Genomic DNA, 125036 nt, shown 5'->3' on the forward strand with positions numbered 1-125036 from the left:
ATAGTGGCTAAAATGACTTTAAACATCTTTCAAAGAGTTTGCATCCTGGAAATAAGTAAGAATTACCATGAAGAAGGCAATGCTAATGCAGGAAAGTTCAGACACGTTTATTCTGTTTTATCTTAAAGGGCCATTGAAACCCCCACTGAGCAGGTGCTCACTTCTCCATGACAGTAGCTGGTCAAAAGATGCTCCTCTGAGAATGTTCTTTAAAATGAACACTATGTTAATCAAAATTTAAAGATAATATATTGATATGATGGTTAGGACTATAATGAAAAGTCATCCGAGGATGAGGAAGGAGTATGCAAACAAGATTATGAGAATCCGAGAGATTGGAGACAGAAGAGACACATTTCAGGCAGGGTTGCATCCACCTCTCCCATCTGCCAAGAGTTCCCCCATTCGCGTTTATTTCTAAGAAGCTCATATAGAATGAAAACTAAAAATATCAAAGACATTTAGAAGGCATTTGGATTGAATTGACTTTCGTAGTATCTTTTCATATCATGTGAGAGCACTTTATTATTTATAATTAGATACATTTAATCATGTCTTTAAAAGTAAAATTTTAAACATCAATAAGATTGATACTCAAATGATATACATTTAACATACAGTCTTCGGAGTCTATTCTCAAGTTAATAGTCCAAAATATTTTATCCAGTTCTTTTGTTTTCTAACTATAATCATCGACTGTGATCAAAGAAAAGATTAAAACAAAACAAAAAAAAGTGTGTTTATATGAATATCAGGATTGTATGATAATACATTTAACTATTTATACATTTCAGATATTTATCATTACAGTGTTTTCACAAGTGTTTCTAATTAAAATGTTCTGATTAAAAGTTGGGAAAGGAAAATGTTCTGATCTAATTTTAATAACTTTGGTTGGATATTAATTATCTCTATACATGAATTCAACCATTACATCTCTCCATTAGCTAGTTGAACATTTCAGAAGACCTAGTATCTTAAGAAATTATCGTGGGAGGAACACAGTTTCTCAAAGAAGTGATATTTATCAGAATTTTTCTGAATAACACATTGGAGTGGCATTTATTTTATGATTATGATTATAGATATCAGAGGAAACGATGTAGAAGCAAGACTGTGTGATGTCTGAAAGTGTTTTATGTGCTCATTCCTATACCTAGCGAAAATCCGAACCACACGCATAGTCAGGGGGTTCAGAGCAAGCTACCTCAGAACGAGTTAGTCACAGGCTCAAGACATACTTCTGTCCCTTCTCTTAAACTATCTAGAAGAATTTGAATTAGGGGGCCTTACCAATAAGAGATTATCATTGATATTTTCTTTTGCCTTATCTATAAGACAGAATACACTCTATTTACTAAATGTCTATTCTTGTCATCTTGCAATGACCCTTTGAAGCCCCTAAGGTGCATCACCTCATTCCTAACTCAGGATGTCATATATACCTCCATACCCCTTTCTATCTCTGAACTTCTCATGCACGTGGGTCTCTGACTCTCTTATGTACGTAGAATTCTCTCTCATACATATGTATGTAGTAAATTTGGTTACTTTTTAAAAAAAATCTGTCTCATGTTTATTTGACTATTATACCAGCCAGAAGAACCTTGAGGGTAGAAGAAAGTTCATTCTTCCCCCACAGTAGTCTGGCTTCAACCTCTTATGCTAACATCTCCTGATGTTAGAATCTGGCTACACCTCTGTGAACACCAAGTATTACATACTGCTTGCAGACAGACTCCCACCAGGAGTCATGTTAGGGCTAGAGTACATGTGAATTTGAATGTCACAGAGTCTACCATTCCCTATATATTTTACACGCTTTTATTTATTTATATTACCTTCTGACTTCATTTGAAATATTAAACTCTTTAGGATATAACACCTTTTAAAAATTGAGTTAGAACCTTTTAGTGAAACAGTATTTTCTCCTAAAATAAATACAACTTGAATATTTAATAGCTTCAGGTTTATATGCTTTTTCTTTTCCAAAATAGGGAGTTATTTTTCTATTTATAAAAGTAAATTTAGACCTTTGGTTCAAGGTGGTAGGCTGAGCACATGCATTATTTACCAACCATACCATAATCTTGTTGAAATAGAACTGAAAAATAACATAAAGAAATAAATTATAAGAGCACTTAAAGCAGCAGAAGGAAAAAAGAAGATTAGAAGACCAGAGATTTTGAAGGCTTTTTAGAAAAGATAAATTTTATTATGAAATAAATTGGAGGCAAAGAGCTGAAACGTAGAACACATATTGTAGATGGCTATAAAATATGTATTAGATATTCTTCCTGGTTGGGCCTTGGAAAATGTCTAAGCTTGTAGTTACCAAAAAACAGTGAGCAAACTTGAGATATGAGGAAGTTAACAGATTAATCTATTAAAGAACATCCTGAGGGAACTATGCCAGTTAGTTCCTGTCATCTCTCTAACATCCAAAAACAAGTTGACAACTCTCTTAAGTATCTCCATATCTCTGAAGAAACTGAAGAATCTGCATAGGGCCTCAATGAAAGATGATTCCTTTATTTCAGAAGCCCTAACCCTCACAAAATCAATACCTATAACGATATCTAGCACACTTTATTTAACTAGTCTCTTTTAATTGGATATCCACACTGTTTTGAATTATTTCATATTGAATACAATTCTTCCAAGATCACTGTATATACTTGTATATGTTCTTGAGATTAAATTGACAATTATTTTAACAGGTTTATAGAATCTCATTAAAACTGGAAATGAATTCTGTCCAGGTTAATTTGAAGATTATTAACATATTTACAAATGGAGGTTTTAGAAGTGACTATGATTCATCTATTGATTGGTAAGAGCTCCAGCCCCCAAAATTAAAGTGTGTTGATGACAATGGGGGAAGAAATACCAGTAGTAACTGTATATGCTATTACACCAATTGTTTGAGGGAGAACAGAACAAAGCCATATCGGTAGAAGAAAATGATGTCCAAGTAGACAGAACTCCAACTCTGAGTGCCTGTTAAAAAATTAGAATTATGAGTTGCATACATTTTTCTCTCTAAGAATATAAGTTTCCCACCCCTATGGTGGAGAGGAGACAGAAACATGAGCAGTAAAACCTGACTTTTATTTAACAAATACTAGGTGAGAAACAATTTTGTCTTTAATAAAAGTGAATAAAGAAAAAAATCATGAAACCAATAAAATTTGTTTTTAAATTAAAAAAAGCTTCAGAAAAAAAAGGAAAGAAAAAGAACCTAAAAAAAAATTATAAAAAAGAATTGTCATCTAAACCCTATTGAGTCCAGGATCCAAGGCAATGGCAGAAAACTGCTAACAGCCTATAAGTCATGGCTTCTCTGAGAAGTCAACAAGAGAGAATGAAATATTGACGGAATGAGAAGAAAATTAGATAAGTAAATTAATTGTAAAAAAAATAAAAACAATCTACAACCATGCTACTCTGAACAAGCCCGATCCCGTCTGACCTCAGAAACTAAGCAGGGTCAGGCCTGGTTAGTACTTGGTTGGGAGACCACCTAGGAAGACCAGGTGCTCTAGGCATAAAAACTAACAAAAAAAAAATAAAAAATAAAAACTGAGTTAGAGGCTATAAGGTTCAGAGGATATGAAGACCCATATTAAAAATTTAATAAATATAAGTTGAATTATTCAGTAAAATGATAAATCTGTGAGTTGTAAATGTGCTTTCTTGAAATAAGAAAACAAGTAGATCAAAAAATGGAAGAAAAGCTAATAGAGGAGACCAGAGAATGGAAATTTTACTTAGATGATGATAAATTTCATTAAGAATAGACTAAAACAAATGACACAGAAGAAACATGCAGACATTTTTTTTTAAAGAGATGTTTCCCAAAGAAAAGAGAACTGTATCTGATAATTCTAGAAATTCAGCATATTAAAAGCATAAACATATGTTAAAAACTTATTTTTACCAAGTATTATAATATGTTAATGACAATAGAAGGTCCTACCATCAGTCAGACAGCCAATGGAAAAAACCGCAACAACCAAGTTACTTACCAAAAAAAAGAAAAAGAAAAGGGAGAATAGTGTTAGACAATAATGTTTGTGAAAATCAGTGTCCATAAATAACATAAAACTGAAACCTCACAAATGTGTACAGTCAGGAAAATGGCTAAATAAATCTTAGTATATGTGTAAAATAGAATATTAATAAGTTATAAAAATAAATGATCACAACTAAAAAGTGTGTTTGAAACTTAGAAACCTTACATTAAGTAACTGAAGAAATACTTATTTTTATACTGCTCAAAAAAGCCCTCAATAAACATTATATTGATTAAGCGTATATGCATTTGATAAAGCTATTTTAAAATTTAGAGGGATTAATAGACATAAAAATTAAATAACTATTAATACTAAAGGGATTATTGTGTTAAGAAGTGAGATGACAATAGGGAAAATACACATAGGTAGCTATCAGTCATTAGTAATATAGTTTTTGGGTTATATGGTGGATTCACTAATGTTATTCATATTATTCTTTATAGTTTACATATAAATTACATATATTCTTTATATGCATCAAATATACTAAAAATACAAAGAAAAGAGACTTTTATTTCTAACAAAATGAAATAATGATGAAATTTATCCTCCTATCTAAACTATGAAAAACACATTAAAATACAAGCTAATATTTTTCAGGATACTGGAAATCAGGCAACAATAAAATGTAATATAAAAAACAAACAAAGTCATTCTAATAACTGTTCTTAAAACATTTAGAGACTTTTCAGGCTGTATCACAGGGGGCAGAACACAGGCAAAATCCAATGAGACCAAGGTGTTTAGAGTTGTTAGGGCATAAGTTTATTGGAGAAGTGAAAACTAAACTAAGCAAGATTCTGGACATATGCAGAATCTACATCAGAATTCAGCATAGCAATAATCAGCGCATGCACGTGAGGAAATTAACCAAGGCCAGGAAAAACAAAACAATACAAAAGACCTAAAGGATTAGAAGAATCGAATCTAGAAATCACACATATTCTGTTTTTAAAAGCCAGACTGGACAACTTCTTAAATCATGGGAATTGGATATATTGTTCAGAAAGGTCTTTCTTCAGTAGAGGAGAAAAATGAGCTCTAGACTAATTGCTGCTCTCTGGTCCTGCAGAACAACCTTAAAAGCGAGATCAGAGGATAAAAACTGTTTCCAAAGTGCATAGCTGTTTCCCAGAACAAAGCTCAAAAATATTGAAGACATAAAAAAACATCGAGCATCTAACAAGGTAAAACTTACAATATCTGGCATCCAATAAAAAATGATTATCAAACACAAAGGAGTTTCAAAGATTACTCATAATGAGCAGAAAGATCGACCAAAACCAAAATCAACAAAAACAGACAGATGTTAAAATTATCATAGAAGAATTTCTCTTCTCACTACTTCTTTTCAACATTCTACTAGAAGTTGTTACTAACTTAATAACGCGAGAAGAAAATAAAAGAAATGTAGACTGGCAAGGCAGAAATAAAATTTTTTTTTCACAGAAGACATGGTCATCTATGTAGAAAATCTGAAAGAATCAACAAAAATACTCTTGGAACTAATAAGTGATTACGGCAAGGTTTTAGTATAATATGTAAAAGTCACGTTTTTTTTTATATGCTAACAATAAACAGGTGGAATTTGAAATTAAAAACACGATATAATTTATATTAGCATCCCATAAATGAAATATTTAGGTATAACTCAAACATCCTTGTGATGTTATACTATAGTTTTGTAAAATATTACTATTGCAGGAAAATGGGTAAAGGATACAGGAGATTTTTCTTCTGTCATATTTTTCACAACTTGTGAATTTATAATAATCATCACAAAAATGTAAAGTTTAATTTAAAAATAAAGGGAAAAGTTTAGAATCTACATATTTCATACTAAGGAAAGTTATTTGTCAAGTGTGAAAAAACAAGAACAGAGCTGTAAAAATATACTATTTAAAAATCACTTGAAGATATATTATTATCAAACAAAAAAAATGAAGCAAAATTAAGCTTTCAAAGATATTTAGGATTTTTTTTTAAGTGATGAGGTCTGAAACCAGTGAAGCAAAGACATAAGTCTAAAGAAATGCTGCACATCTGGCTCCAAGATTGATATGTAAATATAACAATTTACCTTTACAAGGAAGGAATATAAATGAAAATAACATTTTAATAAAAGTCATTTATATTTAAATACCAAACATTCTTGAATAAACAAAATACTAAAGAAGGGACACTTTAATGGCTTCTGTTCTACATTTAATTCTAAGAATAAGAGAAATATGTGTTCTACAATTGTGATGCTATAACAACTTTTGAAAATAAGACAAACTTTTTCTGTCATCACTTTCTCATTTCTCTGTTATTTACTACAGATTTTCTCAAAATGAGAGCAAGGTCAGATAAAAATCAAAACTAATAAAATTTTATATAAAGTTATGTATATCTGTGTTTATTTCATTAAGTACATAGTTATAATGAATGTTTGTAATATTTTACTTCCGAATCCACTTATTAATCACAAGTTTATCTAATTGGTTTAGCTCAAAGTTTCATCATCAATAAACAGTAATTATTCATGGTTTCGCTCTATGTGCCATTATTTAATTCCATTGTTTGTTCAGGCTTAGCATTAGGTACTGTATAAAAAGTGATGCATATTCTAGGTGGCATGGCCCCATAATGAACACATAAAAAACAGAGCCAGTAATTTCTTTATTTCGACGTTCATTTAAATTTGAGCGATTGAACATATTCTATAATCTTACGTAAAATTATTACGTGACTTTGGCACTTACTGTATCACAGGTTCATAATGAATATCACAATGAAAATGTTGAGATCTAGACATATAAATGCAATGCTCAAAGCAGAGCTATAGAAATTGTCTTTTTTTAGAAAGAGGAGGAAAGCGTAGGAAAAGGAAAGATGAAAACGCAAAAAACTTAATTCAAAAAACTGTGTTATATGTGGATACTAAGGCAAATGGTAAAATGTTGCTCTGAGTTAAAATCTAAAACCCACAATGCTATCACCAGCATTATCCATTTAATTTTCTCAACTGTTCATCAAGTTTTGGTTGAGATCCCTTGTTTATCCATAAACTTTCTTTGGATTCTTACCGTTCACAGTCAGTATAATCTTTCATTACAGCAATGTTTCCATTATTAATTCTAAAACCTGAAAGGAAGCCTATAAATTGACTTAAACAAAATTTTGATCTTATCTGTTTTCTACTATACATTCTTTATACTTTATTTTAAAAGCTTCTCTTAGAGATGTTATACTATATCCCACAGTGTTTCCTTAGCAACTTCTACAGTGCCCCTGAGCTACAGATCTTAATTCCACCACATGCTGTATTTTTTTTTTAAGTGTAACATGTCTAAAGCCTAAGCTTTAGTATATACAAAATTCAATACATTTTCCGGTTTCCTATGGGTACTTACAATAGCATCTGTTAGTAGCGTTTAGTAGAAGTATGACAAGCACCAAAAAGACAATAAATAACATGATTTCATAAGAATAACTAAATTTAACATCTAAATCCTCTTATAAAGATCCACTATGTTGGATCCACATTTAAATCTTGTTTCTGTGCTTGGTCCAAATGAAGAATTACTGTCATCTGAATAGTTTGAAATTCATCTCCCACAGTTAGCCCAAGGATATTACTTTCTGAGTCCTTTAATTCCAAACCACATGAACATTTCTGTATTTAAACTGAGTCCAAATGCTTTAGGCTTTAATGTGTACAATTATATAACAATAATTTTGCACTATTTTTGAATTCAATTTCTATTCATTGCATTTCAAAAGAAAATGGAAAAAATGCAAGAAATTTTCCATTATATTATTAATTTACAATTCTATTTGTATTAACATTTGTCACCCATTTTCTCCATAAAAACATAAGAACAGATGTTTTATCACATTAGGTACTCAATAGGAGTAGCCGAGATAACAATAATGTGTGTATATTGACTGCATCTATTTCTAACTGTATACCTATTTATTCGGTGTACACAAAATTACTCCCAATTCTTATAAGAGATGCAGGGTTATGGCATAGAAAGAGCACAGACTGAACAGGCTGAAAAAGGTTGGTTCAAATCCCAACGCCAGATTTAATCAAACCTTCCTCTTGGTAATTATTTACTCTCTCTTTGCCTACTGCTTGGGCTATGTAAATAAATAAAATACATCTACTTCAAAAGGCTATGGAAGGTTTTCTTTTGTTTTTGTTTTTGTTTTTTTTTTAATTTAAGTTTTTTTCTATAGGTTATATCCAAAGAGCAAGCATTGTCTAGAGTAATCCATTTTAGAAAAGTGGATCGGTTCAACTTGATGAAGTCTATACCCTATGCATAGCAATGTAAGCATTAGCAGCAATTATTGAGGCTATATTTCCAAATTGGGCCATGCTGTGAAAGCAGACATGGGAGGAGTGGAAAGCCTGGCTGCATTTTCATGGGTGGCTCCCATAGAGATCACGGTAACCCATCTCGATTTCAGAGAGACAGCAAAGCAAAGAATAAAAGACTTTTAAGAATTAAATAAGACTGATGTAGTAGAGTTATCGATAATACATAACAGTCATTAGAAATATATATGTTATCATTTATTTTACCCCTTTAATGTTCAAATAAGATCTTCTGAAAAATAATATTGTGAACGTGAACATCTTATAAGTATTTGTTATATATATATACTTAGATAGAAATAAATATTAAGTAGATAATCAGATTGCTAATCGTAGATGTGTACTCAGTGCAAAGCCCTGTGCAGGAAACTTTACATTAATCCTCAAACACCTTTATGAGATGGGCCCTATCTTCACTCTACTTTGCAATTGAGTAAACTGACATTTTTGTAGAAAAAATTACATAGCTAGGAAAAGTGGGGCCAGGACAAAACTGTCCAACTCCAGAGACCCCTTACTGACAAATGTCAGTAGTAAACCACAGTAGTACACAAAATACATGTTGAATTATCAGTTTAATAAGGACTAGATACACTCACACTTTAATATATAATTTTAAATTTATTTCAAAATCATCTGGCTTATTATCTAGCTATCTTAAGGTTTAAGTTATAATTTTAATAAAAACTGCAGACACTTGAATTCGAATCCCATTTTTCTCTCCAAGTTTTAATTAGAATTTTCAGACTTTTGTCAGAAACTATACTGATGTGATTATAAACTAAAAATATCAAAAAGAAGTTTCCACTTAAAAAAATAACTCTTAAAACTATCAAATGCCTTATATAAATCCCACCCACAAATATAAGCACTGTCTTTTTAAAAAGTTGTGTACAGGATTTTCAGAAAGATTAGATATCTATTGGGAAAGACAGGCTGCCTTAAAAGTCAACCCCAAACTATCTAACTCTGTAGGAGATAAATAAGAGATTTGCCGGGAGAAGGAAGAAAAATATTGCCATGAATCACCTCCCTCACAGCAGTTCTGAAGCTTTTAATTTTCAGCATTACTGGTCTCCAGGTATGTGCAGTTGATTAACAGTCAACAGAAATTGGACCAACTCCATACGGAGTCCTCAATGTTAGTGAACACTATTTTAAATGACTTTCTTCTTTCTCCGCATCATACAGACATCGCTAATATAATCCAGACAAACTAAGAAATAAATGTATGTCTGAAACCTTGTTTAATTACTCTTTTTCTTCTTCGTCTACTGTCATTTCCTAAATTTTATAAGTAAACTGATCAGATCTCCTTTGCGAAATAATGCAGCAATGATAATTTATGCAAACCAGAGCCAAGAGTGTTCTATATCTTTACATCCTCTCCTTGTTTATTTTCTATTCACCATTCTAGTTCATCTTATATCATTTATCCTGTCCTTTATCTCCTTGGAGTATTTGGCTTTTATAGCATTTAAAATACTGAATGCCAGATTTTAAGGATTCGTGCTTACGGAGTCTCCCGAGAAATTGTGGTGGTATTGTTTGTGTTTGTAGATAGCATAAAATATTGTTTATTTTCTCTCTCTTTTATCTTAATTCAACTATATGGATATTATGAAATGTGTAATATATATTTGTAGATAACTGTGTACATATGTTTAATTAATTCATCAGCAACCAAAAATAGTAGTAAAAAAATTACTTTCTGGAGTGTCATTCTTATATCTGCCCAGAAACTTAGATAAGAAATCTGTTGGATGTTCCAATACCAAATATGCTATTAAATTTACAATGTGAAAGAAGATGTTATTCAGAAGACAGTGTCAACATTAAATTAGGAAATAGCTGCTAAAGGTAAAGAGCCCCAAGTGTTACATAATAAGCATTGCTCAATATCAATTATTAACTCTAGGGGGGAAAAAATGTAAATAAAATTGGTACTCGTTCCTTGATTTCTGAATCTCATACTAAATGCAGGGATCAAATATTCTCAGCCCCTGCCTCCCATTGCAAACCTAGGCCCCTGATTCTGTGCCCTACTGTCCCTGTATTTCTGCTTTCTGATAGGTAAAGGTAGTTGCATCGGTAATTTCTGGAGTACCATCATTTGCTCTCATGGCTTCTCTGTAAGTTTAGCCAACTTTTGTGTCCTTGCCTTTTTTTATCTCCTATGGCTGGTCTTGGCCATTTCACAGAAGTCAGTGCTACCCCTGTTTTGCCTAACACCAAAAGTCTGTTTCTAACACCAAATTGCCAGAACCAAAAAGAAGATGGGAAGTTATGCAGAAGAGGTCCTCTCTGTATGTATCCCCTCTCTTTTGGTGCTTACCCTATTGCCATGATCCTGCTCAAGTCTCACTGTCACTTATCTTCCCAAAGTATTGCCTCACTTAGCTCTGAAGTAGGTATAGGTGACCAGAATCATGAGTCCTTTTAAAACCCATTACACAACTGGAGTTAATGTTCAAATGTTGTGTCCTGGCTTATGTAGCTGGAAGAAAAATTCCCTTCTTCCCAGAGCTTGAACAACTTTACATTTGTAATCCAACATATAAATTTTTAGGTTAAATGCATGTTAAAACCAGGCATTAGTGAGCAAAATGCTAAATTGTATATACATTGGCAATAAATGTTTTAAAAACCTTCTATTATTCATCACTAAGATTTTTGCTAAATGTCAATTATATGCTTTTACATGACTAAACATTCTTTCTAACATTAATTTCCCAAGGAAGTAATTTGGAGTTAATTGCATGGCAAATGAATTTTGGTGTTGCATACTTAAGAAACCTCAAATCATTTTCTTCCTGGGATCGATAGATATTTTATACATAATAGCTGCATTTTGTAATCTAATTAAAGGATTATTTGACACACTTATATCTTTGGCACATTGAGTCAAGACTTCTGACAAAGAGCACTGATGTTGAATGTTTATTTTTTTCATAAAATCCTTATTACACTGAGGACTTGTTTCATAATAAAGAACCTCACATATAACATTAGCAATCATTTGTACCAGGGAGAGTATTGAAAGATTTCTATATTGCTTAATACTATTCATGTGATAAAGACTATTTATATCTTATGGAAAACCAGGAGAATCAATAATTCCAGTTAAATCAAAAGATTGAAAACATTTTTGAGTGAAAAAAAAATTACCAAAATATTGCCTTATGACTGCAATTTTAGTCACTTTCAATTCTTTAAGTTAGTACTTGATTTTGTATAACCAAATTCTATATCCTATTTCTCATTTTAACATAATCCATTTAATGAACTTTAACTCTTACACTTGGAATAATAATTATATTATTCCCAAGCTAATCATAATGTTTTTATTTATGTTTTTATAGAATACAAATTTTTATAAGATACTTATCATTTGTGATGTAGAATTTATCAATCTAGCTCTGTCAACAACAAAATTAAGGTACAGATAGCTTGCCCTATAGCTATCCATCACACAGCTAATAAGTATTAGAGTAGGAACAGGAATAAACTTTTCTGTTTTCAATATGCTTGTTGTTGATATCACATATTCTCTTATTGTGTGTACTCAAGGGAAGCTTAGCAGCGAGATGAAGATGGAAGACCAGTAAGAAATGTGACACTTCTATGTCCTCCATTCCCTGCACATTCTTTGCAGATTATTTGGAAGGATTCTGAACTAACTATTAAGACCATTCATAGAGATGTCAGATGGGTGGACATGACTTTACAAAAACCAAGGTTTTTGACTTTAAGAATATTTTTTCACTTGCTATCCATGTAATCAAATCAATCATCAAATTTGTTTATAATCATTATTGAGAGCAATGAATGTAGTTATATTTACCATCCATTTACTCATTTATTCATTTGACAAATATTAATTGAAAACCTACTATATGCCAGGTTATTCCTCAAGAACTTGAAGTGCAGCAATGATAAAAACAGAACATCATAGTAACTTACTTTGAATTATCTCAATTTCTCAAGTGGCTATCATGATTCTGATGAGAAAACTAAGGCTTAAAAGTTGTTACCAAAAGCCTCATATAACTTCTAAGTATCAGAGACAATATAAATCTAGTTTTATTATTTCAATCATCCTCTCAAAAAATTTTAACACCCACCATTCTCTTTTCCAGCAAGTAAAGTCTAGACTGCTTAGTTAAGCAGGTTCTGTGCATTTAGTTACAACATACCAGTCTAAATATTTATTTCACTATTTCTCCTTGCAAGCCATGCTTCTACCCCCTCCCCTGTCATTCAACCACATCATGCCCATCTTGCTTCTTATTTATGTTAGGTATTTCTCCAGTCTGTAGTGCCTCCCTGCCCCCCGGTTTTAGGTATCTTTGTCTTACTTCAAATTTCAGCTAAAGTCTCAGTTCATTTGCTTTGCTTTTTTCCATCCTTCTTAGTATACAGAAGTCTCCCTTTACTAAAATCTTAACACATTTTGCCATTCCATATATTTTATTCTGGAAGCGAAGTTACTCAACTGCTTTCTGTGTCTATTTCTTGTGTTAGTAATCTGAGTGTAACTTTAGGAAATTGAAAACCATGTCTTAATATTTCTTTTCAACTTCTCCCCAATACTATGTACATACTTTATAAATACTATTAATTTAATTTATTGATATAGAAACTGTATTTAATATATTATTAACTAATGTATTTCTCATTAAACTTAGGAATTAAAGACTCACTGTAATTCGGACAGGAGAATATCTGTATACACGATGATATCTTGCTAGTACTGTATTTGAAAAATATGATATCAGCAATTATTTTCATCTAACTGCTTTTATTCTATTAGCTTACCAAATATTTCCATTAACTTACCACATTTTAAAATTTCTTTTTGTATCACTTCAGTTTAATAATTCAATAAATGACAAAAAAGACAAACAATGAAAACAGCATCAAACAGCTTTGTTTGGCTCCCTCTGCATAAAATCTTCAGTTTTTCTATAGTTTTACCTAGAAACCCAGTTGTAGAAGCAAACTGAATCCATTTCAGCTAATAATTTCTTTTGACTTTTAACTTCATGGCTTATCTCAATGGAAAGAGATTTTATAGTAGTTACTTTGCTTCTCAGACTTTCAGTGAGTCTCCCATTTTCTTCACAGGCACTATACCCACTATTAGCATAGCCATAGTTGCCAGGAAGAACTGCTTCACCAGGCCTAAATGCTCAGCCAACCAGAGAAGGGATGGAAAAGCTTTAATATTTTAATTTGCATTACCTTTCATTTTGATCCTTCCTTCTACATTTATATAATTTCCAGTCTAGCATAGTCTCTCATTGTTTTGTTTCTGAATTACTTTACAGCTCTCTGTGAAACAATGGCTTACTTTATCAACTAAAGAAAGAATAAATAAAAGCAAAACAAAAGCTTTCCAAAGTTCAAGCAATTAAGAGATATGAAAGTATAGTACTTCAAAAGCTTACAGTCTATTTATTAAAACCAGGCAAATAAATAGGTAATTATAATACAGATATGATAAAGTATATATAGAAAAAGCACCAAAGCAAAACTGGGCAGTGGGAAAAGGTGAACAAGGAGAAATAAAATAAAGGAAAATGTAAGAAATAGCTTCCTGGAGAAAGAGGTGCTCAGGCTGAGTCTAAAAAGATTACTAAGCTAATACTAGGAGGATACGAAAGGGTAACAGAGGCATTCTGGGCAGAAATAATAATGCAAGTATCTTTCCAATGTATTTATATTTCTTTCTATAGAATATCAAAGATTACACTGGTCATTCCTGAGCCATTCAGGGTCCTGGCAGAACACAGCATACTCAAAATGGGTAATTGACTATTATTAAGTTATGGGCAGGGTTAAGGGAAACCAAGAAAGAATAGTGCATACCAGGACTGGCAATAGTGGGAGCTTGGGTATAAAAGAACAATGGAAGGAAATATTACCTGAACCTGGAGAAAATCAGTTCTAAAAGGCTCTGAAAGGAGCCATGGCCTTTGGCAGAAAGATGCTGCCAACCCTTTGCACTGAACAGAGAAAGAGCCAGGGTAATAAAAATCTTGGCCTTAATTTTTTTCTAACCTTTGATCTCCTAATAATGTTTATCATGGCTGTAGCCAAATGAAAGCCAGAAAGCAAACACTGCTGGCATCCATATATTTACTTTGTGGAGCACCAAACAGAGAGGTAGAATGGAGATTAGATCTAGAGTGGCAAAGAGAAAATACCCAGCATGGTTTTTTAATTTCCCACATCACACGCAAAAAAATAAGGTTATATCATTTAAAATATTTTACAAAGCACTTAAGGATGGCAGCAAACAAAAATACCCTTCAAGTTTCTCACAACTGGTTTCTGGAAACATCTCTCCTAGAGCTGAAGAATGTCGGCCATCCTCAACGGCTACCTATACACCTGTCTCCCTGCCTCAAGCAGGGTTCTCCTCCTTCCTTGCTCCCAGCATGTTTTCCTGTGATTGAGGTACACTGTCTTTCTCCGGCACCCAGAGCAGGTTCAAGAACATCCAGACTCACGTCCAGACCTAAAAAAGGAAAACCAATGGCCCTAAAGCTTATTTAACCATCATAGGACTTGTCTCTTCCACCTTGACTGAAATTGGAATGTAGAATACTTTGGTATATACTTTACTCTCTACCTGTGTCTCTAATTTATGACCCTTAGAGAATAATAATACACAATTGAAATAGCCTTATATCTGTATGAAGGGTGATTTGATCACATTTCACCCCTCTGAATTAGCAAAAGAACACAGATCTCTCCTCTTTCATATTTCTCAATATTTGGGTTATTCGACTTTAATAATTATGGATGTTCTCATCAACACTATAATGCTGCTAGAGCCTTACAAAGTTAGAGAGTTGTGGGTGTCTCCCTTAAAATAAGATCAAGAAATAACTCATATCCTTCCTGCAATTTGTTAAGTCTCACTTCAAGGCTCTTCCAAGCTGCATCATAAAAAAAAAAAAAAGAAAGAAAGAAATGTATCTCCAAAAAACAAGCAACAATTTGCAATCATACTATAATTAAAATCTATTTTGAAAAAGATACTTTTCTCAAGAGGAAACATAATATAAAGATGCAATCCTGCTTACAACACAAAAATATTATACATTGTTACTCAGGGGATTTAACTACTTAGAGTCACAACTTCTCACACAATTTCTGCTTGTGATAGGGGTCTCCAAGACCACCCTCAACATTGATGACATGCTAAGATTCATAGAACTCGGAAGAGTTGTTTTACTTGGGGTTACAGTTTATTATACAAAAATATGCAGATTAAAATCAACAATGAAAAATATACATAGGGTGGAGTCCAGGAGAAGCCAGACACCAGCTTCCAGCTGTCCTCTCTCAGTGAAGTCACGCAGAGAGAAATTAATTCTCCCAGTATGATGTATGACAAGACATTTAAAGTCTTACCAATCAAACTCATCAAGCATCCAGGGTTTTATCAGGGCTCAGTTACAGACCCATAGAGAGCCTACATGGCTAATCTTAGCTAAGTCTCCAGCATCCCTAGAGGTCAAACTGATACAGCGCAGCCTTGGACCCCAGGCAAGGAAAACAGGCATTCACCATAAATCACATTGTTAGCATAAACAATCTGGCCTGTGGTGCCAGGTATACAACAACTCTTTTATCAGGCTGGTTATTCCAAGGGCTCTGTGGCTAGCCCAGGAGCCAATCAAGGACCAGTCTGAAGACCTACAGAATATACAGAGTTTGGACAAGCTAAACCTCCTGAGGTAACCTTTAAAACTCTCAAGGCCGAAATACTTCGTACTTTCTTTTTCTCCAGTAGTTATTAAAAAGAAGAAAACCTCAATGAACTTATGGCTAAAAATAAATATCCGGATCTAAGAAAATGGCAAAAGAAAGTGAATTAATTTTCTTTTCTCATGTTACTCTACAGATTCCTGCCATGTCAGCTTTTAGGAGCTGAACTCTATCAAGTCTCAATTTAGGTTCATCAAGCCAAGTACACTCTCTTACAGAAATAAAATAATAATATCACACCAAACTAACAGTGGGAAATCTGTGGAGTTCAAAAGAGGAAGCAATTGATACAATAAAAATAAAATTCAATACTATTAATATTAAAAACAGATCATCTCACATTAGTAATAAGCTGATGTGAAGGATCTCCTGTTTTATAAGTATTCTTTTTGATAAATGTGATTTTCCTCACATTTATTATATTTGACATGCTTACTGATTTCCATTGAAACATATTTCTAAAGTATTCATTTTCCAGACAAATTATGTTGGATGAAATAGTTTTCTGAAAAAGATATACTGTTTTTTAAGCTAGTCTTTTGAGTTGTGTTCTACTGCCCCTAATGGGTCTGAAAGGAAAATGGTAAGAAACAATATAATAAAAATAAATAAAAGAACCTTTAAAGAATGCTCATTCTTACATCTTTTGTTTGGTGGCATTGTAATAGAACATGCTGGTATTTGTGTAATTTAAAGAACAAAAGTAAAGGCCACCTGCAAGCACTTGGGTTTAAATGACTTGTGTATAACAAGTGCTTTAACTATCAGGTTTTTCTACCCACTGCTAGAACCAGAAATTAGCCAACAAAAATATAAATTCAATTGCATTAGTCTGAAGCAATTAAACTTTTCCGATCATTTTAGCTGTGATAGAAAAGGAGCATATGCTGTGGCAGGATTAGATCAGTGAGAGACAAGATGGTGCAGCATGAGGTAAAATACTGATTTAAATTTTGCCTCAAGGTCTAGAGGGACTTGCTTTCATTTACTAGAAATAAGCAAAACACAAAAAGGTTTAGTGTCGCATATAAACAGTTATCAATCAAGATCTCTACCTAATGCCAATAGACCTTAGGGGAAAGTTAAATGACTTGTATGCAACACAATGCTTACTGAATATCGTAAGAAAACCACAGCATGATGGCAAAAATCATATTTCATTTTTATTGAACCATTTATTGTAAATGATAATAGCAAAGATTAAATGGGAAAAATGTCTGTTGTTTGAATTAAGGTATTTATCTTCTTTTAAGAATGTGTTAAGACATATACAATTATTCTGACATGCTGAGTTCAAAAAAAAAAAAAAATAGCCAATGTTTTGTGTTGGATTTCTTGACCTAACTTATGAAGAAATTAATTTGACAATTTATTTTTAATGATGAATTGTTATCCTGTGTGTCTTTGTGCTTGAGTGATCAAAACATCTCTACAGATTGAACACAGCATGATTTTCTTTTCAGAGCTTCCTACATAATAACTATTTGAAAAAGGTTTTTAAACTCTCGGTGCTTTAGCCAAACAATATTTAGTAAATCATTCGACTAGTATTTTCATCCAAGCATTATATCTGCCTCCTCTGTAAAATAAATTTATTCTCCAGGTCACTAATAATTTCATATCACAGCACTGACTCAAATGAAACTAACCATCTGAAGTGTTTCCTTCCTTCTCTGAGCTTCTGTTTGACTATTTTTGTCAAGCATTCTCCTCTTACCTCACAGGTCCTTTTCTCCTTATCCTCCTCCTCTGTCTCTTGCCATCCATAAAATAGTGTTCTCCCCTCATTCTAGTCCTCACTTCTCTAATTTTTTTCTTGAAATTATATCTCTTAGTGATATTCTAACTTTCATTGGGAATCACCCCCAACTTTTGATGTCTCTATCCCATTCCCATCCTTCATGTTCCAATGTTCTTTCTTCCAATGCCTGATAGATATTTGTCAATAGGTGATCCCCTGGAAGCACAAATTAACTATATCACAGAATGTATTATCCTTCCACAGTCCAGTTCCCTCTCCCTGCATTCCTTCATTTAACAAATAATCTTTGAATACTTACTATGTGCTGGCTTTCTTCTAGATCCAGAATCAATGAACTATTCCTATAAAATCTAGATAGTAAATGTTTTAGGCGTTGCCAGCCATATGCCTCTGTTACAGCTATTCAAGTCTATTACTGTAGCACAACAGCTATGATACGAGTACGGTTAGATCATAATAAACCTACTTTGGAATGCTGAAATTTAAATTTTATATAATTTTAATATGTCATTAATTATTACTCTTCTTTTTACTTTTTTGTCAACCATTCTTAAGTTATATGCCATAGAAAAACCAGTGGCAGCCTGGATTTAACCCATGGGCCACAGTTTGTATACCCCAGTGATAGACACTGGAGATTCATCAATGAATAGGAAAGATAAATTTCTCGCCCTCAGTGATCTAAAATTGTAAAAGAACCTCCCTTACATCTGCTAATAGTGACCTTTTCCTCCATTTACATAGCAACCTTTGTCAAATTTATTCTTTATTACCTACTATAACACACTCAATCATTAAGCACTTTGATTCCTCTTTATCTCAGGTATTCACACTATCAAACAAAATAAATTGATAGTGGGAAAAAATCTCCTAAATATTAATCTCAGTTTTATATCTCTCCAAATGCTCTCAATATCCATTTATAAATGTTTATATTTGTAGTTTAAAATATTTTATATTTCAAAATTTTATTTTATTTTTTTCACTTTGCATTTTCCTTATAGTCAATACTTTTTTAATGTTTTTTTATAAAAAAACACTTTTATTAAAGTATAATCTAAATATAATAAATTACACATATTTAAAGTACCCAATATGATAATTTTTGAATTACATATTACTTTTTTATTACACCTTTATTGGGAAATAATTCACATACCATAGATGTCATCCTTTTAAATTAAATAATTCAGTGGTTTTTAGGATATTCAGAATTGTGTAATCATTATCACTAATTGCACAATTATGTCGCCACAGAAAGAAACCTGATACCCTTAAGCAGTCACTTCTCATTCTTTGTTCCTGCCAGCCCTGAGGAAACATTAATTTACTTTCTGCCTTTATGAATTTACCTATTCTAGACATTTCATATAAATGGAGTCATACAATATGTGGCCTTTTGTATCTCACTTCTGAACTTAGGATAATATTTTCAAGGTTCATCTGCATTGTGGTAGATATCGGTACTTCATTCCTTTTTTATGCTGAATATTTCATTATGTGAATATACCACATTCTGTTTTGTTATTCAACAGTGATGGATATCTGGGTATTTTCCACGTTCTGGCTATTCTGAGTAATGCTACTATGAACATTTATGTACAATATTTTGTACCTGCGGACACATTTTTTTACTTCTCTTGAATCTACTCTTAGGAGGGGAATTGCTGGGTCATGTGGTAACTCAATATTTATCATTTACGGAAATGCAGCTACACCACTTTACATTCTCAGCAGCAATGTATGATGGTCCTAATTTTTCCACATCATATGTATAACTTGTTTTCTCTGGTAGGGTGCTGGTTTCCAATCTTTTTTACCTTATTCACAGGCTATTGAAACAGCCTTATTTTTTACTATCCTGTCTCTAGTCTTTCATCTATTTCAATTCACACCACAGTTCCATTAACATCAGTTTCATATTCTTAACAAATAATATATCACTGCCTTCTTCCACCAAACTCTCCACAGTTATCTACAACCTAAAGTATAAACTGCTAATAGTGTATTCTACAAAAATCCTAAAGATTCATAGGCCAGTGCAATTGGATATCTGTTCCCCATTAGCTTATATCATTCCACAAGAGTAACTCTCCAATTCAGCCAAAACTGTTTATGCATGGTCTTTCATGTTTCATCTTCTATGGGCAAGGCTGGCTTCATCAGCCTGAAACCTATGCAGTCACACAGGGACCCACATGTTGAACACTCTAAAACACACTTAGTTTTAGGCTCTCCTGTCACTCTCTTGAAATTTTAATGTTTTAACAAGAGGTTCCACATTCTCATTTCGCAGTAGATCCTGCCAATTTTGTAACCGGTCTGGTTGGTGGAAGTTGAGTTTTAGTGCCTAAGCCCATTCAATTTAGCGCACACCTTTTGCATCTCGACTGGTTTTAAGATTGCAAAGCATTTGCCTTCTGTGTTTCACATATCTATGTATCTATGTCTCTTTTATGATATTAATGCTCACCAAGTTTTCATTCTGCTTTCAGTTTTCATCTTTAGAAGACTCACCTTTCAGAAGAGTCATAATACCAGTCATTATTTTATTTTTAGTTCATAGCCTAAGCTGACATATAGCCTAAAATAATTAATAACTTTATTTCTGACTTGAAGATATAGACACTTTAGACATTGCCTTAAAAAAAAAAGTACTCTAGCTTAGAACAAAAGCTTTCATAGTAGAGGTTTTGACCAAATATATACCTGTGGCCAAAATAAAAGGGAGTGGGAGTATTTATTCTCTAAATGGGAAAAAAATTTTTTGCCTATAAGTTTCTTTTCTATCCAAAAAGCAGATAACCCATTTCAGCTATAGCAAACACATGATTTTGGCCAAGGTATAGAGACATATTTCATTTTCAGAGAAGTTGCATGCTCCAAACAAATGTATGTAAATTAAAGTTTATAAATTAGATACATTCTTTCATTGATTTAAATTATAGTCTCAGAGTTAGGAGACAGAACTCCACAAGAAATCATTTAAGAGAAAGCTTTAAACATGCATTTTAAGGTCTAATCTTCTATTTGGCTGCTGCCACCAACGGTGGAATAAGCCCATTTTTAAAACTAGTGAAATTGTTTGCATTTGGTGAGATTTTAGATATATTAAAATCGAATTGAACTTTCTTGATTTAAAAAAAAACTAAACAAACCCAATAAAAAACTTGAAGAATTGCCAGGAGTTAGCAGCCTTATTTTTCAATTCTATAATTAGCTTAAGGTTGCTTTTTTTTTTTTTAAGACTTTACTTTTTAGATAATTTTTAGATTCACAACAAACTTGAAAGGATAGTACAGAGAATTCCCATATAGTCCCTGCCCCTACATGGATAGTCTCTCCCATTATGAACATTGCTCATCAGAATGGTACATTTTTTACCAACGAGAAGCCTACATTAAGACATTGTAATCATCCAAAGTCCATAGTGTACCTTAGGGTTCACTCTTAATGTTCTACATTCTAAAGGTTTGGACAAATGTATAATGACTTATATCCATCATTATAATATTAGAGTGTTTTTACTTCCCTAAAAATTGTCTGCGTTCTGCCTGTTCATCTTTTCACTCTCCTGTTCCTACCCACCACTCATCTTTTTATTGTCTCCATAGTTTTATCTTTTCTAGAATGTCATAGTTGAACTCATACAGTGTATATCTTTTTCAGATTGGCTCTTTTCAATTAGTAATATGCATTTAAGGTTTCTCCATGTTTTTTCATGGCTTAACAGCTCATTTCCTTTTGGCTCTGAATAGTATTCCATTGGTTGGGTGTACCATCATTTATTTATTCTTTTACCAACAAAAGGACATCTTGTTTGGACATCTTGGTTGCTTTCAAGATTTGGTAATTATAAATTATGATGCTGCTATAGACATTCATGTGTATGTTTTTGTGTGGACTTATGTTTTCAGTTCTTTCAGGTAAATACAAAGGAAAACAATCACAGGATCATATGGTATACGAGCGGTTTTGTAATAAATGACTATACTGTCTTTTAACATGGATGTACCATTTTGCATTCCTACCAGAAATGAACCAAAGTTCCTGTTGCTACACATCTTCATCAGCATTTGATGTTGTCAGATTTTAGCCATTCTAATAAGTGTTTAGTGGTCTTTCATTGTTCTTTTAATTTGAATTTATATATAAGGTAGAAAATATTTTCATATGCTTATTTGCCCTCTACGTATCTTCTTTGGTGAAGTAGCATAAAGTTTTGCTTTACAATTTTCTTTAAAATGTGTCCCTTCATTCTTCCTAACAGTCACTGGCTATATTTAACCAAAGTTTAATACCAGCATTCTCTGTTTATATGACAGTAAATTTTGGTAAATCTCTCTAGATATGGAACAAGTGAAAAATTTATCATTAAACATACATTATTATTTGTCATCAAGACTTAAGACAAAATGCAATTCCTGTTTATAGGCCTTCACATTGGATCTTTGCATGGTTGTAAAGTATCATGTTCTAATCTATTTGCTAAGTGAACTCTGGTTTCTTTTAAAGCACAGTAGATCTGTGATTGACCACATCAATCATTCGACTGAAAACATAAAATGATTTTCTCTTTTTGACCAAGCTGACCTCATCAGTCAGAACAATTAAATTTAACTTCTGGGAGTCTTTTGTACCAATACAAAAAAGGAATAGGTCCTCAAAATTCACTTTATAGCTGTTTAAGTGTTTAAATTCTGAGTCGTTTAAATTTGAAAATCAACTGGATAGTTTATCTTCACTATTTCACAAGAGAATGGCTACCAATTAATTACTCACCAGCAACTACCTCAAATGAGGAGATCCATAGAGAATGCACACAGTTGTATTATTAACGCAAATGTAAAGATGATATAATTTGGTGGCTTTCAATCTGGCTGCATACTTATTAGAACCCCTTGCATATGTAGCAAAGGTGAGGTGGGGAACAAGAATAAAAAAATGTAAATGTCTGAGACCTACCCTCAGAATTTCCAATTTACTTGGTCCTGGTGAAGCTGGGAATGGATTTTTTAATTATCCCAGGTATTTCTAATGTGCATCTATGGTGGATAGAAATTTTCTTTTTAATTTATCTATCTCTGGTGTTGATACAGGTTTAGACTTTATGAGTCATGGATTAGTTATCACCACGCCTATTGGTTTGCATGAGAAAGTCTCAATCTCCTTTTTTCCTGTAAAACTAGTTGTTCTGTGTCATGCTAAATGCAGGCACTTTTCTAAAAGTGCCCTGGATTGCGGTGGTGAAGTTTCTGTTTGCTATATTTCACTTGGTGTTTCGTCTATTGGTAGGATAATTACAGCTGAGTCCCAGCAGCATATGGCGGTGGGCTGGGGAGAAGAAATCCAAATGAGGACGAAAGCACAAACACAAAAATAAACATAAGTCAAGTTTGTGCTGCTGGGTAGTTTTCTTTCATCTTTCTGTGAGGTTAATTAACAGCACAATATGTCTTTGCCACTCTGATGCATCCAAAGCATCCCAGAAGGCTCCTCCTCCACAATCTAAATTATAATGATGCCTGATGATAAGCAGAATTTTCAGTTTAACTAGAGTTAAGTGAATCAATCTTGCCAATACAAAAGTATACCTTAACCATTATTTTTCTATCAACTGAACCCCCATACAAGGTCTCACTGACTCCAAGAGCTGGTGCTGGTCAGCTCCCAACATGCCCGGTACACTCTGTGGGAGGCTTCACCCCACATCATATCTAAACTCATCAAAGGCCCTCATGAATCACATTAAATTTGCTTTAAAAGTTTTTGCAAGGAATACTATCAATTTTCTTTTAAAATTATTTGCCTACGAGCCCATCACTTAATTAAAATTGACTATTATTTCTAATTGTTGCCAACTGAGAAAAATTTAGCATACACATTGTTTTCAAATTATGAAGATGACATAATATTATGCTTTGTGGACATTTAACTAAACATTATTTTACTTGTTTAGATTCTCTTTATGCTTTGCACCCTATGTTTTCTTTCCATTCCAAGGTATTTTCAGAGGTCTCTGAAATTTGGGGGATTTGTAAAGTATCTGATAGGTAAAAAGGTCTTTGGTCCCCCAACTCTAAGATTCCAGTGAGAGACAGAATATACGAAGGGACAGTGGCCAGACTAAATGACAATAGGACTCGTGAGTCACAACTTCTATGGCAACCAGCTCAGAATAGTCAGGACTTGGTCAGCGGCTGCCAACTTCTCTGTTCTCTCTCCTCTCCAGTCAGAGTGTGTTCAAAGCCTTACCTTTTTCTACGGTAAAGATTTCCCACTTTCCTACTTGCTTTTGAGTTTCTGCCAAGCCTAGGTAATAGTGGCCCTTGTTATAGCAAGCTCTGCACAAATAGCTTCCACATGTTCTCATGGCTTCCATTTACTTACAGCCAGCAAGAAAGTAGTGAAAAGGGGCTGGTGGTTGAATCTACCTACATCTGACTTCTAATGATGTCTCCCATTTCTGCTAGCATTTATGTTTCAAAATAAGTCTAGAGGATTTTACAACTAATGAAGGAGAATGAAATCAATTATTTATATTTTGTAGACTAAAGAATTTGTCAATTCTGTGTCATTTACTATTGTTTTAATTTCTTCACAGCATAATACAGGAAGTCAGCAATTTGAAAATAATGCTTTTTATTATTTTTGCAAAAACAATAAAAGAAAAATAGATCTCAACTTCAAGTTTCCAAAATCATCCAATTAAAAATCAAGCTTATGTTTAATTATCCAGATTTACCCCATTATGTAAGTGGTTTCCTAGATTTAGGACAATTTTGGTTCACTATAGCATCCTTTATGGTTCTCATTTCATGACTGGTATACTATAGAAAGAAACGAACAGGAAAAAAATGAGTAGATGTGCATGTGTATTTGTGTGTATGTATGTTTTTTAAATGGCTTTATTCCTATTGTTTTTACACAACTTGGAAAATATTTTAAAGTCTATTTATTGTAAATAAATGAAAGTAACATGTAAAAATGCCTTATTTCTTTATTATAAAATATTCATTTAAACATTAAATCATTGATAAAACATTACTAGATAATAAAGTTAAGAATAATACTGAAATAAGTACATTCTATGAAATTCAATATTCATTATTTTACTATGTAACTTTCAGGCAAAGTTTCTCTCAGTTTTGTTCAGACATTTTACCACTTATGGTGTGGTAATCAGCTTCCAAGATGGCCCTTCAAGATCCCAACCTTCTGTATTTGCATCCTCTTGCAGTCCTCTCATAAACTGTTACCAGGATTGGTTTGTATGACCAGTAGAATATGGCAGAAGTGATGATGAGTTATAAACTCGTGTGATTAAGTGGTGAAAGTCACTGTGGCTTTCGTTTTGGTCATTCTTTCTCTTTTTCTCTCTCTTTATCTCTATCTCCACGTATTTCTTTCTCTCACATCACTTGCTCTAGGAAAAGCCACTGCCACATCATGAGCAGTACTAAGAAGAGGCCCATTTAGTAAGGAATCGAGGCCATGTGAGTGAGTGATCTCAGAGGCAGATACCTCCAGCTCCAGCCAAGATGACTATAATGCTGGTTGACATTTGACTACAACCTCATGAGAGACTCTGAGCTAGAATCACAGCTAAACCATTTCCAGAATCTTGATCCTCAGAAACTATGTAAGATAACAATGTTTGTGGACTTATGCTGCTGTTTTGTACTAGCTTGTTATGTGACGATAGATAACTAATATGCATTTAATGCACACTATCTTAAAATATAATAATTAAACTGTTGTGACTTGTTTGTAGAAATTTACTTGTCTACAAAAGAATATGTATTTCTGTCCAAGTACAGTATCATTTTAGACAACTACCAAATGAATGAATACATGTAAAATATTAGAAAAATGACTGACACACAGCAAATTCTATGTAAATAGCAAATATAACAATGATGATATTTAATATCAGAAGAAAAAGTATATCACCTAATGAAAATCTTTTCAGAGGTGTAAAGTTGAAATTCTCACAAACTGACAAGTAACTTTCATATGTTACTTTGTAGCTAGATGTTAATATCCACCTTTTCCTATTAAAAGAGAGATTTGAAATCAGAAAAATACTAACTGGAGCCTGATGCCATCTATCCTAGGTGACTAGACAAAACCACTCACTGTCACTCTTGTGACTTAAGCTAGGTTTCAAAAGGAATTAACAGCTCAGCCCAAAGATGCCAGGCTGTTGATTCACAAGCTGTAGGGTCAACTTCATGTTAACAGGCAGGATATACTTTCCTTATGTAAGGCTAGACCTTGTTTTCAGATATTATAGCTTTCTTAGTGACTAAGGAAAAAGTGAAACCTAATTTATCTTCCTCCTCAGCCCAGAAGCTATGCCTCATTATCATTTAATGGAAGACCAAAGAATTTCCCTACCCTTAAAACTAAAATCTTTCAATGAAGTAATTTTGTTGTTGTTGTTATTATTCTGTTGGTGATGGTAGTAGCTTTTCTTTAAATATATTTTTTTAATGTTTCAGAAAAACTAGAATTTCAAACTCAAGAGCTTCTAAAATGGTCATTTCAGAAACAGGAGTTAAGAAAAGGGACCATTTCAAGCAGCAACAGCTTCAAATGATTAGCCTTTTGAGACAGCAGGTGTTAGATTCAGTAGGGTCCTAATGCCAGGAACACATTTACATTCAAATTAAGCTAACATAATTAGATGTTATTTCTTCAAAGTAGGAACCCCTTTGTGTAAGAAAATAATTGCAACTTCCACTTATGCAAAATCTGAATTAAAATTTTACACTTAAAACACCTATCTTGGCCATACTAATAAGGATCCCGAAAACTGGCTCAACGTTTTTCCCTTTTGAGTACTAATATGTATTTATCCTTCCGTTAACTTTCCCATCATTTGCTTTGAATTATAATGTGAAAAATAAAAAGTGTATGCCCACATTCAGAACAGTGACTAAAAATCTAATTTTCATTATAATTATCAAAGTTATTTGAATTTTTTTTAGAGAGGAGACATAAACTTTTATAATCAAAGTAAAACCTCTTCTCGCAATCCACCTTTTGGCCAGCAACTACTATCAATATGTCCACTGAAACACATACATTTTTTTTAATATAAGATCTAATTGTAATTTATCTGACCTGATCCCTCTGCAATATAGATGCTGTGATCACTCCTTAGAAAACCTTTTCTCTCAGTTTCATTGTCTGTGCTCTCTGCTATTTCTCCCCTTATATTTTTATCTATTACAATCCAGTCCTTTTAGCTGGCTTCTCTTTTCTTTATCACCCACAAATTGAGTTGTTCCCAGAGTTCTGTCCCCAGCTGATGTCTCTTTCCAATCTTCACTGTATAATCTCACTCAACAAATTTGACTATGATTTTTGCTGGTCACTTCCACCTTCCAATCTTCTAGGACACTCTAATTAGCTCACGTGCTCCACCTTCCTTTTCTTGACCAGCAGGTTTCTGAAGGTCTATCTCCTGCACATTTATAACTTGACATCCAACAAGAATTTAAATTCAGCATATTAAACACTGATCTCATTTTCATATTCTACCTATATCATCTTATCATCCTGGGAGCCTGTTTCAATAAATTATGCTGCCTCTCAACTAGTTACTAAATATTCAAGTCTTCAATGTCTCCTTTTCCCCTGCACTCTCCATATACAAGTTCATTCTAGCATTCTACTTGCTGGCGTATTTTCAAGTTTTTTTTTTCCCCCCACTACAACTTTCTTTGGATTTTTATTATTTCTTACCAAGATTCCTGTATAAACTTCCTAACGAGAGTATCCACATCCAGCTAGGTGTCGTGGTAGGCAAAATAATAACCCTTCAAAGATGTCTAGGACCTAATCTCTATAATCTGTAGATAGATACCTTACGGCGCAATAGGACTTTGCAAATGTGACTAAGGTCAATTACATTTGGGATTAGAGATTATTCTGAATTTTCTGAGTAGGTCCAATGTAACCACATGAGTTCTTAAAAACAGAATATTTCCTGGCTGCAGTAAGAGAAAGATGTGATGATAGAAGGGTCAGAGAGATGCAATCCTACTGTAGTGGAAGATGGAAAAAAGGGCCAGAAAGCAAGGAATGCAGCTTATCTCTAGAAGCTAGAAAAATCAAGGAAATGAATTCTTCTGTAAAGCCCCCAGAAGGAAATACAACCGGCTAACATCTTGAGTTTAGCCCAGTGAGATCTGTGTTCATCTTCTGATCTACAGAAGTATAAGATTTGTACTGTTTTTTCATTTATCTAAAAAGACATTTGCACACTGATGTTCATGGTGGCCAGGAGATGGAAGTAACCAAAGATCCTATAATAGATGATTCTATAAAGAATATATAGTACATATATACAATGGAATATAATTCAGCTATAAGAAGAGATGAAATACTGCCATTTGAGACAACATGGATGGACCTTGAAATAATCATGCTAAGAGAAATAAGCCAGACAAAAAAAGTTGAAAATCACATGATATCACTTGTATGCAGGATATAAATCTAAAAGCAGTAAATGAACATGACAAACAGAAACTCATGGACATGGACAATGGACTAGTGGTTTCCAGAGGAAAGTGGTGGAAGAGAAAGGTAGGTGGGGTAAAAGCGGTCAAATATATGGTGACAGGAAGAAATCTAACTATGAGAGCTGAACGATAATGCAATATATATATGACTTACAGTTGAATAGTACACTGAAATTTATTGGATTTTGTTATTCAATAAATAATAAAAATAATTATAATACATACACACACACACACACACACACAAATTTGTGTTGTTTTAATCCAGTAAGCTTGTGGTAAATTATTAAGGCAATATAGAAAATAAATACATATTCTTATGAATAATTTTTTATCTATCAAGTGATCTTTCTAAAATGAGTATTTATTTTCTATGCTTTGTAACAAATTATTACAAACTTAGCTGCTAAAAACAACATATATTTATTATCTCACAGTTTCCATGGATTGGGCATGGTTTAGCTCAATCTTCTGCTCAAGGTATCAACCAAAGTTGTGATATCATGTAAAGCTTATGTTTACCTCCCAAACTTCCTTGCTGGCAGAGTTTGTTTCCTTGTGTTTATATGACAGAGATCTTTAACTCCTACAAACTACTTGTAGTTCCCTGCCAGGTACCCTTTCTACACACAAGAGATTGTTTCTTTAAGCCAACAGCAGTCGCTTCTCCTTATTGTGACCTCTAGATCTTCTCTAAAAGGTCTCCCCTGATTAGGTCAGACCCACCCAGAATAATTTCTTTTGCTTAAGGTGTCACTAGGTTGAAATCAAAGTATTACCTGGCATTGTGATCTCATCTCAAGCTCAGGCTCAGAGACCTCTTCATAGAAAAAAAATACACACACACACACACACACACATACACACACACGCACACACATATATATGGACATGTATATATATATGTATATGTACATATATATAGATAATTTCTTTATCCATTCATCTATAGACAGACACATTTAGATTGTTTTTGTAGCTTGGCTATTGTGAATAATGCTGAAGTGAAAATGGGAGTGCAGTTATCTTTTCAAGATCTTGATTTTATTTCCATTGGATATATACTCAAAAGCGGAATTGCTAGATCACATGATAGCTCTATCTTTAATTTTTTGAGGAACCTCCATACTGTTTTCCATAGTGGCTGCACCAATTTACATTCCCACCAACAGTGTACCAGTGTTCCCTTTCATCTGTATTATCCCCAACACTTGTCATCTCTTGTCTTTTTTATGATAACCATTCTAATAGTTGTGAAGTTATATGTCATTGTGGTTTTGGTTTGCATTTCTCTGATGATTAATGATGTTGGGCATTTTTTCATGTACCCATTAGCCATTTGGATGCCTTTTTTTGGAAATTGTTTATTCAGTTCTTCTGCCCATTTTCAATTGAATTGGTTTTTTGTTTTGTTTTGTTTTGTTTTGTTTTGTTTTGCTATTGAATTACATGAGAAACATACATTTTGGTTATTAACTCCTAATCAGATAGATGGTTTGCAAATATTTTTTTCCATTCCATAGGTTGTTTTTCATTTTGCTGATATTTTCTTTCACTGTGCAAAAGCTTTTAAACATAGTCCCAGTCATTGATTTTTTTTTTGCTTTTGTTTCTTGTGCTTTTAGTGTCATGTCTAAAAAATATATTTTTATATTTCCTGTTTCCTTTCCTGTTTTGTTTTAGAAGTTTTATGATTATCGGTTTTATGTTTAAGTATTTGATCCATTTTAAGTTACTTTTTGTGAAAAGTGTAAGATAAGGGTCCAATTTTATTTTTCTGCACATGATTATCCACTTCTTTCAACACCATTTGTTAAAGAGATGAGATTTTTTTCCCCATTGCATGTTCTCTGTTCTCTTGTCAAATATTAGTTGACCGTATATGTGCAAGTCTTTGTCTAGGCTTTCTATTCTGTTTTATAGGTCTACATGTCTATTTTATGTCAGTATAATACTGTTTATATCCATCCATGGAAGGATGTCAAATTGTTTTTGTTGGCGGGGGGGGGGGGGGCAGAGTGTGTAACAAGGGATGTCTTAGGCATGTTATCAATGTCACCTAATCTCCTTTTTGGTTAACTCAAAGTTTTAACTTATTAGGAGTCTTAATTACATTAATAAAATCCTTCTCTTTGCCATATAACGCAGTTACAGAAATGACATCCCATTGTTTTTTCCATATTTTATGGTTAGAAGCAAGTTACAGGTTATACCTACACTGAAGGAAAAGGGATTATACGACAGTGGGGTCATTTGGGTCATATTAGAACTTTGCCCAACATGAATGTGCTCTGCCCTGAATGTTGTTGCCACCAATTTGTCCTTTGGTAAAAGGTCTTGATCCATAATTGCTGACAAAAATTGTGCAAATAATAGTGTTGGTCTATATGTCTAATAATAGTGTTAGGTCTACCACAAAGAATCAGAGAAAGATATGATTAAAATCAAAATGCGTGTTTTCCATATAAAGTTGTAGATCTAAACAGAATAAAAATCATAATCATCACACCATTAGACAGTAATAAAAAGTTATTTGATATTACAACAATCATCATAGATATCATTGTATATATTAGATGAAAAATATCCAGATAACCATGGTCTTATGGCCTGAAGCCTGTCTTAACTTTAAAGGTATTTAAACTCCCTGAAGAAGCAAAATGGACCCACACACACCACAAATTCAGTTTGAATATTAATAAAGACACACATAGACACACCAAAAGTATACAAAAAGGTTTATTACTTACATAATGGGGTAGCAGGCAGGCCTCCCAAGCTAGTCTGATATTGCTTGGGAAAGCAAGGTAGACTGACTTGGTGTGTTTGTTGATTAGGAGTTAGAGTCAAGCTGAGAGATGCCACATGCGTGCAGGAGCTAGCATAGTTTGAATTTTCCACCAGTGTCAAAAGAGGGAGAATCTGGGTTTTCTTAGCTTGCGCAGATGTAGAGAGGAAAAGAGAGAGGTGAAGCTTAAAGCTGTCAACAATCAAACATCAAAAAAAAAAAAAAATGAGGCAAATTATTTATTGCAAAGGGATTAGAAAAATTTGAAAAAGGTTGCCAATGTATGATCCTAGAAATGTATCTGCTTAGAGATACTGTACAGACAAAGCCAGGCATTCCTCATTTTATTGCACATCATTTTATTGTACTTCAGATATGTTTTTATCGACATTGAGGCAAAACCCTCCACCAGCATAAAGATTACAACTCACTGAAGGCTCAGATGATGGATACCATTTTTAGTAATAAAATAGTTTTAAATACGATATGTACATTGTTCTTTTTTTAGACATCATGTTATTTCCCACTTAATAGACTACATTATAGGATAAACATAACTCTTATATTCACTGGGAAACCAAAAAATTTACGTGATTCATCTTGTTGTGATATTCACTTTATGGCAGTGGTCTGGAACCAAACCCACAATATCTCTAAGGTGTGCCTGTATCTGAATTATTACAGGCACTGTATCCAGGTTTGCATTACCCTCTCAACTCCCAGAGGCACACAGGAACACAAGCAATTGCCAATTTAACATCCACATATTCCAGCACCAGATTTTGAATAACATAAGAGTGGAGGGAACATATGTTATGTCTTGGTATGTCCAGATTCTAGCATGGCGTCTGGCTCATAATGAATGTTCAATAAATATTTATTAAATAAATATAAAATGGAAATATAAAAATATAAAATATTTATTTTTAAAATACTTAGATACAAATAGTTTGATAGTTTGACAGTTCACTCTATGGGCTATTAGATAAAATATGCAATACTTTAATCAGGATTACACACTCCAAAGTGGTTAGCTTCATTTTAAACACTCTTATCAAGGGTTCTTATTCCAGAGGCAGCTTTTACAAAAATTTTAATTATCTTTATTTTATCATAAGCATTTAAAGGATATTAATTGTCATAAAAGATTTAGAAGTGATATTTAATTGGTAAAATGAATTTTGTCCACAATATATGGATTGACTGAAAACACATCATAGGTCCCGTGGCCCTGTCGTGAGCAGGGTCCGAGAATTTAACAAGCCCAATAGCCTATAATGTTCATAACTTAGGACTCTGTTCAAACTCCTGCTCAGAAATGTGCAGAGGACCCTGAACTTCAGGGTTCCTGGGTACAGTCTTAGGCAGCCAAAATCTATAAGCCTAGCATCTCTGGCCTTAGGGAGCCTCATCCTTTCCCCACAGTTGCTGAGGGTAACAGATATAGAAGAGGTCAGGAGGAAGTGCTCTAAATTACTGTTGTATCTGCCTAAAGTGAACCTTTTATGAAAAATGTATATTGTAGCACTTAAAAAGACAGAGCTGGGACCTCATGGAGCTACAAGAACAACAATGAATGGTTGGTTTCATGCCGGCTTTCTAATATATGCTTTTAAGTATGCAGAATTTAGTTTGCAACTTGTTTTTTTTTAATATACAACCAGATGGTGAGGTTGTGTGGGAAACCCGCAGTCATCACATATTTCCAATAATTAAAGGCTACTGATATCAGTGGAAGGAAATATAATAAATGTAAACCTCACAACATACCATCTCAAAAATATATTAGTTTATCATAATAAAAAGGAACATTCCTTAATATCCTGTGGGTCTTATAATTAAGGAATACGTCATAAAGAAGATCTGTATTAGTTTTCTAGGGCTATAGTAACAAAGTACCACAGACTGGATGGCTTAAAACAACAGAAATTTATTTTCTTACAGGTCTGGGAGCTCGAGGTCCAAAATAAAGGTGTCGACACACCCTCTGAAACCTGTAAGGGAATCCTCCAATGCCTCTCCCTAGTTTCTAGCAGTTCATAAGGAATCTTTGATATTCTTTTGGCTTATAGATGCATCACTCACTCTAGTCCTCTGTCATCGCATGGCCTTCTCTCTGAGTGTCTTTGTCTTCACATAGCTGTCTTCTTATAAGGACATCAGTCGTATTGGAGTAGGGGCCCACCATACTCCAATGTGACCTTGTTTTAACTTAACCAATTACATCTGCAATGACTCTATTTCTAAATAAAGTCACATTCTGCAGTACTGGGACTTAATACTTTGAAACATCTCTTGGGGAGATGGGAAGTACAATGCAACCCGTAAGAGAATCTGTGAATTTTTTCATCTGATTTCCAGATCCCAAAAGAGAGCTGATTTTTAATTACTTAATCTAAAGATTTTTTTTGGCTTTTGTTATGTAATATATACTAAAATTTCTGTCCTTGTGCTCTGTGAGTTTTCAGTCTAATGATAAGGCAAACAAGCAATCAGGTAAATACTGCAAAGTCACTGTTCTAATGGAGGAATATGGTGAAGCATAAAACTTGAGAAATGAAAATAATTATAATAGATTGTTATCATTTTATTAGATGCTTAAAAAAAAATACTGTGCCCTAAATTCTAAAATGCTCTAAGCTGCCAGTAAAAACTCATTTCTCCTGAAAAGAAAGTAAAACTTTTTAATATCTTATCTCAGAGAAAATGAAGCTAATCGCATAGTAAGATGATTCAGCAATTTAGAAAGCAATTTTGGATGCAGAAAACCAGCATTCATTTTTCAGCTCCCACGTTTCTTGTGCTATAGGAAGTAATCAATACTGTCAGTCCCAAAGAAGAAAATGTTACAATAACATTTTCGTTTTCTCTGAAAGATAAAATCATGTTCCAAACCCTTTACCAACAAAGCATTTTTCCTTTGAAATACAATATCTAGTAAGTTTAATGCTTATGTAACCCCTTTTTACTATATATTTAACATCAGGGCAACACATTCACTTCCTATAAAGAAAAAAACGACAGCAGTAATAATGATAACAAAACCTCAATTTTGTCCCCTTAGTAGCACAGATGAGGTAGATCTGGAAAGATATTCAGAAAAGCTCTTAACTCCAGGTTCGAGCCATGAATTGCAATGGACATAGTCCTCTGTAGACAAGGAATCTTTGCAGCTCTCCTCAATTGGTGAGCAGCCTGGTATCCCTAGAGTATCCCAAGCTCTCTCCAACATCTTCCTCCCTGGTCTCTGAAGCTCTTAAACCCTACCTTTCTCTCCTTTTCTCCCACTCTCCAACGTACTTCCTCTTCTCCTCAGCTTCTGAGCCAGAAGCCCAGTCATTTTATTTTCAGCAGTTTTGATGTTGCTGATGCTGAAGAGAACTTCAAAACTGTGTACTTAAAGGCATTTCTTTTGTATTATGCAAAAAATATATGTCTCTTTCTTTGTTTTGAATTGCATCAGGTGGCGGGGAGCCCTCTCCACCCTTAGAATATCTGGGAAATACCTGGTCCCAGAATTGGAATTAGCAAGTTCCATGCCTCAGCTATAGAGAGAATGGGAGAAAAATAATAATAATCATGTCATATTAAACTCAGGGGGACATAAAGAGAGTCTAACCATGTCCTTTTACAGTGTAATCTTAACATATGTCATAGGAAGAGGTACTGTGAAAGAGATGAAAGAACAAAAGAAAGAGAGAGAGAGAGAGAGAGAGAGAAGGAAGAAAGAAAGAAAGAGCAAAGAGCAAAGCAAAGCAAAGAAAAAAGAAAAGAAAAAAAGAAAAGAAAAGAAAAGAAAAAAGAAAAAAAAAAGACAACTTCTCCAAATCCAGTAAGGAGTTGCCCTATATAGATGGTACTTGGATGAAAGAATTTATCTCCTAGCAGGAGCCTAGTATGGTAGCTTTTTACATTCTCATTGGCCAAAGTTTGCAACCTATAGATTCAGTTTAGATGATCAAATTTATTCAAATTTTCACGACGAAAAAATACCACTGAATTATACCATTCTATGAATAAGGTACTTAAATGTCATACTTAGAATTAGTAGCCATTTTCCGAGACATGTTCTAAAATGTGTTATTTTATTTCAATATGAATGTGGTAGGCAAAATAATGTCCTCCTCCCCACCCAAGGATGCCATATCCTAATCCTCAGAACCTGAGAATATGTTACTTTACGTGGCAAAAGGGACTTTGCAAGTGTAATTAAGAGTTTCGAATTGGGAAGATCTTTCTAGATTATCCAGGTGAGCCCAATTTAATCAGGGTCCTTACGAGAGGGAAGCAGGAGAGAGAGTCAAGTCAGAGAAGAAAAAGAAACACAGAATCAGAGGAACGCAGACAGCCTCTAGAAGCTGGAAGCAGAAGGAATGGATTCTCTCTTTCAGCTACATAGGTAACTCAGCCTTTGATTTTAATCCTGTAGGACCATTTCAGACTTCTGACCTCCAGACTATAAAATGATATATTTGCGTTTTTAAGCTACTAAATTTGTAGTAATTTGTTATAGTAACATAGAAACTAATTCAGTGAGAGAAAGTCATATCATTTGGTATCAGAGAATCAATTAGATTTAATATTTGAGAGCTTAGGCCTGAATCCAGACAGACCTAGTTCGAATATGCTGCTTGGCCTTTTGTCGTGTGCTATGAGGCTAGGCAATTAACATCTATAAACATAAATATTTCACATTTGTAAGAAGGTATTAAAAATAGAGTTTTTAAAAAGATTAAAGGAGTTATTTATAAAATACTTTAAATTATATCTAGTTCTTAGCAAGGCCTGGCTACAAATATTAGCCACTGATATCACATATTATAAATATATCAGCACTTTTTTTTTTTTAACCAAAAATTCAAAAGTGTTTTTTACTGTGATCAGATGAACGAACACTGGAACCACCTCATCTTGGGCAGTTATTATTATCCCCTTGCTGCTGCGAAGGAAATGAAACTTCCAAAACTGAATTGAACCAAGTTATCCAGAGTCACTCTCAGAATTTTATGGTTAAATATGAAGCAGAAGATAGAAGTGCTGAATCTGGGAAATATGATCCAACTATAACATCACAAAATGGAAGGAAGAACAGAAGATTAAATTGTAACTTGGATCACATTTTTTTTTAAATATTCTTTTTCAGAAACAAAAGCATAATCAGGCAATTTGTAGTCAGCTTTCTATTATAGGTACCAAATCATACTCTTGGAAAACTTGAAGTAATTGACTTTTTATTCATTTTTAAATACCTGGAGCCGTAATTTTAACTTACCTTATAAAACAAATGTGTGTGTGTGTGTGTGTTTTAATTTTCACATCAGGATATTTTTAAAAGGTTACTGCGAAGTGCCTATAAATATGCAAAGATTTCAACAGCTAAGACAAACATCTCAGTAAATAACTTAATTGAGCTGTGAATTTTTAGTGATTGAAATCCGATTACTTTGTGGCTTAATTTGTGTGCTGCTTGACTGCTCTGCAGTTTCAGGCAATTTAACAATGTAGACAGTATATGAAGATGGAATGTTAAATAGTGACTGAGGCATTCAAAGTAAAAATGTCTGCGTTGTACCCTTTCTTTTTTTTTTTTTTTTTTTGGCATACCATTGAATGAGACACAGGCTCTATTCAAAGCTCCAAGGGGTCAGAATATATCAAAATCATGGGAGGCACAGATTCTTTCCCCTCAGATCTTTGGATAATTAGTTTTACCCTCTCATCGAATTCTGGTGGTCATTAGGCTCATATAGATTAATAGCATAGCACCCAAAACCTTCTTCACTCCTGTAAAATAGGGTCAGTGAGTTTTTGTGATGACTTTATGCTTTCAGATTTGTTGAGTCCAGGCTCTTCTGAGAGATAACTCAGCAATATTGTTTCTGATATTTTACAGAGCTGTATACCCAGGGACACTAAATTTTAAGAGATTGATAACAAATTAGGTCAAGAAAGAAAGCAAATTTAGACATTGCATGCCAACAACTTGAGATTTTCCTCATTTTGTGTTTTTATAAGCACATTCCAGAGTATTGCTTTTATGGTCGGTTCATTTTATTCTGCCTTCCAAAGAAAGCCATAAGTCTATCCCTCCCCACTCTCAGCCTTCTAGCCTAAATAGCTTGGATTAATGCAAGAATTCCAGTTTTTATTCATCAATCTCATACCCTCACCCCAATCCTATTCTCACATAGTAGCCATGTTACTCCCTTTCAAAACCTGTTAATGTCTTCTTAGGCAGTTAGAAAAAAAAAAATCCTCATCATGATCCCCAAGATCCTACTGTTCTGACTGCTGCCCACCTTTCCAGGCTCATTTTTATTTATACCAATATATCTACACATTATCATTTTGACATGTAATCAATGTAACAATGTTAATGAGATATTTAGATCCTTTTTGTCATATTGTCTTTAAAATCCAGATCAGGACTTCTCGATTCAGATGAGTTCCACATATCTAGTACTCGACAGCCACCTATGACACTCATGTTGGATAGCATAGTTCTAGGGAGCCCATTAGTTAATGTTGACGAGAGTATTAGATGAGGCAAAACATAAGTCTTTGAATATTTTTTGTTTTCTTCACAAACAAGAAAATATTTTTCTAGAGTCAAGAAAATGCCTCAGAAGTAAAGAAAATCTTTTCTCCAAACTAATAATATTAATTTCTAAGCTAAATGATTTAATGTCGATATAAATTACAATTAGCTCTTTAATAAATTCTAATACTTTAGATTTAATAGTTGTTCCTTTTTGAGTATTAACTTTCACTTTATAATGATTACATATTAGTGCTGTAACAAATTATAAAGTTTCAATATAACTACCTCATATTAAATGTGTCTTTACCAACAAAGAAGTATTTCATTAAAACCATTTTTGGCATTTATAATCAACTTAATGCAATAGTAAACACAATAGCAAGTTCATAATTACTATGATAAATGTGGACTAATTGTAGGAGCTAATAACATCTACCCTTAATGTATTGTAACATTTCTATCGAGGGAACTTAGAATGAATTTAAACATTTTCTAATTTTTAATTTCAATAATTTTAAAAGACTGAAAACCACTAAAATTGATTGCATGTGAGCAAAAATACACTCTATTAGTTCTGCCCTGAATTAGCTTTTTGTCTGGTTGATTATACTTTTTTGGCTTTTATATTACTGAGAACAAAGCAATTGTTCAATCATGAAAGACCGTTTAAATTAGGTGGTTTTAAATGGTCATTTGGACTTACTAAATGCAATTCTGAATGCCAATGTCTAAATTGCAGTGATCATTTAGCAAATGACTGATGGGTCATCTATTCCCATAGCAGAAACAAACTCTTCAAATTAATCAATGGTCATGCAAAAATAGGAGTTTAAATACAACTTCTCTTAACCATCTATATCTCATACACAAAATTAATACAAATCATTATACCCTGAAATGAGGAGTGTTGCTGGCAAATTACTAGGAAAGAGCCAGGTAATAAGACTTTGGCAAACCTTACTTTTCTCATTACTGACATGTTTTAGCTCCCACCTGGGTAAGCTATTTCTTGAGTTCTTGATAAAAGCAAGGTTATCCCGGTCTGCACTTCATGTTTCAAGTAGAGACTGTTTTTCTAAAAGCCACCTGACACTCCAGCCTGCTCATATTCTCTTCTTTCATTATAAATACAGAATCCTACGAAATCATCTGTCCCTTAGGGCCCTGTCTGACGTACAGCGTCATTGTCACTCTTTCAGTTCCTGGTTTAATTCTAGTATCTTCTCAAGCTTCTGTTTAGTCTCTTAGACCTTCAGACGTTGTTTCTAGATTCTCCATTTCCATCTTCTATTTTAATTAATTCTTCCTTCCCAGGAATAATTTTAGCCCTAAACTTCCTCCCTGTGATCATTCTTTCTTTTTTCAATAAGCTTTTGTGACATTATAAATATAACACATTCAAGATCGATATATTCATCTACATATGCATAATAAAGCTTGTTAACTTGTTAAAACAGATATTTTGATTTTTTTCAAATTGTGAAGAAGAAATATAAGTCCCAGTGTCTATAAGGCAATGCTTCTCAACCCAGCAGCACATAAGGATCACATGCTGGAACTTGGGTTCTATTTCAGAGATTCTGATTTAAATTATGTAGGGTGAGGCCCAAGCATCTTATTTCTAAAAGTGATTCTAATGTGCATTCAAAGATAAAAATCCACCCTGCAGTGTCCGATTATAGCATTCTGGGTCAAAAGTGCAGCCTTAAGTATGGAAATTACTACTAGCTTAGACACCATGAGAGGAAGAAAGTGCTGAGAACAGATATCATGAAATGGAATTGCATAGAAGAAGGGAACAGAGAATGGCAGGTGAAACTTCTCCCAGAGAATGGAAGAAGACTGTATTAGAACTTAAAAGCTGTTTGTGAGTGATTTATACTCAGAAGTCAAAGCAGAATTAGCAACGAAAAGCCCTTAAGGTGATTTTTACTCACTTGAACTAACAGTGGAGAATAAAGTAAAATAATGGGTCAGGCCAAAATTAATTTTTAAAAAATCTTTTCATATGTTTAAGAGGGATAATAAACCAATGCTCATAAAAAGAAATGGTCAAAATTAATGCGAAAATGAGTTATTTTTTTTTAATCCCTTCCCTGGATCCTGCAACCCCCTTTACCTAGTTGCTTCTCCCTCTTCCATCCACATCTCTGAGAAATATTGTCCTACTTCTTTGTCTCCAATATGTTTGTCCACTCGCTGAAGCCACCTTCACCAAGATGAACATCTTTATTGGTTAAGATGAAGTTCTTTATTTGTGAATCCCATGGGCCTCTTTCAGAATCTTACAGGGACTTTCAAGCAGCTTTTGACTAAGTTGACCACTCTTTTGAGTTCCTCTCTCTTTCCTTGGCTTTTGTGACACTATCTTATTGACTATTATCCTATATCTTTTAAATCTTACTACTTTTTCCTTTAGTGGTTAACCTGCCCTTAATATCCCATTCATATTGTTCTCGGGATTCTCTCTTTGGCCACGTCTCACACACCACATCTTGCCCAGGCATTTTCATTAATGCCTATGTTTCGATTACTCTGAAGAGGCTGATGAAATACACTTCTTTTCCTCCTACTTAGATATATAGTCCAAGCTCTACAACTCACACATTTTCTCACATTTTTCAGAGGCACTTTATATTCAATATGTTCAAAACTGAATTTATGACCTATCTCCCAACTTTGATTACTAGGTCCCCTTAGTCATTGTAGTCTGAATTAAGAAGTCATTCTCAACTTATTTTTTTCTCTCTCTCTCATCTGCAAAATACATAATCTTGCTCCACAAGTATGGTCTAAGGACTAAAAGCTTTGACATCATTTGAGAGCTGGTTAGAAATACAGACCCTCAGCCCTTAGCCCAAATCTACTGTATCAGAATGTGCATTTTTTTCAAAACCCTCTGTTTATTCTATGTATCACAAAGTTTAAGAGGTACTGCTCTACAATTCACACCTTAAAAACTCTCTAATTCAATTCCTGCTCTCCATCTCTGTTGCTACTATCATATTCCAGATCGTGAGTTGTCAAAATCAGCTGCATAGTACAATCACTTAAGGAATTTTTTTTTTAAATACCCTTGCGAAGTTCTACCCATGGAAATCCTGATTTAATTATTTAATTAATCTAGAGTGGAGCACAGGAATAAGTAATTTTGAAAACCTCCCCAAGTTTTACTGTGTAGCCAGCACTAAGAATCACACATGTAGGCCATTATTACTATTCAACTAGGTTGTTATAATAATCTCCCAACTGGTCTCTCCACCTTCATCTTTCCAATTTTCTGTGTTTCTAAGAGAGTGATTTGTGTTTAGAACCTTTTCATAGCTAACGTTGACCCAAAATTAAGCATATATACTGAATGAAGCAAGATGTACACAGTCTTCTATCATCTCTCCCCTGCTTATTTCTGCAAAACCATTTTCAACATAAGCTCGCTTCACCTTGTGCTCTTCTGCATCACAGTCAGATTGAATTGTTTGCAGTTCACCAAATGAATCATTGTGTTTTGTGCTTCTGTCTCTGCTCTTGTTTTTTTTAACAGCTTTACTAAGGTATAATTTATATACAAAGAACTGTACATATATAATCTGTATATCTCAATAATTTTGGACATATACAAACATCCATGATACCATCACCACAATCAAAGTAACAGACATATCCATCACCTCCCCAAGTAACCTGTGTCCCTTGGTTTTTATGTATGTATGTGTTTGCGTGTGTGTCATAGGAACATTTAACATGAAATCTATTCTTTTAAATTTTGAAATACACAGTATCATATTTTTAACTGTAAGACATTATGTCATAAAGATATGTCAAGAATTTACTCATCGAGCATAACTGAAACTTTATACCCATTAAGCAAAACCTAACCCTTAGCAACCACTATCACATTCTCTGCTTCTGTGAATGTGACTATTTTAGAGACCTCGTACATGTGGAATCATGCAGTATTTGTCTTTCTGTGACTACTTATTTCACTTACCACAAAGTCAAGTTTCATCTATATTGTCACATATGACAGAATTTCCTTTTTAAAGGCTAAATAGTGTATGGCTGTGCTACCCTAAACAAGCCCAATCCTGTCTGATCTCGGAAGCTAAGCAGGGTCGGGCCTGGTTAGTAGTTGAATGGGAGACCACCTAGGAATACCAAGTATTGTAGGCATCAAAAAATTTAAAAGAAAAAAAATTAGAGATTGTAAATTGACAGAGTCCTTGTAATCCGTGAGATCAGTCGAGGGTCGCCTTGCCCCCCAAAAACAAACAAACAAACAAATAAATAATAAAGGCTAAATAATATTCTATTGTATGTATATCCCACATTGTCTTTATCCATTTATCTGTCAATGGACACTTAGATTGTTTCCATATCTTGGTTATTGTGACTTATACTGCATTGAACATGCCGCCTTGTAATGCCCCTTCTACCTGTAATGGCCTTTCTGGTCCTGATACTGAAGGTCTACTCTTTGAATCAGTTTAAGTATCACATTCTCTCTTACAGCTGTCGTGACTCTATTCTTCTATTCCTGTAGTAGACGTAACCACTCTCCATTCTTTTACCACTGCTATACTTTGTGTGTATCTACAATATCGCATTACAGTTATATTCTAATTATTTGTTTTTATACCTGCCTCTTTCTATCAGTCTGCAAATTAAATCAAGAACCATTTCTAACTCAATAATTCTGTATGTCCATAGCTTTGTATATAATAGGGACCCAATAAGTGAACCTTCCGTATACAAAGGAATACAAAAAATTTATACAGTTGTTTCCATTTGTTTGTGGTTTTGCTTTCCATGGTTTCAGTTACCTGCAGTCAGGTAACTGAAAAGTCCAGAAATAATCAATTCATAGATTTTCCATTGCATACCATTCTGTGTAGTATGATAACATCTCATACCATCCCACTCCATCTTGCCTGGAATGTAAATTATCCCTTTTTCCAGTGTATATCTGCTATGTACACTACCTGTCTGTTTTACTTAGTAATCAGGCTCAGTTATCAAATTAGTTATCAGAGAGAAAGAGAGAGAGAGACCACATTCTCATAAATATATTACAACATATTATTATAATTATTCTATTTTATTATTAGTTATTATTCTTAATCTCTTACAGTGCCTAATATATAAGTTAAACTTTATCGAGGTACGTATGTATAGAAAAAAAAAAAACATGGCGTATATAGTACCATTTGTGTTTTCAGGCATCCACTGAGAGTCTTGGAATTTATCTCCCCTGTACTCCCATAAGCAATAAATTATTGTACTTACGTATTGTTCTTAAACTGTTTTAAAAGATTATATCTTATAATGTAGAATATGTGCTTTTGTCACAATAATGTGACGATATCGAAATTTTCAGCATCAAAAGACTGACCGAATTTTTTAAAGATAATTAGCTTCTTGCTTTACTGTAAGATTGGAAGTTTATTACCCTATTGATGATCTGCAGCATTCAGATGACACTGAGCCATTACTTTTGACTATAAAGAGTTAGTAAAGGGCAGTGGTTAAAAGTGGGGCCTTATGAGTTAGATGGTACCTCGTTTAAAGCTCATTTCTCTCCACTGATAGCTAGGCAACTTTCAGCAGTTTTTAAACCTTGCTGTGCTCGTCTACAGTGAAAGAATTGTTATTGTAATAACAGAAATTAAAATAAATTATTTCGACTTTTTAAAAAATTTCGGTGGTAAAAATTTCTAGTTTCTCAACTAATCTTCCCCTAAGAGACTTATCTAGTGTGACTTCCTTACCCAAAAAGACAACACTGATAAGTTGATAGATGTTATCAGAAGTAGACTTATAAAGGGCTTAAAAACCTATATTAAAGAAAGGAACTAACATAACGAAATTCTGTTACAATTTATTTATTAAATATTTACTGAGTCCTTTCTGTATGTTAAGTGCTTTGTAAGATAATAAACCAGTTCCTGACATTAAAGACATTAATATCCAAAAAAAATAAAACATGCATGAAACAATAATACCTAATATTAACATAATACAATAGACAGGGTCTATAACCCTCATATCAACTGTAGAAGATAGACATGATTAAAATTTTCATACTGGATAGCAAATTTTCATAATTTTCCCGAGTACCCAGCTCACAGGGGGGAGAGATCAGATTTGAACGGGGTATTGTCTAACTCCCAAGGCCCTGCTCTCAAGTATCACCCTCTACTAATTTTTTACAATCAAGAGATGATGGCTAAATAACATCTGAGTGCTGCGGACCATTGCTGGTATAATAATCCTCCAATCTTACAGTCAAACGAGAAGCTAATTATCTTGAGCTTAAAAATTCACCCAGTCTATTGATGCTGAAAATTTAGATACTTGGATACATCTGGTTGATTCACAGAACTTTCACTTTTCATCCAGATGGCTTGTCATTATAAGTGTCATAACATAAATACAACCAAACTTGAACTGCTCAAGCTTTTCTAAATGGACCTCCAAGCACTCATTGCTCTTTCAGAAGTATAATGTTGATTTGGATACACTATCATCTTTGGCGTGGTGCCCTATAATTAAAAACTTATGATGCTTCACTACAGGGATATAAAACTAGAAAATATAGTTATACTGGTGATAAATCTCAAAGTTTATATTTTTCTGCACAACCTAAAAATCAGAGAAATATCACTGGCATGGTAGTCATCTCTGTGGACTGAGGAACTGGTGTTGATGTAACACCTTATGCTCTAAGAAGAATAAGACAAACAGAGGTCCAGACTCTTGGTTCTGATGGGAGAAGTAATGACAATGAAGTCTGTCTAGTAGGTAAATAATAACACAGAAAGGCTATAGGATTGTGACATTTATTTTTTACTTTTTGCTTTTTTTTTACCCCCAAGAAGATTGCATATGGTATGTGCTATAAGTATGTAAATCCTCGAACAACCTAGTTCAGTAATGGTCCCTTTGACTGTTCTTTAATGAGGTCTATTCCTGTATAAGACAACTTAGAGTAGAAATGCTAGCATTGAACTTTTGCTTGAAGAATTTCCTAATGAGTCAGGATTTTTCTTTTCCTAGAGCCTCCCATACCACCCTACTCCACTACCCTGTTAGAAAGGTTTTACTATTTACCAAGCTACTCACCTACTAGATAGATCATTATCAATACTTTTATATATTCTTGATTTACATGAATGAGTCATTTTTCAAAATATATTACTAATTTGATTTGTGGCATCTATCCATCTAAATAATCATTGTTCTAATTAATCATTGTTCACTAACTCATCACTGTAAACAAAGAACACAGAAATTAGATCTAACACATTTGTATGCAGTCAAATTAACAAACTTTTATTGAGCATACACAAATGGGAATGAAATGATTAAATTATAAAACCCCAGTCACAGCTAACCAAAATACGACCATAAAATTTTTGTTTTGTTATTTTTTTGTTTGTTTAATAATTAGAGTTATTGTATTTTACTTGTAAAAAGCCACCATTTTTGGTTTTAAAATTGGAAGTTAATAACAAGGATAAAAAGAGGGAAGAAAGGAGGGAAAAATTAAAGGAGGAAAGTAGAAGTCGGAGTGGTCACTTACATTCCCAACAACTCACAATAAGGAATTAACTTTTTAAAAGAATATGTCACAGAGTGGAATCCTATCCTCAATATTTGTATACATACATTCATGATCTAGCATGAGCTATAGAAATACTGTTAATAGAGATTTAGTCTCTTTATTTCCGAACTTACAGTAATGATAACAAACCAGACTATAAGCCTTGATAAAATAAAGAGATTGGATAAGTGTGGGGAAAAGAATGTAGATCATCAGGGAAGCGCATGAGAGCTCATGGCAGTACAGAATCAGGAGAAAGATGAAGTTCAACGATGACAAGCATGGAAATGTATCCATTAGTAAAATTTAAATAAAGCTTTCAGTAGTTACTTAGAGTACAAATGTTGGAATTAACATTAAATAGTCTCTATTTTTAGATATGTACTTTACTTATAATTTCCTGTACATTTAATAAAATACATCAAATTCACCTAAAGATTCTGTTTATTCTTAATTACTTCTTCTGGTTTTCTTTTTTTTTTTTTTAATTTTGTTGAGGTAATCATAGATTCATAGACAGTTATAAGAAATGATACAGAGAGATCCCTTATACACTTTTCCAAATTTTCACCAATAACATTTTACAAAATCATAATATCCCAAGTGTTTTAACATTGATAAAATGCACCAATTTTATTCAAATTTTCTCAGTTTTAATTGTACTCATTTATGTGTGTTTGTTTGTGTTAATTTATAAACAATCTTATTCTCTGTAGTTTTAAGAATCCACCACCACAATCAATGTACTAAACAGTCCAACACTACAAGGGTCTCATAGGTTGTTCCTTTATAATTAAATCCTTCTCCTTCCTCCCCAACCCCCACTCTAGCACTAATTTGTTTTCCATTCCTAAAATTTTTTATTTCAAAATGTTGTATAAATGGAATAATATATTGTGTAATGTCTCAGAGTTGGCTTTTTTTTTTTTTGCTGAAGATTTATTTAAATTGATGCACATATCAATACTTCACTTCTTACTATCGCTGAATACTATTCCATGGTATATACATACTACAATTTGTTTAATTATTCACCTGTTGAAAAATATCTAGGCTGATTTCAGTTTTGAGCTATTTCTCTAGAATAAATGTCCAGGAGTGCATATAATAATTGCATGTTTGATTTTATAAGAAACTACCAAACTGTTATCCATAGTGGCTATAACATTTTTGTATTTCTAAGAGCCATGCATGACTAATCCACTTTCTTTGTATCTTTGCCAACATTTCATGTCGTCACTCTTTTTATTTTAGCCGTCCTGGTCGGTCTGGCGATACCGTGTGGTTTTAATCTGCATTCCCCATGGATAATGATATTGAGCAACTCTTCATGCGCTTATTTGTCATCTGTACATACTCTTTGTTAAAATATCTGTTAATGTCTTTTACTCATTTTCTAATTAGATTGTTTGGTTTTGTACGGTTGAATTGTGAATGTTCTTTATGTATTCTAGATACCAGTCCTTTGTTGTAGATGTGATTTGGAAATGTTTTCTCTCAGTCATGGCTCATCTTTTGATCCAGTTCACATGAGCTTTCACAGAGTAAAAGTTTGAATTTTCGTGAGGTCCAATTTATCAGTTTATAGATTGTACTTTTGGTTTCCTCTAACAATTCTTTGCCTAGCCCTAGGTCCCAAAGATTTTCTCATGTTTTTCTCTAAAAGTTTTATAGTTTTACATTCCACGTTTAACTCTATGATCTATTTTTAGTTAATTTTTGAATAAGACATGCATTTTAGTTCAAGATTTACTTATCTGTTTCTTTGTTTTTGCCCACGGATGTTTAGTTGTTCTAGAGCAGCATTTATATAAAAAATTGTTATTCCTCCATTGAATTTGTTTTATGCCTTTGTCAAAAATTATCAGAGTATATTTGTGTAGATATATGTCTGGTATTCTATTCTGATCCATTCGTCTCTATGCCTGTCTTTCCACCAATACCATGTTGTCTTCATTACTGTAGCCATATAGTAAGGCTTAATGTCAAATAGTAATTCCTCCCACTTTATTATTCTTTGTCAGGATTATTTTAGCTGTTTCAGTGACTCTGCTTTTCCATAGAAATTTAAGAATAAGCTTGTCTATGTCTACACACCCTCTGCCCCCCCCCAAATCTTTGCTGTTCTTTTTAATAGATATTGATTGATTTAATTTTTAAAACACCAAGTAAATAGCTTTTTTAGTTATTACTAAAAACTGGTACTTAGAAAGACATCTTAATGAATGTGTTCCTGCTCAGATGTTACACACTTACATAAAGGTGTGGTCAGGTGTTATCCCAGTAGTAAGACTATAAGTCATAATGTCATAAAAGGTAATTCAGAAACCAATATTTTTTGTTTTTATATAGAAAGCCACGATATGTAAACAAGATAAGCTTTGCTGTTCTTTAGATGCAAGTCTTGTGATAAAGGAATGGAATACCTGCTTGTGTTCATACTCTTGCAGAACAAAAAATAGCATGAATTTATCAGTTCTCTTCTTTGGAGAAGGAGTTGGCATCTCAGCTAATAGTCTCTATTTTGCACTGATTAATTTCAAGCTTTTATTCACATTCATCATAATTAGAATCTGAGTTCTATGTAAGGAACTAGTAGCGTCTTTTAAAAAATCAAGTGGATTTGTAATTAGAAATTGATGTGATATTTGGCAGAACCGTGGAGCCTTCTGGGTCGCTTTCTGCATGTTCTTTGTGATGAGCCATCCACATGAAGGAACCAGAGCTCCAAAAGGACATTTGACTGGTAAATTGACTTGATTGATTCAAATTTGATTATATACTGAACACACATTTAGTTCAAGTCCAGCACATTAATATATATCAGTTGGAATAAGGACCCAGTTGCTTCTTTGTTATTCATTAATGAAACTTAATGACTTCAACAAAACATTAATGAAGAAAAAATATTGGCTTGCATAATTCATTTGGAAAAAATAATTAATTGTTGTATTAAGGGCAGCCTGTTCCACAAAGTAATTATTGAGGCTTTGATGGAGTATTGCTTTATGCTATTTATTTAGCAAGCTGTTGTTTACCTTTTTCATTTTATATTGGTTTGTTATGCATATAGTTTTTTTCTCCTACAGAAGGAAATTAAGTATAATTTAAAATGATGATCGTAATATATACTTATAATTGATAAGATTACTGTATTATAATATGTTTACTAAATTCAGCATGCATTGCAATAATAAAAGGCTTATTTAGTGGTAATGTTCATTCAACTAGATTTCAACATGGTGATATGTGACAAATTATGTTCTTATTTAGTATGTAACTAGAAGGCAGAAATAGGATAAAGCTTCAGTAAGTTAGCATCAAGCCTTTCCTTTTGATTAGTCAAAGTCATGGTTTGTTAATATTGTAACATAAACATGCCAATAATAAATATTTAATAAAAATTATAATATTTAATGTTTTCTGAAATGCAATACTGAGGACCATATGAATGAGTAGACTAAATATAATGAGGAATCAATAGTTCTAATTTTTATTCACTTCTGTTTTCTTTCATGACTTTGACCTACATACTAAATCTTATATCTATTTATATAAAAAGAAATGTTAGGAAAAATATTCTTGGTTAGTATATATTGACTAAGGGCTTTAATCAGTTTGACAATTAATACAATGGTAAGAAGTAACATTCTTAAGATTAATCCTTAATATAAGTTCATTAAATTATTTCATTAGATCCAACTATGAAAAAGCAAGTATTTGTTTTAAATTATAAACAGGTGATCAAAAGCTACATGTTTTTAGATGATAACTCATTATCTGCTATGAACAAATGAAAACATTTCTACATTGAATTGCCTCAGAGAGACTTTCATTCCATTACAGGGTAGATTATTTTCCAGGTAATAACACGACCACTTCCATAATAGCACCATGTTTCATTAAGATAAAAAAGATAAAACCCAAAGTAATCGCATTCCATAATAAATCAACCCAGCTCTCTGCTGACCGGCTTTAGCTTTTTCATTACTGTGTGGATATGATGGATATTTTTCAAAACCTAGTTTAGACAAAGTATTCAGAAAGGAAAGAGTTCTACTGATCAAATAAAAATTAAGGTTAAAATAGATGTCCTTCTTCCATCCCCCTATGGAAATATTTTAGAATAAGAGACAATTATTTCTCAGAACTGTTAAGACTGCTCAGGGGTTTTTTCCTTCATACGTTATGCAACGACTACTTCAAACTCAGCCTATCACAGAAAAGTGAGACAGCGAAAATAAATGAAAAAAATGCCACTGAATGTCATTCTTTCTGGAGACAGAAGGCACGTATCTGCTTGAGTTCCTTGTTTCTGTTCCACAGAAGCAAATAGCTCAAACCATTTTCACAAACATTAGATTCCTCCACTTTATTTATTTCTCTAGTAACCACCAGATGGCAGCATAGGACGAGAAACCAAAATCGATTGCTTAATTCAAAATTATTAAACAGAGTTTATTACACTTGAATGTTTTTGGTGCCTAATACATAGAACTGGTAACAAATTCATTCATGGGTAAAATGTGTGTGATATTTAGTTCAACTATGTGTGGTTGCAATAGCACCTCACCAAGTAATTTCTCAATTTAGTGCAGTAGAAATGGTAACAGAATCTTTCATGATGTAGTATCTTGTAGGGTCACAGTGTTATCAATGTGAACATGAATTTACAGTGAGAAATACTAGAGCATCAAGAAAATGTATAAGATCTGTTCATGACCATCTTAGAGTTTGCTTTTTAGAAATCAATACCCAGTTTCCTGTGTCTGCTATCGCTTCCTTCTCTTATTAAAAAAACAAACAAACAAAAAAACTAAAATGTGCAAAACTTCATATAGAATATTTCAAGTTATTTTGGCTCATTAATGCAGAATTTTTAATATTTCCATTATCTTCTTGCAGAACAGGATGTAATTTATCTTCAAACTGGATGATCTAGTCAATGAATTTTAGATACTTTTTAAAGAATTGTAATTGTAATAGAAATTGTAATATTTTCAAAACATTCTATGTTTTGTTACTTATATTTCTTATTTTCTTACATACTAACAATTACTTCAAATAATAGTATTTGTCATAATATCCCAAGGAAATATCTCATAAGAGAGGTTCCACTTGAGGATTTCTATACACCCTTCCTTTTGAAGAGAAATACCCATTAACATATTAAATCTTGGCAAGATCCTACAGATCTTTATTTTACCTCTTATAAATCCAGCTTTTTCAACCCTGCTGTTAATGTGCACTAAAAAAATGCTAATTTAGAACAGATAAGTCAAAACATTAAGATTACATTTCAAGATTCATAATGTCTAACATAGAAAACTGGCATTTTAACATCACTCATACTGAATATACAATACACCTGGTTGTCAACACAGAATATTAACATTGAAAAACTCATCAAATTCCAAAACGCCTAATGTAAGAAGTAACACTATTTTAAAAGTTTCTTACATATTTTAAATTATGTAAATAATTCAGTTTATCTAAAACAAAAATTTTTGTGTGAAGATTGGGCAGTGTGTATTACTTAAACTTAACCTCGAAAATCAATTTATCAATATATGTTGCCATCTAGTGGCCATTTCTTAAATCACACTTTGGACTAAAACGGCAGACTTGGCTGAAAGGTATCATGGAGTAATTACATACAGAAATAGAATTTTAAAGTAGATCATCATTGAACAGATTAATTTATGATTCTATAAATCTAATTTGTGAGTATTATTTTACTCATGAAATATTTTATTTGGTTTTCATTTCATTTGTCAATTTTCTAAATTTATTGAATACTTCCCAGTGTAAATAATAGTTTACCTTTTCAAGAGGTTTGGATATTTAGCTGATTTTGATCTGCCTACTCATACATATTTCCACCTGGCTGTTCACATGCATTTCACTTACAAATTTATCAATCATGTCAAGTTAGTAATAGTCATATTGATTTTCAGAAGAACTAATAATCATAATGTATCAGTTAATGCAAGCAACTAAAATTAAACTTGTGGTCAGTTCCCCAAGTGATGGATTGTGCCTACTTTTAGATTTAAACATAGTTACAATTTTATTTACTTAAAAATACTTTTTAAATACCTACTTAGTGCCTTGTTATATACTAGTTAAGTACAAATAAATAAAATATACTAAATCTCTGCCTCATGAGCATCTAGGGAAAAAAAAACAAATGTTAAACAAAAAAATAATATACAAAAATATTTCACTGGAATTTAACCTGAGAAACAGTTCTAAGCATTCAAAAGCCACCTTGTAGTGTATTGGGGAAAAAGTGGTTTCCACATGTCCACCCACTGGCTCGCTTAGCAGCCTCTTCACCACTCTTCCTTGCTGGTTGTAGCGTGTGTCACCTACCATCATCCAATTCTGTGATATTGTCTACACACAGGACTCAGTCAATGTGGGAGAGTCCATTTTTCTTTACTGACACTCCTTGGTGTCTTAAAATACCAAAATAAAACACTACAAGAGTATATAAGACAGTATTTAGTGTTGAGGGATAAATAAAAAGAATTACAACCTAGGAGAGAAAACTGTATATTAAGCATGATTATTACTACAAGATAAATAAGTAAATAAATAATGAATGAATAAATAAATAAGCAAGCAAGCAAGGAAGGAAGGAAGGAAGCAGTATGTCCTTCAGAAGAGATTCCTCTGGATGCAGCCAAATTCCTAGTAGTGCTGCCCTGTCCTCAGGTCTGTTCTTCTCTGATAAATTTTGACTTTTCAAACCTTTGCATAAACCTGTATTCTTTTTAGGAAATTCCCACGCTCTGTCTTCAGGGTTTGATCACCTCTAATACCCACTAGCCAACTATGAACCATAACTCTCTGGCAATAGAGTGCCAAAACAGTTCAGAGTGGCTATTTGCCCCTCAAGCCAGTTTCTTTTGAAGAATGTCCTGAGATGTTCAGAGATACTCTGTTCTTCTCATTAGCCATCTAGATGGTGATTATTGAACCCAATAAGTGCATATATTACACACACACACACGCTAACTTTCAGGGGCAGTACAGCTTAAATTCACAATAAGAATAAGACATATTTTCCTAAAACAACCCTGCAGTCATCCATGGAGAAGACAATATTTTATGTGTGCCAAAGAAGATTGGCAGTTCCCTATCAGTTTTTCTTTTCTTTTTTTCTTTAGCTATGTCGCAGGGCCTCTTATTGCATATGATAAACAAATAATAAATTAAGTCCATTACAGACTATATACCATTTGATTATTATTTCTTAGCTACAAATAAACACGGAAGACATTTTGAAACTAAAATTATTGGGAGCTTTTCTCCCTCGTATACCAGATTATGTTTATAAATGAAGCATTCTCTGATCATTTCGATAGATAAAAAGAAGTAAAAATCTTTCATTCTTCCACCCATTTTCCTACTCAAGCAGTATCTAGAGGTGAATGCTGGGTAGTGACAATGGTGGTGGTGGCATAGAAAAGAATGGTGGGCGAATATCCTCTAATCGTACAGCTGGAATGAGCACTCGCAGGGTTATCTAATCTCTTATTCGAGGTTTAGAAGACCATAACATTTAAAATGATTCTTGGATAATTAATAGAAACTAGTTTGAATAAAGGAGATCAGACTTGTGAGAGAATAAGAAGAATTCTCAGTAGACCAAAAAACATATTTAAAGGCCTCAGTACAGACAAGAGTATCGGTTAGTAACAAAGGTATATCACTATTCGGGCTTGGTTAGACTCCAGTGGTGTCTACTCCCCATTTTCCCCAGACTAAATATATTGACTACTTAATCCAACCCCAGCAATACAGAAATGAGAGTCCATTCCAGACACATACACACTCCACCAGGTATCTGAAGTCTGCTTGGAGACTCAGGCATTGTGGCCATTATGGAGTAGAAATTTTTTTAAGACAAATTATGTCATATGGGCTTAAGACGTAGGCAGGCTGATCATCCCATTCACATGTTGGACTTGGAGTGCAGGTTCTCTTGGGGCAAGTAGGATGATATTTCCACTTACATGGGGACAGGAAAGTTGACAGCTGAGGGCTCTTGATATAATTGTGTGTCCTCCCGCACTCACACTATTCACAGATTACACCTGGGAGTTTCCCCCCGTAAGTACCTGTGGGATGAGATCGACTCCTGGGCCTGATGGTGGTGCCTCTAAAAATGATCCTGACCCACTGTGGATGCATTTATACTGTTTTAGACTTCCCTCTGTTTAAAGATGGGCTAAATATCTTCCTTCATTACAGTCAGGGTAGGAGGGAGTGAAGAAGGAGGGAGAGAAAAAAAAGAGAGGCACAGCGAGAGAGAGAGAGAGAGAGAGAGAGAGAGAGAGAGATTTTCAAAGTGAAAATTCTTAAACAATCTCTAACCAATAGAGTTTTAAATTTGGCTAAAATGATAGAAGTGTATTCCATCAAATATCTTTAATCTTTAGAATTTTTTAAAATGTTATTTTATTGTGGTAAAAACATTTAACAGATCTATCATCTCAGCAAAATTTCAAGAGTTCAATACAGTATTGTTTACTATGGTGTACAGCATGCAGATGTCTAGAATTTCTTCTATTGCATGAATGAAACTTCATACACATTGAACAGCAACTCCTCATTTTCCAATTACCCCCATCCCCTGGAAACCACCATTCCACTCTTTGATTCTATGAATTTGACTCTTTTAGATACCTCCTATATGTTGAATTATGTAGTATTTATCTTTCTGCAACCGGCTTATTTCACTTAGTATAATGTCATCATAGCTCAACCACGTCATTGCATATTGCAGAATTCCCTTCTTTTTTAAGGCTCAAAAATATACCACTAAATGTATGTGCTACTTTTTCTTATCCATCTGTCAAAGGAAACTTGGGTTGTTTCAATATCTTAGCAATAATTATGAATCGTGTTACAATAAACATGGGAGTGTTAATAACTCTTTGAGGTCCTGATTTCAATTCTTTTGAATACTCATAAATTGGATGGCTAGATCATATTGTAGTTCTAGTTCTAATTTTTTGAGGAACCTCTAGACTGTTTTCCATAGTGGCTGCACCATTTTGCATTCATAACTTGTATAAGGGTTTCAATTTCTCCAAATCCTAACTTATTGTCTTTTGGCTTTTAAAAAAATTTTTTTTTATAAGAGCCATCCTAGGTTCAGGGTAATATTTTATTATGGTTTTTATTTTTCATTTCCTTGATGATTAATGACTTTGAGTAGTTTCTTTTTTTTGTTTTTGTTTTTATTGTTGTTGTTGTTGTTTTGATGTTTGTTAAGTACCTGATAGCTATTTGTATGTATTCCTTGCAGAAATATCTATTTCAGTCCTTAGGTCATCTTTTAAATCAGGTTAGCTTTTTTGTTATTGAGACTAATCCTTTATCGGGTACATCGTTCGCAAATATTTTCTTTCAGTCTGTAAGTTGCTTTTCACTTTGTTGATCATTTCTTCTGCTGTGAATGTTTAGAATTTTAAACTAAGATCTTTGCAACTTATTAGACTTTTGGCATGCCAATGGAAAAGTCAGGTGCTTTTTCAATAAACATACTAAAACCTCAGTACAACTTAATAAAAGTAAGTAAAAAGTATTTACTGCCAAATAACAAATTCTCCCAAAACTTAATGGCTTAAAAGAACACACATTTATTATCTCGCAGTTACTTTGGTTCAGAAATTCAGCACAACCTGGCTGACTACTCTGCTTTCGGATCTCTCACATGTTGCAATCATGGTGCCAGCTGGGCTATAATCATCACGAGGCTCACGCGAGCAAAGATATACTCCCAGGTTCACATGGCTATAGGCAGAATTCAGTTCCTCATGGGCCTTGTTTCCTCTCTGGCTGTTGGCCTCAGACCCTTGCTGTACGGGCATCCCCAACATGGAGTCTTGGTTCATCAAAAAATGCAAGCCAAACACCAATGTTCATAGCAACATTATTCACAGTGGCCAGGACATGGAAGCAACCAGAGTGTCCTATGATAGATGATTGGATAAAGAAGCTGTGGTACATATATTCAACAGAATATATTACTCAGCCATAAGAAGAGATGAAATGTTGCCATTTGCAACAACATGGACCTTGAGATAATCATGCTAAGCAAAATAAGCTAGACAGAAAAAGTCAAAAATCACATGATATCACTTATATGTGGGATATAAACCTAAAAGCAACAAATAAACAGAACAAACAAACAGAGACTCATGGACATGAAGAATAGATTAGTGGTTACCAGAGTGTAGGGGATGGGTGAGGAGGGGGGGGAGGCAGATGGTGGTTTTCCAGGAGCAGATGCTGGATCATCAATGTCTGTATAACAAATAATAAGAAAAAGGAGTATAAAGCGGGATTGTGACACTACACTAACTGAAATCCATTGCTGCTTATTGCACATAGTAGTCCTACTGCACCAAGTCTGCTTTAGGTTAAGAGTTTTTAAAATGTCATATTTTGTTTAAGTTAAAGTTACCTGCAATTGTTATTTTTGCTTTCAGTAAACTTACAAGAATACCCACATGATCTGGAGAAGTGTTCATTGGTCACATATAAAGACATAGATTTTTTCCTTCAGCAGCTAAAATACAAATTGAAGAAGCATCACAATCACTTATTTAGTGTCACAAATAGGGTGCCGAGCGTGCACCCTGATCTGATTTGTTGACTAGATCAATTTCAGTTTTCTTTTCTTAACCAGCACTACCTCACGTCTCGCTAGTGGATTTTAGATTTTTTTCCATACTTTGATTTTATGACAGCCATACCTGCTTCTTCCCACTTTGTTTCCTATGGTTCTGCATGCACTGCTATTTTTTTTTTTTAAATAAACAACCACATCAGCACATAGGCACAAATGCATGGTTTCAAGTTATGTGACTGGTCCACCTTATTTTTCAATGATAGCTGAGAATTTCCCTCTCCTTCCCCCGTTTTTTTTTTTTCCATTTTGCTACTATTGACAAAAATTTCTTTCCTATTGGACCTCAATAAAACTCTCCTTAATTCTGATAGATTCTACTGTAATATAAAATACCCTAAATCTTCAGATTAAATGCTGTCCTCTAAACTGCTTTTGCTTCCAGAGTTCTAGATTTCTCTTCATTCGATTCTTTTAGATAAGAATCATGACTATTTTGTTTTTCTTTCTGTCTGTATTAATTTATCTAATAAATTTCTGACTCCGGTTTTGGTTCCTTGTCACATGGGCCTCTTCAACATAGTCACTTGCTTTGCTCTCTTTCCAGTCTGCTGTGCTGGTATCTTATTCAATGGAGCCTGATTGTGGGCATGACATCCCATCACCTTTGTACTGGATAGAAGCAAATCACAAGTCTAAACCACAAAGGGTGGGATGACACAAAGGCATAGATATCGGTAAATCACTGAGGGTCACCTTTGGGCGACAACTACAGTCTGCTTTCTGGTTTTACTGTTATTCTTAGAGCTCTCGTGAATTTCAGGAGGAAAGTTAGAAAAGCACTGAATTAGATCTCTATGTTCATACTGGACATCCATCAATAGAAATTTTAATGACTTACTGAGGGATACTATTTTTTCAGCCATTTTATACTTTATTTTTTTTCTTCTCCTGGATACTCTGGAAATGCTTAGAATACTTAAGACATTACACTTCTAGTTTATATTTTTATGGGGCTCAGCATTATACATTTTTGTAAAGAAATACCTGTTTTTATTTTTTAAAATATATTTTAAAATATCTAGTAGCATTGCCTTGGTCTTTCAAATCCTCTTTTCTGTTTTTGAAGATATCTTGTATTTTTATTTTATCTCTGTATTTTTATTTTTATTTTTCTTCTTAGAAACTATAATATGTGGATGTTCTTTCTGAAGTTAATTTTCAAAGTTGTGTTGATTTAATCAAACCAATTAATTTTGTAATTATGAGATATCCTTATAAGTAGGCTTCAAAGTTGGTTTTGGCTTTCAATTACCTTTTCAATTACCTAAGAAATTCTTCATGTATAAAAAATTTTCCAAGTAAAACCTTTGAGAATAAAGGGGTAATTGTGAGAAAAAAATCCAACCAAGCACTTTGAAAGGATTATTTTAACAATGAAACAAGGGTAAACTTTAGAGAGAGATGAGTTTACTTTACAATTTTAACAACCTATAAAATTGTGCCAAATTGGCAATGTCCTTGCAAATCAAGAACCACTCAATATTATCATAAACTTTTTTGTGTAGGTATTTTGTAAACATTTCTAATTATCCCAATATACTTTATTATATTCTCATTTAAAAAATAAGTATTATTATAATAAAAATAATATGTGCTCATTATTCAAAAATATATACATTGAATGGAAAGTATAAATAACAGAATCTCCAAATTTTACCAATCTAAACTATTCCAATTAGAGATCTTTTCTATTTTTATGATAGTAAAACTTCATCTTCCACTTGATCTAGTATCTGGAAGATGAAAAGCTGTGTGTGATCTTCCCGCCTAAGCTGAAGTCTCAAGGTGAACTGCAAGAACTTGCTACTCTCAGTGGATTTTCCTTTGTAATTTGCGGGCCTGCTCACTTATAGTGTCACCCAGCTTACCCACAAATCTTTTCTTTCTTTACTTTGGTTTTATGTTTCAAGGTTTTGGGTATATGATTAAGCTTCATTCTTGTTTCATTGCAACTGGTGAATGTTATTTTAATGGGTTTTATATTATGTTAAACTTAGCCTGAGGACAAACCATTATAGATTTACTTACGTGTGTACATGTTAGGATGCCATATTCTAGCATTGTTTACCAACATCAGTATCTTTTATCCACATGCATTTAATTTATATCCTGCCAAGAACCAAGTGTTTTCAACAATGGGCATTACAAATTATCTGTCCTTGGTCAATGAAAACAATGGTAGTGTTTGAACAAAATATTACCTCAGTAAATTTTTAAAATATATCAAAGATGAGTTTATACCAAAAAACTTATTTAAATTAGTCAGCACCTAGTCATTTAGTTAATTTTTTTCTTACTTACTATCTGTTTAATTTTTATATGATCTAGTGGAGGGAAAAAACAAAAAAAAATCTTGATATTTCAATGTTTCCACATTATAAATATTTTCTCCCCAAATGGATTTCAAATATAACATGGTTTCTCTCCATTAAAGAAAGTGCCAGAGGAAACATTTTAAATATATAAATATTTATGAATATTTCAAATCCATATTTTAAGTGACCATGCGTAATATGGGAGTTTCCTTTTCCATGAAGGTATGAATTTTAATTTCTGTGTGAAATAATGGGAGAAAAGATGTCTAAATTGAGAGGAGTAGCAAATCCTAACAGGACACAGATACTTTTCTGATGCTTGCTCATATGGGGTGTTTAACCTTTACAAGTTGAAAGACACTTGATGAAAAAGAGAAATATATACAAGTTGATAAAAGGCAACATGTAAGAACGTAGCCAAGATCTTCAGGAGAAACTAGGCTGTTAGCAAAACAGCCTATTTTGGGGAGTCGCCTTTGGAAATTTGCCTGGTCTACAGGACCTGAGGGCAGCCTATAAAGATAATAGTCAACAAAAAGCAGGGGCTCTCAGTTCTATAGCTACACACACACACACACACACACACACACACACACACACACACACACACAAAAGAATATTTCCAACAATCTGAAAGAAATTAAAAGAGATTCTTCCCTCTCAAACCTCTAGATGAGAACACAGCCCAGCTGACATCTTGATTGCAACCTCATAAAGCCCTGAGCGGACAATCTAAATAAATTTTTCTCACATTACTTGACCAATTGAATTGAGATAATCATTTTCTATTAATGTGTAACATTACCACAAATATAGTGCTATTTTAAGCCGCTTTATTTGTGGTAATGTTACACATTAATAGAAAATAAATATGCAGATACAATCCTCAATCAACAAAATGAACACTAGGGCTAACAAACATGGCTCGAATTAAGCAGAAACCTTCTAAGAAAGAAAGAAGTAGTGAGGTGAAGGGCCAGAAAAGAAAAGCTCAGAAAGCGCCAATAGAACCGCATTCCTTGAAAGTGAGGGCTCATCCTAAAGATTTTGTTTTCAAAACTTGTATGGCATCTTGGGTAAGCATATCATAGAGGGTTAGTTCATAGATACAAGAAATGCAGGATTATAGAGAGTATAGCATGGATGCACCATAACTGTGAGAAGAGAGGAAAAAGGTCTTTATTAGGAAAGTGATTATGCCCTCCCTTCCATCCCCAGAAACCTCTTCGACATCTGACTTAATAAATTTTATTATATTTAATGCTAAAGGGATTTACTCTTCCCAGAGGGAGAAAACAAAACAGGTGAAAACAAATCAAAACATCTTTAATTGCATTGAAAGAGTCAGGGATATTTTAGGCTAATAAAAAAATTTCAAGGATCACTGCAGGACACAAAGTATGCCATGCTGAGTATAGCATCATTACTTAAAACAGAGCATTATAGTCCTGTGTCATGCCATGGAAATGATTATCATCAAATAAATTTTTTTAAGTTCTTGAGCCACTAAGGACAAGATAACAAAAAGTGATAAAGGTTAGGATTCTTAATGTAACCTGATAGTTTTAGTCCCTCGATATATTTTTCATAGAGTCCAGATATTAAGATCATTCAACTCCCTGTGAAGGCATTTATAGTATTATAACATGTGAGATTCTAGTACGTGATGAAACTGGGAATTCAAACCCAGTGATGTATTATTGAACTGTTAGTGCATATATAGACTCGAAACCTATATAATTTTATTAACCAAAGTCACCCAATACATTTAATTTTAAAAAATGAGTTCTGACTCTAGATCTGGTAATATTAAATAACCAAACAATTTATTGAATGCTCACTCCAGGCCAGGCAAACTTTATAAGGACTAGCCAGTACATCCTCAACACAATCCAGTGAGGAAAGTACTGGTATTGAAACTCATATCTCTCCTTAGATTAAAAACCACCAATGAATTCTGACTTTATTCAGAGTGAAGTCTCTGACAATAAATTTATAAGTGCTGTATGTCACTTCCAAAAAAAGACTTTATAAAATTATTCTGAGAGATTTCTAAGTCCAGAAATTATGCTATTGAGGGTATAGCTCAGTGGTAGAGCATTTGATGGCAGAAATTATGCCAACTTGCCATATAATTTTGTTATTGAAGAGTAGAAATGCACTTACCCATTAAGACTGCCTTGATTAAAGTAATACATTTGGTACCACTAATAATTGCCCGTTATTTCTGCCTCAAGAGTAAAAGTGGAAATAGTAAAATACGCATTTCTGCTTGGAAAAAAAATTCCCATTTACTCCCCAAAATGCAAGGATTCTGAAACTACCCTGATTTTTAAGTAAATAAATAGATAAGTTATCTCACCAACAGAGGTATGAAACAGGTATGGAAAATATCTGTGTGTTTAGCAACTGTTATTTTAGGTAGGTAATAAAGGTGCAGAAAAAAAAAACTCATATTGTTCTCTATCCTGAAATGTTAATTTTATTGATTTTAAATAGAATTTTAGAAAAATAGACCATAGCCTTAAATTGAGATATCACATCAGGTTGGAAAGGTATGAAAAGTAAATTAATTTTCTCATAGAAACCATCTCAAGTACATTTATTTGATTCATGTTTGATATAAGCAGCAGTAGCAGGATGAAAGCACTTATAAATAGCTATCCACTACACATGAATTGCTCTGAGCTTTTATGATGTGTGAAATAAAGCATTTGATTTTAAGCAGAGAAGGGAAAAGAAAAAAGACGGTGAGTTAACTGTGAGTTTGGGTACAGCTGACATAATTGAGAATAGACAAAATGGATTAGTAATCACTGTACGTACACTAGTCATGTTTGATACCTTCTTGAAATTATCTAAAACATGTTATTTGGACACATAAATAAACTCAAAGGTGAAATTAACTCTGTGGTAAAACAATTTGACAAGTGTCCTCATCTCCTTTTATAGTGCATGTCAGTAAACACAATTGAGATGCTTTTTAATTTATAATAAAAGTTAAATTGCCAAATTTAATCTCCTTGAGATCTTTCTTTAATCTGCTTAATCATCAAGAAGATTGTTCTGTATATTTATTTAATATGCTCCTTGAAGCATAAATATTTATGTCTTTTACCTTTCTTACCAGCATGTAAAATTATAGGGCTGTTGGTGCAGAGAGTAAACCTAGACTGTGGAATATAGAGGGCTCAAATCATGACATATGATTAGCAAGGACTTGCAGGCTCTGTTTAAGAGGGATGCTTTTTAAGCATTGTTGTAAAAAAAATGGCTTGATTTGAGGTAGAGAAAAAACATTCAAAGTTAATGGAAGCTGGTTGGGAGGCAAACATTAGATCTCAAATCGGATCAGGCTAATGACTAAAAACATGTAAGAGACAAGTTGGATTCCCATTGTTAAAAGAGGAATAAGATGCCAAGTGCTGATATTAGCAGTTTAGGTTCTCATAAACACTTGCTGGTTCATGCCTTTTAATGTTCTCTTTGTGGTATTCCAAAATTGCTCACATGGATGGGATTTCAACCAATAATGAGGGGATCTGCAAGTGGCAGAGCTGAGGGGCAAAGTCAGTTCTAACTCAGAGAGGCAGTAAATACAAGACAAAAAGGAAGAAAAAGGAGAAAGAAAAGAAGGATAATTAAGAAAGAGGAAGAAACTGAGGAGAAGAAGAAAATACAAAAGATGAAAAAGAAGGTGAAGAAAGAAGAGAAAGAGGAAATGAAGGAAAAAGAGAAGAGAAAGAAGAAAATTCTATATATGCACTAACTCATTTCATGTACAATGTAGGTACTGTTACCACTCATGTCTCTCCTCTGCTCAAAACCCTCCAATAGGCTCTTACTTTATTCAAAGTAAAATCTCAAACCACAAAATTCTACTTGCTCTGGCTTCTCACTGTGACCCCTCAGCCCCGCCTCCTCCTGCTCTCTCTTCCACGCAGGCCGACTGCACTGGCTTGACCCAACACACCAAGCAACATCCTAGCTCAGAGGATCTGTGCTAACTCTTCTCCTTTCCCATAAAGTCCTCTCCCTCCTCTGCCACATTGTCACATGGCTTGTTCACTCACTTCTTTCAGGTTTTTGCTCAAATGTCACCTAATTATAAGAGCCTTCTGTAATCACTCTTAATAAAATAAAAATCTCCCTAAATTTTCTATTCTGCTTTATTTTTTCCATATATCGTTTACTGCAGCAGGTCACATTATACATGTATTTGTACATTTGTTTATTATCTGTGTCTAGGGATTTAAATGTCACAAGAATGCAGATTTAGGTTACTCTATTAACTGCTATTTCATTAGCATCTAGAGCTATGTTCGACATGTGGTGGTTGACCAAGAAATACTTGTCGGTGAATGAATGAATGAATGAATGTATGTATGACCCTGCTTTAGACAATAAACTGAAGCACAGTGAGAATAAGTAGTTTATCCAGTTACCTGGCAAGTTAAAAATACATTGTCCATGCTGAGCCAACAATGTTTGCACCTATTTGAAATATTAATGGCATTCAAATCTGAAGCTTATGTTTTGTTTGTGTATACATGCATTTTTGGTTTTGTATTTTGGTCATTTTTTTTGGATCATTGTTCCAAAGTTGTTTTAACCTCATCTATCAAGATAATAATCTGATTTTATCATTACGTGTTTGGATTGCATGTTAGTGTGTAGATTGGAGATAGGAAATTAGTCCAATTGGTCACCAGAAGTAATAATTTGCTTGATTAGATTACCTAACAAATCTGTTCCCAAAAAAATAGGCTGAAGGAGCTTACAACTTTTTCAAATATTAGTAAATATAATAGGAAAAAAAGAAAAAAGGAGAGGGTGAAATCTGGTTCTAAAGATCTCAGAAAGAGAAACCTTTCACTCAGATCCCCAGTTGTATAAAGCAGCATAAACTCTTTGAAACTCAAACATAATGCTGTATAAAAGGGTGAGTGAGAATGCTAATTTTCATCTAAATGATAAAATTTACTTCATTTATTTCATTTTTTCACCTAACTGATAAAATTTATTTTATTTTTGCCATCTTGTTAAATAGGGGATGAGGAGAGCGTCAAGATAAAGACAAATTAAATTATGAAAATGTGTTGACATTTTCTACACCTAAAATTATGATCTTGGATATTATTTGTGTGTTAGATTAACACATATAAAATACAGAATTTTTTCTAAAAGATATATAATCTTTCTGAATCAAGAGGGTGAGGTAAAGTTTCCTTTTGAAGAATACAATGTTTTAAAAATTAAACTGAGGAAAGTATTTATATTTAATTCTGGGACACCATTCTTATGGATCAAATATATCCAAGTTCACCAAGTTAGAATCACTGAACAAAAACATGACTACCAATTTGATCCTGGTAAAATTCTCAATAAAATTACTTTTTCTCTTATTTGTTTTTTCTCCTTCTCTGCCTAATATACTTAAGCTATTTTCTTGCATTTCCCTGAAGAACCTCATATCATTATATATCTGCTTTACCTTATCTATGATGATTCATGTTAAGAATAAACCCATAAATTTCAATTTATTAAGAATCTCCATGATAACGTGCTTCAGCTTGGAACCTGTCACATCATGTCAGAGAAACTCGCATAGTCTATGAGCCAGAATACCAATTCTTAGCACAACTCTGTAACCAGTAATTCAGTTTAACTCCACAGACTTAGATTTACTTCTACACAGGAAATAAACCTATTAAGGTTAAAATGGAAATCTACCTTGTAGTAAAATAAAGGCATATATACTTATATCATACTTCGTATATTTACTTTAATGTAGTTTGAAAACAATGAAATCAATAAAAAGTGTGTGGGAATTTAGTAACATATATTCAAGTTTTGGAACCATATTGCATCTCTTAGGTATCCCCAATGTAAAACACTGGCCAATCATATCCAAAGGGTATATTTTCCTCCTCCTACAGTTGCATTGTGACTATGGAAGAGAGGTTGCAGGTATCTCAGCCAATGTTGAGCTCTTTTCAAATTGGCTTCTGAAGATCCTTCTGCTTTTGAAGTCATATGTAATAACAATGTGCTTCTCTGGCACTACCCACGTGTTTGTGCAGGCCCAGGTGTCTTCTGGTTGTGCTTCAAATGCAGGAGAGGTCTGAGTGACTGTCTTGTAGATACCTGAAAAGGAGCCAGGGACAGAGGCAGCCTGAGGCAAAGGCAGAGCACCACACCTCTCCAAACTTGAAGACTCATAGAACTTGCTTCACCCAAAGAACACCATAAACCAGTTTATCCTGAATGGAGTATATTCCACACCCCCTCTTTTTTTTTTAACATAGTAAAAAAAGACATAACATATCTACCCTCAACAAATGTTTATTTGCCCAATATTGTTAATGTTGTACAACAGACCTCTAGAACTTTTTCGGCTTGTATGACTGAAACACTCACTGATTATCAATTCCCCATTTCCCCCTTCCTCCAGTCCCAGAATGCCACCCTGCTATTTTTTGTTTCTATGAGTTTGGCTACTTTTGATACCTCACATAAGTAGAATTATTTGTCCTTTTGTCACTGGCTTATTTCATTTAGCACAGTTTCAAGTTGTCCATGAAGCATATGACATGGTTTTCTTCTTTTTCATGGCTGAATGAATGGTGCAGCTACTGTGGGAAATATATGGAGGGGCCTCAGAAAATTAAAAATAGAACTACCATATCTGACACAGAAGCCTAACTTCTGGTTATTTATCCAAACAAACTGAAATCAGAATCTGGGAAGAGGTATCTGTACTCCATGGTCATTGCAGCACTATTCACAATTGTCAAGAGATAGAAACACTTAAATGCCCATCGGTAGATGAATGAATTAAGAAAACGTGGTGTATACATACATGGGAAGGAAGTTTCTCGTCTGTCAGTAATTCCCAATTGTTTGTTTGGAGAGTAGGTAAGAATCTCAATTTACTTCTTTGTGTTCCAGAAATAAAGCTCCTTCTGTTTTTCTTTTACTCAATATCTATTTCAAGTTTTTATTAAGCTAAAGTGTCAGAAAATAAATCTGTCATTTGGGATTTTATTTTCAACCCCCCTTATCTGGGGTTGTGTGTAAGGTTCGCTTACCCCTCTAGAGTACAAAGGAGAACTGGACAGAGAGAGCATCTGATGCTTGTTCATTGAGTCACACAGGTGGTCACTATGGCAGCTTCCACTCTGATCACTGTCATCTGGGTGTTTGAGTCCCGGCATCTCTACGTGTTAATTCTATGACACACTAATAATCAGAGAAGGACTCAATTGCTTAAATGGGATGGGAGTTGGAGAACAAGCACAAACTATCAGAAAGAAAAACATATTACAGAATTTTCTTGTGTTTTATAAGCCAATATTTTTTCAGAAAGAAATAAGTGGTTTCCCCATCACCACTCCTACTGCTCAGAGCTGAATCATGTGGCTTCCCTGCTTTCCCACAGCATAAAGTTGGGCAGCTAGCAGACAGGGTCAGGGGCTCAGGAGTCTCTTGAAACTCAATAAAGTACAGACAGCCTGGGGGAAAGTGCAGAGTGTGTACTGGCAAATATAGTTTCTTGGTAGATACGATTCTGCCCCTTTTTTGTTAATTAATTTTCAAGCAGAGGGTAGTATTTTAGCATGGGCCTCTCTCAGTCATGAGTATTGAGAATCTGGACAGGGACATCCCGGAGATGTTCGGTGGTATTACAGGAGGTATTCCAGTACTGCAATGTGCTGTGTGTTTTCAGCAACCATTGCACTCCAAAATGGACCCTATTTTAGAGAGCCTCCTGGCTGGTGTATAGGGCAAGTGGGCACAAAGATAGAAAGATAGATTCATCTGGGTAGTTCAGAACCTAACAGAGAGGCTAAAGCAAGTTTTCAACTTGAGTTTTAACTCTTTCGAACATTTTACTCTGTATATTCTAATATGGATATTAGAATTATGCTCAGACAAGAGAGTTTTGTCCAGAAAATAATTTCCATTTCATATAAAAGCCATTTCGATTTTCCAAATTCTTATAAAGATAAATTTTTTCCAATTTTCTATTTTAATTAAAATTGTTTTAATAAGACTATGTCGTACTTATATTTTGCAATACAAATTGATTCATTTGATCAATTAGCAATTTATATCAAATTTTACCAATTATAGCATCTGCATTGTCAGTTTTCTCTGTGACCATTTACACTGGCCAATTTTTATAGTTCTAAATTTTGCCAAAAAGATACGATGCTTCTACAAATATATGTCAATACATGAGATTATACTTATCATCAGATCTGGTTTTGCTTTATTACATATGATTTTCACCAAACCTACTAATTTTGAGTTTGGTAAATGACTGATAGCCATATTTGTTTCTGAGAAACTCTGAACACAACCTTTCAGATACTGCAAGATTTCTTTCCAAAGTAAAGGGATGAACACAAGTTTCTAATTTCAACAAAAGCCTTCAGACAGACACACAAGGACACATATTGTATGATTCCATTTATATGAAATGTCCGAAAGAGGCAAATCCATAAAAGGAAAACAGATGGGTGTTTGCCTGGAGCTGAGGGAGTGGAGACATGGAGAGTGTCTGCTTACAGCGTTTCCTTCTGAGGAGATAAAAATGTTCAGGAACTAGATAGTAATGATGGTTGCAAAACATTATGAATGTACCGAATGCTAGTGAATTGAACACTTAAAATTATGCAAATTTTACCACAATTTAAAAAAAAAAAGTAAAGAGAAAATGAAAATCCTAAATCTCAAATAGTATTCTGTCCATGCAGCCAATCCTAATTCTCACTAATAAAAGAGTCAGAAAGGAGCTGTGTAGGGCTGGGATTAATCCTTCAAAAAAAAAAAAACAACGATTTTAAATATTATCAAAGTTCATTGTAGAAAATGAACACAAAATGTGTTCAAAAATTAACCACAATTTCATTGACTGGAAACACTCTGATCAGGTCTTTTTTTCCCCTCCTGTATAAACTTTACCTTAAAAAGAGATTAGATAATGTTTTGTAGTATATTCAATCACATACTTTTACTGCTTATATACCTACTACTTATAAATTTTCTACTATGTACAAGCAACGTTCTATGTGCTTTAAGTATATTAACTCATTTAATCATCTGAACAAATCCATGAAGTCAATGTGGTTATTTTGGTGTCAAAGATGAGAAAACTAAGCGAGGGGCTAAGTAAGCTTTCTAAAGTCACTTGGAGAGTAGTGGCAGAGCCAGGATGCAAATTAAAATAGCCTGACTCTGGTGTCCTCGTTTTTCAACCACTATGACTCAACACTTAACCAAATCAACTCTGCTGAACACTTGGAATTTATCCCTGTTTTGCTATCACAAGCAAAATTTAAAAGTCCTTGAAGCTAAATATTTACATACACACAAAAAATGGTCACAACGAAAATTCCTAAAATTGAAATTGAGGTTCAAATTATATTAAAATGTAAATATTTTGATACAACTCACAAATTTTTCAAATGGTCAGCCTTTCATTTCTGGGGGAACGCAGACACATGCATGCACATACAACTAAAGAAAAATTCATTGTGGAGTGCATAACACCGTAATTCAGTCATGATTAAAGCTCAGAGGTTATATATCTGATAAGTGGCAAAGTAGCAGAACCAAGACCGAAATATCACTTGCTTTTTTTATTTTTAAACTCATAATGTTTCCCCTTCACTTCACTGTACCTCCAAGTAAAAATGCTCCATCAACATTTTATTTCTGGAGCACTCTGTAATTACAACCACCTTCTAATACCTCTTTACCCAATCAAAATCAGATAGATAGAAGACGACAGATAGATGATAGATGATTGATTGATAGATGATAGATAATTAGATAGATGATTGATAGATAGATAGATATAGATAGATAAAAATAGACATACAGATGGATATCATTTGTAAAGTAGTACCCCAAAAGGTCATCTCCTCCCAAGTACTATAAAGTATATATTAATTATGATGACAATGTGACAATTACCTATTTTCTAAAATATTCTCTAGCAATACAATAAAGGCATTATTGACAATCTCAATTTCCACGCTAACCTCATGCACAATTTTCTAATAGGATCACCTTAGAATTAACCTCTAAATAGAGCAAAGACAACAAATCGAGTTAACATTGTTTTATTATACCCCATATCTGTAAATAATACTTTACACGTATAATTTGTACTATTTTAACCTGCCACGTTTCTTGAAAATCAAAGTACTTTTAAAAGCAAAATTAAAGCTGTTAAAAATGTCAGAAAACAAATTTCACTGCATTTTAGACATTTAACTGCTTCATCATAAAAAATAAGAAAAAACAATCTATACATTTACATTACAAATTCGAGAACTAAAAATATGAAAGCTTTAAAAGGACATTTTCTTTCACGTTAAAGTAGCATAATTTTCACCTTGCACATGTAAGGAAAGAAGAATATTACATATTAAAGATGTTTACATTCGAAATAAAACTTTAAAAGGAAAATTACCCTTTCAAAAGTCTAAGTTTAAAAATCTAGATTTCAGGGGCAAATAAGAAAACTGAAAATGTAGCATCAAACAAAAATTTTAGACACACATTTGACTGAAGATCTTCTATCTCAGTGCCCAGAGAATGGCATAAGGAATGAAAGATTTGCCATAAATGCATTCTTAATTCTACACAACAAGTTCAGGCCCATTCTGTAATTGCCTTCAGTCTCATCATGCAGTCATCTTGTTTCTCCTTGAATCTGCAGTCCAAATAAGGTGAGTCATAGAGAAAGGGTTGGTGATATTTCACCAAAATCAAATGTCAGCTGCCACTGGCCTGAGAAAAGAAAGAAAAGGAAGAGCCTGGCCTATGAAAAATTATGAAGCAAACAGTTTTGCCTTTACTACCACACATGTCCCTTTCTTGGCCTCTCTCGTGGCTTTAAATTGAAAGCTTGGGTTTTCATGGCGTTCTCTCACTGACTACTCAAATACCTCCCCTTGGGCTTGTCCTCTCCCAAAGTCCCCTCTGTCCCCAAATGACCATTCAGTCTTTTTCTTTTGTGTATTCAAAATTCCTATTTCCTCTATTATTTAAAAAAAAAAACTTCATAAAAAAGCAATCTCGTAAAAATTAATTCATACTGTTCATACTGAAGGGTGATTGACAATCTGGAGTATTTGGCATCTAAGTGTTATCAGCAACAGTAGGAGAGAGATTAATGAAGGGAACCTGATGGGAGGGCTGGATTTCCTGGAATCACACCAGCACCACTTTAAAATAGGGCAGTGAGTAGGCTCTGATTACATTTCCCAGGCTCTGATTACAACACAGTGCAAATGGTGACATATTTGTTGACTTTGGTCTTAGGATAGTCATACCCCATTCAATCCTTTCAATAAGACTGTCCCCCAGCTCCCTTTATTTTCTAAAATCTGGCCAAGTGGATGTAGTTATTTGGCTTTAAATTTTTTAAAAAGCGGTCGATAGAAGAAAGAAGATGGTGATACAAGAACTATTTTCACCAGAATCAAGTTAAACAATGCTTATATTGTTAGAGTCAAGAAAAACATTTCCTCCCTGGAATGCTGCCGCCGTAAGTCACGGAGTCTTAGCCATGACAGCCATTCACCAGTTTACTCCTAATTTATGGAAGCAGAAATACATTGCAAAATAAATCTACTGTTCTACCCTTCTCCCTTCCTTTTCACTGAAAGCAGAAAAGATTAATCTGTTGTATACAGTTTTAAACAAATTACACAAATGTACATGAACTATTTCCTAATATGCTTAGCTGCATAAGAGGCACTCTCTTTTTTAAACTCTGAATTTCTATTGTAGGATACAACATATCCCAGCTTCATTTTAAATTATCACCTTCCCCTTGGTTTTTCATTTCATTTTAAATATGTAAACATGTATACACATGCACATATATATAGTCAGTTCAAACTATTTTCTCATAGAACACTGCCTATTCATGGGCTAGCTTGATAAATTCTGTCTCCAAAGTCAAATAAAGAATTTGGGGGTGGCAGGGAGAGGGAGCTGATGAAATAGGTCCCAGTTCATAGCTGCATAATTTATAAACTAATTTAGTCTTAATTGTTTTTCTTCCAAAATTTTCTTCAGCAAGTGATAACTAATATTTCTTGTCTATTTCTTAAACTATCACTTAAAGTGATTATATAATAATGTGATAACAGATTTACCATAAATTTAGGTATTAATTATTTTAAGTTTAAACATCCTTGCCTTGGGATATTCTGCAGGCCTTCCTGGGCCTCTATCACATAAACAAATTTGAGAAGCAGTATATTTAAGCAACATTTTGAGAGATATTAAATTGCAACTAGGGGTTAAATTTCTCTATATTCTTTCGATTATTAACAGCATTTTGTAATATTTATCTGCCTTAAGAAGAAATAATATATTTTCTTTGAAAATAGAAATTAACAAAAATGCATATTTATTCATTAGTGTTACTTATAACTATGATGGCATCTGTTTCTTCACACTATAAGGCATAACTACAATCCATCTAAGGATAACATATTCTAATTGCAAGTGTTTGCCATTTAAAGAAAATAAGAGCCACAAATACTAAACTTGCAACTGAAAATATGAAAGTACAGTACTCAAAAAAGAAAAGCAACTTTTTTCTCAGCATAATTTTCATTACTGCCAAATTATCAATAGTAGTCCTGCATCTCAGAAAAAAAAAAAATGTTAAAACTTGGAATTATAATCTTAATAAAAGATTGTTAGTGCTTTTCATTAAAATACAGGCAATAACTCTATGGTAAATATAATTTTGTTTCTTGAGAATATTATTTCTCATAATAATCTCTTTTATAAACCATAGAGCACACTGTCCAAAGTATAAAGCAACACAATCTTTTAGTCTAAAATTTCCTGGTGTAGTTTAAAGTTGTGGCTATGTACTTTTGAGAATTTTATTAGGACAATAGAATAAGTAGATAATACTGCACTTCAAGGTCTTTTGCTAACCTGAAGGAAAACAAAATTCTAGAAATCTTAAGGGCTACTGACTAGGTACTACTGATTGTTTAGAGCTAAAATATCCAATATAATTTGTTATAGTGTTTGATATAATTTTATTCCACTTAAAACTAAATCTGGAACAAGAACAGAATTTCTAGCCCAGATAATTGTTCTGCTATATTCAATTAAGTACAACTTAACTATTGTTAGACTAATATTTACCCAACATATTTATATTGGAAAAATATCTGTAAAGAGAGCAGGTCCTTTATAAACTTTAATTGCAATGCTATAGCATGAGAGTTGCTAATTGTCTATTTATTCATCAGTAAAGAAGACAAAATCTGTTTTAACATTTAAACTTCTTGGAAAAGATAAACAATAAATTGTCTTGAAAATATAAATTGGTAATTAGCATAATTTAAAATTTAGAAAAATTCACATTCATATTCATATTCAGAAATTGAAATTGATGTTTACAGTATCACTTTTGGAATACTCCAGAATGTCTGAAAAAGCACATCTAATTGTAGCAGTGTACCATCATCCCTTTGTGCATGTTTCTGCTAATGAAGTAAATTTAGCTTCCAAATTATTTAAAAAGTCAAGACCATCTTCTTCCTGTTTTTCGCTGCAGCAACCTACAGAACCAGCTGGAGATCCTCTTCCTTCATAGTTATATGTAAGGACATAGTCTTGAGATGGGATGTGGTCTTCATTCTGATTACATAGATGCAATTTCTGTAAAATAAAAAAAGGATTATATTATTGTTTTAAACACAATTAAATGTATGAACATAAAATTTATTTTTTTTATTTACCTTTTATGTTTAATTTTTAATCAGTGTGTCCTCTAATGGAGTCCTACATACAAAAAATGCACATAATTGGTCTATATCACAACCATACCAAAAAGTTATACCAAAAAAAAATTACATTTCTAGTCATCCATACAAATAAAAAACTTTATATACATATGTTATATTTAAGTACATTTAAATTACCATTAAATTATTATCCCTAAATTTTATATCTAGAGCTCAGGCTAGTTGACAGATGGTGACATTATGCATAGTGGTTAGGAATTTGAGCTTGAATGGTCAAACAGTCCTAATTTTGAGTCATAACTCTGGCTTTACCAGCTAGCTGTATTACTATAAGCAAGTTACTAAACATCTTTAAATTCCCCTCTCCTCACATCTAAATTAGGAATGTAGACAATGACTACCTCACAGAATCATTATTAAATGATGAAATAATAGCACATAAAAATACCTGCATGATGCTCAGCGCATAGTAAATGTACAATAGATGTTAACTAAAATTGCTATTCCATGCCATTATAAAGTAGGTAAGAATTACCACATTGGCTTCAGAATCAAGTTTCCAAGATAACCAACACATGACAAAGTAGAGATGCACAAAAAAATTCAGTGAAATTAAAAGTAACATAACCCACGTTACAAAAACCTGGCCTTTGGAATAGAGAGGCCAAGCATTCAGCCACATCTACCCTCATTGTCTGTCACAGACCCATTGGCTAACTTGTCAAACTTCTGTACCTCCTACCTTCCTCACTTTTGTGCTCATTCCTTCTATAACTTGAGCTTATTTCCTTGTCTTACATCATCAAGTGCCTTCCTTCGTGACCATTTTAGCCTCACATCCCATTACCTGATGTGTACATTGAAGAACACTCCTCTAAGAGTGCTTCTTAAGCTTCGCTCCTTCTCAACCTGGTATTACATGAGACTGACTGTCTAGAAATAGAAAAAAGATTAATACTTGTATTTCAAGAGAAAAAAAGAAATCCCATGGACATCTGATAAGCTAGAGCCATGTCACAGAATACTGCCACTGCCCATTTGCAGTCTGTCAAAGTATTAAGCGCTTCTAGTCCAGTGTTTGTTATGATAGTAATGGTGCCCTCTGATCAAAGAAGTGAAAACTCAGTGCCAGAAGGAATATTTAATCCAGTGGGTCTCTACCTGGGCTGCACATGAATCAACTGAGAAGTTTTACATTAAAAAAATAATAATAATAATAATAATAATAATAATAATAATAAAGCCAAATCAATTCAATCAACATCTTTCAAGGTGGAGCACAGGCAATAGTATTTTTTAAAAGTTCCCCATGGGATTTTGATGTGCTTGTGCTGTCAGGATTGAAAATCCCTTATTTAATCTCTCCTTTCACATCCTTGCTTTCTTCTGAATAAAACAGTTTATATTTGCATGGTACTTTTTAGATTAAAAATAGTTCATATAGATCATATTATTTAATGTTCATCCTAGAACTATGTATAGATGCTTTGTTTATATAAAAAAATTAAGGTTTGATTTGGGGAGTTTGTGATTCTGAGGAATGTGATTTTTTTTTTCATATTCTCCTATATTAAAAAAGCTTGTGAGATCAACACACATCTAAAAATGAAATGTAGCCTCCAATTTTCATGAAATTTTAGAAATTAAGAGAATATGACACATGAAATAAAATCCCTTTTCTATTAAATAATGTAACATGATCAATGAGCAGAGGGAGAAATAACAAGAGTAAGACAGAGGACACAATGAAGAATATGGAAAAGCAGTTTCTTAAAAAATATAGGCCAATTTTAATTTCTTATTGTTCTCTACTTAGATATTTAAATTATACAGTCAAATGACTTAGAGAAACTCACTTCATGAAGACGGGGTTGAGTGAAATTATGCCACTCTGAGTAAGTGTATCTGGAATTGTCCATCTCCACATGTCCTCCCCTGCAGGAATCCAGGGTGTGATGATGCCCGCGACATGATTCCAAGGTCTGGTGTCCTCCTTTGACCATTTCAATGATTTCCTGTCCTCCGTTTTTGACTCCTGATCCCATAGTACCACAAAGTCCTTGGCTAGAGTTGTTGACTGTCTGGGTCATAAACCCATTACCAGAACACTGAAATAAATAAAATAAAATAAAATAAAATAAAATAAAATAAAATAAAATAAAATAAAATAAAATAAAATAAAATAAAATAAAATAATTCATATTGGGAGAAAATGGATTTCAAGTAAAGTCACAAGAACATGAGGGATAAAGAAGATTTCAACCTTTTATTCACTCATTCACTCATTCATTCAACAGACATTTATCATTTTCCAATATGTGTTCAGTCTAGAGATGCAAAGATAAATGTGGTCCATCAGTGACTCCAAGAAGCTCTAATTCCAAGGCAAAAAAAAAATAGACAATTATTTTTAAAATGTGATTATTCTGATACATAGGTGAACATGGAATGCTATAGGAGCACACAAAAAAAGAGCAGTAAAATGCAACTCCTGAGAAGGTAACTGTAGCAGACTTGGAAAATTGAGCTGAAGGACTCCTACTGAGATATGAGAGAATGAATAGGAGAAAGAATGCACTATCTGCAGGAGGGTCTAGAGGCAAAGCATGCTTTAGGGATCCTTAACTTCAACCTATTGAAAATGGCTACCATGTAGAATTCAGAGAGAAAGAGGAAGCTGGAAAGGTTGTAAAAGGCCAGAGGACAAAAAGACCTACATGCCATGCTAATGCATGTAGATTATGAGGATTCAAAGAAGAGCTTTCATAACAGGGGAGAATGTATTTTTTAAACCATTCTAGGCAATAATGTAAAAGACAAATAAGAGTTTAGAGTCATAGAAACAAGAGAGGTCACTGGATTATTCTAGGTGAAAAATGATAAAGATCTAAGCCAGAGTAGAAACAGTAATGATTAGAAAAAATAAATGAACTCCAAAGAGAACTTCTTGTTGATTAGATGTATAAGGAAGCAAAGGGAAAGGTCAGGAATAATTCCTATGTGTTCTGCTGTGCAACCAAATTGATGGTACAATTCACACTGAAATAGAGAAGAAGGAAGAGCTTGTGGGTGAGAGGAAAGTGAGCAATTCAATTTTGGATGTGGTAAACTTGAGAAATTTGTGCAATGTCCAAAATAAGTATATAAATATGTGGATCTGAGGCTTAGGTGAGAGACATAGTCTGGAGGTAGAATTTGGAAAGCAACTACCATGTAGGTGGTAGTTCAAACCCCAGGAATAAATGGCATCACTCTGAGGAAACTGTGGACTAAAAGAAAAGAAAGCTAAGAATAAAACCACAAGAAACATCACATTTTAAGGGGCTGATAAAGGAATTAGAGCTGTGATAGAACTGATCTGGACTAGCCACTGAAATAATGGAAGCAAACAGGCATGACTCTGAAGCCCTGCAAAGAAGGAATACGGCGAGGAGGTCAATAATCAAAGTAGACAAAAATCAAAGTAGGATAAGCACTGGCTCAAGTAAAGTAAGCACCACTGGTTCAAGTAAAAAAGTAGCCACTGGTAATCTCTGTCAAAAGAATTTCTAGGATTGATGAGTGAACAGGAAGTGATATCATAGAGAGATCAAATAAAAATCTTTCCTTCCAAAAGTTCCGTTTCAAAGAAAAATACATATGGAAGACACTAGAGAAGAACAAAGAGTAAAGGCAATGTTTTAAAATGAAAAAGATTGATCGATTAAACATTAACTTAATGCTGGAACTTCACACCAACCCTCCAGGCCACAGGCGAGAAGTTTAGCTCCAGTGGGAACCTCAGTGTTAGATGTAATTATAAACCATTGTGTTCATGACAAGATCGCCATTAAAATCAGGCTCCGTTGTGCCAACTTTTTCTCAATTTAAATTTATTAATTTAACATGCAGAGTAAGTAAACTGGAAGATTTTCAAGTTCAGATGATTTACTGAACTTGAAATATATCTATAAAAGTCATACACATTTTCTCATTGCCTTGGGAAAATATCAGAAAAAGAGAACTGAAAGTAGCCAGTTGGTGGCACTGCTTCCTATATATTTGGCTTAGGTTGCTGCTATAGTAAATTTCTATTACAATTTTTTTTTAAAAAACTTGATTTCCAAATCTCCTTGATAGTATAATTTTGTCATTATCAATACATGTTTGGAGATCATATTTCTTAGCTAATGAGAGGAGAATTGAAAATAAACTAAAATGAAGGCCGAGCCCACAGTGCTGTTCACATTATCTCTACTCTTCACCTGCCAACAAGTACATTTCCCAAAGTTTATTTCCACAGGGTATCAACGCCTTCTCCACGTCAATAATTTCCAGATTTACTTTTCCAGGCCCGATTTTTCATCCAACTCTTAACCCCATCTAAATGCTTTTAACATAAACTCAGAGCCAAAACTAAAGAGATCTCATTGTACTAAAAATGAGTTTATATATTCCCTATAAAATTGTGTTACATTTTGTAAAAATACACCTAAAATTATGTTCTGGTACAAATTAATAATTCCAAAATCTTTTGAGAAGTATTTCTAACAGAGAACAGTTAAATAGGTGTAAGTATGATAGGCTCAGTGGCTGATAATTACTATCAACTCTAACATCAAACGGCAAAGAATAAATATTAAGTAAAGCTCACTCATTCCATGCTCAGATATAAAATACAAATTTACTATCCATACAAGGATTAACAAGAGACTGAACCTATTTTCTGAATGAAAAGACAATTATAGGGTTCCATATGTAGACATGTGAAGCATACATGGGCTATAATTTTCTATGATGGTGGGAGAAAGTAAAAGAGAGAAATAGTTGATAAGAAAGTCAACTTCATCCTGAGATACAGAAAAACTTGATATATAGTTATTGTCCCTAGCAATAATATCTATCACTTTGATTCTACTTTTTATTTTGTTACTCAGAAGTAAACAATCATCATTTATACATTGAAAATATTTCTTATCCATCCCTATTTTGGTATCCCAATTACCATCATCTAGTAATCTCATGCTTACTATCAAAAGATCCTAATCGTCTATCTTCCCTAGCCCTAATGACTTCCTTTCTCCTTGATCGCCCCGCTGATTTAGCATCGCACTTCTCAAATTATGCTACCTTTGTGCAGAAAAGCCTTGATTGACTCTATTTCAAAACCTCATTTTTTTCTCTTTCAAATCAACTTATTTATTATTTGTTGAATAATCCTTAAACTTTGTCATCTCCTTTTTTATTCTATAAGTTTTTTCCTCCTCCTTAGTTATTCCCAACATCTCTTCACTTTCAAACACTTCTTATTCTTCGAATTACAGAGTAATCTGTACCTCTGTCATCAGGTCTTTCTGGTTGATTCAGACACGATTATACTTATATATCATAAGTATCTTTGAACTCAGACAATGCTATATCACATTCGTGCTAATGGTTATGGTCATGTGCCTACTTATTTTCCCTACAAAAGTAGATTCTATTTCTCATAAATAAATTGAAGTCTTTTTGAGGAAATAAAATACCTTGTAAGAACTTTTTTTTGGTATACTTCCCCCCAAATAGGAAGCATAATGCAAAACACCTCGGAGGCCCCAAAAAAATAAAAATAAAAAGAGAATGGCAAAAATCTTTCAATCTACACATGCACACACACAGACACAACACATATATCTCTTTGATATTTTCTTTGTTTATCTTCAGAGTTTTTAGCAATTTTTTTTTCTCATTTTAAATAGTCAAAGAGAAAAACAATATCTGGAAATATACATTATAGAGAACAGCCAAAAAGATTGTTATTATAATAAATTTACATCAAAGAACGAGTTTTAAATCATAACGCTAAAGAGTAAAAAAAATATAACTAGAACAATAGATCTGGTTTAAAAAGTTTAATAAAAGTCACTACATAAATATTTGAGTACTGACAGATAAAATGCTTTTGCCTATAAAATCTGACCCAATAAAAAATATAAATTAGCTCCTAAATTTCAATAACCTCATGAGGATGAATTAAGAAATTATAGGAGATACTCAGAGATATATATTCATTTAGAAAAATTACTTACCACCTTATCATCTCCAGGTGCTTCTGTGTTTGATATAATTAAATTTTGCTGTGCTAAATCTTCAGGAAGACCTTTTTTCTTTTTGGCACCAACAACTCCACATACTAAAGTTAGTAATACAGCTGTTTTTGAAAAAAAAAAAAGTAAATACATAGTGTAACATACATAGAATAAAATTTTCCATCTTTTGTATCATATCACCTAAGGGGAAGAGGAGTCAAATAAAGTCACTAAGCATAATGTCCCCTAAATCACCTTGACCTTTCTAGATTACCAGACCATAATTTAACTTAAATATTAAAATTTGACATTATTATATGTATGTTTTGATGATAGACCTCTTTAAAGCTTGAATTCTACCCATCATATTAAAGTATTTAGAATTATAATTTAAGTAGTACATTAAAAAAAAAATCAATGACATTTATTTAAGATAAAGACCTTAAGAAGACTTACTGATTCCCAAAAGGATGGCTTGTCTATAGCAAGCATGACAAAACATTTTTCCCAGAATAGATTTAACTCCAAGTCTCAGAATTAAACGTACTTTGTACTTTGCTAGTCAGAATTTTCATTCTATATTACAATTTTAAGAGATCGAAATATGTGATAATAAAACTAACAGCAACAACACTCCTTTACGCTGTTCTACAAGCTTTTATATCACAAATTGCCAAACTACAGCTCCCAATCTAATCCACCATATGTTTTTATATGTCCCACGAGTATGGTTTTCAAATTTTTAAATAGTTGGAAACATCAAAAGAATAATAGTTTATTACATATGAAAATTATATAAAATTCAGATTGTAGTGTCCATAAACGAAGTTATAGTGGAACACAGCCCTGCCCATGATTTAAATATTTTCTATGGCTATTTTTGTGCTACAAGGGCAGATTTGATTGGTTATAACTAAAACCACATCACATAGCCTGTGAAGTTGAAAATACATAGTATCTAGCTCTTTCCAAAAAAAAAAAAAAAAAAAAATCGACCAACCCCCATTTAATCTAAGTGGACCCTTATGACCCTTCTGCTTCCATTTCTTACCCCTCTTCCCCTCACCCACTACTCTCCAGCCTCAATGGTCTCCCTGCCATTCCTCGATTTTCCCCATAGTCTCACCTTAAGGCCTTTGAACTGACTTTCTCCTCTGACTGAAAGCTCTTTCCCCAGATACTCCACTTGGCTGACTCACCTTTTCCAAAAGTAATAAAAGATAACCTTCTCGGTTAGGCCTAATCTATCTACTGAAAAACTGCAATTACTAACACCAGTCTCCCACACTCACTCTCACACACATTCTACAGCACTACAGATCCTACTTATTTTGCTCTATTTTCTTCTGCCATAGCATTTAATTTATTTGTTTACTGTCTCAAGACAGACTGTTTGGTTTTGATTATTTTTTTCTGTTTTGTTCACTGATGAATCCCATGCACCTGGACACAGTTTTTGGCATATCATAGGTGTTCAATATATATTTATTTTGTTAATTGATGAAAAATAATGAACACATTAAAAATACATCATGTACTATTTTAAACTCTTTACGTGAATCAATCAATCCTCGGTGCTACCCCATAAAGTAAGCTATTATAATTATCCCCTTTTACATTGAGGAAATGGAAGCACAGTTAAATAACTTGCCCAGGTCACATGGCTTACAAATGATAGAATTGGGGTACAAATCCAGACAGTCCGATTCCAGATTCTTGCTCTTAATCACTAGTCTTATCACAGAACAAGGGGAAAACAAAGTTAATTTAAGCTGGAGGATTGGGTAGACATAAAAAGAGAGGAAAAGATATGGTGCCATTAGCAACTACACAACTGGTAAGGGGAAGGTTAATAAAATTCATAATTGGCAAGATAATATCAAAGAAGAGATACTGTTGTGATCTGAACATCTCCCATAAGTCTGTGGCTAAATGGTGAGAAGATATGAAATGAAAATGGCTTTTAGTGGACTTTCATATAGCATAAGTTTTAGACTGTCTTATAGTACTAGAAAGGGTAGTGCGATGACCAAAAAATAAAATTTATATGTTGACAGATTTAGCACAATCTAAGGAATTTTCAGCAGTTCTGTCCAAATATGAAATCTTTTATCTCAGAAAGGATCTTGCTCTTTCTCACAGTAAACAGTCAATCAGACCTTAAATAATAACACAAAAAGAATTTGCAAAAGGGACTCACACCTGATGGGTGATTGGACAAGATTACTTTCTAAAGGCATTTTCTTGCATCCGGATATTTTATATATTTTAACTTTAAGTAAATAAAAGGACTTACATAAAAGTAATGCTATGCCCAGTAGGATCGCAAGGATTGCCCATTTTCCAAGTGATACCCCTGCACGTCTTGAAGTTTTCAGACATTGACTTGGATGAGTACAATCGCAGATATTAACCTTCAAGATTTTTGTTGCAGATTGACCTGCTCTATCTTTGACCGTAATAGGAATATTATATTCTCCAAATTCAGCATTTTTTCGATACGTAAGACGGGCAGCTGTATCTGAAAGAAAATAAAATAATTATATTTTTAATAATCATTTATTACTTCCTTAGCATTTGTTTTACACATTGGTTTGTAAAGATATTATTCTCAAAGAACCATCTGCTATATGAAAATGAATAAAAATAAGTGACTATCTTCAACTTGTTCAAGCACTAGCATTACCATACACATGGTACTCATTGTAACTTTTAAGAGAGAAGCTTAAAGAAATAATTTGGCATTGGAGTGACCCAGTAACATTTCAACGGCCTTTAATGTTCTCTTAATAATTCCCTTATCTACAAAGTAATAAGGCTAGATTGGCTCTTAACATACATTTCAAGCATTTTTCTATAATATCACTTTATAACACTCATAGAGAATTAACACCTATAGATATTTTATTATCCATTTACCTTCCGATACCTGTCCGTTATCTTCACGGATAAAGCATTTTTCAAAACACGATAGACGATTTGTGATTAATGCCTTGCCTCCAGAAGTAATCTTAATACCAAAAAGCTGATTAATGTCACCCAGGCTAGCTGTTAAAGCTTACACAAAACAGCTATATTTATATCATAAAAATACATAGTTATCAACTGTGATATTTCCCTCAGAAGTCTTAAACCTTATTTAAATGATATTATCAGTTGACCAAAAACTCCACACACTTTCAATGGCCATTACTACACTCTGAATTTTTGCAATACACTAACTGAAATGACAAAATAACATAATGCACACCCTGGAAGTCAACTGTAATTTGTAAGCCACACTTAAAGGCAGTTATAGTTATAGGAACTTCAACAAAGATTTTTGACTGCACCACATACCTGGAACTTTCCCAGAGGAATGTGAATTACTATTCAGGTTTATTTTGACCCTTCAGGATCATACAGTGTCTAAGGTAAGATCCTGCTAATGCCTCTGCTCCCTCAAGACCACAAACTGAGCTATAGTCATGTCTCACTGATTCATAGGACCACATCGGCTTTTGATTTTCCTTGCCACTGAACTCTGCCTTCTTCAAATTATCCTGCTAATTGTCACCAATGTCACTTTTTTAAGACATAAATCTGTATGTCATAAATCTGTATGCTATTCTCCTTGACCAGGTATATAGGCTGATCACCACCAGACTCCATCCTTCCTTCAACCCAATCTTACAGCATTTCTACTAAACACTAATGACATTGATTTTCTTATTACCCTAGTATTTTCTTCTTTTATGCATATTTATTAATGAATTATTGATTTGACAAATATTTATTAAGCAGTTAATATCTACTAAACACTGGGCTAGCTATTGGAAATACAAAAATGGATTCCAAATGTCTTGAGAAACTCATGTATATATTGGAGTAGAAATGTAAACAGATGATAATACAAAGTGAAAAGTACTATAGTAAAGATAGCAGAAGGTCATGGTGCCATTCCTACTTCAAGAAAAACTTCTAAGACATAAGCATCTGAGCTGGAGTCACATCTGTCTTGTTAATCTCTCTATATATCTCCAGGATCTGGAACAGCTCCTGGTAGATAGTAGGTGCTCCATAAATATTATGAATTAATATCAAGCTAAGAAATGGGAAGGAAAGTATTCTAGGCAGAAGGGATAACATACAGAAAAGCCCAGTTGCATGAAAGAGCATGACATAGTAACAAAGAAACAGTGAATCACGACTGAAATATAGACTATTACACACACACCCCAGAAACCACTACCAGAGGAGACAGCCCTGAAGGCTCCAGTGCCAAACCTCTATCCATATCCTACCATGTTTCCTTCCAGAATGCCACAGAGTGCTTGTTCCCTAACACCCAGATTCTTCATTTTCAGAGTTGCTTACAATCAAATTTCTTCACCCCACTGGAGTTACTTAGAAAACAGCAAAAGCGATTTAATGATAAGCTGCCCAATATTTTAACAAAGATTTTTTGTCCTTGTTTTAAAAGTAAATTTTTCTATCATAAAAATTATGATTTCTTTCATTGTATGTACAACATAGGCACCCTATAATATTTGTAAAAGTTTAAGTTAGGCATCTAAAATTTGTTAATGAGAATTAATCATAAATGCTTCATGTAAGTAAACAAGTAAATCTATTCAGAGCATACAAGTCATTATTTTTTATTAAATACCATTAATTTTGGAGAGAGTCCATATTTTGTTGATTTCTGGAGAAGTGTTTGCCACGCTGAAATAAAATGGGGCACCATGGATAGGTTCATCGGAATCAACAGCTGAAATGTCAGTATACCCCATTTTTGGTTTGCAAACGACTAGATTATTCTGAAGTATTTCTGGTGCATTATCATTCACATCTTCAATATTAACTACAAGTGTCCCAGTACATGATCTACCATCTAGGAAGAAGGGGAAAATGTTTAGTGTAGTCTGTCAAGTCTTTTATAATTTCTTATGAAAAAAAACTGAATTTTAAATATTTGGTTTTTTTTAAATAAACTCTTGGTTTTTAGAAGAAATGGTAAATAAGAACATAGAAGGATAGATGAAACTTGCAGACCATCTAAAATGAATACTGCTCTTGATAATATTAGATACAATTCCCAATAAACTTTTTACTCGAGTTTTTACCAAACAGTAAAAATAAATGTATGAATTTCAAACTCTATTTCCTTGGGTTTCTTTTGTGGTAGATGTTAATAAGTAGTACTATGACTACAGAAAAAATATGCTAATCCCACTACACATTCGAACCATCTAGGGAGATTTTTTTCATATATATAATGTCTTGGCTCCCCAACCAAGGATTCTGATTCGGTTGGTCTAAGATTGTGTCTATACCTTGATATTTTTTAAAAGTCATAAATTATTTTATTATGAAACCTAGGTTGAGAAGTTCTGGGCTACTTTAAGGAAATAAATTGGAGGAAAGAATCACTTTGACCTAATAGTCAGCTGAGCTATTTACAGGCTCAATTTAAAGTGACATAAAGAGTTCTAGAAGAGTCTGGTGAGATTATTTCATCTAGCCCTAAACTTCAGTATCATCTTTGTCCTCTAACAGAGAGAGCTTTATGAGCATTTAAGGCCCTCCATGCTGGGGATATAAAGATAAAAAAGGCAAGTTTCTTGCTTCCAAGTGGTTTCACTTTGTCAAATGATTAAGAGAAACAGAAACAAACAAAGCCTTTAAAGTAACTTCTAAGAATTTCATATGCTTACTACAAAAATAATTCTGCATAAGAATAACTGCATTATTCTCAAATTACTTTATAAAATACCATATTAAAATTTTTTGGTTTACCTTTGTCTGTTGCCAGGACTGTAATATTATATAAGTTATTTCTGGGAGTTGCAGCCTCCCTGTCCAGAATTTTAGAAGTTTTGATTGACCCTGAAATTTCATCAATTGTGACCCACCCTGCAGGATCATGTAATTTTTTGTACCTGTAAATAAAAAAAAGAAAAATAGCCTTAGCAATCTATTAAATATATTAAAATAAGTGACCATCTCAATTATTTCAAATACGTTATCAGTATGTGGTTATAGATTTCTTTGTACCTTAAGCCATTGCTACTTTTAGTTTCAGGGTCATATGCCTTATAGCCATTGACATTTGATCCCACTACTGAATTTTCTTTAATCCGTACATATTGGGCTGCAGGGTTGCATTCAGGCCCTTCGTCCTGATCCCTCACATCAACTGTGACCAAAGCTCTGTTCGTGGTTGTTGTCCTGAGTGCATTATCTCTACTAAATGGAGCTTCATTGCCTACTCCAATTTCCAGAATCACTTGATGGTTTTCTTCATAATTCAGTGGCTTAAAAAAAAAAAAGTTTTACAGTATGAGTGTAAAATACATTTGATATTTCAAATGGTGTGCAAACTTTTGTCAATTCAAAAAGCACTGCATAAATTCCATGTCCCCATTTAGTCAATATTGACTTTTATCCTTTGCTAAAGAGACAAGTGGTTCTTCACTAAGCCTCTAACAAGAGTGTTCCAAAAGTTTCTGCAGGTGATTTATAGAGTTATAAAAAAAAAAAAAAAAAAAAAAAAATCCTTAAATATATTGATAGTTCATTCTTACTAAAAAAAAATTATTCTGAACCTGGAGACAATGCAAAAAAATGACAGTTCTTATGGCCCTGCTTTAGGGCACCGCCTAACAAACCAACCTAAGCGTCATCTGACTCTAAGCTTTGTTTCATTTACTACTGACTAAAGCCCAAATATTTTATAGCTCTTATAAAATTAAATGTTGACTTAAAAATATTTGAAAAGGTGCGATGATCTTATTTTCTCTCTGATTGAAAAGGTATTCCCAATGCATGTTTTAATTGCCCTATCAGACAGATAACTGAGCAATCTTATTTCAGCTTTTCCTTTTATCAAAACCCATCCAGGTTCTCATTTCTTCTTAGGAATCTGCTTTGTCTTTTTACTGGTTCCTTCATTAATGACTTAAGTAGAACTCTAACCCATGCTCGCTATCTATTTTTATGCTAACTATATTTTGGCAATTGAGAATTATACTTCAGAATTGTCTAGTTTGTCTGAAGAAGCTCTCACAATGAAAACACAGTTAAGTAAGAAAAATAGGATATGCTTAATGGTACCACTGTTATTATCATCATCCTGCTTTACAGAGCAGGAAAGTGGAGAAGAGGAGATAAACTGATTTTCCCAAGGCTAAAAGGTTCTCCTTTGAAATGGAGTTTGAAGCCAGGTAGTCTGGCTTGAGTTTATTTCTTTAACCACTGCACTATAATTTGTCTGCTATTCTATGCTGCTTAACTGCTTCACCGGCCTTTTAAAATTTTTAAATCAATCCATTAAATATAATTGATTTTTAGGTAGTGGATCAAGTAAAATCCATAACACACGGTTTTACACTGTACTACAAAGTTGAAGAACTTTTGTCTTTGATTCTCTTTCTGCTTATCAAAACAATCACTGGATGAACATGGAACAAAGTCAAAACTGATGAGTAAAATTTTTGTTTTAAACCTTTCCTCAGACCTAAGTATTATCAGGCTGAGATACTAATATCACTAGTCCACTAAGAAGTCAAGAAAATCTCTGAATCTTAGAAACCATAAAACGCATGTGAAAGCTTGTTTATTTTTTATGACTATCCCAGAAACTAGAATTAGGAAGGAATACAAATTAATATGTTTATTTGTCACTAATGAACATCATCTCACAAATTACATGCATTGGTATGATCATGCAGAGAGTTGGAGCATCTGTTGACAATGAGAAATGAATGGAAATTTAGAAAACATCTGCTGTGCTAGAGGAGGGGCAGTTATTTGATCCAGAGCCACTTACTAAAGCCTTGGAATTCTTTTATGTAATTTTTCTAGGCTTAAACTGAATATTATCTTAGTGGCTTAAAACTCTGCAATATTTAAAGTCTGCCCAGATGAAATCAATGATTAATGAAAAAATATATGATTCTCTTCTACCCCAGGGTATGTTTCTGTTTCATCAAATTGAAAAAAAAGTTCAAAAATATCCTATTATCTGCACTAAGATGCTAATGACTCTCTAGAAAGAAGTGTTGTGTTGTTGTAGAGCTGAAGACCCTCTCTGTTAAGAATGACCATGAACAATATCTTCCTCACTCAAGCTCATATGCTCTGCTGCTGCTGCTGTTACTGAAATAAAAAACAAAACAAAATAAAAAACATTGAGATACAAAGATTACCCAGGACTGAACTAAAGACTGTATCAACTGATGTTCTACGATTCCAAAAGAGTTATTTTTTTAAGATGAAAGTTATCTTTTTATGGAAAATTATAAGTACTAGTATTAAGAACATGTTGCTACTTTTAAAAATATAATAACAATATCCTATAGTTTACCAAGTGCTTTAGCTTTTATTACTATATTGAATAGCTACTACAGTGGCAGAGAGAAGCATTATTTACCCAATTAGAAGGAGAACAGCATGGTATTCCTAAGGAAGGGTTCTAAATCAGGAATATCTGGGTCTGCATCTTGACTTTATCACTTCTGAACTGTATAGACTAGAGCAAGTTATTTCACTTCTTTTTACATAGCCTCCTCATCTTGAAATGGGAAGAATGATAGGAACAATTGTGGAATTGTTATGAAGGTTAAAAATAAATCTGTCAATCCAATTTTTTTTTGTTTTTCAACAATTTCAGAACATGGGAAAAAATTAAAAAATATTTTTATGAAGCAAGCCTAATATTGATATAAAAACTTAACAGAAATTATGCAAAAAGAGAAATCTATAAACAAATATTTTTAATTGTAAAATGGTAATAATACCTTATCCTAAATGGATGTGACAACTATAACTTACATAAAGTGTTTAATATGATTCCCTGTGACACGAAACATACTCAGTATATGGTTAACTATTTTAAAATTCCAAGAGTATTTCCTAAATGTAGGAACTAGGGTGTAATTATAAGTGCAACTATCTTATATTTAAAAATAATGAAAATAGATGCATACAAATTTTACTGAGGAGGAAATTTCCTATATTCTTCATATGTGAAATTAAGTTAAACTGAGCCAGGGAGAAAGCAGTTAAGTATCACCATCTAATTGCTCTCCCTCCCAGGGAATTCTAGAGTGGTACCCAGAAGTCATTCGCCAGAAAACAAACAAGCAAACAAACAAACAAACAAAACATGTTTGTTAGTCACTTAGAGCAAGAAATATTCTAGAATATAGAATTTCTATATCCTAGGATATATAATTTCTGGAGATATCTGAAAACATTTTTCTTAATATCTCTGTAATCAGCACTCTTTGGGAGGAAAAAAATCCACTCCATTGATTCTACTCTGAAATTCCAAATATAAAAAAACTGAATGTGTTGACATATACACACTCACAGCAGTTTTTTTTAGAATATATTCTTTTGAGAAAACTTACTGAAGATCATTTTGTATTAGCCCAAAGAACAATAAAAATTTAATTCTTAGTGTTACTTAAATTTTTTCTCCCTAAACAAGACAAAACTATTGAGATTAAAAAATAAATAAATAAATAAATAAATAAATAAATAAATAAATAAATAAAGATAAGTCTTTGAAGTTGGCCTTGAATGAAAGAGACTGGAGGAGCAATTTTCTGACCAAGCAGCAGATGGGGAGCTCTCTAAAAGGTCCGAGCTTGATTTGAGCTACTATAGTATGGCATGACATATCCATCTCAGATCTTAAACTACTCCTTTGACTTATTTCCAGAAAAAAATGTTAAGGTGGGGAGAGCAAAAGGCAGGGATGCACACGGAGGAGCATGTCCAAGAGAAATCTTTTACAAAACATCTAATGTCAATCACATCGATTTTGCAGCAACTGCCTACACTACATGAATGTTTCCAGCTTTGGAAATTGATGACAGATTCACATCTCAAGCACATACATATTCGGCTTTTCAGATTCAAAGTTTCTCCCAAGGCCAGGGAGCTCCCTTTGGCAGGCATAGCTCTGCCCAGTAGTGCAAGAGAGTTGGGGTTCCTTAGAGTGACCTTCAACTACTTGGGTATAGGTATTGAGGATGGACATTCATGGATGAATTCCCCAGGAACTCATCTTTGGGGAGATAATTCTGAAGTGCATTCTACATGGTTCATTGCATAATTTAACACCAGAGGTGACTAGCTCAATAATGCAGACTTGATTGGTTTTTCATTCTTTCCTGTCTTACTTTCCCAATTTTACTCTGGCTTCCCAGGAGCCATTTCATTGAGATCCTTCTATTGGGCTCTGCTTTCTTGAGAGTCCAAATGAAGACTGGATCAGATTGGGCCAATATGGAGGGAAAAATATCAGTACCATTTCTTTATTGCCTCTCCTATTACTGCCAATTACAAAACTTCATTTTTTTAAGTAGTTGGTTTTAATATTTGCTTTGAGCAGATCATATTATAGAAAACTAAAATAGGAAGAAGTCTGATGTTGAGAGTCACCTAGAACAAATATACTTGACTACTCACATTTGGACTAAATTTGCCAAGACCTAGGACATAATGTCTGGAAATTCTTATGGTAGAAATAACTACAGATAGAAATGTTATGTATCAAAGCCTCCACCATATTGTTTTTGGCAGATAAACTTCCCTTACTCAATGAATGATGCCTATACTTGCATACGGGGCAATTTTCTTTCTTGATCTAAGCTAAGAATATAAAGCCAATGTTCCTTACCAGATAGGGATTTTACTGTGCTCATAACCTAAACCTTAAAATGTAACAGTACAAAGAAAAATAAGGTATATAGAAAAAAGAATAAGTTAATTAAGTGCTGTCTAACGTAATACTATATTTCATCCTCAATATCACCTTTTAAAGCATCAGATACAACACAACCAGGCATATATGAGGGGAATGAGGGAGGGAGAGAGAAGAATATGGGCTTCTAAACTGTATCATGTGAGGAATTGGAAATATTTATCCTAGAGAAGTTAAGTCTCAAAGAGATATTAAAACCTTTTCAAAAAAATTACACCTGTTCTGTATAGCATTAGCAATAAAACTTGGATCAAAGACATGGAATATAAAGAGAATAATTTAGGCACAGTAGAAGTAAGAACTTATGAGAATCAAAGCTCTCTAAATATATAATAAGTTGCCAATGGAGAATGTTCAAACATAAATTAGGTGATGAATAATGGGCAAAAAATTATAGAAGAAAGGCAGGCATTAGATGGGAAAATTTGCACTAAAAAGACTAAGTTCTCTTCCAACTTACAGAGTCTATGAACTGCAACTCTTTAGTCGATTAAACCATTAGTTTATTAAAACTTGTTAACTTGCCAAGTAGTCAATTATTCATGATTATGTACCTTTACAACACACAGAACGCCTTCATTCGTTTTCTTGTCTGTACTGATTTTGAAATGTCCATTTTCATTGCCCTTTAAAATGGTAAAATTGGCTCTCCAATTGGCAGTGTTAATCAAATCCTTGTCTTCTATTGGTATTCGTAAGATTTCCACATTGAACGCATTTTCGTCTACTGATACTTGATACTGAAACAGGAAGAAATCATTAAACATTTACTTTATAAGGAGAACTTGTACAAAAAAAAAGTAAAATGTTTCTTCCACTATAAAAGTACTGTTCTTATAGTTTTTGACTAGATTATTTTAAAACCATGAATCATAAATAGTATTGTTTCTTGAAAGGTTATCTTTAAATGAAAGAATTTCATTACAAAAGTAGACTAATGCTCCTGGCCTTTAACAAGAAGGTATTAACAAAAATGCTGCTATGAATAAGTAAAACAGATATTTACATCTACTGTTTAATTTTATTCATAAAATAAACATATGTACCTTAAAGTACAATAAATGTTTATTAATTCTGATTAAATAACAAATTACAATAGGTAAAGATAAATTTTGATATTACAGACTTACACTATTTTTCTTAAAAGTAGGTGCATTGTCATTTGAATCTTTTACTGTTATAAGGCAAACCGATGTACTCGTCAATCCAAAAAATTGACCATCCATGTCTTGCACTTTCATTATCAATTTGTACTTGTCTACAACCTTAAAAGAAAACAAATATTTAATTACTTTTATAAACCATTGTTTAGATTTTTAAGTGAAACTTTAATTGTAGACTCTTCTATTTGTGTGTATCCATGCTTTTATTTCCATATTTGCATATACTCCAAGAATTTGGTAAACCAGAATAAAGCTAAAAAGGTAGGTGGAGATTAAATGATAAAGATGCAAACTAAGAATTTAGACCTATGCTTTAAGTAGTAGGTAATAGGGAAACATTTTCTCGGAGTCATGGAGGGGAGGGAAAAAATAAGAACATTTCAGTTTTAGAAAAAATATTCTTAAAGAACATAGAGCATAATTTGGAGTAAGCTGAACTAGGAGTCAAAGAAACCAGTTAAAGAGTTCCTAGAATACTCTAAGCCAGTGGTCCAAATCTGAAGCAGTAGCAATGAGGACAGAAAACAAGGGTAACAGAAAAGTTGATAGATTCTATATATAAGTTAAGAGAGAAAGAAAGGTTGAGAATGATGCTCAGGTGTCCTACTTAGATAGATAGGTAAGCATGAGTATCACCAACCAATATAGGAAATGCAGAAAGGTCCTGAATACCTGGCCCCATACATACAGGAGAGATCATAGCCAGAAATACTGATCTGGGAATCATCAGGATATAGATGGTGGTTGAAATTATGGCAAGAATCAGATTATCTAGGAGAGGCTAAGGATACAAGAGACAATGCATTTCAACAGCTGAGGATATAAAGACGAAACAAAAAGGCTAAGCTAAGGACACTAAAAACAAGATCAAAGAAACAGGAGCAAAACCAAAATCCAAGGGAAGAGAGAGTTTCAGTAAGTGACAACAGACAGGGACTTAAGGTAACTGTTGGATTTGGTAATTAGGAAATCACTGCTGACTTAAATTCTGGAAATGGAGTTTTGCAGATGGTATGTTAATGATGAAATAGAGTCATTAGTTTGTGACACAATCACTTCCATTGTCTTTTAGATCTATCTTACTATTCTTATGTTGTTTAATTTTTTTTTCCATTTTCTCTTTCTATCTCTTCTCCACTCTTCATTCTACTTATTTCTCTTCCACATTCGAAATCAACATTCCCACCCTGAAATGCTCTTCCCAGAGGCTCCAGGACCCTGATATCCCTTTTTTTCCTCCCCCAAATGCAATGTTTCTTTACCTCTCATGTTCATTTCTTTATTTCCTGAGTTATTCCCCACAAAACCCATTAGATTTTTTTTTGATCAGACAAGCAGACCTGGGTTTGACTGTCAAAGCTGTATCTTATAAGCTGTGTAATCTTAAATTATTTATCTTTTCTATGCCTCATTTTTCAATTTGTAAAAGATAAGGGAAAATTCTGATTTTCATTTGATTATCACATCATTAGTACATATTACACAGATACAAAAACGCATTCATATCGTACCCTTCAAACTTCCCATTTATTATTACCAATATGTGCTTTATCACATAAAATTTCCTGCCATACACATGCACAAAAAAATAATAATAAATAAAAGCTCTGTACTACTTTTGATTCTTTTTAATAAGTTCTCACCATTCCTCCCTTTTTCTTTAGCATCAAATCCCACCAATTTCTTCTTTACAGTATCTCACCCAGTCATATTGATACTTCTATTTATGTTAGTTTAGTGGTAGTGGAAAGTATTACAGTGTTCCAATAAAACTAACTTATACATATGAAATTGATTAATCTGCCTCAGTCAATAATATATGACTTAGAGTTAAATACAGGCTGACAAAACCAAGTCAATCAATCAACAACTCTCATATCTCTCCTCTATTGATTAGATGTAATATCTAATCTGTATAGGAAATTATAAAGATCAAATAATATTATGTAAAAAGAATTTGAATATAAAATGCTATTACTATCATCTAAATAGTGTTACAGAGTTTTAATAATCCATAAACCTCATCTTAACTAATCTTTTCCTGATAAATAACACAGATTTGTAATAACTGGATAGGGATCTGGATGTGATCTATATTCATGGAATGGACAAAACAAATTGTCCTTCATGGAAATTGAAGACTTAACTGAGCTGGAACCAACTAACCACACATAAGAAATAAAATGATATTCAATAATAACAACTTTCATTAGATGAAAGGAGATTTGACTTTGGATGGTGAACACGCAATACAACATACAGATGATGTATTATCAAATTGTACACTTGAAACCTATATAATTTTATTAACCAATCTCAGCCAATAAATTTAATTTAAAAAAAAAACAGAAAAATAAAAAGAAAAATATCTGTTCCCACTCCTTCTAAACACCAATTGATCTATATTTCTATTCCTTATGTGTTCTCTTACATAAGGATTTAAAAGTAATATAAAAAACAGATAACATAGTCAGGAATTCTTATTATCTTATGCCTAAATAATATGAAATTAGAAACTCCTAATTCAAAGAATAGCAAATTATATTAAATATAGTGATATTCTACATAATGTGAAAACTACCTCTCTGTCCAAATAATTGGAGACTATGGTGATTGCGCCTGTTTTGGGATGCACAGAAAAAAGTCCAGGTGATCTTGGCGTCTGCTCCAAAATGCTATACTTCAGGCGCGTATGCATCGTATCTGGTTCATCTTTGTCTGTGGCACAGACCACTCCCACTGTAGTACCTATATGTTTTTGTTTTTGTTTAAAAAAAAAAACAAGAGTCTTTAATTTCCAGAATTGTTATATATGTTTAGGAGTATCTATACTTTTCTTTTCAAATGTTAACAATGATGATAGAAACCTAATTAAAATGTACTTCTTACCAGAGATATTCCATCTTTAGATAATACTGAAGATGAAAACTTCAAATATACAATATAAAACACTTTGATGCTGAGAAGCAAGGTATACTTTGATTTGGCATACAATTCAAAATGTTTCAAAGTAAATTACTAAAAATTTGTTTAAATGGCATTCAAGAATAATTTCAACATATATTTCTATGCAATTGCACTAACAAACCTAGCTGGACAGATAAACCAAGTCTTCTGAATAAATAAGATTTTTAAAAATTAAACTTTTGATTAATAGCTATATTAAGACTGATGTGGGGTATAACTATGGTTAAGTTGACCAGTCACAACCCAGTCTCCTTTCTATGATGTTTTCATTTTGCAGTAGTCTCTGATTTGCCTCTTTCTTTTCCACCAGCTTAGTATCCACACCCCAGTGTCCCCAGCCCCACTTAATCCTCAGGAAGGAATTTTATTATATTTCCCATTCAGGGAAATTTTAAGTCAACTATTTCTTCAGTTAGAGCTATTAATATCTGTCATCTGTATGGAATGTAAGAATATTGCCCTGGTGGGACTTCAAGTATCAAAGAATACATACGGGTGGCATATTTATAGAGTAAGAGTAGTGTTCCAATGCCTGTGAAAATGTAATGCGTAGGTCCACTTTGCCTATAGCAAAGCATGAAAGGCTGGCCTAAGGAACAACACATAGATACATACGCCTACACATAAACAAACATACGTATTCATCGAAATACTGTATTTGAAGGAAATAAAACCCTAATAAAACTTTTAACACAAGGATATATTAGTTTTAAATAATTTTGTCACTATAAAATATCCTTAAATTTTATATATGCATGTATAATGTGTACATATGTGTAAAAAACAAACATATGTAGTGTATTTCTATATTTATATATATTTATCTTATACATAATATAGAATAGAGAAAGTCAAATTTCATACTTATAATTAATGACAAGATTTCTGCTGTGGATCAATATAAAGACATGAAGTAGTAATCTTTTTAGCATAAGAAAATAAATTTTATTCATGTATCTTTCACAGAAACAAATTTATAATCTTTGTAAGACATAACCTTTTCTTCCTGCAATTTTTTTGATAGTAAGGAAGATATAAACACTATTTTAATTCTCTGGATACAGAATTGCTCTACTTATCACACAAAATCTTCCTAAAATCTTGAAAATTTCTTTCCATGAGTGTTATATTCAGTATTAGTTGAGCACATTTTGTCCAAACTCTGAGTGTGTGAGTCGAGGCAAGCTCAAGAGCACCTATTGGTTCAGAGCATCTCAGCCTTAATTGCTCTGAACCTGTGAGATGCTTAAAAATCCTGAACTAATCTGAGCATCAAAGTGTACTTCATTCTTCTCTGTTACTAATGAAGGAAACAGAATCCTCAAGAAAGAGTTCGAAATCAATCATCCTTTTTTGAAAAACTAAAAATGTAACTGAGTCATAGCCTTGTGAGGCTGAAAAACATTATAGGTTATCTAATGGAATTAACTCATTTTACAGGTCATAAAATTCAAAGGGACTTCCATGAGTTCCCACAGTGAGTTAATAGTAGACCCTAAAGGAAAAAATGTTTCCTGAACTCCAAACCGATGATTTTCATTTGTGTAATTGTTCCATGTGAGTAATAAAGAGGTTAATATCTATGACATAGAATTATCAAAGTAAAATAGAAAGTGAAATAGAAAGCATAATAATCCAGTAAAGATCTAAGTAGTTAGCAAAAACCTTAATAGACAAGTTAGCAAAGTCATCCTTTATGACTGAGTCCACGTTCTTTCAACTTTATTGTGAGTGGCTATTCTCCATTTTGCAAGGCTCAGAAGACATCATGAATGCCATGTTTAATAGCTAACTAAACTGAGACTAAGTGTTTAAGATGGAGAACATGTGATATAAGTTTCTCTAAAGTTATTCCAGTATCCATTTTAAATTGGAAGTAGTAAAATAGTAGTTTTAAAAAAAGGAAAAAATGAGCTTGAAAAACTGAATCATCAATAGATGTCATCAACATCTCCCTAAATAAAACCTAATAAAAATTACTATGCTGATGTTAATTTTACTGCACATTCCACCCTGCATGTTCTCTTTTAGAGATGAGAATATTGATTGACATGATGATAAAATAAAATTAAGTATGCAAACAAAATATGGTACAAAACTTGAATAACTGTTATTTGTCTTTTTAACTAATAGGTATCATACTGACAACACTATAAACTCCTATAATATCTTCTAAGTTATACTCTGTTTTGATTTGATGGGATGAAATGCATTCTGGTAAATAGATACTGGTCCAGTATCAAATCAAGATGATCTGACCTTGAATATTAAAAAACTCAATGTCTCAAAAAATGTACACAAACATATTTAACATAATACATTTTACTCTTAAAAGTTGTCTTATTGTAAAGTCTGAAAGGAAAAGACCATTCTAAGTATAATATGAATAGATTTAACTAAATGGAAGACCTGAACTTCTGTACCTCAAAAAAAGCTTTAATAAAATTAAAAAGGAGTAATACACTGAGAAAATATTTGCAATGTGACAATAAGTTAATAGCCCTCATATGTTAAGAACATTTTTAGGTAGATTAAAAAAAAAAGTTAAGAAAAAGATAAACCCCAAAGAAAATTAAAATAAAAGAAATGAACATACATTTCATAAAAGAAAAAATACCAATGGCCAAAGAATACATGCATAAAGAGTTCAATAAAAAATGTTGTCTTACCAAGTTTACTACTTTCTGGAACTTCAAAATTATAACTTTGCTCTGTGAAAAGAGGGTGGTTGTCATTTTCATCCTCCACTCTGATGGGCAGTGGAAGCGGTAAGTCTGCTGAATACCCATCTGCAGTGGATGCATAGGCAATCAACTGAAAAACAGGAAAACATAAGTTCAATAGTCCATTGATATAAGAGTCTAGTAGGAAGAATATTGTGCTTTATCTGTTACCTTCTTTGCAAGTCTTAAAATTTTCTTTTCAGTACTTTTTAATCACCAAAGTCTCAAATAGAGAAATACTTTAAGTACAGTAAAGAACATCTAGTATTTGGTAGAAATGGCTACACTTCAAATAAAACCTCAGAGTACGGTGAAGTCAAGGACAACTCTGTCAATTAGACTGAGAATTTAAATGTGAACATAGAGACCCAAATTATAGTCCTTATTTTCTCCATAATCAGAAATTTGTATTGGGATAAACAATTAAACTCACTGCAATGGGAAAAATCTCTACCACATCATTTAAATAAAGTGATGATTCCAAATCTTGGAGCTACCAAACCCTTTTATTGTTTTACCTCATGGATCACTAATTTTAAGAGTTTTTATAACAAAATACATTTACTAATTTCTGCATTGCCAATTAGTTAAAGGCAATGTAATGTAAAATAGAATGTATTTCAATTAGGCATGTGATTATAACATTGAGTTGATAATTCTCTAATCAAAAGCTAAGAAATGTCATGTGGTGGACATCTGTTACACAGCCTCTCTTCCTTCTTCTAAGAAAAGAATCCCTCTTTCCTATACCATAGGGATGACTACATGATCCCACAGCATTTGCCATATTACACTGAAAACTGTCTGAGTTATTCCCTGTTGATTATAAACTTATCCATATCAAAATGCTGGCTTATTAACATTTGTTTGGGTTTGTTCCCCCACTTTAGCTTCCTTATCCAGTTCTCAGATATGATCAGAGAATCATACTTGTGGAAGGAAGAGAGAAAAAATAGAGAAGGAGAAGGAAGACTGTGGGCATGTCCTGGAGAGAGGAAACCGTACTATGACCAGAGAGAGCAAAAGTACCTCATGAGCAAAAACATGTCCTGGAAACTTATGGGAATTTACATTTAAGTACAATTAAAGCTCTTCATTTCATTTCAACTTACCTAACAAAAGTTGAGATAAAAAGCAGACCAAATATTCCAAATATTGCATAGTCTATTTCCTTTGACTTTCAGGTACCCTCTAAGAAGAGAGTGCAGGAAGATAGGAAACAGTAGAGAAGAAGAGACAGAAAAAGATAGAAGAAACATAGTTTAATCATTTAAAATCATGTATATTAATAAAACGCCTACATCAAAAATGTCATATTCTTCACGATCCACAGGCCGAGTACAGTATAGATTTCCAGTGTCTTTTTCTATGAAAAACAAATTTAAAGGTTCTTGGTCAACTCCACGTCCACTTATTGAATAAAAGACAGTATAGTTCTGTGCTGCATCAGACTGAACCTGAAAAAAAAACATGTAAAAAATTCAAAATTAAATCCATTAAAATGCTAGTTTAAAAAAATGCAGTTTATGTGTTTATAATTTTATTTTAAACATACAACTTAATAAAATAATAATCATGTGTCACTCCATCAACACACAAAAGAGTAACAAACACTATGCAAAAGATTTTTTACAGCTGCTCAAATTTAATCGAAACTGTTCAAAATAAACAGTAACCGAAGTAAATCTAATTAAAAACAATAGGCATAATTTCCTATCCAGTGATTTGGCAAAGATAAAAAAGAACAATAATACCCATTGTTGGCAGGAGAGAGGTAAATAAGGACTCTCAAATATGGTGAAAGAAATGCCAATTGGAATGTTCCCTAGGGTATCTGCCAAAAATTAAAAGAACGAGCTGTGAGAATAAACAAGGAAGACTCTCCCTGGTGAAGGAAATGGGATGTGCAAATAGACCAGGCTCAGGCTATGCCTGAAGTGTTTAAGGAGCAGCAAGAAGGTCACTGTGGTTGGAAGAGATGGGGGAGAGGAGAAGGAGATGAAGAGAAATGCCAGGTAAGTAATTCCGAGGATATTGTTTTTTCTCTGTCAGGTGGGGAGACATCGGATAATTTAGACAAGAGTAATATTATCTGATTTATATTTTAAAGAGATAATTCTTGGGATTTTCTTAAAAATAGACTTGGATGGGTGGGTAAGGGAAGATAGAGGAAGACCATTTAGAAAGTCAATGCAAGAATTTAGGGAAGAGTGATAGTTTGTTACACTAGCATGGTAGGAGCAGGGATTATGAGAAGTGGTTAGATTCTGGATATAATGCATAATTCTGGGTATATAAGATACACCCAGCAGGATTTGCCAATGGGCTGGATGCGTGGTATAAAGACGAAAGCTGAGGATAACACTATCTCAGAGGATGCTAGTATCCCTTAATCCATCTTCTTTAGTATTAGAATTTATGGCTGAATCAAGGTTATCCTGAAGAAAGACATTTTTCTGTCTCTCTTGCAATTAGGTGTGGTCACATGAAAAGTTCAAGTCAATGGGATGTGAACAGAAATAATGTGTGCAAGATCCAGACTGTGCTCTAGAAGGTAGAAGAGTTTGTTTTTTTAATGTGGACACAGCAATAAGCCACTTTGAATCTGCATGGATGGCCAAGCTAAAAACAAAGAATTGTGGGTCTTTAGAGTTTTCTCAAATTAGATTCTCTTTACTAGATCACATTTCTACATGAGGGGCATGAATCTCATCATGCTTAAGCCACCATAATTTGAGATCTTGGTAAAATAAAGTTATACCAAAATCTTATAATAATACAGGAATTAAAAGTTCAACTGAAAACAATAGATGGATATGGTAAATTGGGGCAAAATATCTATTTCATCCTCCCTTTACTGTGTCTTCTCAGAGCGTAGATGCTAGAAAGATTGAACCAAAGTCTCTCTGTTTTCCAGAGTCTCTTGAAACCAGAGTTACAGATTTAAATACAGACAATCAGGTGTGCCTGCATGAGATTTGGAAGCCATAAGTAAAGTAGATGTCTCATTTTTGCTGTTCCTGCTGCTTTTGATTGGACCATAGTTTAAATGCTTTTCTTTATTCTTTTTCTGTAGCAACAGCAGTTACAGCAGTCTTTCACAAGCTTGGTGAAAATCTTTTTGCTAAATGGAGCAAAAAGGATGTCCTTCTGGAGACGCATTTGGAAGGGCAGTTTCTTGACTATGGTGATTTCTTGACCATGGCAATGGCACTTTGGCTCTAAAATTACTGGCTTTCCCATCACGGAAAAAGCAGCATTTCTCTTGGTCGTGGATTCTGTGGTGCAGCGTGGGGTTTAATCCTAAAAACTCAATCTAAAGTTGGTTTCTTCATCCTTCCCAACAATTCTATAAACTGCTTAATACACTGTAGTAAATTCTAATCTGTTAATTACTTAGAAGTATGCTCTTTACATTTAAAACCTTACCAAACAGACTCCAATGCTCCAAAGACTTTCAGCTGGAGCTGCCATTAACTGTGATGGGAGAATGTTTTTAGAAGAAAACCCAAACACTCAATTTGTATATGTTAAGTTTGAAATGTCTACTAAATTTCTAAGTGGAAATATCAATTAGGCACTTTGGGCTGGAAGTATGAAGTCTTAAGTCCCCAGTGTATAAATAGTACTTAAAGATAAATTAGATGAGATTACCAAGAGAGTAAATATAAATAAACAAGAGACAAGATTCGTGGACTGAGCCTGGGAACTCTCCGAAGTTTAAGGGTGAGGTTGGTTGGGTTTGGGGGAGGGAGGAGGGAGAGCAGGAAAGAAACAGCAAAATATACTAAGTAGAAAACTAAGTGAATGGTGTCCTACAAGCCAAGTGAAGAAAGTTTTTCCAGGGGAAGAAAGAGGTCAGGTCAGCTATGTCAAATGTACATACATATTTCAAAGAAATGAAGACTGAGAAGTGATGACTGATTTAGCAATGTGAAAGCTATGATCAGTATAACTTCAATAATCAGAAATCATTTCTTAAAATGCCTCATCAGTGCTTAAAGTATGATAACAAAAAAGAAGAAACAAAGGTCCAGCACTCAGTAGAATAAAAAATAAGTTTGAGAGACCTTAGAATGACAATTTAAACAATAAACAAATAGCACATAGGTTACACCATTGGTATAAAACATCAACCACAGTAATAGAAATTCAAGGTAAAAAGCAAGCATAACGCCATAGCCCAACTTCAGTAATTGTTTTCATTGCATATATTCCATTTAGATTTTTATGAAAAGTAAATGCAACCCTGCTTAAAAACTTCTCCTTGTTTTCAGGGAAAAGTTAAACTTCCCAGAAAAACATATATGTTCCATTATGATACGACCCCAACACACCTCTTCTGCCTCATCTCCCTGCTCCACTGCCATCATACCTGGGAACCCAGACTAAGCTACCTGGAGCTCCTGTAATGAGTCATGCTTGCTTTCGCCTCTATACCTCTCCCTTTTCTTCCACAACATTTTCGCATTCTTCAGAATTTAACAAAGATGTCTCCTCCTCTAAGCCTTTTCTTGTTTTCTACCCTATTTCCTCTCAGGACTTGGTGCTCATCTCATAAATTCTCAGATCACCCCAAACCAGTTATCTCTGTCATAGTACTCATCATTCAGTAATGTAATCATTTGTCTACTTCCATCTCCTTCAGTAGGCTAAGAAACTATACGAGAACAAGAACCATGACTAAATTTATTTCTAGCTTCAGTACTTAGAGCAGTGCCTTCCACAAGATATGGGGGGTGCACAATAACTAGCTGCTAAATGAATGAATAAACTAATAAAGATCGTTAAATGGCTACAGAGTCTTTCTCATATTATTAGTTTTTTTAGTGATTTTCTAGTTTTTTTCATTATTAGTGTTATAGTGATTTTCTCATTTTATTCATTTTTATAACATTTTATGACTATCTTCAATCAAATCTGTTTATTTTTAAATGTTTAAAGAGTTATTAAACCTAAACAAAACAGACTCTTAGAATTAAAACACTCCAATCAGAAAGGATTTAAAACCGACCTGTTGAAGAAACAGAGGGAAGGGGCCCAAGGAATTCTCTTGCATTGAACAGGGAATAGGTGCCCATCTCCTCTTGGAACGCCTGAGAACAGTTTCTTTAGTATGTCTTTTCCTCAATACCTGAATTTAGAGAAAGAAAATTAAATAAACAAAAGCTTCAAACCCTACCTTGTTGTAAGATAACAGACGGCTCATAAACCTATCACTTCCCTGGAGGTTCAGGCTCAGGAATTTCCATGCTAAAGCTAAAGACTAAATAATAAGGCATTTTTGTTTTAGAAGGGTAAGAAAGAATGTATCTAGATTTTTAAGGTTTCATAAACCAGAGAATGTCCTTTTGTATACCTTTCTAACACTGACCATACTTTCAGGTTAGAAAAATCACTTCTTAAGTCTTCTTGTTCTGTCCCAAAAAGATAAAGAACACAGCACGTACTTGTCCTTTTTTGCTAAAACTTCATACTCATGAGAACCAGAGCAAGGAAATGCATTTTCTTCACTGCCTTAACACTCTGTCTGCACTGTCCAATATGGTAGTCCTAGCCATAAGTGACTGTTTAAGTTTAAATTAATAAGAATTAAACAAAACATAAAAATACCATCCTTCAGTTACACTAGACACAGGTCAAGTGCTCAGTAGCCATTAATATTGGGCTACCATACCAGACAATGCAGGTTATAGAACATTGCCATGAATGCTGAAAATTCTATTGTACTTTGTAGTGACTTCCATCTCATTTTCTGGTATAAAAAGGAAGACATTTTATTTCCTGATAATTAATAAATTAATTTTATTAAAGCACTAAACAGTCATTTCAATTAATTTTCTCATCAATACGCTTAGCATCAATTAGCTGTAATCCAGTCTAAACCTTTCATCATTTCTGTGACTACTTTCATTACCCATTCCTCATGATGTGGAATTTAGAACAGCAGTGAATAATCCTCTGAGTGATGGTTAATAGCATGATATACATATTCTTATTCATACTTATTCATACTCCAGAATTTCCATTCTCTTTTAGCATCAGAATCACTGTGGGACTTGAAATCAACCTCTTGTTCACTGGGAACCACTGCTCTTAACATTAATTTAACATCTGTTGACTGTGGGTCAGGTATTACTGAGAATATGAGCTCAAAGGAGATCAATTCATGCCCTCAAACAGCTATGCATAAATTGTTTGCACTAATAAAAAAAATAATAATCCTGAATGCTATAATACAGAGGTAACCAGGCTGACACAGCCATATAAAATCAATTAGTTAGACTTCGAGGCTGCAGAAGACTTCACCGAAGAGGTATCATTTCAACTTATGCTTTGCTCCTCTTCACAATTTTTAATGAAAATATTTAAATGAAAAGGAAAACATGCCTGAAAATATCAATGTACTTTGAATACCTTCTTCTGATGTCCCAGGAGCACAGTAACCTCTTTCTGTGTCTGTTTCTTCGTGTCAGAAAGCCATATGGTGAAGGACCTTTTCTCATCAGACAACACAATAGCACTGGCTGTGTACACTGACCCATCTTCCAGAACTCTGAAATCAGGGTCACTTGACTGGATGAGGTCTGCAGACCTGAGGCACTCTTTCAAATTAACTGTAAGTAAAAATTTTCATGTTGTAAAGTAAAAACACATGCAAAGAGAAAAAATAGAGTGTTAAAATAATTTATACAATCTTCAGAATCATGAAGTAGAATGAAATAAACCAATCACTCTGATTTACCAAATTAACCAGTCTCTTTACATGTATTTTTAAATGATAATTTTATTTCAGTTAAAAAATAATAATAATCCTTGATCATATATACATATATATATATATATAGTATTGAATAAGGTGCTCTAAACATTTATATGCTTCTAAAATGCTTATAAAAATGATCTTCCTAATAAAGAGGTGTGTGTATTGCGATCATGACAAAGCTGAGCTACACACCCCCACACACACCTGAACAAACAAGTAGAAAAGTTTCCTTAACAATATCATTTCAGTCTTTTAAGATACATCTGTCTTCAGCCAGAAGTTATACATGTGAGCAATGCAGTTTATGAGTTAGGCAAATAGTCAAGAAAAATTTAGCTTCAATTTCTCCTCACTGGCACTTTTCTGTTACACCCGCCACTCACCCCAAACCCTACCAGGGGCCCACAGTTCTCCTTGTGTTCTTAGCTTTCCAGGACACCCTACTGAAAGTCTACATGCAGTCTTCTCTCTTTAAGAATTTTGCTTTCGTAGTAAAAGGTAATAAAATATAAGTATCAATGTAAGTGTTTTGATACTTACTAAAAGTGTCAAAATCCATCCCATTCACTTTCTACATTAATGGAAACCAAATTGATAATTAATACTCACTTAAGTAATAACCTCTCAAAGCATTCATGTTACCCATGTATAGTGTTTTTACTTTAATTCTAATCTGTCACAGATGGGAAACATTTAGTCACAAAGAAGTGAACATCTTTAAGAGCGATGACCAATTTCTCTTGCCTACACATTTTTAGCAGAATGACAACCTCTAGTCTATTTTCCTAGAGGAACACCCCTAAACTCCCTTTACAACCTTTTTTTTCTTCCTCTCTATAGGAATAAAAGTGGCCTTTGTTTAATAAAGTTAAATGAAGCACTGTAACCAGAAATGGTACACTTTATTGAAAAAATATTTTTGGTATCTCTGGGACAAGCTATATCTCTTTAAAAAAATAATTGTGATGCTTTCCTCCAATATTCCCTGTACCACATGGAAAGTCCACCTAGGCAGAGCTTCCCTGGTGCTGAGAGAGTTTGAGGTTCCCCAGCTTCTCAGTGTGCAAATGGCTGATTAAGTTCCATTTTGAATGGAATGGCTCACCTTGTCATGTTCCCCAGGGAAGCCATAGCATTGCATTGATAAAAATACTGCTCTGATTCTCTCCGCTCCTTATCTACAGTTCTCTAATGCTTGGATCCTAGTGCAACGAAAGGGCTATGTTCTACGTGTAGAACTACATGTAGTCCTTTATGTAATTTTTAACCTTTAAAACATGAATAAGTACAAAATCATAGCTTAGAACATTTGCACTAGAATCAACCATAGAATTCGATGGAGCTATAAAGAAATGAAATATATCTTTAAATAATCTTGATTTTTATCTAACTATAAATAGATTCAGGCTAATTCCAAAATACAAAGATTGATAAAATGCTCTTTCCTGTGTAAGTAAACTAAATTTCTGTTTTAAAAACACTTAAGATTTCTCACCTCTGCCGACCATTTTGTCTGCCTCTAGTTTAGAAGGTATATTAAATATCACTTTTTTGCAGGCTTCACAAGCAAAACTGAAGAGCTGGAATTAAAAAAAAAGGGTCACATTAATGTACTATAAAGAACAAAGTTTCAGTTATGCGAGATAAATAAGTCCTAAAAATTTGTATAGCATAGTACCTCTTGGTAACAATACTGTATTGTTGACTTAAAATTTTGGTTGAAAGACTTTTGGAGGTAACGGAAATGTTTATAGCATAGACTTCAGTGATGATTTCATAGACATATACTTATCTCCAAACTCAAACTACACATTAAATATGTACAGCTTTTAGTATGTAAATCTTACCCCCAATACAGTGGTTTTTTTAAAAAAAAATAAAGAACAAAACCACATTATTATCTCGATAGATGCAAAATAAGCAATTGACAAAATTCGACATGAACTTATGATTAAAAACCCTCAACATACTAAGAATAGAAGAAAACTTGCTCAACAGAGTCTCTATGAAAAACATAAAACTAACATTTCGCTTAAGGAGAAAGGCTGATTTCCTCTGATATGAGGAAGATACTGATGCTCATTCAACATTTTATGGAGTTTCTACCCAGGGCAATTACAGAAAAAAAAAATAATAAGGTTAAAGGCATTCATATTGGGAAGGAAGAAGTAAAATTGTCTCTATTTGCAGATGACATGATCTTATACATAGAAAATCCTAAGGAATCCACTAAAAAAAATCAAAAGTAATAAATGAGTTCAGCAAGATTGTAGGATACAAGATTAACATACAAAATCAATTCCTTTCCTGTAAACAATAAAAAAATCTGAAAATAAAATTAAGCAAACATCTTATTCACAATAGATATCTCGTCTTCATGCATCAGAAGACATATTTCCAAAATTCATCTACAGACTCAATGTAATCTCCATCAAAATTCCAAGTAGTTTCTTTTTAGAAATTGACCATTAATCCTTGTGGAAATGTAAAAGACCTCCCCCCTCCCTCCAAAAAAAAAAACTTGAAAATGAAAAAGTTGAAGACTTACATTCCCAGTTTCAAAACCTACTACAAAGCTATTATAACCAAGACAAAGTGGTACTGTCATAAGGATAAACATATGGATGGATGAAATAGAACTGAAATCCCAGAAATATGCCCTTACATTTATGGTTAGCTGATTTTGACGACAGCTTCCAGAAAGTTTCAACAAATGGTGCTGTGACAATTTGATAACCTCATACAAAAAATATTAATTTGAACTCCTATTTCACACCATTCATAAAAATTAACTCAAAATGAAATACAAACCTAAATGTAAGAACTAAAACTATTTAGTGAAAAACTGAAGGGTAAATCTTCATGACCTTGGGTTAGGCAATAATTTATTAGATGTAACATTAAAAGCACAAATGATAAAAAAAAAAAAAAACAATAAGTAGGGTGATCAAAATTAAAAATTTTTGCTCTTCAAAAAATACCACCAAGAAATTAAAATTAAACCCACAGAATGGGAGAAAACATTTTCAAATCATATAACAATAAATGACTTCTTTAAAATATATATAGAATTCTTACAACAATAATAAAAAGACAACACAAAATATGGCCAAAGAATTTAAATAGACATTATCCAAAATAGATATACGAAATAACCAATAAAGAGATGAAAAGATGCCCAACATCATTAGGCATTAGGGATATGCAAACCTAAACCACAATGATATACATCCTAGGATGGCTAACATAAATAAGACAGAAAGTCACAAGTGTTGACAAGGATATGGAAAAACCAGAACCCTCATGCATTGCTGGTGGAAATGTAAAATGATGCAGCAACTTTGATATACAGTTTGGCAGTTTCTTAAATTTAAACATAAATTTAATATATGACCCAGTAATTCTACTCCTACCCAAAAGAAATGAAAACATGCCTATGTAGAAAACTTGTACAGGAATATTCACGATGGCATTTTGCACAATAGTCAAAAAATGAAACCCACTCACATGCCTATCAAATGATGAATAAGTCAATAAGATGTGATATATCTATAAAATGAAGCAATATTCAACTGTAAAAAGAAATGATGTGCTGATACATGCCACAGCGTAAATAAATCTAAAAAGCATTATGCTCAGCGAAAGAAAGTAGACAAACAACATAGCACATATTGTATGATTTCATTTATATAAAATACCCCAAAAACAAATACATAGAAAGACAATAAATTCATTGCCTAGAGCTGGGAATAGGAATGGGAAATGGTTGTAAAGTGGTCTGAGGTTTCTTTTTTAAGATTATGGAAATGTTTTAAAATTACATTGTGGTGGTAATTATACATTTTGCAAGTTTGCTAAAATTTACTGAATCATACACTTAACATGGATGAGTTTTATGGGATGTAAATTATACCTTAATAAAGCTATTTAAAACAAAAAAGATACATTGTCTTTAATATGAAAATGATTCTTTCCACTTTCACCTCTACAAATTAGCAATGAGGCTTTTCTAAATTTAAAAAGTCATATGAGCAATTTCAGAAAAATAAAATTAAGTAATAACCACACAGAAGTCTTTCATAATTGATATAAATAAATATAAAACAGACTTCACAAAATTAAAAGATATTAGGTCATGATAACATAATTGTAAATGTATATGTATGTATGTTCATCATCAAAATTCTTATACTAATATGTACTTTAAATGTTACTGTATTTCTGTAAGATCTACCTTACCTTTGCTTTAATTAGTTAAGGTAAAACAACTCAAAAATATGGACAAATAGGGTCAATATATAATAGTTTTGTTTAAATATAAGCCAAAAAGTCATTTTCAGAGTCATAATCTGATTGCTAACTGTGACAATGAAGTAATAAGTTGTTTGTCCTTAAAAAATATTTGAATCATATTATGTATGTTCAATTAAATGTTTTTCCTAAGAATATAGTTGTTACCTTGCAGCGAAAATGGTCTTATTCAATAATGCACCCATTGGTCCAAATATATCTTAACTCTATAGTTGGTATTTTTAAATATCAAAAGAAAGCCATGTTCAATATATCTTAATCACAACTCTTTTAAAAATATTTTAATTTCACTATGACATATTTAATCAACTATAATATAATAAATGTTCATATATCCACCCAGATATTTTAAATTAATATTTGCAATTTTGGCTTCATTTTTAAAAATTCATCTTTACAAATGTAGCTAGAGTCTTATGTTCTATTCCATTTTCATCTCTCTTCTCTAGGGAAGTTTCTTCTAAGTTGATGTTTATACTTCCTCTGTTGGTTTTTAAACTTTTATTGTATATGCATTATACATGCATGTGCTCATAAACACAAGCTAATATTGTGTGTAGTTTGTGACTATTGCATCCTTTTGCAACTTGCTTTTTCACTCAACAACATGCTTGAGATTTTTCCAAGAATATGCCACAGTTTATTTTGATCATTCTCCATTTTCCATTTTTTCTTTTACTAATGATATTGCAATGAATGGCTTTGCAGGTACAAGATATCAGGATACCTACCTGAAGTAGAAACACGTGGGCATCTCCAATTTTAGTAACTCTTGCCAAGTTGCTCTCCAAAGTACTAATGTCAATTTATATTAATGCCCCAGATTATTAGATCTCTCTCTTTCTCAAATTCTCTACTACAATTAAATCTATAGTACATTAAAATTTTTGCCGATCTTATGGCTTTTGTTTTAATTTGCATTTTCTTAATTTCTACTGAGGCTGAGCATCATTTCTTGTGTTTATTTGCCATTTATTTTCTGTAAATTATCTATTCCTCTCCTTTAATCATCTCTATATTGTTTACCTTTTTAAAATTATAGTATTTTTTATTTGTAGGCTCATGTGGATTGTTTATTCACTATTTTTATAGTTTTTTTTGATAAATAGTACCTCAATTTTAGTCAAATTTATTAATCATTTCCCTTAGTTTTTTTAAAGTAGTCAATTTTATTAATCATTTCTTCTGCTTTATAATTTTGTGTATTAGTAACTCCTCTTCTAAACTTTTCATAAATATATTATCCAATATTTTCTAAAATTTTAAATATTTTAAATATTTTACCCATCTGGAATGTATCTTGTGCGCAATTCATTGTAGCTATCTAATCTTATCTCTTGCCATATGGACAGCCAACTGACCCAGAACCATAACTGAATAACTCTTCTATTCTTAACTAACGATAATGCCATATCCATCATCCACATGGCCCCACAAATACGGAATCTATTTCTGGGATTTCTGCACTATTTCATTACATGTGTTTATCCCTACATCAGTACTATATAGTTTTAGTTAATATCGCTTTATTATAAATCTTAGTATTTGTTATGGTGATGCCAATCCCTATCATCTTTTTTTAAAGCACCTTTTTTTTTAGACTTCTACTCTTTCACAAATGTTATGATCAGCTGACCAATTTCATGAAAAAAACCCTTTTAGATTGTTTTTATTCAGGAAACTTACTTTTATTAGTTATCTTATTTCTGTTCTTGTGAGGGTCTCTAGTAGAATGCTGAATAAATCAGTTATAGTGAAATTGTGGATTTTTTTTTAACCTTAAAGAGAATGCTCTTACCATTTCACCATTATTTTTGAGTCTTTCTTTTTTTCTTTCTTTCATTCATAGAGGCATTCATTTTTAAGTATCCTTCACTATGTTGAGTAAGTTCATTTCCCTATATTCCTAGTTTGCTCAGAATTTTTTATAACAATAAATCTAATTTCTCACTTATTTTGATATGAACATATAATTTTATCTCTGAATATATTACTATGTTAAACTACAATAATAAATTTTCTAATGTGAAACTATCTTTCCTTACCTGGGATAAGCCTAACAGGACATGATAATTTTTAATACATTATTGGTTGTTGCTATTTATTTTAGTATTTCAAATATATATCTGTAAGTGAAATCAAGCTATGATTCAACTTCGCACAATTCTCATAAAATGATTTAAGAAGAGTTCCACTTTTTTTCTGTTCTTTGAAATAATTTACATAAGGTACAAATTATCTGTTCCATATAATTATGAAAGAATTCACCTATCACAGATCTGAGCCTGATGGATGTGAAGATGTGTGTGTGGTGACATTTGGCTCTAATTCAATGTCTTTAATGGTTATACATCTATTTAGATTTTCTATACCTATTCAAGTCAATTTTGGTAATTTATATTTTGTAAGAAATTACTCGTTTTATCTTTTTTTCAAATTAATTGTAATAATCTATTAATGATACTATTTTTATTTAAAACATCTGTCCTCTTGGTAACTATGCCTTCTTTTTTTTTACCTTAATGTTAGCTTCTCTGTGCCTTATCTATTTTTTACTTGCTCAGTCATAGCAGGGTTTGTCTAGATTGTCAAAGAACAGCTTTTGGTTTTGTTCATCTTCTCTATTGCTTGTTTCTCTTTTTACATGTTCTCTATAAAACATCAATTCAAAAGACTATATAATAGTATAGTTAGCTATTTTAAGAAATAATAAAATTAAAACTAGAGTACTTAGCTTCGAGTTTAAGAAATAAGACATTACTGTTATTTTTAAACCCCTATAAACCTTTACCCAGTTGTATTTCCTTCCATCCCTCAAGCCCCAAAACTTGGAACTTGCAACAATTAAAGGATGATTGTTGAATTAATCAGTTTTTCCCTGCCTCTGCTTATTTTATCCTATGTATGTGTGTTTATACATATATAAACATACACGTCCCCCCCGCCAAAAGAAGATGCAGGTTTATTTTGCCGATTTTTGGCTTTTCAATATATGCAGGCATATGCTAATTGTATGTCACTTGATTTCTTCGCTCATGAAATTTATCCATTCTGAGTAGATAGCAATAGTTTATTTTCATTGACATACAGTACATCATTGGAAAGAATGTACAATTAATTCATTAAAATAATTTTTGATAAAGGTAATATTAAAATATAGATTTCAGTTATGTCATGCTTCTTGAAGCTAAAAGTAATTTGATACTCTACTTGTGGGGATTGGATATATTACTGAAAATAAAGTAAAAAATGTAAAAGCGCCATTAAATTAGGAAGAATGAACTACTAATCTTTAAAGGTTATTTTTAAAATAACTTTTGTATAGAAGAGTGCCCAATAAAAACTGCAAAACACAAAAAGACCTTTTGAAAAATTGATGAATTATGGATTATTTGAGTTTTAAAAAAGTAAATATCTTTTAATGAAGAACTCTGCAGGGCAACTTTAAGAATCTGATTTGCAAAACCTAGAGTTGCAAGCAACTTTAAATTAAAATGTAACAAATTAAGTTTTTAAAAATGATAATATAAAGTACTGTCTACTGTAGTCTGGAAAAATTAATTGCTTTGTTTCATTTTACAGTACTATCCAAATTTTATAGTTGTATGTAAGCTTATCATACAAATCACTAAATCCTGATAGAAAAATCTAATGCTAAAAGGAGAATGAAAATAAACAAGTTATTTGAGATTATTTCACTTCTGTACTTTGTTCAGTTTTACAGGGAATACACAAGGTAGGCTTTCTAAAATGACATCTTTTTTTCAATAAAGAAAAAAGAATCTCAGTAACTGAAATTTATGGAATGTCTGAATAATAAAGATCTTTTGACAGCATAAAAGTTACAAAATTTTAAATTCATCATTTTCCTATGCAAAATAGAAATATTGCCTTCTGAAAAGTAGAAATATTGCCTTTCAAATTCTTATCACTTCAAAGGTAAACTGTAAGATTCACCTCTTTGTAGTCTAAGTCCTTAGATGATGCTACTAAATTTCCTTCTATCCAAACTATTCATAAGATGGGATTCTAGTTAAATGAAAGATTCAATTAACCACAAGTCCCCACAGGTACCATATATGGAATACCAGCTGTCAAGGAGATTACCACAGGCCTCAAAAATGTGCATGGGATTACATGTATTAAGTGATTCAGAAGGTACTTCAGGATCTAGATATATTTCAATATGAACATCAACAACCTCCTTTTTAAAAGGTATCTGATAATGCATTGATATAAATATATAGTAAAGTTTTTACCTCAAGATCACAGTTTTAATATGAACTAGTTCTCATTTACTTCCTTTATTTGCCTTAAGCCTTTTTTTTTTTTCACTAATACCAAGGATAATAGAAATTATTATACTTATTTTTATTTCAAAAGGATGAGTATGTCAAATTTTATCAAGAAAAAAAGGTCTTTCTGGTAAAGGAGTCACATTATTCTTATTAATTAATGCCATAAAATCTGAAAAGGTAGAATGCTTGTTTGTCAATATAGGTAGGCTACGGGTAGAATTAATATAATCCAAGGAGAAAGTATGTTAGTGCTGTAAAGGAAAACATTGTTTTAATTCCTTTTGAAGAAGAGTCCTTTTAGCAAAATGACAGGTTAACTGTGGTCCAAGTACATACCATTTATAATATATAATAGATAACAATTCCCAAAGTGGATTTGATAAGGTGAACAATATTAAATACCTATCTTAAAGTATCTCATTATTTGTAACTGGGCAGAAGACACCTGAGTAACTGAACTAATGCAAACCAGTTTTTAACCATCCCTAAAAATTTCTGTTACATTGAGAGGAGCTTCCCGCTGTTCTATTTTTTCTTCTTTTCTTTGTAAGACAGTGTGGCAAGGATCATTAGTAATTGTATTTGACCACAGGAATTTAGAATGTTGTGGATAGAGAGGTGGTAAAGGCACGCAGATGCTGGAGGAGAAAAGTACAGATGGAAATTTCTCAATCCATGAAACAGCTGAGTGGAAAAGTTAACATGCTGAATGTCAGTTTTATGTTACAGACTTGCTTTGAAGGGCTCTCACTTCAAACACGGACTTGTTTTCGAGAAATCCATTAAGGTGAGTATAAAACGAAACTGTGTTTCTAAAGTGTTATGCTTTTAACATTACGCTGAAAAGTTGGTAGTCGTATGAGTCAAAAGGAAATACAGACATAGGGTGGACAGTAGAGGTATTAATATACCCATCTGGATACAAATTGAAGGTGTAAACCGAGAATTGCAGATGAAAGAAATTATTCTATATGCACTCTCCAGTATTCAAATTTCCAGATATACCATTTTATCTAAACTTCAGGAAATTAAAAAAAAAAAAAAGCCTAAATGAGTATCGTATACTGTAGCTGATGCTACCTCTTGATTTACACACACCTTCTTGCCTTGCCACACCCCAACATCTTCTGTCCTTGGGACAGCTCCTTGAAAGTCACTCCCTACCCTCCAACAAATATGGGAAATCTTGAGAACACAAAACCTTCGCAGTCTCTTCTCCCCATTCTCCGATCTCTTTCTCGGAGAGAACACAGAACACTAAATTCATGCTTTTAAACATAAAAACTGGAAAGGCTTTCAAATACATCACAAAAGAACATAATTTGAGGGCAGTTTCTATTCGTAAAGAGGCATTTCATCAACTCAGAAATTTTGTTGGGACAGTTGTCTGGCAGGTCGACGCGCTCGTTTGTACAATTCCTCGTCCATAAATATATCTTAGATCATACTTATCAATCCAATATTCATAATTGCTTGATTCAGAAAGAACAGAACTAGGGCCTGTTCTTCTTCATGAGAATCAGAGGAACAGCATCCGCCTAGCCAGAGTCGACCTCCGAGTCAGGAGAGTCCTCTGGCACCCAAACCCCATGACGATCCTTGGATCCCGGGAAGTCGCGGGTCCGCGGCTCCTTATCATTACACATCTCGAGTGCAGCCCTGGTCTCGTTTGAAGATCCTCGCATAATCATGCCGTTAGAGTTTCTGATTTTTCGCTTTGACTCCTGAATTTTCGGAGAACTGTCCCTAACTTCCTCTCCCGCCAGATCTCGTCCTCGGTCGCGGGTTTCCCCGGGTACAGGAGACTCCAGGCTGAGCTCTGGTCTTGCTCAGTCCTCGGTGGATCCAAAGTAAGACCTAACCCCACGCCTATCCGAGCACCCCACGCACCCTGACCCTATCCCTTCTGCCCCAACCCAACAGTACCCTCACACCACCGACCCCAACCCCAGCCCTTATCCAGCCTTCTGGTGGCACGCGTGGGTGGACGGTATGAGTGAACTGTTAAATAACCTTCAGGGGAGGCAAAACCTACAAGCCGTTTTTCAGCGGTAACTCCACACCGGGACCGAGAAGCATCGCTCCAACCCCGCCACGCACTAACGTCCCCATCCCAGGTGACTCTGGCGGGGTGGCGTCTTGGACCCCATTTCACATCTGTGTTTTGCTCATTCAGGGATCCTGAAAAACCTGGCCGAATACTTTTCCTCCTCCTCCATCCACACGAGCCCCAAGTGGCAATGGAGGAGTGCAGACCCCCAGCCCACAGGCGACCTCTGGCCAGAGCGCAGCGACGCCGTAGTGCAACCCCGTAATTCAATCACTAAAACGCGCCGTCCCAAACAAAAAGCTCAGTCTCGAGTCGTCCTTCTAAGTTCGTTTTCTATCCTGACCGTTCCGGGTCCGAATTTGGGGTCGTTCCTACCCCCGCAGGATTAAGCTGAGTGGCGGACATCGTCCACTTTACAGCTCCCGGCGCAGGAACCCACCCCCTTCTCCATCCCGGCTCCCGGTGGCTCCCACTCACCATGAGGGTCAGCAGCAGCTTGCAGAGGGCTCCACGCAGGGAGCTCCGGGGCCCTGCGGCGTCCATCTGGGGGCCGGGCTGGATGCCGATAGCGAGAGCCCGCGAAGGTGCGGCGGCGCGGGAGGCGAGTTCCTTGCTGCTGTACGTCTCTGTCGCCTTGGCCTCTCTTAGGCTTCCCTGCCTGGGAGCGTGTTCACTTCTGAGACAGGATTGGACCCAGGAGACGCTGGGCCGCCCCTCCTTGTTATTTCTCAAGTTTTATCACCGCAGGATCCTCTGGGGAGCTGCCCGAGCCTGCCTCTCCGCTTCCCGGCCACCGCGCCGGGCGCTCTCTCGCGGGAGAGCGGTCCCACGAGCAGGTCCCTGCCGGCTCTCCCACGCCCTGGCCTGCCCCGCGGCGCTGCCGCCCCGCCTTCGCTCCGCGCGGTCCTCGCCGCCCAGATTGTCTCGGGCGTCCCCCACTGCCGACGCTGCACCGCTCATTCCCACTGCAGAGCCCAAATTCGCCTGCAGGGATCCCTGCCCCGACATGGGCGCTCCTGGGTGCCAGGAACACTCTCGTGATTTTATCAGCGGATCCTCCCTTAGACTCTTGAAGATGTTTTGGGCAGTGTCTCTTGGTTATACAAAATATATGTATTTTTTCCAAATTTTGCTAACACGATAAGATAAAGAACAAAGGGAAAATTGTCGCATGTGGCATGAAGAAACTGGAATTTTGGAATACCAGAAACTAAAACCAATTTAAAGAAATTCTGCTGGAAATGTTTACGCACCCAAAACATTAATGAATTACATTCAGAGCTTTCTTTACTGCCAATTTAGTGGCCTTTTAAGAACCTTCTAAGAAAGGATTTGTTGTTCTTATATGTAAATTATCAATTTAGTAATTAATTGCATGGCGATTGTATTAAGATACGAGTTTTCAATTTGTAACGAAAGGAGGATCTACCACAAAAACCTCTACTCTAAAAGGAGGCTTACATAATCAATGCCATTTGCCAAAAAAAAAGGTTTGAGAAGCAGATTCGGGTAGCAACCTAAACTGAGCTCTGGAAAAAAAAAAAAAAAAAAACAAAACAAAGAAAGACAAGGTTTATAAAGGCAAAAGTCACAAAGTGTATTTTTTTTTTCAAACAAACGAAGGATTGCTGACTTGGTTAACAGGGGTTGATTAATTTCAATATGCAAATGAAGGGCAAAAACTACAAGGAGGAGGTAAAATTCATGTGTATCCATGTGTTACAGGATGTTCCTGGTTCAGCCTTGAGTGGAGTTTAGCAACAGACTTAGCAGCTCTGAGAACCGCGGCAAAAGGTGTGCATAGGCCCCACTTCCTAAGTAGCCTCCTGACTCTATCTTAAGTGACAGTCTTTACAATGCTTATTCCACTTAATTTATTTTTCCATTATCATGTTCAACAAACTTGTATCAGGGCACAGAGTCCGCCAAGCATTGTGTGAGGGGCTGGAGGAAAAGAAATGTGCAAAACCCAGTTCTTGCCCAAAGCAACGCCAAGTCTAAGAGGGAATAAAGGCAATCGTCACAGCCCAGTGGGCTAAACTTTTTAACAGAGAAGTAACTTGCAACACTAGGGGCACAGTCCTTTATCTCTCTCTACATATGTGTTGCTGCTCCTCAAAGTCCATGTGTAAATTCAAGACCAGGACACTCAGGTAGTCCGGATTAATTAGGGAAGGTGTTATGGTTTTCATTCATCCCACCTTAATTACCTCAATAGGCTAATAGTTTAAAATCTTGGGCTTCCCCGAAACTCACAGGCCTCAGCTATCAGGATTTAGACACAAAGTTCAGCTTTTCTGTCTCATCTCTGAAGCACTCAAGGCACCCACCAGAGATCCTATCTCATCTCTAGAGGTCTCTTTACAGAGGAGATCTTCCTTTGTCAGAGAAAGCACTACCAATTTCTCTCCACTCCAACCATTTTCGCCTCTCATCTTCTAAACTCTCACTTCATCTTCACCCATGACCTCAGGGAAAGTTTCTCAAAGTCTCCTTTGACCCCAGCCAGCCTTTAGAAACACAAGTGTATCATAGCTTCCCTGTAACATAGGTGATGCTATAGCCTAAACAGTGTCCCCTCAAATTCATAAGTTGAACCCCAAAACCCCAGTAGGACTGTTTTTGGAGATGGGATCTGTAAAGTAATAAAAGTTAAATGAGGTTATAATGGTGGGGCCCTGATCTGATGGTGTTAGTGTCCTTATGAAAAAAGACATCAAAAAGTAAAGCCCCTTTCCCCTTCCCTTCACCCCACCCCAATGACATGTGTGGACACAGAGAGAAGGTGGCTGTCTACAAGCCAGGAAGAGAGCTTTCATTGAAAACCAAATCAACCAGCACTTTGATTTTAGACCCTCGGCCTTCTGAAATATGAGAAATAGTACTTCAGATAAGAACCAAAAGAGAAACAGGGAAGGCTGGATGGAGTGTGCTCCAGGCAACAGCGACAGCAACATCACTAGCAAAGCTCTGAAGAGTATTATGAGGACTTCCCATGTCAAGGAAACAGAAAGAAGTTCCTTCAGAACCACTGGACAGAAGAATTCCTGTGTTTGGGAATTAGGTTAGAAAGATAATAGGCTTGGGACAAATCAGACTGAGAAGTGAAATTTCTTCCTGGAAGAGATGAAAAACCAACCGCTCAATCTGTAAAAAGGATTACTAACTACGAATACAGAATTATCACTTTTGCTGAGTTCATGAATTCATAAATGTCATTAATGGACCTGTTTATGCCTTGGTACAGCTCTCTCTTAATACTTAAGGAATAAAAGTTTTTTAAATGTTTGTCTGCATTCCGAGTAGTCCACTTTTCAGTGATTTCAACTTTTTCAGCTAGAGTGAGTCTGACCTGATAATTACTGTCCTCTAAGTGACCAAAACTCTTAAGATAGCTATCATCAGGTTGTGTTCAGCTGTACTTGAAGAGATTGTTAAGCCTACTGACAATTTTAAATGAGTTTGTTAAAAATAAATTTAAAATATGAGCTTCAGTTTGAATACATTTAGAACTAGATGCCTTCTATAATAAAATTAACTTAAATCCTGAGACATCATGAAGAGTTATTCTGAAATGCCTTTATTCTGATACCCTATCCCTCAAACTAAAAAGTCCATTGAAAGTCATTACTAAAAAAAGATGAATTATGGAAAAGAAACTCATTTTCATTGTTATTTTCTTAGTTCAAAGGGTAAGAGCTGCAATAATAAAGGATTAAAAGTGGTAAATGATTTTAAGTGAAAATGCAAAACTTTAGGAATCCAAGTGAATTGTAAAATTTTCAGTAGAATGCAAACTTAAGATTATTAAGAGTAGTTCTCTGTAACTGAGAGGAATCTCTGGCTTCAGAAAGAATATTGACCTTAGGATGTAGAAGCTGACTTCTGGCCCACTTGAGTCAAGCTGCCTTGCACAACTCACTGCCAACAGGTGCTAGTCTTACCCACCTACTCACCTGAGTGGGAAGTGTGGGTCTCCTCAAACACACCTAAAAAATACAACCAGAGCAGATATAAGATGTTTGGAACAAATTTAGTAGTAATGAAAAGGAAATTAATAAAAAATAAAAAGTTTAAATTAAAATTGAGTAAAAGAGTTTTTTGAAAAGTCCCTCTTATGATACAAAATGAGTTCTGTCATGAGACCTTAGCTCACAATCACTCTTAGTCTATTAATAGTCACAGTAATAAATAGTAATTAAAAAAAACACACACACACTCGTAGCAACAGTGAGGATCACTGTGAAATCAAAAGCCAGGAGCCCTCGCAGACTATTCTTAGAAATTAATTGCCCTTAATGTAGCCACTTGCTCTTTGAGAGGGCTTCTCCCTCATGCTTGGGAACTCAGTGATCAGATTCTCTCCCCCTCGCTGATGTATTCCTCCTCCTGCGACCATCTCTGCTACTGCCGCTCTGGCCTCCAAGAGAGGATGTTGCTCTCCCTGTATTACTTTTCCCAAAGTGTGACTAGAGGCCCTCCACTGCTGTCCCAGGGCACCACTAAGAATGGCCATGACATTTCGGTCATTTAAAAAAAAACCACTGGAGTCTTGGAGATAACAGAAAGTTGAAGAGTAATTTATAATATTACATTGCTGCCCAGAACAGAAGCCATTCCAGAACCCCTGCCTCACTCCTCTCCTGTCTTCCCATGGTAAGCACCCCTACTTTCACCCCCATGGAAATGGTCCAGACAGAACAGAGAACCTCAAGTCTAGACCAAAATGAGCCCTGGACTCCCAGGGGAGAGAAGTTTTTTCCCTTTTGTTTTTTCTGTGCTGGATCCTCAGGTTTCACAATTAATATCTGCCCAGGAGAAAGCTCGCTCCCATCCAGAGGTGTGGCTTTTCACTATAACCTTGGCAACAATCATACCAAATTCAAACATTTGTACATTTCTCAAGTTCAGAATTATCTAGTTTAAGTAACACCATGACAACAGTCTAATCCAGAGAGGGCGTGCCAAGCTCAGAAAGGTTCCTATTAATTAATGATTCAAGAACTGTTACAATGGTTTTACTCTTCCTCCACTAAAATCTTCAGACGCCCTTACAGATATCCTCTCTCCTGCCAACAGACCTTGTAAGGACACAGGAGTGGTCTCCTAGGTCTCCCCAGGCTAGAAGGAATAGTGATTTTCACACAGAAAACAAAAGGTTATTGTGTGAGTGATAACTTCTTACAGTAACCGGAAAAAAGCAGTGTAACAAAGCCCTGACACAGGATGAATTTTCAGTCCTTCTCATCGTGGAATCATCCCATAATTCCTCACTTCTGTTTCCTTCAGTGTGAAAATCTCCTCCTACCGGGTGAGGCTTTAGTTTGTCCTGTATGTTCTCATGTCCCCAGGAGCTCATTGTGTGCATCTGCTTGTTCAAAGGGCATTACTTAAGCATGAAGGCTACGGGTATGAGTGGGCTGACTTCCAGAGCCCATGTGTCATTTAATCCCACGTCATTCTCTGATTCACTGCCTCATCAGGCTTCTTTTTTCCCAGAAGCTTAGGAGGGCTGTCCCTCAACATCAGCTTGGGGAAGCTGGCCTATTCCCCAGCTCAAATGCCTACCAACTAGCTCAGGAGCAGAGAAACAACTTTTCCCACCAGTTTCTTATCGGCAGTGAATTATTTAATTCAGCAATTATTAATTTACTTTTATTAATTATTTTATTGACTATTAGTTATTCATTAATTTTATTTATTCAAGACATTAATTTTGATTTATCTTTTTTTTCAGCCCGACTAGTTTCCTTATGTCACTAGATGAAGACCCGCTTTCCACCAATTAGCTATTTAGTGTTCACTGAACAGGACAATACCTCAACAATTGGTTCCTTTCTTGCATTACTTTCAAGCATCATACTTGTATTTGCTCTTCAATGTTATAATAAGATATGCATGTCCCTAACTGAAACTCTATCTAATCTTGCACACATCTCTGTAAGTTTATACCAGATACCTTTTCTTCTAAATACAGGGGTTCTGCCTGAACATTATAAATAAATGAATGAATGAATGAATGAATGAATAAATAAAAATGAGATCCTAATAATATTTTATTCAAGTATGTACCAAAAATGTTGTTTTATTGCCCCTTTCTACTGATATTGCGGTGTTTATGACATGCTCTATAAAATTAGTTATTTCTCCCAGATTCAAAGCCCTGTTTGGATGATGGTCAGGGAAAGTCCTAATCTTAGCTACAATAATACTTCACTTTGAGGGAGGGAGGCAAGATTTGATTTATACATTTTGTAAATCACTATGGCTGCGTTATAGGAAACATCCTAGTACTGCTACTCTGAGTTAGTTATTTAACATTTCTGTGCCTCAATTTTCTCACCCATAAAGTCGGAATCATGATAGTTCCTAATTCAAGTAATGATAAAAAATTAACATGAAAAGTTCTTATAAACAAGAGATGGCACATGGTGGCTACTACATACATGTTTTCTATTAAGCATTTCTGTTTATTATTGGGAATTATCCAGGCAAGAGCAGATAATTAATGATGTAGGAGACAGAGATTTAATTTCATGGACAAAAATCGTGAGGAAACCAAAGGGATCAGTGTATTAATGGAGAGGTTGTCTTGAATAGGAGCAGAGAAAATTCACTAAATATAAAGGGTGAAAGTCAAAGTATATGGGATAGCCGTCGTAGTCTGGTAGAATGAGTGGTAGAAAAATACAGGAGTTCTCTTCTGCTTCTATTCTGTCACCGAAATCAGCTGCAAGGTTATCTGCTGAGTAAAGTGCATCAGAGATCTGAGCAAACAAGGTTTAAAATTTTAAAATTACTGTATCAAGATTTTAAATTGTTGACTCCAATCTATAATAAGAAATATTTTTAATGTTGTGAACTGGCACACAATTCATGCATATAACTCATAATAAAAGTTTCATGAACAAACTTAACTATCCCTATGCATAATACACACCAACTGTTTCTGTTCATTGTCTTCTAATCCATTACTAATGCAGGTTGCAACCCCTCATATTAGTTGGCTGTGTCGCAATCAATCGCTTGTGCTTCACTGTTTAAAAAACCCTGAACTTAGGTAATAGGCTAAAATTGTGGAGCAGGAATGAGAGTCAGCATGGTTAAACGTTTTTATTTGTTTTTTTTTGTTTTGTTTTGTTTTTAGCCGTATTTCAGGGCTCAAGCAAAAGTCATGAAGTAGGTGGTAAATGGGGTTTGTCTGGTGATAGGGTTTTGCCAAGTGATTACACGGAAGAAGAAAAGGGAAAGGAAATTGAAGATTATGGTGAAATGGATTTTGAAACAATTAATAAATAACTTTAAGCTGAGAAAGAAAGGAAATGATGAGATCAGTGAGACTATGAAAAAGTGGTAGGGTTTTACAAGAGACTAAACATTGCCAAAAATATTATTTGTAGCTTTCCTAAAGGAACTCAGACAAAAACAGCAAAAGATAACTCTAAATAATTGTTTCAGGTGCGTATTCAGATACGTGATACGAATTGGAGCATCAGAAGAGTCCTGGGTACAAGGCAGAGATCTGAGCATTTGTCCCTAGAGACATGTTATCGAAGCCACTTACCAGCTTCATGTAGACACGAAGCTAACAGCAAACTAATCCAACTACCTTTGCCCCACACTTGACACAACCCCACACACCACAGATATTTGAAATACAATCTCTTGACTTGGAGAAAGTTTGGGAATCAGTGTTTTACTAATACTGAATTATACTTTCATTCATATTTAATTAACATAGGAACATAGAAAATTATGACAAAGTGACTACATATTTAATCTGGTCTCAATCCTCATGCCATTGAAGAAACATATACCAAAGAAGGAGTTAGTGATTTACCTGAAGATGTAGAGCTATGTTCTAAGAAAGCCCAAATAAAACCCCAGAATTTTAGACCACTATTTTTCTCTTAAAAAAAAAAAAGAGGTAAATTAATCTGTTAATAAAACCAAAATGGTTGAAACAAATTGTAGAGGTTTTTTTTTGTTTTGTTTTTTATTTTCCTGCTTAAAACTAAAATGTATTGGCAGGGTTTAAATTTTATTATTATTCTTAGAAGAAATAGTATGCCCAGTTATAATTACAGCAAACAAAACTGCACCTATAAGTTAAACCTTGTTCTAGTTTCTAGGAGACTATCTAATTCTTTTATTGTCCAAGAGCTTATTTTCTTAAGCCTCTTGAATAGTCGATGGACCATTTAGAATTTCAGAAATACTTTTATTTGTAGACGTTTTAAAAAATGATATTTATTCTTATAAGATTTCTATATGCTATGCATAAAAGAGGAATTTAAATCAACAGGTTTATATAAAAACTTTGTATGAGATAAAGAAACCAACAAAATTATAAAATGACTGCTATTTTTCATTAAAAAAAAAAAGTTTATGCTGTAGGCCAAACCGCAATGGTACAATGTTTAAAAACTAATGGAGACTAAGCATGGCATCCATTGTACAAAGATTAACTTTGATCATCTCTGTGGCAGGAGAAATAAGGAGTAGCTTAACTTGTTACAGAATGAATAGTTTACTTGGTTCACTCTTGCACTGGTACAAATACTGTTTGCAATATTTCATCTGTCATTTCTAGAAAACTGATTATTTATTCTTAGTCTAGACAGTACAGGAAAATTTACATGACAAACGCTAAATGTGTTAAAGTGAAATTTTAAGACCAAGAGGATATGAGTGTACTCAATTACAATAAAATGAGTTGATAAAATATTTTCTTTTATTTTTTCTTGCCTTAATTCAATAATTTTCTGTGAATATATTGTATTCATTGTAGGCTTAATATAATAAGGCTAATATATCAGATTTTTCTTCATAGGTTTATAAATATCCAAAACCCTAAACTCCATGAGGTTTTTTTTGCTATTTATTTTATTTTATTAATTTCCCTCTGATTTTATAAATAAAATATGTTCATTGTAAAAAGGAAACACAGAAACATATAATGAAGAGTGTTTCATCACCCAGAAATTGCCAGTCAATATATTAGTATATTATATATGGTCTTAATTTAAACATTAGATTATACTTATCTGGAGAATTATTACACTTTTTTGTTAATACTATATTGTATGCCTTTCCTTAATTAGCCTTCAAAATAAAGTGATTGCATGATATTCCATTATCATTATCACAAAAATAACAGCTACCATTTTTATAGTTATGAACCAAGCCTAAGCTCTTTTATTAATCTCATTTATCCTATTGTGTTCCCATTTTATATATAAGAAATGTGAGGCTTTTGTGATTTACCAAGTTTCCTCAGTTAGTGAGAACAAAGTTGCAACTTGGATTCAAGTCCTTCTGTACAGAAGTCAATGCCCATGATCATTAGATCCATTATCCTCAATTATGGTACACTAGATCATAGTATATCATGATAATATATTATAAATTATTTACTTTTCTACCATGGCACATTTATTTTATTTCCAATTATCCACAGATTTAAGGCCACAGAAGTAAGCATCTTTGTATGTGTGTGGAATCTTCTCACCATTATCTTACTTTTTTAGGATAAATTTATTTTACCTGATTTCACTGGTAATAATGCATCAAAGTTCTATATGCTGATCCCTCTTCCTCTCAACTCTGGCTTTCTGAACTTCTCATTCTCTGTGGGTTTCCCTCATAACCTTGGTTCTTAGAATTTTCAATTGCCCACCTTTCCCATGGAAACATTCCTTAAGCTGAAAAGTCTTGACCCTTTTCCCATGTCCCTTCCTTATTTCATAGGTCCTTCTGAATCTACTGGCCATCATAGTCACACAATGAGGATTGTCTGTCACCTTACCTGACATAGCCTCCGCACATCATATTACTGGACAAATAGCTGTCATCTCATGGACAGAGCTACCTGTTATACCTGGTGTTGACCCTCCTAGTCCTATTTCTCTCTGGAAACTTGACAGTCCTGATTTGTTTTTGGAATATATACAATATAATTTGTATGTCTTATTGGCTAGCTGCACTAATATAGCAAAATTAGTTTTTGTTGAATGTTTTCTAAGCATCCTGGTCCCATGGTCCGTCCTTAATTTAGACTATGCTTCCAGTTCACTCCATGTGGTGAATAGGAACTGTGGAGTATGCAGTACATTCTAAATGGCTAATTTACTGAAACTGTGAAATTTTAATAACTGATGCAGTTCAATTATTTAGTGCATGCTTATCATTTTGTTTAATGTATCTTATATGAAGATGCAAACTAAAAACATTTCAGTTTCATAAAGTTCAAAAAAAAATCACATATACCCAGTTACTATTTTAATTAATGGTTCTCGAACTCCAGAGGATGTAAAAGTGACCTAGGAAGCTTATTGAAAAGTGAAGACTTCCCACCAGCCTGTGATCCTCATGATTCTGGGTCAAGAGGGGAACTTTAACACCATGAGCAACTTTGACACAGATGATCTGTGAACCATACTCTAAAAACAGTGCAAGCAAATATTTCAGCAAGTTTGCCCTAATATTTGCGAACTGTAAAAGAAACAATATTCTCCTTTGTACTCATTCCTGCATCGCAACATAATCACTGAAAGAAAAGGGCAGTGAGCAGAAACTCCACAGTTCTGATCTCTTACCTATGTTCAGATTCTCTGTAGAGGCAGGAAGGAACAGTCACAAAGGAGCTAAAGAACTGCAACAAAATAGCCCGTGGTTTTTCCCTTCACCAACTAATACTATTACAGGGTGCCATCAGTGAGAGACTTCGTGTTAATTTCATAGATATCTAGAATTTAGAACATACCAAATGGGTTTAAAAGTAAAAAACATGTCCAAAAGCCATGACACAGTAATATTCCTCTATAATTTTTTTTTTAAATTAAAGTCTAAGTGTTCTGCTTTCTCTAATAATTGGCTACATCAAAGTACTAGCTTGCTTTTACTTCTTGATTTTTTGTTTGTTTTTAGCATTACTGCGTTTCACTTTACATGAAGACTCTGTGTTGCTTCTTTATTTTAAAATGCAGCTGAGTGATACATTTACTTGCCTAATTTTTAAAAAGTTAAATAAAAGTGATTTAAGTTGCTCCTTAGCTTGGCAGAGTAAAGTATAGGGGGCAATATGGGGAGAGGGGATATTCCTTGAGAGAAAGATCAGAATTTCACTTTGTAGGATATCAGTCCTCAGACTGAAACTCAGACCTGAGGGAGAGAAAATAATAGAGGAAAACATAAACATTATCTAAACATAAACAACACCATAAAAACTCAGAAGTTTAAAGATCTTGCTATTCACCAAGCATTTCCTACTATCTGCTGGATAGTCAGCTCTGTTCGTTACAGGTCAGAGAACAGCAGGGCAGGTTTCCAATCTTCTGTGTTATCTTCCAGGCAAATTTATCAGCTCACAGAATAAGAGTCATTGCCTCCCAGGCTTACAGTTGCATAATTCTTATCCTTTCCTCTGATCTTCCGCTGAAGATTTCTTTCTCTCAGTGCACACTTGAGCAGCTTGGTGTCCTGTTAAAGAATCTTCTCCCAGTCTAACTCGGAAGAAGCTCTTAGATCTGTATCGCCTTTTTCATCTTCGGTTTCTCAAGATATTTCTTGAGTCAAGATCTAACTGTCAACAGTTTAAAAATAACTTGGCTTTGGCAAACCCATAAAAATCATTACTCGAATTCCTAAAACATAAGTGACTCTTACTTGTTTTTCC

General features: G+C 33.7%; 1 protein-coding gene, 1 long non-coding RNA gene and 1 pseudogene across 3 annotated transcripts; 2 read left to right on the forward strand and 1 right to left on the reverse strand.

Annotated features, from left to right (window-relative positions):
* The first annotated feature begins 3429 nt into the window (after positions 1-3429).
* Positions 3430-3548, forward strand: LOC118610410 (annotated as a pseudogene).
* Positions 3549-9404: 5856 nt separating this feature from the next.
* LOC107503240 lies at positions 9405-97452 on the forward strand. Its single transcript, XR_001595172.2, has 3 exons — positions 9405-9526; positions 48106-48196; positions 97119-97452. It is a non-coding gene; the product is annotated as an uncharacterized LOC107503240 (long non-coding RNA).
* DSC3 (desmocollin 3) lies at positions 70871-114137 on the reverse strand. 2 transcript variants are annotated; one of them, XM_016131206.2, is made up of 17 exons: positions 113837-114137; positions 104196-104280; positions 102352-102551; positions 100949-101068; positions 97236-97391; positions 95881-96025; positions 92826-92992; positions 90212-90346; positions 89636-89821; positions 84362-84621; positions 84104-84246; positions 82974-83198; positions 80622-80846; positions 78326-78447; positions 74135-74386; positions 72273-72315; positions 72082-72192 (listed from the first exon to the last, which is right to left on the reverse strand). In XM_016131206.2, the coding sequence occupies exons 1-16, from the start codon at positions 113900-113902 to the stop codon at positions 72289-72291; spliced, it is 2514 nt and encodes an 837-aa protein (XP_015986692.2). In that variant the 5' UTR covers positions 113903-114137; the 3' UTR covers positions 72082-72192; positions 72273-72288. The 2 variants fall into 2 exon arrangements, with proteins under 2 accessions (XP_015986691.2, XP_015986692.2); XM_016131205.2 differs by lacking the exon at positions 72273-72315 and having other exon boundaries at positions 70871-72192.
* Between the last annotated feature and the right edge of the window lie 10899 nt (positions 114138-125036).

The sequence above is a fragment of the Rousettus aegyptiacus genome, unplaced genomic scaffold (genome assembly GCF_014176215.1).
Source record: "Rousettus aegyptiacus isolate mRouAeg1 unplaced genomic scaffold, mRouAeg1.p scaffold_m13_p_12, whole genome shotgun sequence".
In the NCBI taxonomy this organism is placed as follows: Eukaryota; Metazoa; Chordata; class Mammalia; order Chiroptera; family Pteropodidae; genus Rousettus; species Rousettus aegyptiacus.

What these genes read in the sequence shown, in the direction of transcription:
- DSC3 (XM_016131205.2), bottom strand. Translation starts at nt 113,902, where the DNA reads ATGGACGCCGCAGGGCCCCGGAGCTCCCTGCGTGGAGCCCTCTGCAAG. An exon ending in CTACTTTTAAGAAAAATAGT is followed by an intron (nt 89,822 to 90,211) that starts GTAAGTCTGTAA and finishes TTCCTGTTTCAG; the next exon opens with TATCAAGTATCAGTAGACGA. An exon ending in AGTCCTGGCAACAGACAAAG is followed by an intron (nt 83,199 to 84,103) that starts GTAAACCAAAAA and finishes CCTTCTTCCTAG; the next exon opens with ATGGTAGATCATGTACTGGG.